The 127,452-nt window shown below is 39.5% G+C and overlaps 5 protein-coding genes across 13 annotated transcripts in view; 1 reads left to right on the top strand and 4 right to left on the bottom strand.

Annotated features, from left to right (window-relative positions):
- Positions 1-10,318: 10,318 nt before the first annotated feature.
- Positions 10,319-12,287, bottom strand: LOC114155451 (ADP-ribose glycohydrolase OARD1-like). Its single transcript, XM_028035343.1, has 4 exons — positions 11,883-12,287; positions 11,674-11,732; positions 11,473-11,585; positions 10,319-11,366 (listed from the first exon to the last, which is right to left on the bottom strand). The coding sequence occupies exons 1-4, from the start codon at positions 12,073-12,075 to the stop codon at positions 11,228-11,230; spliced, it is 504 nt and encodes a 167-aa protein (XP_027891144.1). The 5' UTR covers positions 12,076-12,287; the 3' UTR covers positions 10,319-11,227.
- A 16,488-nt stretch (positions 12,288-28,775) lies between these two features.
- Positions 28,776-39,700, top strand: oprd1a (opioid receptor, delta 1a). The gene is made up of 3 exons (XM_028037188.1): positions 28,776-29,256; positions 35,063-35,418; positions 36,988-39,700. The coding sequence occupies exons 1-3, from the start codon at positions 29,018-29,020 to the stop codon at positions 37,515-37,517; spliced, it is 1,125 nt and encodes a 374-aa protein (XP_027892989.1). The 5' UTR covers positions 28,776-29,017; the 3' UTR covers positions 37,518-39,700.
- A 10,696-nt stretch (positions 39,701-50,396) lies between these two features.
- phactr4a (phosphatase and actin regulator 4a) lies at positions 50,397-85,760 on the bottom strand. 9 transcript variants are annotated; one of them, XM_028035379.1, is made up of 15 exons: positions 85,421-85,760; positions 78,428-78,469; positions 68,033-68,200; positions 67,874-67,954; positions 66,509-67,777; positions 65,371-65,970; positions 59,197-59,331; positions 58,230-58,800; positions 56,816-57,051; positions 55,804-55,975; positions 55,559-55,614; positions 53,258-53,319; positions 53,037-53,174; positions 52,002-52,078; positions 50,397-51,140 (listed from the first exon to the last, which is right to left on the bottom strand). In XM_028035379.1, exons 2-15 carry the CDS (start codon positions 78,438-78,440, stop codon positions 51,125-51,127), a joined length of 3,594 nt encoding a protein of 1,197 aa, XP_027891180.1. In that variant the 5' UTR covers positions 78,441-78,469; positions 85,421-85,760; the 3' UTR covers positions 50,397-51,124. The 9 variants fall into 9 exon arrangements, with proteins under 9 accessions (XP_027891180.1, XP_027891181.1, XP_027891182.1 ...); XM_028035380.1 differs by lacking the exon at positions 85,421-85,760 and adding an exon at positions 84,397-84,510; XM_028035381.1 differs by lacking the exon at positions 85,421-85,760 and adding an exon at positions 79,802-80,085.
- Positions 85,761-106,381: 20,621 nt separating this feature from the next.
- LOC114155412 (endothelin-2) lies at positions 106,382-109,304 on the bottom strand. The gene is given in 6 exon segments (XM_075410508.1): positions 106,382-107,437; positions 107,533-107,607; positions 108,225-108,338; positions 108,464-108,617; positions 109,090-109,166; positions 109,168-109,304. Coding segments are annotated over 6 exon segments (630 nt in total). The 5' UTR covers positions 109,290-109,304; the 3' UTR covers positions 106,382-107,349.
- Positions 109,305-118,208: 8,904 nt separating this feature from the next.
- LOC114156305 (zinc finger protein 40-like) overlaps positions 118,209-127,452 on the bottom strand; it is a 10,364-nt gene continuing 1,120 nt past the window's right edge. The window contains exons 3-6 of the mRNA XM_028036665.1: positions 122,503-122,663; positions 122,358-122,423; positions 121,344-121,879; positions 118,209-119,402 (exon numbers count right to left, since the gene is read on the bottom strand). Of these exons, the coding sequence (XP_027892466.1) occupies positions 118,986-119,402; positions 121,344-121,879; positions 122,358-122,423; positions 122,503-122,663 (1,180 nt within the window). The 3' untranslated portion in view covers positions 118,209-118,985. The remainder of the gene's footprint in view (positions 119,403-121,343; positions 121,880-122,357; positions 122,424-122,502; positions 122,664-127,452) is intronic.

The following is a 127,452-nucleotide window of genomic DNA, read 5'->3' as shown; positions in this document are numbered from 1 at the left end:
AAGTTGACAATTTTTCTGTTTCTATTAAAACAGACAGGCTCTCATCAATGATATGACTTGTTCTCCATATTTTTATTTCTGCAACATGAACCACTTCCTTCTCTCCGTCCTGCTCTCTGCCCTCGTCCTCAGACCTCTCTCTCACACTGATGATCTGAACTTTCTGCTTTTTGGTCTCACAAAAACCTTCAAACGGTTGAAAACAGAGCAGCCCGTATTATAATAGAACCTCCTCTTTGTGTCAGATGAAAAACCTATTGCTTAAAATTGCTTTTCTATTGTGCCTTTTATTGTACCGCGTCTGACTGGAACTTTATGGCTAAAATAACAGAGTTGGATACCGAGTCACTGACAGTATTTGAAAACAGCGGCTACAGAGGCAGCTCTCACTCCGTTTGTGCACAAATCACACATAAACCAAGAGGCCAGAGCTAGTATGCATGTTTTGAGTTTAATTGAATGAAATTAGTTTTGTAATGATTTACTATGCTCTGCATTTTTCACATTTTTGGCTACAATTTCCCCAGATATTATTTAGAGAAGATGTCCCTCTGATAATTTTTTAAAATCATTTTTAAATTGTATTAATTCTAACTTGTCAAATTTTATTTATTTTTTTACTTTTATAATTTTTTTATTTCCTATTATTATTATTATTAAGCAAATACCAAAACACTTTAACTGCACAGGCCATCATAATTTCATAATTTCTGTCAGGATTTGAGTTTTCTGTGTATTTATTTTGAGCTTCTGTGTCTCTGAGTCTCTGCGTTGTCCTGCCTTCCCCTTGATTGTTCCCAGGTGTGTCTTGTTTCCGTGGTTACCCTTTGTGTATTTAACCCCACCTGTGTTCTTTGTTCCTAGTCGTATGTTCTGTCTAGTAGTTCCTACCTTGTCCATTGTTTGCTCCAGTTGGTACCGGCGCTGAGCCCTGGCTTCCACTCAGCTGTGCTGCCTGGCTGTGGACTATTTTTGATTGGACTGTTTATTTGGACCTTTTTCACCATTAAAATCATCATTTTTTTCTCACACTTATCTGGGTCTACAGCGTCTGCCTCACCACCTACTCCACACCTCACGACAATTTCTGTATTATTCCTGATAGAAAAGGTTTTTAAATCACCAGTAGAAATTAATGTTTTTTTTTAATTATTATGTTTTGTGTAAATTTTTTAAATTGTTATTATTAATATTATTAGTATTATTATTATTACTACAGTTACATATTTGATAGTTGACCTCTGGCTAAATTACAGTCAGACTTCATCATGTTTTGCTGTGCAGCAAAACATGATGAAGTCTGATCAGAGTGTTGTGAAGCTTAGACTGGGTCAAAATATTGAATTTTTTCTTATGTTAAAACTAACCAACTTCACCCTCAACAGCAAAAGCCAAAGATTTCCATTAAAAAATTAAAATCTCAAATTTTTCTTTCAAAAGTTAAAGGCTTAAAGTTTTCTTGCAGCTCTAACCATGCCGTTGTGCCAGTACTGAGAGAGAAAACAAACTCCTGCCTGGTTCAGCCAAACCATCCATAACCTGCCTGCCCTCTTCCAAGCCCAGTCAGAGTTTGACCTATTTGGCAGAGAAAGAATGGGCCACATGTTTGGCTGCCATTAGACAAATGGAAACAGGTGTGTTTCTGAAAAAGAGCCAGGTGATTGTGTGTTCCTTAGAAGCGGTCCAAAAAGCAGGTGAGCTCAAAGTCAATCCATGCCTCCATTTACTCCGTGCCGACACAGAGGGATGACTCAAGCTGCTGGTAATGTGTGGCTATTTTGTTTAGACTGCCGAGTCTTTCTGCAGAGAAGGAGAATGCATCGAAACAACATGCATTAAAGGCTTCTAAGTGCTTAGATAAAAACATATAATCTGACCTCTGCAAAAGGTAAAAGTTTTTCTAATCATGTTGAGTAAGCACACAGAGGAAGGACATCAGGCTTCCATTTTTCTAATTGTTCTTACTCTTACTAGACCCTTGTTGTTGCTGCTGCTCTGCCTACAACCTGATTCTCTTTCTGCAGCTCTCTGGGAAAATCTGCCTCTGACTGAATCCAACACAATTTTCCATCAGAATTATGCACTATGTTAAGTCAGTCAGTCAGATCACAGGCACTCTGTGCACTAATGCTTGATAACCATACTACTTAGATGTGAACCAATCGTCATACTAAATTCATTGTTAAGCTTCAAGAGGTAGTATTATAAATGTCAACCCAGCACAACTGGGACCAACATTTAGTTTTATACCTCTCTAATCCAGAACAAACTTAAGATCCAGAGAAACCCCTCCCATAGCAACCATTCAGCTGTGCAAAATGACTGGGTGGACCTAGCTCCGCTTTCGAGACACAGCTCAACCCGAGAGCTGAGTGACTCCTCCTTTAGCTCCATCAGGCTAGCCAGCAGCAATTAGCAAACACCTGGTGAAATTGCACATCAGTGGAGCTCATTATAGGAGCTACTTCTCAGAGCAACGCTGGTAAAAACGTTGTTAAAGGGTTAATACAGGAGCCATGTTGTGATGACTTCCTGGAGACGGAGTTTCAGAAAGAACAAGGAGTTTTTAAAGATGTTAATTCTGTCTCTCTTTTTTTTATTTGGCTCTAGTGGCTTTTTTAAGTGTTCAGACAGGAAAGTAGGTAATGAGAGAGAGGGGGAAGACATGCAGCACAGATCACCAGGCCAGGATTCGAACCTGCGACAGCCGCGTCGAGGACTCAGAGAGTTCAGATCAGTAAAGGTAAATCTGTCTCTGTTCATGTTGAAAGCCAAAGGCAATTTCAGCTGGCTCTAAGTATCCACATATTGATGTTCTTTTATATTACTTTCTGTTAGAAACGACTCACATTACCACACATTTAGTACAGACTTCACTGTTAGAAATGCTGAGATGTCACAACTTTTACCGTACACTCAGATAAAAAGGGCATATTTGTATTAGAAGGTCGGGGATTGTGACTTAAACAGTAAGTGACATTAAACACTGTCAGAAAACCCAGATAACCTTTGGATAACCAGCCAACTTTCTCTGGATGGGAATATCTGCCGACACTTATTGGATTGTGCTGCTAATTGCCTGTGAAATCCTCCTACTGGGAGTGGATGAGACTGAAACACAGCTGTGAAATACAGAAGAGCAATAAAAGTTTAATAATTTGAACACATTACCACATATCGGTAGGGGCAGCAAGCAAATATGTGAAAGAAGGCGCTATTGTCCACTTTGGAAAGTTGAACTTTCTGGCCTGCATACAATATGTTATGCTTTCTGGGGGAAAAATTAAATAAAAAGTCCCCCTGACTACACAAAACCCACAGCCCAGCCAACAGGATCTATGTTCCAGTGTCTTAGATTCTGTTTTAAAATTCTGCCTGCAGAACAAAATGATCACAGTGAAATTAATACATTTATGCCTCTGGAGAGCTGCTGCTTTGTACGTGCAAAAGGTAAAGGTATTTGTTTTCGATGATGGAGTCATCCTCACTACATCACTGTGCTGACATGGCGGAGGTATGAGTGATGGAGAAACAGCCTGGAGAATACAGATAAGACCCAAAATAGCAAATATGGCAAATGATGTTTGTATTATCCACTCTGAAGCTGTTTCTAACATGGACAGTTCAATTATGTTTTGTTCCAGATAGATAATGCATTTAATAGCTTAACTAAGTACCTATGTTTTTATTTTTATCACATGTGAGTAACACAATGGAGTAACTCAGATCATATTTTTTAACAATTATTAAAATAGTGACTCAAAGTTCAACAGTGTAGAGTTTGACACTCCTGACTGAAGGAGATTCTGCCACTGCTTTTGTCTCTGAATAAATGCTTTACTATTGATACGTTTGAATATGAATTTGAGAAAACAAAACTTAGTAAGGCTTTCAATGTAAAAGAATGACTCAAAATATATATATATATATATATATATATATATATATATATTCCCAAAGACCCCTTAGCTTCCTGACAAGTTGCCTGATGTAGAAACACTAAGTTCAGTGCCTAACAGTTCCCGCACAATCAAACCTAGCTAATGCTAGGTGATTTGCAACACTTTCCTATTACACTAGAACCACTCAACCATTTAGGAAGTGTGCAACTTGTGACCAAATTCAAGTGGAACAAAATCTGAGGACAGAGACATAAATCTTAGTCAGGTTTTCCCCCAGTGAAACCCCACCAGGGTTAGTGTGTTCTAAGCCTGGCGGGCCACCAGGCTTTACTTGCATCCCCACCAGGCTAAGCATTGTTAGAGAGACTTAATGGACACCCTTCTGTCAAAATTTAATCGGAGTTTGATGGATGAGTGATTAATGACCCGTGACTAATTGATATTAATTTCCGGTCACATGATGCCCCTCCCCCCATCCGGTCACATGATGCCCCTCCCCCCATCCGGTCACATGATGCCCCTCCCCCCATCCGGTCATATGATCCCCCCTCCCCCCCTGGATGTCTCATGACCTCAGCGTGCTTAGCACGTGTTACACTATATTCCCGCTAATTTCAATTCAACCAATAGAAACAGAGACAGGCTCCGAGTTTTATGAGTAATACAATTAAAGTATAAAAAACAATAAGTGTTAAATAATCAAGAATAATATACGATATAATATATTTAAATAGAATGTTGTAATTAACTCCGGTTTTGCTCACCAAGCCGTTCGTGTTTGTGCGTGTGTCCGGGCAGAATACTGGACACACATGTCCCTCAGGATGTCTCAACGCCATACAGTGTTTAAGTTGAACTCCTTCTGACCTCTATGAGTTTGAATTAGCCAATAGAAGCAGAGACAAGGGGTTCGGTGTTAGAAAATCATTAGTAACATACGATATAGTATATTCAAATAGATTTGGATGTTGTAATTACCTCTGGGTTTTTAAACAGAAGTTCTTTCTGATATAGTGCCTAAAGCGGGACAGGCCCCAGCCATCAGGAAGACCCTCATGACCTCCAGTCATCATGCGTGACACGTGTGGCTCTGTATATTTCCGATCATCTCAATTGGGTCTCTATCGGGGGTTGATTGATATGATGTAAACGCCAGCACAGGATTCATTCTCGTGACTTTAGGGAGGAGGTCCCATGACAGTGCTGCTCACCAAGCCATTCGTGTGTGTGTGTGTGTGTGTGTGTGTGTGTGTGTATATAAAGACATATAGAAACAAAAGTCCCTAAAGAAAACCTACAGTTTAACTATTTTACTGCATTATTTATGGTAGCACAATTAGCCAGTGTTGACTATGAGTTTGTGATTTCCTTCATCACTTCAATTTTAAACTCTAATAGATTTTCTTGTTCTGTAACACTTGCTAGTGTGATACATTTCAGTAAATGTTCCTCATTTGTACACGTACTTCTTAAGAATATGTGACAGACAGTAAACAGGCCTACTCAAATTTAACTTTTATCTTTCCGCAGTTAAAGAATTTGTTCAGACTTTTCCAGAATTTGGCCCGGCATCACTGTGAATGATTTTGTTCAGGTTTTTTTTCTTGCTGTTGAATCAACACTGATCTTCCCACTGCTTCATGTTTTCTCCAAAATAGTAAATCTTGGTTTAAATACATTTAAACTCATAGACTTTTTTTTCTGTAACACTTGCTAGTGTGAAACATGTTAGTAAAAGTTCCTCATTTGTACACGTACTTCTGAACAATATCTGACAGAGACTAAACAGGCCTCGGTGAGGTTGCTCATATGTGTCTTTCAGCTTTCCCTCCACCCATTATCTTACACACTTTAGTGTGTTCACTAACAAAATATAGTACACCTCTAATTTTTTTAATTTTTCATTATTAAAACTTTTAAATGATCAATGTGGACCATCAGTCTGTATTAAAATAGTTAATATAATTCATATTATTAATTTAGATTTGATGTTTTAATGTGTGCCCTTGGATTTATATTGATTTATTCAATGTGTAAATATTTATCATATAGTTTTTTTTTCTTTTGGTGTTTGTTGCACAAATTCAAATACATGCCGGCTATCAACCAACAATTAAATCAGTGAATTTGGGTTTTTTCTTAAATACTCCCTCTCACCGAGACTTACTTACATCTTCTGACAACTAGCCCCACTTATAATAACATTGACTAAGTTTGCTATTGGTACACTTTACCTAAAAATTAAAATTAAACATACTCACTACACAACCATGCTCCAAGAGTTGCTCACAAAATGGTGAATTGTTTTGTTATCTTTAAAATGATCTGCAGCTTTTGTTCGTTGGTCCTAATGATGCTGTTCACTAATGTTCACTAACAGACAGTAAACCTCTTGTAATTGATAAGCTTATAAATGATCAATGCGAAGCATCAGTATGCGCTAAAGAAGATCATATCAGTCAGATTAAGTAAAATATCATTATACTCAAAGCAATCAAAATTATATTTCTCTGAAAGGTCATTTTTCCTTTTCAGGAACTTTAGACTGTATGAAAGGAATCAGTGAAATATACTATGAAATATTTAATCTGCTGCATTCCGATAATAAAACTTCAACTGTGAATTGAATGATTACGTTGCATCTAGATACAAAAGAATCAACCGTTAATTAGTAATCATACTGACTAACAAGATCTGATCAAACAAGAAACCTGACTACCTCAAGGGATTTCTCACATTGGAGAATAAACCGTCTGACTTTCTTTAGCCACTAAATTTAACCTTACCAAAGTTTTGCCTTGGAGCAAACAGGTACTGAGTTTGAAGCGGATCAGACGCCTTCAGCCATCTGCTAGAGCTAGACTCCGGCCTTCCTCACTGTAAAATAAAACATTAGACTTAAAAAAAGTTCAAGCGAACATCACTTAATTATCATCGACTTGTTGTTTGTACTCATCTTAAGCAAGTGGCAGGAACATTTGGATATATAAAAAAAAGCTTTATAAGTTAATCTATTTAAGTTGAGTCCATGCAACAAGTAAAATAAAATAAAAAAAGTGAATTATTTGAAAGTAGTGAGGATTTTGGGTGGTAAAAGTTGAACATTTTAACATGTCCAGACGTTACACCATTTCTGCTCAAGCAAACCAAAAGGTTTTGAACAGAACAACCATGTCAAATAACGAGACCGTGAATCTTTAATCTATGTAGCAAATATATTGCTGCTGCTGTAAGCAGAAAATAAAATAAAAGAAGTTTTACGGAGAATAATATTTTGGATGAGTTTAAGAATATTGTTTGCCAAAATCACACGGTGTAACTACACTTGTCTTTTATATGTAGCAGTAATTGAATCTTTTTGAGGCATTTGGTTTGCATAAATTAAAGTAAATACGACCTATTTTCCTGCTCCACATACTTAGTTAGCAATGTGCCAGTTAGCTTCCCAGTCTGAACTTCTGGGCAATGTCTTGATTCAGTCAAATCTTCTATCTTGTATCTCCTGAACTCTGATATTTTGCTTGCTGGTCTTCAGCGTGCTTTGAATGCAGTATCGGGTTTCTCTTACTTTAACCCGCCCAACTTGCACCTGATTGGCATGTTAGCCTTTTGATTCCCTCCCAGCGAGGCGGTGCTTCACAAAGCAAACTGTTTGTCAAACTGTTGATCTGCCTCATGGCTGTTTTAGAAGATATGGTGACTGAGGTTTAGACAGTACTAGCCAGCTCATGCAGCTTGTTTTTACTAGATGGCAGTTCTAAAAGTACATATCTTTAAAATATGAATAAATACGTACAATTCCATAATTATTCGATCCAGCGGTTATAGAAGTTTTGTAATAATGCAATTCAGGGATTTTACATTTTCTGGACTAAAGGAGGATTTCAGTTCAACACCTGTGGTTTCTTAATGTAAGTGTTTCTGCTACTTGACAAGAAACAGGGTTAAAAGAGGATTTAGAAAGCAAAATACAAAGATGATAGTTGTTTTTACCGAGAGCAAGGCTGTGACTAGTTATCAGGACAGAACGAGACCTGTAAAACTGTTGGGCATCTGTTCCAATAATTTATTAGCCTTTAGAAAATATTTTTGGACACAGCCATCCGCAGGAGCAAGATGAAGCAAGAACATCACAACACCGGATGTATTTTTTCATCCTTCTATCCGTGATTTAAAACAATTTTTAATTTTGTGTCATCTTAAAGATGGAAAGAGTCAATTATTTTTTCATCCATGGAAAAGTGTAATGTGTTTATTATGAGTAGGATTAACCAAGCTGAAGGAAAACAAAGAAAAAGGATAAATAAATATTCATTGATACAGAACCGAATCAGCAAATATGAACTTATGAAACTATTGAAACCTTCAAGAATTTTATGTTGTGTAAGATATTTAAGAAACTAGTACTGAATCTGCGCTCATGAATTTCTTTATTCGGTCGTTATCTGTAAAATACGTTTCCCTTTTGTTTTGTTGAACACCAGACATCTCATCTCTTTCCCACAGTTTTTCACTTAGTTCCACTACTGCTGTGGATTTTATAGTTAATGTTTAAAGCCAACAGAGTCTGAAGCGATGGAGGAAATTTACATCAATATGGAACCTGTTGGAAAAACTGCATCTAATCACACAGGTAAGAACAAAGTTACAGAGAAATTTAGTATGTAATGAATTCAATTTTGCTAAGGTTGAGGTTTTTGCTAAGGTTGAGGTTTTTGCTAAGGTTGAGGTTTTTGTTAAGGTTGGAGCAGCTCCAAAGAGAGGCTCTGCCTCCGTGCGGCTGTCTGTTTGGGAATCCTGAATGTCTTACTTTTGACTGAACTCATCGCCCTCAGTGTTCACAGTGAGTCTTGTTTTAGTCATCTTAAAGATGTAAAAAGACTAGATTTTATGTTTCTGTTATATTAAAAAGGCATTGTTCCCCTTCTAAAATCAAACTGACCAAATAGCAAAGGTTTAAAAAGAATAAAGCTTAGTGACTCAAAGTTTTGCAGAGAGGTGAAACATCACACATGAGTTTGACTCATTTTCAGCAATGGTTGCATTTGTAGCCATTTAGGTTAGCGTGTCTTTAATATCTACTCTTTTTCAAACTATTTACCCAACGATTCATTGTTCAGTGTTTCCTCAGTTTAAATTCTACAGGTATAACCAAAATCATGAAACTATTTTATAAGTCTTAAGTGAAAACACGGTCTTGCCACTTCTTTTTGCAAACATGGTTGTTAATTTTTTTGCAGCTCATCACATGACAGCAGATTTTTCTGACATCAGCAACATCCTGACCGAGCAGAACAGCAGCAGCAAGTTTCCCTCCATGAACGCTAACTTCACTGAAACGGCTCCACGAGCTGAAGACACTTTAAGGTTTGTCAAAACTTTAAAAAATTTGGATCTCGTTAAAAATTGAATTCTACTCTGAAATGTAGAGTATAACTAATAACTTTCCTTTTTGGTCTAAATGGATATAATGTAAATGAACAACTTTTATTTTAATTTATTAAGTGCTCTATCATTTGCGTGTGCTGAAAAACAACAATGTAAAACAAACTAAACTTTGATTTTTGTCTCCTTAAAGGGAAATTGTGTCCTACAGAACGAACAAACATCAGTTGTTCCTGTTCATCTCCAGGGGCTGCAGAAGAAGAGAAGAACAGATCCACTAGTGATGGATGATTAGGATCTGTGTTCACTGTGATATTATTCACCAACAATAATGTAGCTTACGGTGTTACATAAAATCCTAAAGATAAAATGTTCACTTCCAACAGTTGTGACCTGCATCTAATAACACAACAATTTTATCGCCTATACTCTGTGTTTTTCTTTCTTGTTAAAACTCTGACATGATAAACAAACGTTTTTTTTGTTTGTTTGGGTTTTTTTTTTGTATTTTTGCAGAGGATCGGTTGATGCGTTCTGATTGTGTATTAATGTGACTTTTACTATGAAACTTTATGGAGTTCCAGTTGTGTCCGGTAATAGAGGATTAAGTTCTATCTTGGTAAAATTATATTTCCAATTATTTACTATCATTTGTAATAAAGTGATGCCAACACCACGGATTCAACAGTGAGAAGTTTGTTCAAGTCATCTTAAAGATGGAAAGAGTCAATATTGTGCTGATTCTGAGTAACTGAAGGATTAACTGAATGACTTTTTATTCATTTCAGAGTTCAATCAGCGAGATTATTCATTTTGTGATGGTCCTAGTCTATGAAAGAAAGAAACAAAGAAAGAAAGCAGCAAATGTACATGTTGGTTCCCCTGAAAATATGGATAAATTCAGTCATTGTAGGGTTAAAGTAATTTGAAGAGGGAGAAGCGTATAAACAAGTCAATGACGAGTCAATGACTTGATGCATTCTGCATTTTTTAACTCGGTTAACTTAACTTTTTGTTTTTTTACTGACTTTAATACATTTAAATCGCTACGTTGTTTGATAAGTAGAATGGAAATGACTTTTTTGTAAACGGTCTTGTAAATTAGCGTTTTATAAATGAACTGAATTGAATTAAGAAATTTGACCTTCGGATTGGACTGAAGAGAAACGATGAGCAATGTTTTATGGGTTTGGGTTTTATAAAGCAAAGATTGGTATTTGTGTAACATCAAAAGTTCATTTTGAGGCAAAACTAAGAAATTTATAAAAATTTCAAATGGCATTTTCCTACATACCGTTGCCTGGTGTTTTAACAGGTAAAGGTTGTCAAAAACCATGATCTTAAATTTTATTTACAAAGCAATTTTCAGAGATATAAGTCCATATATTCTGTACAACATAATTCACAGGTTACAAATACTAAAAAAGTCAAGCATCAGAATCACTAAAAACTCATGACAAAAAAAAAAATCTTGTGACAGCAACCTTGCTCCTGAATTTGGGTCAGGAAAATAAAGCTAGAGAAGCAAACTCTTTCACAATTTAGATTTACAGATTCACAGGAAAAGCTACATTTTCAACAACTATATAGATTTAGAATAACAAAGAACAAATTTTAGGCATAACTATGGTATTTTACCTGCCTCATGTGATTTGTTGGATCACTTTGTGTAGCATGATTTAGTAGTAGCATCATGTAGTGCGATATTCACAGAGTGCAACATCAGTGTTTGGAATAAGTTTCGTATCTTTAATGGCATGAAACATCATTTTTTACATCAGCGGGATGTTAAAAGTCTTGTATCTAAACATCTTATGGGGAGGTTTTTATTGTTTCCTTATTTATTGTTTCCTTAAAACTGTTTAAGGAGTGTTGATTTCATCCAAAATTTTAAGAGATTATAAGGGATTTAAAGCTAAAAAACCCACAATGAAAATGTACTACACGGCATGCATTTGAAGCTTTGACCCAACACAGGGCAGGCTGTACACTGTGATGGAGATATGTGTCTCTTTAAAGATCTGTTCCAGGATCTTTGACACCTTTGACCACTGCAGCTGGTCCAGGCCGCAGCCAATTCTGAGGGAGGAGATACGAGACAAGCAAATTGATTAATTATTCACAATAAAGAAGAAGATTTAAGGGTATTTATTATAGTTATTTATCCACAGTAGTTTCTACAAACCGAGGTATTGATATACTATTGACACCATTTTCTAAGCAGTGAGATTTCATGTCTTCCAGACTCTGTCTTAGGTTGACATACGTGGGTTTCTGGCTGGCTTTTTTCTTTGTGATCTGAGACACATAATAGGAAAGATACAGTTACCAGATTGAATAATGAAACAGGTTTTGGTCCTATGCAGTATAATTGTGGTATGTTTACCAGATAGTAGATGAAACGTTGATCATGTGTCAGGACAGCACACTGCCCCGGCAGCTTCTCTATTAGGACATACATTAAAAAAAAATAAAATAAAATACAAAACAGGATATGATTTAGCACTTGCTGTTGAAATCAGACATTTGAATGAACTGTAAAAAACATAAAACATTTTTTCCAAAACAAAGATTTTAGTAACTAGTCTGACTCACTCTGCTCCTTTAACTCTGAGACTCGACCAAACTTCTTCTTGAACATCACCGCTATGCCTGCTCCCATGCGACAGTCTTCACTGATGCAGTGGGCCAAGGATTCATCGCGTGGACAGGAGAACAAATCTCCGGTGACATACTTTAATATCCAGTTGGTTGATTGATAGAGTTCCTCAGTTTTGCCCATGTTCATACTTTCTTAAGCGCAACTTGGAGAAAACTATAACCACAAAGTACCAAATTGGTAACGGCGCTTACTACAGCCTTGCTTATCCCCTCACCATCTATCCCCACACTAGGCTGTGTCTCATTGTTCCTTAAAGCACCACCCACTTTGCAGAATTTTTTTCCGAATTTGTCCGGGGGTTGTTAGTCCTAGTAAACTATAATAAGCTGGATTTTTTGTTTGCCTCAAAAATGAACTTTTGATGTTTAACAAAAACCTCAACCTTAACAAAAACCTCAACCTTAACAAAAACCTCAACCTTAACAAAAACCTCAACCTTAGCAAAAACCTCAACCTTAACAAAAACCTCAACCTTAGCAAAAACCTCAACCTTAGCAAAAACCTCAACCTTAGCAAAATTGAATTCATTACATACTAAATTTCTCTGTAACTTTGTTCTTACCTGTGTGATTAGATGCAGTTTTCCCAACAGGTTCCATATATTGACGTAAATTTCCTCCATCGCTTCAGACTCTGTTGGCTTTAAACATTGACTATAAAATCCACAGCAGTAGTGGAACTAAGTGAAAAACTGTGGGAAAGAGATGAGATGTCTGGTGTTCAACAAAACAAAAGGGAAACGTATTTTACAGATAACGACCGAATAAAGAAATTCATGAGCGCAGATTCAGTACTAGTTTCTTAAATATCTTACACAACATAAAATTCTTGAAGGTTTCAATAGTTTCATAAGTTCATATTTGCTGATTCGGTTCTGTATCAATGAATATTTATTTATCCTTTTTCTTTGTTTTCCTTCAGCTTCTCATTACGGTCTCGTTATTTGACATGGTTGTTCTGTTCAAAACCTTTTGGTTTGCTTGAGCAGAAATGATGTAGTGTCTGGACATGTTAAAATGTTCAACTTTTATCACCCTAAATCCTCACTACTTTCAAATAATTCACTTTTTTTATTTTATTTTACTTGTTGCATGGACTCAACTTAAATAGATTAACTTATAAAGCTTTTTTCTTATATATCCAAATGTTCCTGCCACTTGCTTAAGATGAGTACAAACAACAAGTCGATGATAATTAAGTGATGTTCGCTTGAACTTTTTTTAAGTCTAATGTTTTATTTTACAGTGAGGAAGGCCGGAGTCTAGCTCTAGCAGATGGCTGAAGGCGTCTGATCCGCTTCAAACTCAGTACCTGTTTGCTCCGAGGCAAAACTTTGGTAAGGTTAAATTTAGTGGCTAAAGAAAGTCAGACGGTTTATTCTCCAATGTGAGAAATCCCTTGAGGTAGTCAGGTTTCTTGTTTGATCAGATCTTGTTAGTCAGTATGATTACTAATTAACGGTTGATTCTTTTGTATCTAGATGCAACGTAATCATTCAATTCACAGTTGAAGTTTTATTATCGGAATGCAGCAGATTAAATATTTCATAGTATATTTCACTGATTCCTTTCATACAGTCTAAAGTCCCTGAAAAGGAAAAATGACCTTTCAGAGAAATATAATTTTGATTGCTTTGAGTATAATGATATTTTACTTAATCTGACTGATATGATCTTCTTTAGCGCATACTGATGCTTCGCATTGATCATTTATAAGCTTATCAATTACAAGAGGTTTACTGTCTGTTAGTGAACATTAGTGAACAGCATCATTAGGACCAACGAACAAAAGCTGCAGATCATTTTAAAGATAACAAAACAATTCACCATTTTGTGAGCAACTCTTGGAGCATGGTTGTGTAGTGAGTATGTTTAATTTTAATTTTTAGGTAAAGTGTACCAATAGCAAACTTAGTCAATGTTATTATAAGTGGGGCTAGTTGTCAGAAGATGTAAGTAAGTCTCGGTGAGAGGGAGTATTTAAGAAAAAACCCAAATTCACTGATTTAATTGTTGGTTGATAGCCGGCATGTATTTGAATTTGTGCAACAAACACCAAAAGAAAAAAACTATATGATAAATATTTACACATTGAATAAATCAATATAAATCCAAGGGCACACATTAAAACATCAAATCTAAATTAATAATATGAATTATATTAACTATTTTAATACAGACTGATGGTCCACATTGATCATTTAAAAGTTTTAATAATGAAAAATTAAAAAAATTAGAGGTGTACTATATTTTGTTAGTGAACACACTAAAGTGTGTAAGATAATGGGTGGAGGGAAAGCTGAAAGACACATATGAGCAACCTCACCGAGGCCTGTTTAGTCTCTGTCAGATATTGTTCAGAAGTACGTGTACAAATGAGGAACTTTTACTAACATGTTTCACACTAGCAAGTGTTACAGAAAAAAAAGTCTATGAGTTTAAATGTATTTAAACCAAGATTTACTATTTTGGAGAAAACATGAAGCAGTGGGAAGATCAGTGTTGATTCAACAGCAAGAAAAAAAACCTGAACAAAATCATTCACAGTGATGCCGGGCCAAATTCTGGAAAAGTCTGAACAAATTCTTTAACTGCGGAAAGATAAAAGTTAAATTTGAGTAGGCCTGTTTACTGTCTGTCACATATTCTTAAGAAGTACGTGTACAAATGAGGAACATTTACTGAAATGTATCACACTAGCAAGTGTTACAGAACAAGAAAATCTATTAGAGTTTAAAATTGAAGTGATGAAGGAAATCACAAACTCATAGTCAACACTGGCTAATTGTGCTACCATAAATAATGCAGTAAAATAGTTAAACTGTAGGTTTTCTTTAGGGACTTTTGTTTCTATATGTCTTTATATACACACACACACACACACACACACACACACACGAATGGCTTGGTGAGCAGCACTGTCATGGGACCTCCTCCCTAAAGTCACGAGAATGAATCCTGTGCTGGCGTTTACATCATATCAATCAACCCCCGATAGAGACCCAATTGAGATGATCGGAAATATACAGAGCCACACGTGTCACGCATGATGACTGGAGGTCATGAGGGTCTTCCTGATGGCTGGGGCCTGTCCCGCTTTAGGCACTATATCAGAAAGAACTTCTGTTTAAAAACCCAGAGGTAATTACAACATCCAAATCTATTTGAATATACTATATCGTATGTTACTAATGATTTTCTAACACCGAACCCCTTGTCTCTGCTTCTATTGGCTAATTCAAACTCATAGAGGTCAGAAGGAGTTCAACTTAAACACTGTATGGCGTTGAGACATCCTCAGGGACATGTGTGTCCAGTATTCTGCCCGGACACACGCACAAACACGAACGGCTTGGTGAGCAAAACCGGAGTTAATTACAACATTCTATTTAAATATATTATATCGTATATTATTCTTGATTATTTAACACTTATTGTTTTTTATACTTTAATTGTATTACTCATAAAACTCGGAGCCTGTCTCTGTTTCTATTGGTTGAATTGAAATTAGCGGGAATATAGTGTAACACGTGCTAAGCACGCTGAGGTCATGAGACATCCAGGGGGGGAGGGGGGATCATATGACCGGATGGGGGGAGGGGCATCATGTGACCGGATGGGGGGAGGGGCATCATGTGACCGGATGGGGGGAGGGGCATCATGTGACCGGAAATTAATATCAATTAGTCACGGGTCATTAATCACTCATCCATCAAACTCCGATTAAATTTTGACAGAAGGGTGTCCATTAAGTCTCTCTATTGTTTATTTACTTAAAGTTTTTTTTAATGTTTGCCTTTTTTGAGACCCTGTAGTTGGTGGTGTTAACGTCTTCCAATAATACACAGTTATCCAATGACATCTAAAAATTTTCTGTCACCTTTAAACATTTTTAAACTCAAAAATCAACGGGGCACTGGATGACTGCCCTGGCACCCCTACCGCCGAGCTTAGCAAGTTTTCTGGAGAAAACTCGCTTAGTGATGCTATCAGCAAAGTGAGATGAATCTGTACTTCTTGTTTTATTTCAATGAAGGCGTGAAGACGATGATGAAGTCATTGTGAAAAAGGTTTAGTCTGGTGTTTGATTTCTGTATGCAGCCAGAATTGGAATCGGTAGACGGATGACTGCTGTCACCACATCCAGAGGGTTTAATTAAAAAAATGAATCCTGGCAGCAGAATGAAATGGTAGCTCTTGTTTTCCCATATAAATTTCTTCTTCCATTGCTGCCACAACCTGATAAGTGACGTGGATGCGAGTTATGTAAGGTTTCATTAGTTTATTACTGAGTGGCGCCTCATCAGACAGCATTCCGTTTACTGCTGGCAATATGTTTGCTCTCATGAATCGGTTTCCAGTTGGTTGTACTTTATGTTAAAGCTATCTTGAACGCAGCTCTATCTGTTTTGTCTTCTTCTTCCAATTAGACTGCTTTTAGATCTGTAGGCCAGTCGGTGCATGATGCCTTAATTTAAACAGATGTCAGACACACAGACAGACACATTTGCCGTTGGATATCCCTGCCACCTGCAGTGCGTCATGACAGCTCCAGAGACATCTCAGGCTTCTCCTCTCCCACTGGTAGAGAATGAGACAGACTGTATCCAGGCATGCCAAGCCACCGGCCTGGGGGCCCCAAACGGTGCCAAATTACCCAACAAAGTGAGGAGTTGAGTTGTGTCTTATTCTTGAGACTGAAAACGGAGCCAGCTCTTAAGCTAACCTGTATGTTGACCTTCCTGTTTATTCATTCGGAAGAGAAAATTATTTATATGAAAAAAAAAATATCTATATATTGCTTGTGTAAAAACTTTGTTAGCAATCCTAAAGAAACTAAAGAGTGAACCATGGCTGGACTGCAGTGGTAGATGCTGAAACAGAAACTGTAGCTGCAGATCCACAATTAAGATGCTTCAACAGATGATGGTTTGTTGAGCAAAAGTGACAAAAGAAGCTTTAACAGCTATATAGACGTTTTATTTAAACGTTTATAAAGCTGTTAAAGCTTCTTGTTTTAGCTAACATGTTGGACAGAGGAAAAGAATCAATGATAAAAAACAATCACAGTTACTTGAGCCATGACTGAAGCCATTCAGTCCCACCAGCAGTGAAGTTTATGTAGAGGTCCACAAAACCCAGCTTTTATTTTGATAGTCCACATCCACTTGTCAGCAAGCTAATTTGCAGATATGCTAAATGTTTAGCTTGGATCTAAATACTTAGTTATAAGCTAAATATTTATCTATCAACCTGAATATTTAGTTAGCAAGGAAATATTTAGGTTGCTAACTAAATATGTAGCTACCAAGCTAAATGTTTAGCTTGCTGACTAATATTTGTCTCATAGGTAAATATTTAGTTACTAGAGTAACTGTTTAGCTAGCAAGCAAAATGTGTGGTTTGCACAAATATTTAACTTGCTAGCTAAAAATCTAGCTAAGTAAATATTTGGGGCACAGAAATAGGAACATTGGACCGCGTACCTGACCGTTACTTCCTGTCTCACACAATTAGACAAAGTAATTATTACTAGAGTAACTTTTTGGAAGTTGTCTGAGAACATTCACTGGTGTTTCATTTTGACGTTCGGTAAACATTGTCTATAAACTTGGGAGCGTTCAGAAGACTTTGTCTGAACGTTTCGTGTTAGTTGGGAAGTGAGTAATAAACCTTAATCTTAATTCCAAATTGTCACAGAAAGGCGGGCAGCAAGATTGGGTTGAAAAAGAGCATGAGATGGCAGAGTCTGGAGGTGGGAGTTGCAGAGTTAAATGAAGCTGTTTCAAGCTTTATTATTAAATGTTCTTTCTTACTCTTGTGTTGTATTTATGCAGTTTTCTTCAGTGGACAGTTTGAGAGTGACATTTTGGAAATCAGAGCGATTGAATAACCTCAGGTGTTTATTGCTTCAGTTACTCCTGAATATTTTATTTGAAGAACAATTGCTATGTATATCCATCCTTTCACTTTGCATCATCGTTTACCAATATAAAGCCTTGATGATTGACTGTTTAATCTTACAAAAATCTGTTTAATTGCCTCTGTTGTTCCTTAGAGAACGTCCTGCTTATCTCTCAGCGTTCCTTTCCACACAGACGCCTTCTGTCTGGGATTTGCAGGATCTCTTGTCTTTAGTATGTGGATCAGAGATTAATAAAAACTTAGTATTGCCATCAGGTCTATTAATAAATGAAAAAGCTTCATGTTGTCACAACAGGAGAAGAATGAGAGACCTTGAAGGGCTGCAGTTACCTGCAATTACATGACTCAGTACAATCCATGCACAGTCCAGTCTGGTTTTGGTACAGATTTTTACTGCCTTTTAGAAATGTGGTACAGAGGAAATTTGACAACAACAAAAATGAGAGATGATGACTGCCTTGTGGGCAACTATCTGGTAAAAAAAACAAAAAAAACAAGCTGTGAATTTAAATGTTTCAGGGCACCAAGACTAAAAAACAAGAAAGCAACTCGTCTAAAATAGGAAGAAGTAAAATGTTAACATACAAATTATTGGTTGAGAGATCAGATTTAGATAGTACCGTAGTTTATACGTTTTACGTTAACATTTATTCTGTAGTCACTAAATCTAAACCTCAGCAGTGGTCAACAAGTTTATGAACTTCAAAACTGAATTGTTATCATTCAGTCCTTGAATATTTGGGACTAAATTAACCAGAGTGATGGGGTGAGTGGGTTCACAACCAGACTAGTTTATGTTCATGAAGTGATATAAAGACAGGCTTTTGAGCTTTTCTAATTTGCTGGCAGATCACACTTTGAGTCATTTAGGAAATTATGCAATGCAATAAAAATAGTGGACATTGTTGTTGTTTTAACACTTATGACAACAATTGCTGGAAACCTAAAAACTGTTGACAATTTGTTAGATGCCCTTTATCATTTTTATGCTAATGATAGATCTAGTGATGCCGTGGCCCCTTGTCCTACACTATTTGGTTCACACAAAGGGTCTGGGCCCTCAGCTACTGAGACTCAATTGCTTCCTGGGGGTGTGGCCTCTGTTGAAGTTTTAAATTTCACCCCATTGCTAACATTAGCCCATGACACATGTAATGTACCAGTTCAATGCTAAAAAGCTTCCTGGAAATGACCTGCGCTGTAAACAACCATCCTCAACTCTGCAAAGAGAGAAGTCCCGATCCCACCAAGGCAGCTGTTCAGGTTAATTCAATATTTAGAAGTGTGGTCGACGCTGCTATCGCTAAAACTACAATTCTAAAACAGAGCAGAAAATTGATGCCTTTTCCTACTCAGAGTTCCCCAGTTCCTCCATGACCTCAAAGACTCCCAGTTTGGGCCATTTTTCAACGCTACCAAGCCCATTCCTCAGACCAGCATGACCTCAGCTCACCTCTGCAGGAGCAGTAAAATCATAGACACTCCATACAGAAACACCCAAGCCAGCATTTTTGACATTGAGGTTTTCTGTGCACCACCATTGTACAACTCTGCTCTCTATTTTGTCATTTTGCTCAAGAAATATTGCAGCTTCTTCCCCACTCAGATCACAAATGTCCCCTAAAGGACATCGATCTACAGATTAGGCAGCCTAACAACACTTACATTCACTATACTAACCCAAAAAGATCAGCGGTCTGAGGATGTACACAGAGAAAAAATGAGCTCCCAACTGACTAGTATGCATAATTCACAATACCAGAAGGGAGATAGCGTTCTTGACAGATAAAGTTTGTGGCAGATGACTGAAATTTGCATAGCGTAATAGCTTGATAAAAGCTTTGCAGATGCATATTGTCACAAGGAGCACAAATGATAATTAGAAAATAAGACCAATGAAGTTTAAAGTGCCCGATTGTTTGTGCCTCAAATCCTATCATCTTGAAAAGAAAGCCTTGGCATGGAAATTAGAGACCAGTACCACTGACCATATGCTGCGGCACAAACACGCCGCTGTTACAGATTCATCTCCGCCAACCTCTCTGTTTTCAAGCAGTATGAAGGGAAATGAAGCCTCAGCTAATGTGTCTCGACACTTCCCTCCTCTCTTCCCCGTCTTCCTTCACAGCTGTGAAAAGGCTTCCGAGCCGCCAGCTTAACAGACGCCGCTGGAGATCTCCCAAAGAAACACATCGCTACCTCAAAGTCTGGCCGAAACACCTCAGAGTAACGCATCGTGGCCCGAGTCAGAAAGATTTTTATCACAGACGAGAAGTCAGTAACTGCGTTTCCATTACAAATGTGTGTCAATCTAAAAAAACAAACAAAAAAACAACACAATTTCACAATTTGCGGTGTTTCAGTTAAATATGAAATTAACTGAATAAGATTGTTCATGTGATAAGTTGTTAAAAATCATGGTAGCGACGGATGTAAACAGTTACATCAGATATATTCATAATTCAGCCTTGGCGCTAAAGCTCACCGTCTATCAGCCAATCAGAGGAGACAGCAGCTTTTTATTCAGCAGTTGGAGCAACAGACCTCTTATAGTTGGGAGCGGCTACATATGGGGCATATTGGGAAAATTGTAGATGGTGATTTCACAGAAGAGTTGTGGATTCAACACGTTGGAATGACACACAGCTTTTATTAAATGTGTGACGCTGTGAAGCTCTGGTGGAGCCAGCTGCATGTTGGGGAAGAAAGAAAAACTCCTCCTAAAACTTTCTGTCGTCTTTTTCATCTTTTCCACTAATAGTTGCATCTGGCTGTCACCTGATACAAAAAAGTATTTTCTTGCAAAATGCATCACTTTATCTACGACTGAAAAACCACAGCGCAACAATTTTAATGTGAAAAGGGTGAAACTGGCGTTCCATTAAGCAAATTTATTTTCATCACTTCAATTTTGCACAGTGGTACAGTTGGTAGAGCTGTTGCCTTGCAGCAAGAAGGTCCTGGGTTCGATTCCCGGCCCAGTGTATTTCTGCATGTTCTCCCTGTGCATGCTGGGTTTTCTCCAGGTACTCCGGTTTCCTCCCACAGACCAAAATCATGACTCTCAAGTTAATTGGTCTCTCTAAATTCTCCTTAGGTGTGTGTGTGTGTGTGTGTGTGTGTGTGTGTGCATGGGTGTTTGTCCTGTCTGTCTCTGTGTTGCCCTGCAACCCCACCTCTTGCCCAAAACGTTCGCTGGAGATCGGCACCAGCACCGAACCCAACCCCACTAGGAACAAGGGTGTTAGAAAATGGATGGATGGATCACTTCAATTTGCCCAATTCTTTGGTAAATGTAAACATAACAGGATGAAATAGGATCATTATCAGGTCATCACTGCAACCCATGAGGCAGTGATTGGAAGAATCGATTTTTTGAGGCTGGTATGTAACAATGGTTATGTTTGCATACAAATTGAAAGTTGCTTAATAGAAACATACCAACTTTGAAAAAAGTCACATTATTCGGTACAACATTTTTGCACAGGGATGAGGGTGTTTTTCAGCCATATTGAAATTGGTTTATTTTCCAAAATTTCAATGGAAACACGTTTTCACATCACGTCACAATGTCACAATACATGGTCAACATCCGGATGTTACTACTGGTGGAAACAACAAAGAAATTTACAGGAAGTGGTAGGAGGAAGATGGTTTGCTCCACCAGAGCTCTCCCAACATCACAGTTCATTCCGACATGTTGAATCCATAACTCTTCTGTAAAATTGCCAACTACATCGCCGTTCCCAAGTAGGCGGGGCTTGTTGCTCCAACGGCAGAATAAGATGCAGACGTATCCTCTGATTGGCTGATAGATGATGAGCGCTAGCTTCACTATGAATTATGAATATATCTCACATAACTGATAACATTCGTCGCTGCCATAACTTTGAATGACTTAGTGCATGAACAAGCACATTCATGTGTGGTTTTAATTTCACTTCTTATTTAATGGAAACACTGCAATTGCACAGCTAGTGTCATGTGGGTGTAAATTGCATATATATTATAGTTTGTATGAAAGAATAGTATGTATGATAGTAAGATACGTCATTTACCTGACCCTGGCTGGGGTCACTGAGCGGCTCCATGGGGTTCTCCTGCCAGGAGGTTGATGTTTATTAAAAGAGTTTTTCTGCCCCTGTGCAGTACGAATCAAGTCACACAACTCGATATGACTTGACTCAGTTAGCTCCTCTGAGGTTGCACAGCAGATCACATGAACTCACCACCTGCTAATATTCCACTCCTTCTGTTGTCCCGGCAACAGGATCGGCATCAGCTGAACGATGGAAAGCCGTCACGTGTAATTTGACGCTGGTATCAGAAGGGGAGCGCATAAAATGCCGTTTTGTTGCACCACACACAAAATAAATGAATAAATAAATAAGTAAATGAATAAATCATCAATAATAGAAAAATTCCGATAGGCAGAACCGAACCACTGCAGAAGCAGAGCTACGGTTGACAGATGATGTGCTGCTGCTGCTCATGAGCTCCATATTTGATTTACTCCTTCATTTGGGATTTTATCCCTCAAGCTTTGCTCTGTTATTAGATGTGTTGACAAAGGGCTGCCTGCTCTTTTTTCCTTTCAAGAGTAGCAAGGCTTTTATGCCGTATCAGAAATGTGTCTGCAGTGCAGCACAAACACTGTGTAGTTGAAAACGTATTTAGTAATCACCTTATAAGCACAAAAATGTGTTTGCGGCGGTTTAATTTACAGTCTCTATTAATCTGTAACTGCTGCTCCACACAACAGGGCTTTAAAATACATAAATGAATAAATACATACATTTTGATGTTATCCGGTAACTTAAAACTAGATTTTCAGGCACTTTATGATTTGCTGTTTGCATTCAGGAGCTGGAAGTGAAGTCCCCTGCAGTCAAAATGTTAAAATCTGCTTTTCCTCCTTTGTTAGTATTATAAAACCCAGATAGTTTCATATTCTCAGAGCCTGTGGGACAAATATTGATTTGTTGCTTTGTAAAACCCAGATTTCGACACATAGTAACTGTGAGATCAAAATGGCAAAAATAAATATAAAAAAAACACATAAAAAGTTTAAGTTTGAATACTAAGTTACAGCCAGGATAACATCCTCACACAAAACTAGGTGATGATGTTCATTTCCACCAATACTGAGTGTTCTCTGCCTTCGCAGCAGAACGCCTCACTTACTTACATGAAGTGACATCCATCTCTCTTCCTGCTGTGATTAAACAGTTGGAAGGAGGTGAGAGCAATATATCCTCATTAGCACCAAACACTGAGGCTTGGCTCTGTTTTAGAGCGTCGTTTTTCATCATGCAACAATGTGATCAGAATTGGCTCTTGTTGAGTCAGAACAAACCCAGTGAGTGGAGCGCTAAAGGACTTTGATCCAATTAACTCCTATTGAGCTTCTGTGCCATTGTGACTTTGTTTTTGTCGTTTTTACTTTTGGTCACAGCCAGACCAGGTTGTGTTTGGATAATCAACTCGTTGGTTTTGGGGAGTCGCTTCTTCCTGGCTGCATTTAGAGCTTTCTTTCGTTGTGCTAACAGAACAATGGGAAAGTTGAAGGAAATCAAGACGAGAACGTCTTTTTCTAGAACATCAGCATTTGAGATTGTTTGTACCTCTTCTCCACATGAGGAAACTGTATTTCACACGATCCTAAACATTTTATTTTTTAACGGGATTCCAGAGTGAACATTTTACAGCAGATAATCTGTGAGTTGCGTGGACTCTGTGAAGGCTGTCCCTGAGATATCACAGTCCGCCATTCTGATGCCTACATTTCTTGAGACAAAGTTTTTCATTTCCAAATGGATATTAGTAAGTTTGATGAACTAGTGAGGCCCTGTTTCTTCTCCACCTCAAACCTGTTGGTGTAGCACAAAGTGACAGTCTGACAGATAAGTATGGTAATGGTATGCTCTAGGTAATGCTGAATCTCAACATTCTCAGGTCAGTGTCACATAGAAAGCAGTTTGATGTGAACGCTGTTTCCCACCCAGCAGTTTACTGTGCAACCCTGAGTATACGCCACAGCGGTGAAGGTTTAGCTTTGCGCAGACATGTTTGGAGGACGGAGCCAAACGGAGCGAAGGGCGGAAGAAGATCAACTTCGTCACCCTCCACCCAAAAGATCCAACTTGTGCTGTGGTGTTCATCATTCTTGCTTTCTTGTTCTGTTCACTGCTAACACATGTTGGAGGAAATATGTCCTTGATTTCCAACTGCACCAACTGTCAAGCACGGCATTGATAGCATTATGCTAAGGGCCAGTTTTGAATGACTTGAGGACTCAAAATTGTTGGACAGTTGAACAAGCTGATTCAGAAACCAACTTGTCATTCTGCCAACAGAAAGGGGTCAAATATTTAGTGAGAGCTGTTCGAGGAGCTAATTGATTACAAAATGGTGGAGTTAAAGGAACATTTCACCAAATAGCACCTTTTTGTCCCCGTTTTCAAACTGTGTCTAATTCTTGTTTTCAAAGTCACCATAGTTCTGAAAAAAGCCCAAAATGAACGTGACAAACAGTCACACTGTTTACAGCCAAAACACTGTCTGTGGTTTTTTCAACTGTTTTAGGGTCATGTTGATGAGCTGAATCCAAACATCACACTGGTTTTGCTCAATCAGGTCAACTTTCTGAACTATGAAGCAACATGAGCATCAAAATGCATGACCTGTTCTCACATCTGGATCTGTTTCCTGAGAATCTGGATCAATGAGTGACGAGCAGCAGGACAGAGAAGAGACAGAGAATTTTACACAATGAAGACGTAATGTTCAATCTACATGTTTTTACCCTTATCAGTGTTTATTATACAATTTTATAACATTTAATTAACACACTCACACTTAATTAATTAATGCACTCTGTCCCTAGTGCGGTCAGGAGGTGCTGGTCTCCATCTCCAGTTAACGTTCTGGGCGAGAGGTGGGGTCACCCTGGACAGGTCGCCAGTCTGTCGCAGGGCAACACAGAAACATACAGGACAAACAACCATACACACACACACACACACTGACACCTAGGGAGAATTTAGAGAGACCAATTAACCTGACATGTTTTTTGGACTGTGGGAGGAAGCTGGAGAACCCGGAGAGAGACCATGCATGCACAGGGAGAACATGCAAACTGCAGAAAGACCCCGGCCGGGAATCGAACCCAGGACCTTCTTGCTGCAAGGCAACAGAGCTACCAACTGCGCCACTGTGCAGCCCTTCAGTGGTACTACTCCTTCAGTAGTGCTAAATAGTCCCAATTCAATTTAAAAAAAAAAACTTGACAACTTCCAGAAAAAAAATTTTTTGTAACCCAGTGTTATGTTGCTGCTAACTGTTTCAACCCAGCACCACAAGTTTGGAGTGAAAACTATAATAATTTTATTTTCTGCTCAGCATGAAGAAATCACTGTCCAAAATAAAGGAGAGGAGTGCAGAGATGGAAATGCACAACATTATCGTCCCTCGGTGTTTCTAAGGTGACTTCCACCCAGAAGCAGTAATGAACTGACGCTCATTCTGGGTAACAATTCAAGTGAGAGAGAGAAAAGAAAAAAAATCCAACAGAGAGCAGGACTCATTAAAATACAAAGAGGCTTGGTAAAGTGACAGCCGGGTCAATTACACACCGATGGCAGAGGTTATGAGCGGGAGACTCAGCGACGTGCCGCATACTGTGTTACTTTACATATTCCTAATAAGCCTTGGATTCTGCTGCAGCTGGAACAGGATGGCTGGACGGGACAGTAATTACAAGAACTTCCTGGAGCCGCGGCGGCGCCTTAATGGAAATTCTGAAGCATGTTTTTATTTCAGAACTAGTAAAAGAGAATCTGTTTCCCTTGGCGAGGCCTTAAAACCAACTGGTGGCAGCTAATAAAAAACTGGAAGCCTTACCCAATCAATAGCCCCGAGTTTCTGGATGAGCAAACCGCAGTTCAGTCGATTTGACTTCACAAACTCCTGAGATCGGCTACAGAAATATGTCTGAGTTATTGCACAGAGTGGACAGAATACGTCTACCTTGGCGTGGTTCTGAGGAGCAGCTCCAAAAACAGAAAGTGCGTTATAGCGAAGGGCATTCTGGGTAAACACAACCAAAACAAAGGAGCGAGTCTAGTTCTAGTGGGAGAAATGGCTTGTGGTTTTTAACCAAAGACAAAACAGAAACTGATCAAATCTGACGCAACTTCACTTTGGTTTACATTTTGTAAAGAAGGAAATTGTTCTCATTGTCTTCTTCAAAGGTTTTCATGTTGCTTCCTTCAGTGGTTCTTGGTGCAGTGCCTCCACAGGCCAGGAGGGGAAGAGGTTTCCAAAGAGTTTGGTTTGTTTGACAGAGTGCAGAGGAGATGAGAACCGCAGCAGCTGAAAACAGAACAATCAAACCGATTCTACCGGACCATCAGGTGTGAAAACAGCCGTAGATAAACAGCAGGATGGATCCACGCTTTGATGCTGTTTACGCCACACTCTGATGAAAATGAGACTCACCAGACCAGGCAGCATTTTTCCAATCTGTTACTCTGTGATGTTTCGCGTGCTTAATGTGAACATCAGTTTGCTGTTCTGAGCATCTCCCCACGCTGCCGTGGAAACCCCAGGAAACCAAAAGCTTCTGAAATACTCAGGCCATTCACCACGCCGTTATCAAATCCTCTTTCTTCCACATTGTGATGCTTGGTTTCAGCTTCTGCTCGTCTTCTTCACCACACCTGTCTTGTGATTTGCTCTTTGTGTTAAAAGGCAAATAAATGGAGCTGCTTTTGTTCACCGAAGTGTCCCTGACATTTTATGTGAACATAAGCGGCTTTATCAGCAAAGTAAAATACAACAAATGATCGTCCCATCGTGGGCCTTGTGTACATCCATCAGTGTGAATTCTATATGAATTTGAAGACAAATTTGGATGATTCCTTTTTGGTTGTAATGTGGCAAAACAGGAAAAAGGTTGTAACATTTCTGATCACACAGATAGAAATACATAAAGTATACATTATTTAACATAATGAACGTGGGTTACATGGAACCTCCTGTTTTCTGTAGTAAATACTTTGAACATTTTTATATCTAATTTGTGGAAATATTTTGATGCTCCTTGTTGCCAACTACCATTTAAATCACAGAGTTTCTAAAGGTTCATAAGAAGTGCAAAGTGTTGGTCACTTGATTGTACAGCAAGAGACTCTGAGACTGAGTATGGCTTCCTTCTCTGCAGCATCACACACACCTTTTAATTAGTCCACAGGAGGGTTATTGATCCTGGTCTGTGTTTTCTCCTGCCCACAGCTTCCAAGTAGAAACAACAAATATGCTCACAGCTTTGTGCAGCGTGCATTGTCTGACTTTGACTGTTCCACAGGCTGCAAACATGAGAACAAAGAGTTCAAATGTTGCTGTCCCAGTGGAGTCCATCTCTCTCTTGTTTCCAATAATAGTTTGTTTTAGTTTTTTTCTTTCAATTCAGTTCAATTGTGCTAAATAAAAATTTTTATCTGTCCCAAAGGGAACTCAAATCTTGCCGTCAGCAGAGTACCTTCAAAGGCTCGTTGTGGATGGTGATGCTGTGGGCAGAAAATGATATCCAGTAGCAGTCAGTCTTCCAGTGAATTTGAAGAGGCCTCTGACTGAAGACTGTCCAATGATGGTTTAAACTTCTTCCTTCTCTCTCTTCTCTGCATCCATGAAGCCTCTTTTTCAACTCCTCTGGAATTTGGGCTCAAAGTTCAGGTGTCTTATGAGACGTTAATCAGCTGCTGCCAGTTGTAAACTACACCTTGTTGCCATGGTTACACAGCATAGCGACTGTCTGAAAGTTAAGAAACTCCTTTCAGCTGCACAGTGTCCAGAAGCAGAGGGCGTAATTGTGCAAACATCAACGACTCGACCAAAGAATTTGGGAACCAAAGTCCACAAAACGAATAATTCAGAATTAGCGTAACAGAGCTGCTCCAGCCTGCTGCTCCAGCCTGCTGCCACCAGGCAGCGCAGTTCGAGGTGAAGCTTTACCCTCTTCTGATGATAGATGTTAGTCTGAACATTGAAGACGTATCTAAGGTTTGTCTTTTCTTTGTTGTTTCACAAACATTAAGGCCCAGACCAGAGTCCAGAGTTCGGCTGCCTGTACAAACCTCAGGAGCCACATTTAGTCCAGCTAAATAAGACTCGTTTACAGCTGCAAATGTTACAGGAACTTTAAAAAACAAGAGGCAAAAGAACAAAAAGGAAAATGTTTGGAGTTGTCAAAGTTCAGAAAATTTGACATTTCTTAAGAACGGCATTGTAGGTATTGCTGTTTTCAGGTTTTAAAATAAAGAAAAAAACATGAAACATTTGCAGAAAAGATGTTGGATATGATTCCCTCTGTGTGGGACGTTTACATTTGTGGAAAATAAAAATAGGGGGGAAAAAAAGTTAATGATTTCCAGCTTAATGACACAAAAAATATAACTAAACCAATATCACTGGTATTTTTTAGAGCCAGTGAGAAAAACTATTTATTACATGAAAAAACAACATTTCTTAATACATTTATATCTGAAACATTAAATGATTCTTTTGAAATAATTTTTAGACAGAGCCACTGCTGAGCCCTGGGACTGGACACGCTCCAACTGAGTTTACTAAAAAGTTCAAAATAAAAATAAATAAATAAACTGTTAATAAATAATTAAATCATTTACTTTTAAACAAATATTGCATATTTATGCTAGAAAGGCTTGGATTTTTAGGTTTCATCCATGGATGGATGGATGGATGGATGGATGGATGGATGGATGGATGGTGTGTGGGGGGGGCGGGGGGGTGGGGAGGGATAGTGGGTGTGTGTGCGTGTGTGTGTGGGGTGTGTGTGTGTGTGTAGTGGAGAACTATGTCTGGAGAACAATATCTCCTCATCTTTGTCCCAAACTTCACCAGAAGCTGCTGACCGCACGCGCTTTAGGGCGGACCATAAAGGAGGAGCGCAGCGCGCGCACAAACACACCGCTGCCTCGAGGACACGTCTTTCTGTTCCTCCTGGATTTTAGTGGGAGAAGAGGGGGAAAAATCTCTTTTAATTTCTGCTTCTTTTCTATGGTTTTCTTTGAATCCCCCATTTGGGCGTCAGATCCCGACAGTTAGCAGTGAGCCACTTGGACATGGAGCCCTACACGGTCCCCGGAGCCGCAGCGCAGCTCTCTCTGTCCGACCTGTACTCCGTCATCCCCTTTAACGTCACCTTCCCGGAGGAGCTGGCCGAGCTGAACGCCACGGAGCCCGGCAGCCCGGTGAGGGGCGCCGGGGGAATGGTCATCGCCGTGTCCATCACGGCGCTCTACTCGGTCATTTGCGTCGTGGGACTGCTGGGCAACGTCCTCGTCATGTACGGAGTGGTCAGGTAAGTATGAGCGGTGTGTGTGTTTATACAATACAACAGGTTTAATTTGGATTTTATAAACTAAAAAGTGACTGTAAGTGGGATGAAAACTACTTACTTAAAAATGGGGGACTTTTTATTTTAAGTCAGAAAAGACTGAAGTTCCAGCTTTTCCAATTTATTAATTAGAGACAAAATTCCATTGAAACCTCTGGTGTCTCATCAAAACTGCTTTCCTGTGGCTGGAGCCCTCAGACAGATCTCTTCAGTCTCTCCTCTCATCTTTTCTGCAGGAATAAGGTCTTTAATGAGGAAGAAAGAACGTTCATTTTGAGTCTGATTAACCTTTTCTGTGTTAAAGTAGCCATATGTATTAAATCAGCTTGTTAAAATACCTAATTATGGCTCATTTTCATGTAACTGGAAGAGTTCACCATAGTTTTATTTCAAATATTCCAGTATAGGGTAACTGCATCCTCAGGAATCTCTGGAGTGGACTTTGACCCACAGCATAAAATTCAGTTCAATTCAGTTTAAGTAGCTCCAAATGTCATCTCAAGGCACTTAATGAAAATAATCATTTTAATTCGATCAGACGTAAATTCCAAATGATTGGATTATTAAAAATTGATCAAAGCGTTTCCATCTAAGGAAACCCAGCAGATCCAGTCACTAATTTACTGTAACAAACAAAACATGAGGAGATTTTCAAGATATGGTCCTCTGATTTATGCTGAACGTAACCAGAGTGTTTGTGACTGAAAAACTCTTCATCTAATCGGACCAGAGCGGACAGCGCTGGTCAAACTCCCTGTAGAGTTTCACAACTTCCTCATGACTGCATTTTTTCTAAGGTGGAACAGAAATGCCAGATTTTTTTTCTCGCGTCGTTTTTTGCTCGCACCCAGTTGGCATTTAGACAGTTCCTACTGGTTGTTATGGAGACGTGGTGACCCCCAGCAATCATCTCTTTGCTGCTTTTCCTTAACGGCGTGCTGCGACCTTCCTCTGCTCACTGCGTCTGTAGGCAGGATGAACACGAGTCCTACTGATCAGTGGCTCACAGAAGGTGTGTGTCCCATTACAGTCACAACCCAGGGAAACAGAAAGTACTGGACTATTAACTAATTCTGATTTATTTATCTAATGTCAAGATGAGAGTAAAAAATAAATAAATCTTACAATAAAATAAAATAAAATAAAATATAAAATGCTAAAAATAAAACCTTTTCAATGAAAACTGCATTTGTATTAGAAGTTGCTCAGCAGCACCTGCCACTCTGACCTCAGCAGCCTGATTGGTTGGATTGGGTTTGTGCAGGAAGTGAAAAGAAATGTTTATGAATTTAATCATGTCTTATTACGTCATAATGTGTATTTGGGTGCATGTGTTGGATTCTATTGTTCCTGGATTAACTCTCTTCATCATGAACAAGTGATTTCCTGCATATACATTCTCACATTCTTACCACCACTATGTGCACATAGAGTTATATTGTGATATCTGCTGTATCATAATGATAAAAAAAAATAAAAAAATTAGCTGAAAAACAATTTCTTCTGTATAGAAAGCAATCATAGCACCACAAACACAAATACTGTTCTTGAAAAACATTAGAAAACATTTTCTTCAGGATGCAACATACTGAAAAACGTGGGATTTATATTAAGAAACTGAACAAAGTAACTTAATCGTATCTTTGAATGTACCAATATTTATTTATGCTCATTAAACAGTTGAAATAGTAAACATAAAGTTTCCAATAATACTGACAGAGTTTTGTTTACTTAAGTTCATTAATTGGAATTTATTGAAACATTGATAATACTGCAATACACTCTGTTATGTAAAGATCATAAAACGTAATTACCTGAGGATGCTGTTTAGAAACAGGCTCCATTAGCTCCTTTTGGCCAGTCTGCTCTGATTGGCTGATCCTGCCAGCACATCAGAAGTGCGGTCAGATTTATTTTCTAACACCGCGGTCTCAGCGGACGGGCAAACAGGAGGAGAAGCAGCAGGACCTGGCAGCAGAAACAAACTGTCAGATCAGCTGCTGGTGGCATTTTACTGGAAGAGAAACAAAAGCCAAGATCTGAAGAGAAAATGTGGAACAAACAAACAAAAAACAAAAAACGGGAGAGCATTTCTGAAAATTCAAATGTATGAAATGATTTTCCAATTTTCTGAGGTCTGAGTGAAAATCGTGTGTGAAACAAAACACAACAGGAGAACCGATGGAGGGACATGATGGTAATAATGATGTAGGTTAGAGGTCAAAACATGCTAATACATTTTTTGAAGCCCTTTAACAAAAAATAAAGTGCTATTAGGAAAAATTAAACCGAGAAAAAAACAAAACCTTTTTAATATTTTAATCTCTAATAACTGGTTTGTCTATAGAATATGTATTTGGAAACTGTTGTGGAATAATGATTAAATCCTCAAAACTGTTAAAATCCAAAACTGTGTCCAGTTTGACTCCTTTACTGATGTTTTATGTAAATTTATGAAGACTGCTGCAATGCATGCTGCCAGGTTATAATCATCATCAATCAATCTGCTACACAGTGCAAAAGTACTGTCATAAAAATGTATATTAAGGATGCCTAAAAAAATATGAGTCATGACAAGGAATATTTAATAACTAGCTGATACAGAAGAGAAAGGTGAATGTTTGTTATAAAGTAAAGGCAGAAATAGTTCAAATGAAACCTTGTGTCTGAATTTTCTGCAGTATAAACAAAGAAAAGAAAAAGCTCATTCCAATCAGATTGAAGTGGTTTCCTCTCCACCGGGGCGTCCAGCCGTTCTGTCCTTGCAGTGAAAGCTCTTCTCTCTAAGAGCCGCTGCAGGTCACATAGTTAGTTTACAGGAAAACACAAATCCAATGAATTTCATATGAAAATCACATGAGAGGACTTGTTAGTGAATTAATCTGTTAGCCTTTAGTTATACTTTGCACAATGAAAGCATCACAAAGGGCCTTAGAGTAAATAAAAAAAAAAAACAAATTAGCAAATTAATGAGCAAAACAAAATTATTAAAAAAATGCAGAAATGTGTAGTTGACTGATTGGTTGCTGGTTTGAGACACTGGATTATTATTTTGTTCGTAATGACAGTTTAAAGAGAAACACTAGAAGAGGACAAAGTGTTCAAGGTTCCTGTCTTTGCAAAGCATCAACTTTTTCTTCCCCAAGAAATGTTTCATGGACTCGCTTTGCAAAAGAGGTAGAATTTTGTTCTGCATTGCAAAGTCGGAAGTTATGAAGTTTATCCTGTAAAACAGAACCCAACATTAAATAGACATAGACAGATGAAGTAATTAAGTAAAATGAGGTTGTCAAAGTAAAAAGGGGAACTAAAAATACAACGGCTGCTGTTGGCTTCTGAGCTCTCAGCTTCGATTCAGGCAGGTATTATTTTTCCACATCATTTTTACTTTTATTTGTATTTGTAGGTATGATTTTTTTTTATGTTCCCACTTCAACAAACAAAAACAAAACCCGGATCCAATATGGCTGCCATTCTGACACAATATGGTGAGAATTGCAGGTATGAACTACTTGTTAGCACCGTTGGGAGTTTTTACCTCGGTCTCACGCTTAGTGTCGTATTTGCGTCATAAGAGTTTGAATGAATAGCAATTAGCTGGTTAGCTCCAACATAATTACTAAATGCCACTGCTTTTATCATGCAGTCAGGTGTGACTTTACTGGCAGATTGATGCTTCAGTAACTCTGTCCTTCTAATATGTATTAATGTTAAAAACACCAATTATCAACCAGCTGGGAATATATTTACTACTTAAAAGCTTCTAACTGAACCTTGGTGAAAAATGTCTAAACTATCCCATTAAGCATTTGACCTTCATTATAGATAAATGTCTTATTTGCCCAACACATCAGCGAGGTTATGTAACCGCTGCAGATAAGAGCTCTGATATTTGTGCAACAAGCAGTCTGTTAAATCACCTCTGAGCATGTAAGACTCAAATAAAATTCAACCCAAAGCTACTGAGATAAGAAATATGAACATTTTTGCAGGTAAACACAACGGCAGCACACACAGAATGGAAAAGATACAGAATAATAAACCATTAGATGTGGGGAAATTTTAATCTGAGCTGATTCAAATCAGAAGCTTTTTTATATATATATTAAAAAAAAGAAACATCCATTTGTAAGTCGTTTTCCCCCGGCTGCATGTAAATAAGTGAAGCCTCATGAATTTTGGATTCTGGCCTTCGCTCAGATGCCTGTTTCAAAACACTAAAATGCGTACAAGCACTATTTATAGCAGATCTGCATGTTTCCTCACGTCAGTGTGGATTGGGCATTGGGCGGTGGTGCTGTTGAGAGCCCTTGGTCTGATTGCTGTGGAAAGGCTCACACTGACATCTCTGGGGACGGCCTGCTCTAAATGCAGGTTAAGTCTGCAGCACAAAACTCCTAGTAGGTGTTTGGTCCTCCACGTTCCTGTTACCACACTTGTTAGGAGAAAATGAAGTCGATTGCTCATGAAGTTCAGAATTAAGTGGCCTCCGTTTGAAGTCAATTGAGTGGGCATCCACAGTAAGGAAATGAGATTACCTAAGAACAGCAGATGTACTTTTATGAGGACAAGACAAAAGGTCCTTTTCAAGGAAGTCCTGAAAAGACTTTGGAAATTTAGAGGTGTTCAATCAGAACAAGGAGGAACAAATCTGCAGTGAAGCCCGCAAGCATAGATCAACCTGTTGGGGAAAAAAATGTAAAGAATAGATGAGTGTGACAATTGGCAAATTGATTCATGGTGTCCAGAGACCTGAGGAAGGTCAACAGGGACCACTGAGTTCTGAAAATCGAACAGTAGCTGCGTTTTCATTACAAATATGTGCAAACATTTGTCTACATTCCGCAAATGTCGAAGAAATGCAATTTTGCAATTGTGGTGTTTCTGTTAAATGACAAATGCAGTTAAAATCACAAATGGACAAGTTTGTTCCCACAGTGAAGTCATCCAATCATCACCTTCTGGCTGCTTCCTGGTGTCTTCTTTGCCCCAGTGATCATGTGACTCGTGTGATGTGAGACAAGTCCTTCCACTGCAGTTTTGTGAAATAAACAAAATTCGATTAAGCAGAAAAACCACCTCATCCTAGCAGCAAAATATTTTATTGACAATTGAGAGTTTTTTTAAACTTTTTTTTTTCAAAGTTTCTATTAAGCAAATATATTTTCAAAATATCAAATTACACAAGATGCTTGTTCTTAAATCACAGCTCAGTAATGAAAAGGTCTTTTAATCCTTTTAATCCCAGATGAACAAGCTTAACTTCAGGTGCTAAATGAATACTTTTAAACATGTAAGCTTCTGAATAGACAGTGCTGAATTTGTATTGTTTCTAGTAAGTTTATATTATCACATAATTCATAAAGTGTCATTGCACGTGTTACTGAAATTTCAGTGTGAAAACTTAAGAAAACCCTTAAAGCCAGAAAATTTGACCTTTTCTAAATTTGATTTGAATATTCCTCCTGACCCTTCAACCAGATGGCAGTGGGTTTGTCTCAACATGTTTTTAAAAGCTCAAAGTCCAATATTTTGCACCTAAAAAAGCTCTCAATTTCTGATTACTTGTACATTTTTTGACAAACAAAAGAGGTGAGCACAGAGAATAAATATATTTATAATGATAAGACATCAAAAGATGCTATACAATGATTGATCCTCCCAAACTGTCCCTCAATGTTTATCCTACACCCCATAACCAACTATTCTAAATGTTGCTGTTTGATTTTAACTCTTCTACTTGTCTTGTGTGCATTTTGGTTCCAACCAGATACACCAAGATGAAGACAGCCACCAACATCTACATCTTCAACCTGGCCCTGGCCGATGCCCTGGCCACCAGCACGCTGCCTTTCCAGAGTGCAAAGTACCTCATGAACACCTGGCCCTTTGGGCAGCCTCTGTGCAAGCTCATCATTGCCATTGACTACTACAACATGTTCACCAGTATCTTCACCCTCACTATGATGAGTGTGGACCGCTACATTGCTGTGTGCCATCCCGTCAAGGCGTTGGGCTTTCGGACACCAGTCAAGGCTAAGATGATCAATGTCTTGATATGGGTCCTGTCATCCGCGATTGGGGTGCCGATTATGGTTATGGCCGTGACCAGAGTGACAGAGGCTGGTAGGGAAACGGTCTCTTTCACATTGATGTTTATGACATTTTAGATTTCTTGAAGCATTAGTTATTATTATTTCTAATGGTAATTTATTTTCTGGTATTATTGACACTGGAGGTACTTAAGCTGATGTGAATAGTGGTACTCATAAATACATTTAGGGCTGCATTCACACCAGCCCTGTTTAGTCCACTTTAATCAAACTTCAGTTTGTTTGCCTAGAATGTCCAGTTCTAGGCAAACAAACATTTGGGGAGGTGTGACTGCACGATCGAACTGTGATGCAAACTGAAAAAGCGAACTCTGGTCCACCTTAAAGCTTAGGTCTCGGTTTGGATGAATTGAACTCTGGTGCGGTTCAAATGCATACGTGAATGCCAAGTGGACCAGAGTCCACTCTAAAAGCAGGAAGTGGACTATAGCTCAGGACATTCTGGGTAAATACAATCAAAACAAACGTGAACGTTTACCGCTAGTGTAGTAATGGCTTATGGTCTTTTGCTAAAGGCAAAAAAGAAAAATTCTCAAGCTGCCAAAATCTGACCCCACTCCATTTTTGTTTATGTTTTGTGAAGAAGGAAGTCATGCTCATATCTTCTTCTTCAGACGTTTTCAGTAGTTCTTGGTACAGTGCCACCACAGGTGAACAGAGGAACAGCCTTTTAAGGGTTTAGTTTGTTTGACAGTGCAGTATGAAACAAACTGCTGTAGCTGAAAATGTAACAAATGTTGCAATTTTGGTTCCTGACCATTAATAGACTCATGTCTTTTGGAAACATGAGCATGAGTACAAAAGAATCTGCCTGTGATTGTAAGTTTTGGGCAAAAATGATTCTCAGTTTTGGATAAGTGAGAGTTAAAGCAGTCGACTCATTTGACATGTTCAGTTTCTAAAACTCACCATATATTGTAATCACATAAAGCTGTGCTATGTCTAGACTTAAATCTGATTCTGACTGCAGTGGATCAAATTGGACCGAGGTTGATAACATAAAATTGGAAACACAACTGTCATATGAAATGATTTGAGACAACTACTGTTCTTAGTTGGCTTTATGAAAATAACCTGCAGCAGTATTACTCAGTGGTGTCCTGATCTGATACTGATATCAGGATCAGCCAAAAAATGATCAACAATCGAATTATAACAGCCTGCATTTAAAATATGCAATATAAGTATATTTTATAGGAATATCCTGCATTCCTATATGGTAGTGTTTGTATGGCAGACCCATTGGTTCATAATAAATGGCTCAGTCGTTCTCATACTTATTGCTGTTGACAATTTTTCTCTGTTTGAGTAATATCACTAGACCAAGCCTTTTCCACACTACAAAATAAGTAATAACAGTATGTAAGACTCATACATACTGATACTATCAGGTCAATATTGGTATCAGGCGATACTCAAATCTCAGCAACGTATTGGAAGTGAAAAAGTTGTATTGATTCACCCCCAGTGTTAGTTTTAAGACTGTTTTGCACTTTTGGAGCCTAATGGAGATGATAATGCTTGTAATCCTTTAGCTGAGCTTTAAGTGCATCAGATCGATTTTTCCCCCGTTCTCTTTCAGGTAACATTACATGCATGTTGAAATTTCCGGATCCTGACTGGTACTGGGACACCGTGACTAAGATCTGTGTTTTCATCTTTGCCTTTGTGGTCCCTGTGATGGTCATCACTGTTTGCTACGGCCTGATGATCCTGCGTCTGAGGAGCGTCCGTCTGCTCTCGGGCTCCAAGGAGAAAGACCGCAACATGCGGCGAATCACCCGCATGGTCCTGGTGGTGGTGGCGGCCTTCATCATCTGCTGGACCCCCATCCAGATCTTTATCATCGTGAGGACGATGGTGGAGATCAACACCAGGAATACTTTTGTCATAGCCAGCTGGCACTTGTGCATCGCCTTGGGCTACACCAACAGCAGTCTCAATCCTGTCCTCTATGCCTTTTTGGATGAAAATTTCAAGCGTTGCTTCAGGGATTTCTGCCTGCCCTGTCGGACCCGCACGGAGCAGAACAGTGTGACCAGCGCCCGCAACACCACTCGGGAACCGGTGTCTGTCTGTGCTCCGACCGAGGCGGGAAGGAAGCCTGCATGACTAGCCGAGGAGAGGGTCCTACTTAGCTCCAACATGAGCAGAATCCATCAAGATCCACAGTCACAGGACACCCTGATCTCCACCACAGAGTTTTGATGCCCAGTGAGGATGAAGTACTGGGGTAAAATAAGCAGGAATCTCTGAGCTCACTGTCAAAAATAATGTCTGACTTTGACAGATTGTCCAAAGCCCATCATCCTACGGCAAGATCATGAAACAGAATGTTCTTTGTTTTTAGCTCAGAATAAGATGGTAGCAGAGTTCAAGACAACAGCAGCAGCTGGTACACTTAGAAGGATTTCAGTGATTGTGTTGGCAGGTGAAACATCTACATAAAAAAAACAAAAACAGCTTCAGTGTTTGTTTTTTTTTTGCATTGACAAAGTGAGAAATGTATGACACACCAAACCAACGATGGCTTGATGGAAGAGTCCTCTGCTTGAACTGTTTCGATCAAAAGGAGGCCACAACAATCAACGCTGCACTAGAACGTGTGATTGGAGGATTTTTAAGTGTTTCTTGCTGAATATTTAGAAATACAATCAATTTCAAATTAGATGGAAGGATACATATGACAGACCCACTTTGAGATCAAAATTTGTTGGTACTCAGCTGTCCACTGGTGACCACCACTGGCAACCTCAACCATGACAACGGCTTAATGCCTGCAGACTAATACTTCAGAGGCTGCCAGTGAAATTCGGTTCAATTCTACTCCAAACGATAATTAGAAAAAGAAACTCTGAGGTCTGTCTCGCTCTGTTGGACACTTGTGAAAAGTGGCGCGGTGCTCTCTTAAGTGATGACTCACTCTGGGAAATTCAGCTTCCTCAATCAGACCGGAGTCAGCGGTCCTGGAAGCCGGAGTCAGCGGTCCTGGAAGCCGGAGTCAGTGGTCCTGGAAGCCGGAGCCAGCGGTCCTGGAAGCCGGAGCCAGCGGTTCTGGAAGCCGGAGCCAGCGGTCCTGGAAGCCGGAGCCAGCGGTCCTGGAAGCCGGAGTCAGTGGTCCTGGAAGCCGGAGCCAGCGGTCCTGGAAGCCGGAGCCAGCGGTTCTGGAAGCCGGAGCCAGCGGTCCTGGAAGCCGGAGCCAGCGGTCCTGGAACCAGAGACGGAGGTGATGAATGATGACTTCAGCTGAGCGGACATGCTTCACACGACTGTTTGTAAAAGAAGTCAAATCCAGCTAAATGTGGGTTTTCCTGCAAGTTCAGAGTTTAAACTATGACAACAGAGAGAGGCGTTTGAGAGACATTAAACACATCTGAACTAATATGTAGCCTTTCAATTTGTATTAACACTACTTTCACTTTTCACCATTTTCACTTTGTGTTGAATTAAAACTTGTGGTTTGACTCAATAAGATTTTCTTTAACAGAGTTCATTGCAGGGTCTGTAATTAACTTAAGAAAAGGTGGAATGATGATGTAAATGTTTGCATTAAAACAATTTAATCTTAAGTAACTTAAACGCTGAGGTTGTGATTGGTTCCGCTTTCTTCCCTCTGAATATTTAGATTCTGCTGCTGTCTCTTTATTTCACGCAGAAACATAAACAAGTGAACAGACTTCATGTGTAAGAACAGTCTACTGAAACTGTTGGACTTTCTCACTGGCTCTGAGATGGAGACAATAAATAGCACAAGCTCTGTAAACAACATGAGATGTAAATGTTCGCCATGTGATTTGTTTCCTCGTGTGTTTCCGTATCGTGTGCTGCAGAGTGTGTAGCTGTTCATCCTATGACTATTGCTGCCTTTGTTGGGTGTGTGAATGTCTCTCAGAGCACATAACCTTTGCGAATTTACATTTCTTCAGGAAAGAATGTAATGTTCTCTACATTATGAATACAGATATTCAGTCTCCAGCAGATATTTTTGTTTTAGGCTAACAGTACCAAACATGATGCAAGTTCTTCTTCTTTTGGATGCTTCCTGCAGGGATCACTAGACTGAATCATTTGCATTAATTTCAAATGAATGAATGTAAATTCAGTCATTGAATGTTGTTATGTACTACATTCACGAGTCTTGTTTTCTCTGTGACCTTCCTCTCCTCCTGTAGCTTAGCTCCAAATTCTAACTCATATGTCCGTATCTGTCCTCTCCTGACCTCTTAGCCTCTCTGGCTTCCCAGCCTAAACTGTCCTTCTAATATATAAATCTGAACCTCGTCAGTTCCAGTAGCTGCCTTTCTATTAACCATATAATTGCACAAGCTGACATTTTGAAAATTTATTTGCTTAATGTAAACATACCAATTTGGAAAAAAACTCATTGTTTTTCCATAAAAAGAGTTGATGCTAGGATGAGGTGGTTTTTTTTCTTGGCTTTATCGAACATGCAATGGAAACACGAGTCACATGATCAACAACTTGATGTTGTCACTAGCACAGATCATGAGGACGACATGTTTTATTAATGACTTATTTATATGGGATTTTTATTGGTTCTTAATTAATGGAAACAATACAATTGTGGAAATGTATTTTTTCGACATATTGAAAACGTTTTTCTCACATTTGTAATGGAACTGCAGCTAATAGAAACCTTTCCTCCATCTCTGACTCTTCTTGCCTTCCTCTCCATCCAGTTGGCCAGATTAATTAAACTCTCACTGTTCGTTTAGCCACTAACTGCAGCTCCTTCTATTAAACAACATAACCCTACACCAAAAAATATATATTTACATATTGTAGAATCAATCCAGCACCAGGTAAATACCAATTCTGATATCAATATTTTTGATTTATGTTTGATAATTCATCAAATTTTTCGCATTTTAGGTTCCAGAAGTTTCTCCTGTGTTCAAGCATAGGAGAGAATTTGGTCACAGTTTATATTTTAATGACACATTAACATGACAAACAGAAACAATGGAAAACCAAAAACATAAAATGCAAAAAAAAAAAAAAGAAAAAAAAAAGATCATTAGAGAGCAAATCAAACGAATCATTTTTGAGATAGAGTTAAGAAATACAAAAATAAATAAAAACTTCAAGAGCGAATCTGAAACTAGAGCATCGATCTTAAGATGCTAGTATCAATCCAATACAAACATGACTTGATGTTGATATTATCAATATTTGTGATAGCTCCGCCCACCTCTACTGAAAGTTGGGTTATGGACTCACTTACCTCATTACCTCACCCTGTATTCATAGAATGAAGCTCTGATTATTTTCAAATACAAAGCAGGTTTAGGAACATATATCTACTCCACGTTCACTGAACTCCAAAACACACAGTCCATCTGTTTCGAGCTACCTTTGGCTAATAAGGTAGCTCTGGTCAATGTATTTGATGTATATTTTCTTGATGATGGGATTTAATAAGATGTAATGTTTACTGTTTGTTTCATAATTGGTTACTGTGTTGTATTTTTATGATGTAAAGCACTTTGACCTGCCTGGTTCTGAAATGTGCTGTACTAACTGGACTTGTAGCTGGCTGCGGTTTAAGGCGGCCTTTGTGTCAGGAAGGATGAGTTTGTCCTATTTTGACTCATCAAGATGGAAAAATTTGCAGCTCAGATTTTTCTTCTAGTTTTAGACAAAATCAGACTGTCAGAGATTTCACTCATATCTTGTTTAAGTAAAGCCTCAGTGCTGTATTTTTTATTTATATGTTGTTAATTGTTATTTTTGTTTTATTCCTTGATACCTTGTTGCTGTAAATAATTTAGTTTGATGACATTGTTGTTGTTGGTGTTATGTTGTAGTTGTAATGGCTTGTTTTCATCTTGTGCAGCTCTGGTTTCATCCTGACCAGGACGTCCTGGAGAAAAAGATGAATAATCCCAATGGATTTCTGTCCTGGAAAAATAAAGTAAAATTAAAAAAATAAGAATAAATTATTTCTCATGTCTTTAGTATCAGGACCACTTGAGCTGATGCAGATGTAGAAGACAATGTTCCTCAGTTTTCTGGAAGGTGCTATTTGAAGTATGACAATATGACATTCTTTTGTCATTCAGCTGTTTCTTTTTTTTTTTAATCCCCATTCCGATCTGAGGGACTTAGTAAATAAACTGAATTGATGCAGCTCTTTTTAAAATCATTACAAACTTCAAATGTCTGTGCTAAAGCCAGTAGCGTCCACATCAGATAAACTGCAGGGTTGCATTAACTACATAGATCCAGAGCAGGAGCATCAAACAGTGATAGAAACTTAATGACTCTTCCATCAAGTTGGTCATTTAAAGCAACACATTTGCTAGTGAATCCAGAAATCCTTTCTGCCTCTTGGAAACTGATCTTCTGTCTTTAGATTTTCCTGTGTGCTCTCCTCTTCCTCATTTTCAGAGTTAACTAGTGAATTGATATTCTGCTGTGTGATTCTTTCTCCGCCGCCTCAAGAAACACCCAAATGATTCTTTTGCTAATTGTGAGTGGACTGCATTTGGTTTCTGTTTTAATATAGTTTCAAAACTCAATCATACTAGCACAACTACCTGCCATGTTTCTGTTGCTGGCACAAGCCAGGAAAGATAAAGACTTGGTGCCTCCTGTCCAATTCTAAAATACCGTAATAAGTGTGTAATACAGCTTTCAGTATCTGTAGGTATTCCTAAAGCCTCTTCAAGTCCTTTTCAAATATGTTCCAAAGCTGCATTCAAATGAAAATGTGAATGGTTTTCTATTTCTAAGTTTTTAGATGAGATTATGAATTTATGAAACAAAGAGGTTGTACTAAACTTATATAGCTACACCACAGTTATAGCATCTCCAGTAGCATTGTTAGGCAACCTAGCTAGCATAAAACCTGCACTATGCAATACATCAAAAAAAAAAAAAACTCAGAGCGAGACATGTTACCATCAAACATATAAGAGTAAACTAAACTGATAGTGAAGTTAGTAGCTGGTTCAAATGAACAATTAAATAAGTGAAACAGTTTTGAGATGCTAAGATGCTAACGTTAGCTTGTGAAGGCAACAGAAACTTTTGCTATTACTTAAGCTGTAAGTCAATGAGAATTCTTTAAAAGATTAACATATTTATCAGGACATTTCTAGAAGAGAATTAGTTTCTCTACTTCTTTACTTTGAATCACCTGACAATGGCATGTGGTAGTTACAGCACATTTGCTTGACATCAGTGTGAGGTAGTTAATAACATAGGGATGCGTGTGTGTGTGTGTGTGTCTGTGTAGTGGGTGGGTGTGTGTGTGTGTGTGTGTGTGTGTGTGTGTGTGTGAAGGGGTGTTTCTGTCAGAGATTTTTGTGCTGGCTCAATTATAAGCTAATGTTTCTGGATGGATGATATGAACATGTTATTCTTAACTTGCCTGTCATTCAGAGGACTGAGGCTCTGCAGTAGAGTCATCAGCAGGAGTTGTTTGGTTTCTATGCATCTCTGCACTCTTGATGATTTTCTCCCATTCCCTGTTGTTTGTCAATAGCTAATGGAAAAAAGCCTCCAGCGGCAGATGGTGTGTTTGGCCTTGTGCACCTTCCAACCTAAAATGTTCCATTAAGGTTGTTTTCCTCGTGCTCATCTCATGTCTGCAGTTTGTTTGCTAGTAGATTCTCTTAAAATGTTTCCATCTTTTAAGGTGTATCACTGCAACACTGATGCTGAAGAGCAAATAAAACTGTCTTTGGACTCAAGAAGCCAGAGCTATTTGAGTGTTCTGTCTGTTGCTGTAAACTCAGTCCCTGCCTGCAGGGATCAGCGTTCAAAAGCATCACATTAAGATCGAATGGCAATTTGTTCTTTAACAGTTTTTTGTGTGTATAATTTCACATGTAAATCCAGCTTATCTCCCAGACTTTAGGTTTTAACTGGTACGCTGATGCTATGATTTTTTTTAACCTTGATTTTACACTTTTAAAGAAGAATCTACTGTCATGTAGATTCAGGTCTCCATTCGATTCATGTATACAGTGAACCTTTGCCTATTCAAGCCTTATTATTTATGGACTTTTTTTCTGCCACTCCAAATTATTTGTAGGAAACTCACTAATTCCTGAATTTCTTACTTGAGCACATCAAAAATATTCTAAAGAAAATGCAGCATTGGAGGCTGGAATATCTGGAAAAACTCAAAATATTACCAGATGTTTTTGGTCTCATGTCTAGTGCAAATGTCTTAGTACACTTGAAATGAGACAAAACTAACTTACAAGTCACTTTTCAGCAAGTAGGAACAGTTAATAATGGGGCTTGTTGAATTTTAAGTCAATAACTCCCATGTTATAAGATGTTGTAAAATTCCACTCATAATCTACAACAATGTCTTGTTAGAAGGGAAATAAAATGGAACAAGTACTCACAAGTATAACATTAGAGACTTTTAAAAACAAATAAAACAAGGTTCTAAAACTTGCTCAAAAGTAATTTTTTAAGTTTGTTTTGTCTTACTTCAGGTGTTCTAAGATATTTGCACTAGAAACTAGACCAAACATTATTTGGGGATTTTAGTCATTTACAGACTTCCGTGTAAATGGAGTACTGTCATCCAATACTCTTGACAAATTGACATGAGTCACCTTTAGGGTGTGGCTGTAAAAAAAAGAATAAGAGAGGCAAAGGTCAGTGTGTTTCAGAATAACTTAACTAATCTAAGTGATAGAGTTATTAATAATTGCCCAACACAATTATTTATAGTTGTTCAAAGCAAGTCAGACCCTATATACAAAAAATAAATTGACTAAATATTTAGTAAAGAACAGCTCTGTATCGGTTTCCTGGTTGCAGCAGTAAATGGTTTCAAATCGGAGCTGATGGGATTTAAAAATCCATCCTGTGTGACTGTGATTGAGTTGAAAGCCAAACAGTGCTTCAGAAAAGTTCACTGTGGCGTTTCCACAAGCACTCAGATAAACAAGCCCAAAATGAATCCCTGAGAGTGCTATCTACACCCTTCAGAAAATTAAACTGCCAGCTGTGCATCTCCTCTCCAGATTCAGAGCAGAATCAAGGAGTCGCCTTGGACACCGGCAGCATCTCAGGCCCGGCGCTCTTCAGAGTACGGGCCGGAGAGAGAGTCACAATTCAATTATGGAGATATCCGCTGTTAGCAGATTAGTAATTACTTAATTATTAGTCCGATTGCTTTTCCCACAACAGAGAGATCTGTAATGTTTCATTGAAAACGGCCTTGATGTGTGTTATAAACGCAGGAATGTGGGCTGCAGCTGCCCACTCACGTCACGTGGTGTTTATGAAGATTCCTGAAATGATCTGTGAGAGATGAAGGTCTGAACTTTAAATAGTCCAGAAACAAACATCTTTTCATCTAACAAATCAAGTTTTGGTGACTGTTTCCAGCTGGGACTGGGTGAGACGCAGGAACTCAACCAGGACAGGTCCCCAGTCTGTACACAGGTCCAACAACAATGTATACACACACACACACACACACACACACACACACACACACACACACCTAAGGAAAATTTTAGAAACACCAATTAACCCAACAGTTGTCATGCTTAGGAACTGTAAGAGGAAACCAGAGTACATGGACTGAACTTTTCCAATCATTTTGACCAGTTTACATTCGAAGCATCCGGCTTCTGTCAGCAAAAATCCCCAAGGAATTTAAATGTTTCAGGAAGAAAATCAGATGATAATCTATTCAGGATTAAAGCCAAAAGCTTAATGACTACTAAAGGTGTAACATATCAACTGAAAAAACAAACAAACAACAAAAAAACAGCTGGTTAATTTGTTTCTATCAGGACGATGACAGCTTTTATCACTAATTAATCATCTGAAATGATGGACGTGTCAAACACAAAACCTTTGGTGGATAAAACTAGACACACACTTTGACGTCTAACTTTTAAAACTTTCACAGAGACAAACAGTAGAATCTGAATGACCTTCCTCTGTTTAACCTAGACGACTGTTTGCTCAACTCCTGGGGTGATTAGCATGCTAACATATTTTTATTACTTTCTCTTTTGGCTTCTTCTGCACAAGCCAGCAATAGACTTTCCTGTATGCTGGTCTGGAATCAGGGATTTATCATTAACTCATTCATGCCTGCTAATCACAACGTTCTTCTCAACATTACAACAAGCTAAATGTTTCCTAAGCTTTAGGCTCTGAACTAAAGTTTGGTTCCAGCTTATGAGTTATTGATATATTTTGTATTACTATTCCAAAGCATCTTGTGTTGCAACATTTCCACCGTTCAGATTCATTCTTCTGGTTTCTGCCACGCTTAAAAGTTTTAGTGTCAGACGAAGACGACCTGAGCAAATGCAAAAAGCAGTTTTCAAGTTGGATTTTATGCAAAATCCACCTGTTTTTCATATTTTACATCATGTTATCATGTTATTCCCTCATCACAAACATACCTGGAGTGTTGCTTTGATTCTGTTTGTACTTGGGTCCTACTTCTGCTACACACTGTGACACGTTGGGTTAAAAACATCTTTTAATTGTTACTGACAAAAAAAAACACAAAAAAGGATATAAGTAATACATAATTTGGGCTTTTTTATTATTTTTTATATTGTCATATTTTCCAGAGATGCAATTTATGTAATGACACCCAATTAAATAACATTTTCTCGTCTATCACAGTAAGACTTAAAATACATTTGTGTTCATCCCCTCACCTCTTCTTATAATAAGACTCCCTATCAATTCATTGTAAGTGAACATCCTTTAAAAACAACTAATCATCCAAACTTTATATTCAATTTTATGTGTACTACTCTCACTAGCGTCAGAGACTATGGGATGTATTTTCTCTGAACCAAGTGAACCGAGGCAGGGCAAGTCCTGAGATTCACCCCAATGATCAGAACATTGTGGCTAATGAATGGAGCACACACACACACACACACACACACACACACACACCCGACACAGCACACACACACACACACACACACACACACACACACACCCGACACAGCACACACACACACACACACCCACCCGACACAGCACACACACACACACACACACACACACACACACACACACACACACACCCGACACAGCACACACACACACACACACACACACACACACACACACACACACACACACACACACACACACCCGACACAGCACACACACTCTCACATTAAACCTCTGAAAAAGGAACGGGAATGTCAAGGAATCAAAGAGACGCACTAAAGAGAAGGAAACGTTTTCTGAGTCAATAACATGTAGATCTGGTTTTTCTGGCTCCATTAAGTTTCTCACTAAGACTCTGTGCTTCATCATGGAGGAAACAGAATGAAGTGAGAAACACAAACAAATTCAGTTTTATGTTTTTGTGGTTCTTAAGTTGCTCCTTTCTTCTGTTTTTTAAAAATAATAAATATGAGGTTTCTGAACTGGAATTATGTCCATTAAATCTTATTGTTGTGTTGACTGTTAGAAACACCATCCAGCTTATGTCCATTTGGTGTTTTAATCAGTAATTCAGACTATGAAGGCAGATCACAGGTTCATTACAGATATTATCACCACCTGAGTGAAAACAAAATTGAAAACAGAAAAAATAACTTAAAAACTTTGCCTATGTAACTTTTATTACTAAATATATATATTTCTCACCTATTTGTTAAAACTGTTGCTTTGTCATGACAGTATAAGACAAATATTCCATGAAGAAGAATCCAACTCCTCTGCCTTCTCCCAGTGCTGCCAGAAATACAGTCAGAAACAACCAATCAGAGCCAGGAGGCGGGGCTTAGCTCTGTCAATTACTCTTGATTGATCTTTTCACAGATATCATACCATACTGTTATGATATGGTGACAGCTTTAACAAATAAGGAATTATATATATATATATATATATATATATATATATATATATATATGTATAAACGTTACATACGTAAGCTTTAACAGGTGTAGAAATTTCACGGCTAGACTTGGTGATTTTTTTTCAAGGTATCAATTCAAAACTAAAAACGAGACATGCAAACAAACACTTTTTTATTTTAAAAATCATTTCTGCCTTGCAGCCTTCACTTGACAGTTTCAGTTGTTTCTGCCCTTAGTTAGAAAGTCATGGACTCACTCATTTAAACAAATGGTGATTAAATTAGTACAGATTCTTATGTAACCACAAAGCCATTAGTCCTTGTGTGAAATCTGTGTGTGTGTGTGTGTGCGTGGGGGGGAGGGGTGCGTGCATGAACTTTATTCAATAAAATCCTGGACACTAGCTAACGGAGAAGGAGCCAACATTAAACATCAGTGTTTTGTGTTGCTGCACCTCTTTAAATGGATGGACTCATTTCTGCCATTTATAAAAGATCTCATTACCAGATATGAAGCTTAGAGATAGAGATAAGATTTATTTGTCATTGTCATCAACAGATTACAACGAGATTGAGAATCGAGATTGAGCTTAGAGCTATAGATTGAATCAGTTCCTTTTCATCTCAGCGTTTCTTTTAAAAGTTGGTCGTTGGAGAGCAGAACGTGATGGACCTTCAGCCGTCGCCGTCCTGCTTCTTTTGTGTCCATTCAAAGGAGAAAACACCTGATTAGAGATCTCTGCTGATCCAACATTCTGCTCAGCCTATCATAGGCTCTGATTTTCGAATGTGTGGTATATATGTATCAAGTTCATTTCCTTTCCGTTCAGAGTAAAGCAGGCGTGTCCAAAGTCGGTCCTCAAGGGCCGGCATCCTGCATGTTTTTGTTCTCTCCCTGGTTGTAGTAACAACCTTCTCAGCTTGTCAATGTTCTCCTAAGGCCTCTAATGAGCCATCATTGGATCCAGGTGCGTTAAACCAGGGAGAGAACTAAAACACACAGGATGGCGGCCCTCCAGGACCGACTTTGGACACCCCTGGAGTAAAGGATTTGTTGGCGTATTTGTAAAAGTTAGTTTCCAATGAGCCAGGGCTTATCCTAATAAAGTGAAGACCACAGAAAAATGGAGTTCAAATGCAGAGAGTATAAAGATCTGGGGGCTAGGACATGGAACTTTTATAAAAAAAAGAAAAAAAGAAAAGAAAAGAAACGTTTTCTACATATTTGTTAAAATTGTCACTAAATCCTGACAGTATAACATGAGACTGATAATCTATGAAAAAATGAAGCTCCTCCTCCTCCTCCCTGAGTTACTACTGCCAGCTGAAGTAATTGACAACCAATCAGAGTCAAGAGGAGGGTCTTAGTGCTGTCAATCATCCTCATGTACAAATGGCAGAGAAACAACTTACCATTCCTGGAAAACTGTCATTTGGTTGCTATGTAAACTAACTACCTATGCTAGCACTCTCAACAGGCTCTGCTGACGAGAAAAAGTTGTAGTGTAGAAACAGGGCAATGGGGAGGGTGTGAGCAGTGAGTACACAAGAATGATTGACAGCACTATGTTGCCCACCTGAGTGGCCATTTAGAAAAATCCTACAAAAAAAAAAAATAACAAAAACATTTCCCCCAGCTTTTTTTTATATGCCTTAAGAAAATCAAAAACACTTTGGAAAAAAGTAGTAAAGGATCATAATGCATGAAAGGCATACAGTCTGAACGAACGCTTCCTCCTTCAATCAGCGATGTTCTCCATCAGTGCCAAAGCATTTCACTATTACGCAGCACGTCTTTGAGCAGCTACTTAGTTATATGTGATTGTCTACACACATTGCCCACCTTGAAAATGATCAAACCTGCCCTGTTCATCCAGCCTCGGCTCCAGAGGAGCTTAGCAGGGCGGACGTTGCTTTTATGGGCCAGAATAAACCAGCTTGTACTTTAATAGAAAATAGACAAACTTTTATGTAACCTTTCAAATAAAATGTTTGTAGAGAAAAAATAGTGCATTAAAACTACTTTCCCCCCCAAAAGTTACTCAAGTAATGTAACCATACCACCCACTTTTGAACAAAACAAAATTAGAAGCCAATATTTGTTAAACAGCTTAATGTGATTTATTGGCATTAGCTAGTCATTTAGCTAACATTGCCTGCATCCAACAGCATTAATCTCACTCGGTTAGTTTGGGGAGGAAAGCTGAGCTAAATTCTTTGCCTTTTGCTGGTTTGCTGCTATGAATGTAACACAGCAGCAGATCTGCTCAGCAGCAGCAGCAAGGTTACTGCCGCAGAGGTGGAAGACATGCGCGAACATCTGAGCGCTCGCGTTGCGTTTAAAGGTGCTGAAAAAAGTGAGGGAGACAGAGGGACAAATACAGGAAGTGCGGGAACCCTACTGTATCAAATCGATATGGGAATAATAGAAAGTTGGCCACTCTGAGGTAAAAAAATATTTTTAAAAAAATCCCCCAGTAAATCCAACTGTAGTCCTGCATTACATTATAATATGCTACATTGTAAAATTATATATATATATATATATATATATACATGTTCACTCTGAATAATAATCAATACTTTGATAAGGCAAAACCCCCAATAAATTAAAGAGAGAAAATCAGTCTTTTCCAAAACACTTAACCGACAGTGTCCTATGATGTCCACCAGGGTGCGGTATTTTGCAATTGATTTCTACCTGTGGCTGGAGTTTTGTAGCATTTCTATGTGGAAAGTTACGGTATGAAGGCTTCAATTTCTTTAAAAATATTTTTCCTTCGTGTTTTGTTGTCGACTCCTTTAAATGGAATAACAGCAGAAGCACCAGGTCTAGAAAATATTGATTTTCCACATAACTGTAATAAAATCCATATAAAATCCAGCTGTACTGCTCCTGTCTCTACACAGAATAAAGGATAGAAATAGAAATACCTTTTCAACGTCGTATTTTCTTTTTCTGCATTTTTACAGATCAGGAACTTTGTGAAACTGAATCCTGTAAAAGCCCTCTTACTTCAACAGTTCGGTTGGTGATAGTCCTTCATACAACACTGCCCTCATGTGGCCAAGCTCAGGTAACTGCATATTCCAAAAAAACACCAGAGAATCGAAAGAAATAATAGAAACAGAAAGAAGCATTCATAAATCATTGTTTTTTTATTTTCTAATCAGATCGATCAGTTATTCAGTGTTTGCAGACAACACAGCTTACAGGCTCTGTATCAAAAAAAGAAAAAGGATCCGTACCTTTAATGCTCAGAAATGACAACAGAGAAACACTAAACAATTAAAACATGTCAGCATTTCCAGTCAGTAGTTTACAATATAAAGTTTATTAAATCTACATTATTGTTCCATACAGCTGCATCCGCTATAGAGCAGCATATATAAAGTACCATAAAACAGACAGGAAGAGAAAAATATGTACATTTTCCTGCTTTCAAAAATCTCAAATATAAACACAGAATTAAAGGCTAAGTTTTCATTCAACCCCGTTAGGAAGCATAAGGTGCTCTTATCAAAAATCATCTAGTGATATGGGATTGTGATTAACAAAAACAGTCAATCAGAGGCTGGTTCTGAACCAGTCTCATGTTTGGCCTCAGCCTGGTACCAGTGTTCAGGAGCGTTAAGGCAGAACCGGCTCATGGTGAGGGACCCTCTCTGGTTCAGTCACTGAGCCATTGCAATGCCCACCGGCCCACCGGGCCCACCGGGCCCACCGTCTCCTGCAGACTCCACCACAGTCCGACACCATCCTGAGACTCTTCAGGTAGCGTTGGCGCCATCTTCAGGTTACAGGAGGAAATGGGACAAGCTGCTGCTGCTGCTGCTTCCGAAGTGCTTTACATGATGATGTGAGCAGCTAGGGCCGGTGGTATCTGCAGGACGGCACACATGGAAACAGCTGTAAACATGAGTTTCCTCCAAACCTTCCACTGATTCAGTACATTTTATGCGACAGAAAGCAGAACATCACTGTGGCATGGAAGAAAAACGACTCGTAATGTAGATCTGAGGTGTACAATTTTTTTGTCACAAAATATGTCAAGAGAAAATGTCTCATGGGCCCAAAAAGATGAGGGGGAGAAATAAAGAAGAAACAAAATACTAACTTTTCATTTTACCTATACAATAATAAACCAAGTTATATAACTTTAAGTGTGTAAAACTATTTATTTTGTTAGAAAGGGATGTGTAAATTATTGTAGACCCAGAACATTAAGTGTTTTGCCTCATTAAAAAAAGGGGTTTATTTTGTGAATTATTAAAGGTCTCAACTGAAATTTATAAAACATTTTTTATCAATTTTAAGCAATAAAAACAAGATTTAGGCCACTCTTGCATGTAGCCAAATTTGATCAATTCTTTAAAATCAGATCTGGGGTCAGCAAAGCTTTATTAATGTGATATATAAAGCCTGCTCATCAGGTACTTTTGCTGTAGTCAATATTTCTATTGTGAGATTAGAATTTGTCTGTAACTAAATAAAGTCTCCATTAGCATCAACCACTTGTCCTGAAGGGACAGCCCTGATTTGGAGCATTTTAAGTTAAATCTCTCGACCTAGAATCATGTATTGTGTTCCCTCCACTTCACAATGATGAACTACTTTGTGCTACTCTGTCACATCTAATCCTAATAAAACACTAGGCTGTGTAAGAAGGTGAAAAAGTTCACATAGGTATGAATACTTTAGCCAGGCCAACAGTACTGATACTCAGCGTGTGCGGCGGCCTCACCGGGTGTAGATCTTGCTTTCTTCATGGACCTCCATCTCTGTGCTCTTGAAGTCGTTGAGCTCCTTGCGGATGGCGGCCTGGAGGGAACACACAGGATCAGAACCTTCTGGACACGATTCTGAACACTTGTTTTTCACAATGCAGGTTTCAGCAAGTCAAATTTAAGACTTAAGAGCTTTTAGACGTCACATTGAATAAACTTTAAGACCAAAAAACTTCATATATAAGGGATCGAAGTATGATCCTGCAATCAAGCATCACACAAAGCCTCGTGGTGCCAAACGTAAAAGTTGTTTTTTGTTTGTACAGAATGCAAAAAGCCTCATTGGAGTTGTCAACAGAGGTGAGACAGTGATGAAAATAAATATTATCCAGCCAACTGGGAATAGGTTTGCACTTATCCATCATAGACACAAAAAAGCTAGGTAGCAAGGGTTTTTAGCAGCTAGCGGTAGCCTCAACTGTGTCAAGTCACAAAATGCACATGTCTGCACACGGCCCCCTGAAAAAAACCAAAAAAAACCAATAGTATTACTATGACAAATTTTAAGACCTATGATTACTATATTTAAGGCCAATTTGCATTTCCTACAAGGCCTTCATTTTAGATGCATGAAGTTTTAAATCTTTTTAAGGATGCATGGACAGTCTGATATGTGGACCAGAAACTGTCCCAAAAGCAGGAAGCAAACTACAGCGCAGGGCATTCTGGGTAAATACAATCAAAACAAACCCACTAGTCTAGCGGTAGCAGGAGAAATGGGTCATGGTCTTCTATCAGAGAGAAATCCTCCAACCACTACAATCTGACACTACTCTTTTTGTTTCCATTTTGTGAAGAAGGCAGTTTTACTCAGTTTTTTCTTCAGAGGTTTAACAGAGCGAGAGAACCACAGCAGCTGGAAATGGAATAAATGTAGTTTTGGTCCCGATGGAACCAAGTCTACCAGACTATGAGGTGGCTGCTTCCTGAACACCTGACCATCACACGAGGCTTCTGTCAGCAGCGACCGGCTGTGAACTGCAAGGTCTCACCTTGTCAGCAGGAGTGAGTTTGGTCCACGGCTTGTCGGCTCTCCGGTCGTAGTCCTCGGCATGGGTGGACTCCACGTCCTCGTGGAAACGCAGGATCTTCCTGGCCTGCAGCTCAGCCACCGTGGGCCTCTGAGACAGCTGAACGTAGAAGAACAAGGAGGTTTTAGGGCTGGAGTTCAGGAGAATACCTGCTGAACGTACGCTCGCCGAACGTCCCCCACCTTTCTGGTGAGTCTCCGTTTGATCTCGGATCGCTCCAGCCGTCGATCCGTTTCGTTCTTGGCTGTGGGAAGGGAAGACGTTTCATGAGAGGGGAAAACAGAGCAGCCAGTCAGCTAAGCTTCACCTGAGCTGCCGTCCACCTGCTGCCATAATGGAGCTCTGTAAGCACTGCCAAGCTCTGCACAAGGAGCCATGTTGTTCTGATCCCAGCTAAATGGACACCGAGACTGAGCTCAGCCTGACTCGGAGCAGGACTCTGATGACTAAACAAACTGTATTTGAAGTAGTTTGATTTTACAGAAGCTTTTTCCAACAGCTTTAAACGTTCTCCTAAACATGATGAGAAATGCATGTTATTTCAGCACCAACCTCCCTGTGGGAAGAACAGCACTTTCCTTTCAGCTGCGTTTCTCCACAGCCTGTCTGTGCCTGTCCTGACTGGAGCTCTACCTGATGCTACCTGACATCACACAGCTCAAGTCTTTAAACACTTTGTTTCCCGCCCAGCATCAACTCCGGGCAAGAGAAGCAACTCTTAAGCAGTGGAATGACGCTGGAGTTCAGCGTAACGATGCTAAAAAAACACAATAGTGTCAAGTAGGATTGCTCCAAGTTATTTCACCTATATTAAATCTGAATGTCGGAACATAGTTTAACAAAAGACACTCGTAATTCGCTTTTGTAGTAGTTCAAACATCAAGTACAACTCAATATGAACAGCCAATCAGCAGCAAGAAAAGGAAATGGCAGTCCTGGATTGGCTGCTTTGCAAACAGCAGCCAGTAGTGGGACAAGCAGCTCTGAGGCATTTCAGATTCTCAAGCTGCAATTTCTTTCAAATATTTTAGCTATACTCAGAGAAAAAATTTGAATAAATTGGAATTGACTTTCCTCAGAAAAATCTGTGAATCCGGAGTCGTGAATAAGAGGAGGTCCACACAAACACACACTGGTGTGTTGATGGGAGTCCAGGGCGTTCGTGTATAACTTGTACACTTCATGGTCTATTTCACTACAACTCAAACTGATTAAAGCATTTCTTTAGAATTAAAAGTCAACGCAGTCTTACTACAAACCTCTAAAAGCAACGCTGACGTATCAAATGGCTTTCTTGATTAATACACATTTTATTTACAAAAATCAAACCATTAAATTATTGACAGTAAATCGGAAACTTCTTTGTAAGCTGTTTAATTAAATTAAAAAATTTGATTTCTTTTTTTTATCTTGACTAAAAAGGTGAAAACAGCAACTTGTGATATTAGAAACTGATTTATGTATGTACAGATACTGGAGTATCTGCAGGTTTCAGCAAGTCACATTTAAGACTTCTTAAGATATTTTTGATGCCACCTTGTATGACATTTAAGATAAAAACAAATTAAAAATATGGGGATCCTGATGTATTCCAATCAAGCATAGCAAAATTGTGACCCTAGCTTTGTGACCATACTACAGGAAAAAAGCTAGCTGGATAACTTGCTAGCTGGGGTATATTAGCAGCTAGTCTCAAGTAACCTCAGATGCAGAATGCAATTATAATCAATCAATCAATCAATCACATTTTATTTGTATAGCACATTTCAGCAGCAAGGCATTTCAAAGTGCTTTACATCATATCAAACACAGAAATACAAAGCAACATAGAATCAACAATCAAAACACAGCATTAAGTCAAGTTCCATCAATAAATTTGTAATTGATCACATTTCAAATACAATCCTAAACAGGTGGGTTTTTACTTGAGATTTAAAAGAAGTCAGTGTTTCAGCTGTTTTACAGTTTTCTGGAAGTTTGTTTCCAAATGTAGGCATGTGATTCACACTTCTGCCAGACAGAAATGTCCAGTGAAAAATGAAACTCAATTAAATAGTCCTGATTTTCCTAATTTAAGACCTTTGATTAACATATTTAAAGCCAATGTAAATTATATTACTGTAATAAATTTAAGCCACCCTAAAGCTTTAATTTCAGAAACATGAATTTCAGACTTCTTAAGTGTTTGTGGTTACATCCTGACCCTCTGGCGAAGAACACAGCTCATTTTGAGTTGCCTTCACTTAGTAACAGCCTTCACATCGAAGAGTGTTATCAGTCACTATTTAGCAGAACTAATAAATTCACTGATTGAAAGAACTCAGATTTTTTTCGTACTTAAAATTACCAAAAGAATGGTAATGAAAGGTAAACTGGGAGGAAAAGATGAAACTATGAAACTTAAGAAGTCATTGAGGAACTGATCTTTTCCTGCAGATGACATATTTAACTGTAATGTGAAGGACGGACAAAGTGAGTCTCACCTTGAAGAATGTTTCTCTGCTCCAGCTCTTCCGCTGTAGGTCTCTGACTCAGCCGCCTGAAGATAAGCAACATATTTATCCATCAGTCATACAGAAAGTCAGTTCATCTGTCAAGTCAGTGAAGAATGCAACATTAGTGCAGTGCATCTCTGAGGTGGAGGAAGGAGAGTAGAAAAACAGATGGTATCCTGTCTTGTTGGGGAGGCAGGTGGGCGTGTGTGTGTGTGTGTGTGTGTGTGTTTTACCGTGTGAGCGTGGTGCCGATCTTGTTCCTCACAGCCACCCACTGCTCCCTGTTGCTCCAGCTCATCCCCTCCTGGTTCTCCTGGCCTTCCCTCTGTTCTCGCTCATACTTCTCCTGCCTCTCCAGCTTCAGAGCCAGCGTGTCTTTTCTCTGCACACGGCTCGCCAGCCCACCTGTCAGACACCAGACCCCCGTATTAATACAGACAGGGGTGGAGGCCGGGCGTGGCTATTACAGGCTTTTCTTTAAAGGGGCAGTATTATGTGATTTCCAGGCACATACTGTCAGTTTATAGCACAAACAAATAACTATGTTACCTTCAGTTGTTACAAATATGAACTTACGGTAAATTAAATTTTACTTGAAATTGGGCCTCTGTCTCTTTAAAAATGCTTCTCTTTGTTTTACTTAACCTTTATTTCACCACATTGACATTTAAAATCTCTTTTGCAAGAGAATCCTGACCAAGACTGCATGAAGAACATGGAGATTAACAGAAAAACTAACATCTTCATAAATAAATAAATTAATTAAAAGATTCCCCAGTCAAAACATTTCCAGATAGATGATTCCTTCTGTAACTCAGTAAGAACATCCTTAAAAACATTCAGTGCCACCAGCTCCTCTAAGTTCATGTATTTCTGCAACAGAAAACTAACATTTGCTGGCAAAGTTCCACCAAGTGTTTGCTAATTGCTGCTGGATAGTCTGAAGGAGCTGAGTGGGGGCATCGTCAGAGAGGGCTGCTCTGTGAGGAAGAAGCTCGGAAGCTTGGAAACTACAGGTCTGAGGAGGAGCTGCGCCTCGAAGGCGGGGCTAAGTCCACCCAGTCATTTTGCACAGCTGAATAGTTGCCATAGAGATTAAAGGATTTTTTTCAAACATGCATGAAAGAATCAAGGCAACACTCCAGGTATATTTTTGATGAGGAAATAATATTATAACATGATGTAAAGCTCAATGAAGATGATTTAACATGATGCTGCCCCTTTAAATGCAACAGTGCAGCTTACTTGCAGGGCCTTCTTCGTCGTCGTCCTCCTCCTCCTCCTCGTCATCATCTTTGTAGAGGATGGGCCCATCGGAGTCTGAGTCGTCCTTGTGGCCGCCCTGTTCGGGTATAGCTGTGACCCTGGGGTCTCCGATCAGGCCCCTCCTGCTCCGGGGTTCCAGCTCCGGCTGCTGGGGGATCCGCTGAGCTTTCAGCTTCTGCAACTCTTCCTCCATGTCAAAGTCATCATCCTCTGGTCTGGAAAGACAACAGCATCACATGCTGAAGATCGTTTCCATTCCCTTTCCACTCTCACAGATGTCACATACTAGAACTGAAACGTATGGTTATTTTAGTAATCGATTATTCTGACAACTAACCAATCAGATTAATAAAAAACTGTCACATTCTGCAGATTTTACTTTTAACCATCCAATCCTTTTTATTCACCAGAACTCCATAACCACTGCCTGTCTTGACTGGTTTACATGCTAACAACTTCAGCAAATAAATAAACAATAAACAGCAGCCTCTCCACCACATAGTGGACAGACAGCGGAGCACCTTCTCACATAGGCTGCTCCAGCTCTGCTGTCGTAGGGACAGATACAGGAAATCCATCTCACTGTACAATAAAAGCTAAATCATTGTTCTGCACTAATCAGTCCAAGTTTGCACAACTGCACTGTGGCACACTTACTGTACATATATTTACATTTATATATACATTCTGTTCTGCATTTTGAATCCTTGCAAGGTCTGCTCTAAGCTGCTTTTTATATTAACAGCATGTTATATTTTATTCTTATTTTATTTTGTCTACAATTGCTACTCAGTGGTGGATGTTGTGTGTCTTGCCTCTATGCTGCTGTAACTGCGAAATAATTTCCCTGCTGGGATGAATAAAGTAATTCTATTCTATTCTATTCTATTCTATTCTAAAGTGACAAGCCATTAATACAAGACCAAACAATGTTTGGACACTTTAATTAGAATGAAACAACTGAAGTTCAAAAACATTATTTTTACGTTATGTGTATTTTTTATGTTTGCCTTATTCTGGTGTTTAGACATTGCTAAAAATGTCCTCCAGGAACACATAATTACCTAATGATATTTTCAAATTTCCTGTTAACTTTAAACATTATTAACTCAAAGACACAGCAGGTTGCCAGATGGTGGCTCTAATGCTCCTACCACCAGGCTTAGCTGGTTTGCTGGGGGAAACCCTGATTTATTCATTATTATTATTACTGAGAGAGTGAAATAAAAAAAATTAATGAAATGGAAAATTAACATTTTAATTTGACTCAGAAAAACATCCAGTTTCTGCAATAAATTTCTTTGCTGTTTAAAAATCTATTCAAATAAAAAACCCAGAACCACTTCAAGCCCAGCTCTTCATCTGGGTACCAGTGAGATTGACGATTACTTACAGCCTCAGAGGTTCGATGAAGACGGGGAGGGAGTGACGAGAGTTCAGCAGCGCCTCTTCAGGGTCGTCAGGGACCTCTGGGGGAAGCTCAAAGAGCAGTGAGTGGGCCCTCTGGGATCCCTCAGGGTTAGGCTGGACTGCGCCAGGGCTGTTCAGAGCTCTCTTGATCAGGATGTGCAGCGGGACGGCCGGAGGCTGGCTGGGCAGCTCCATGGTCGGGGTGGGGAGGTCCGTCTGGATGACGGGAACGGCCCCGGCAAACGAGGTGGGAGGTGGACGGAGCAACTTCACCCTGGGAGGAGACGGGGGTATGTGGGCGGGCAGCGGGAGCGCGGCCTCCGCCATCCTCTGGGGGACAGTCATGGGCGTCCTGTCCTCACTGCTTCCACCTTTAGGGACGGCAAGGGGCACTGCGGGGTTAACAGAGGGCGGCTCGGGAACCTGAGTGGGGAGGGATGGGTCTACAGAGTAGTGCTTGTTGACGGGGGTCGTCCTTTTGGGTGGGATTGGTGGGGAGCGCTTAGCAGGAGCAATGACGGTGTTCAAGCCGCCGCTGGCCTGAGAGAACTCAGCTGTGGAGAAAAAGAAGCAAAAAAAAAAACAAGAATTAAAGTGTGAAGAAGTGAAGGGAACCATTCAGGGTGTGAAGATGCAGAAGCAACTGGTGAGGTTAGTACGACGACGATAAGCAACAAAACTACTGAACAAACAGCTGAGTCAGTAGGAGATGATCGTTCAAGAGCTACACAGTTCACAGGTCATCATGGCAACAGCTCAATTAACGAGGACATTCACTTCATTCTAGTGTTTTCCATGCAAGGCCATTCTTTATGTAGAAAACATTAGTTCAACCAGAGGGGGGGAAAAAAAGCTGAATTATCAGCAGGTGCATGTATGGAGTTAACACTCAGATGACGGGATGAGGTCGACGGGCTCCGGCGAGCCGCTCGGGCGTCCGGCCCCGGTACCTGAGCGGGTCCGGTCAGCCCTGTGGCGTAGGTACACGGGCAGAGAGAGGTAGAGGCCGGCCCGGCTCTGCTCAAGTCCCGAGCCCCTCCAGGAGCACGGCTGCCTGACCTGAGGCGCCCTGTTCAGGGAGGAAGCTGGCAGAAATGAGTGGAGACGTCAGGGATGGGGCTGGATTACATTCCATGCTGGGAGATAAACATAAAAACCAGCAGCAGAGGATGGGAAACACCCTGTGTGTCAGAGCACCGCACTTATCTCAAGCTATCACCAAGTGAAACCTGCTGAAACTCAAATTTTGAGATTTTTTAAAGACTTTTAAGAATTTAAGACCTGAATTGTAACAGGAATGTACAATAGGATATCATGGATTTTATTTGATATATATTTGTAAATAAGCCTGGATGATATGAACATAAAGTTTTATCCCAATGTTTTGTAGTAAATATTTAATGATAACTATTTATTACTTCTTTTGTAGGTAACTTGTATGACGGTGACTTGAGAGATTAACTATAGATCTTGTTACACTCTAATTATTACATTTCCTCTTAGTATTTTTCTCATTTGTCGCCATAAAGTCTTCTGTCTCTACACTTGTTTGGTTCCATGCGCTGCTCATTTTTCTTTCAGCTGTATTTGCCTCCATAGTAATAGTTTTGATGACATAAAATTCTTCACTAGGCCAGACTCTGACCATCATGTTTAATCCACAAAATGTCCGACTTCAGAGTTTGTGTTACACCAAATGCTGCTCTTAGATCAGTGCTAGCAGTAGCAGCACTGTCTGCGTTTTGAGGAGCTTTAGTCATGTCGAGAGAGGAAAGCTTGGCTAATAACATCATATGGGTTGGTTACAGAATTGAGCCAGTGCTGAAGATGAACACCATCCAGCCAACCGGCAATACATTTGCAATTAACCCATGATAGATGCAAAAAAAAAAAAACACACAAAAAAAACATAGCTAGCTAGTAAGGGTGAATTAGCAGCTAATTCAGTGATAACTTAGCTAGTTAGTGACAACTTTAACCGCAAGTCCCACATCGCAACGAAGATGTCTGCAGGTGACTCAAACTATTGACTGATGGAAAAGTCTTGCGAGAAAAATCTACATAAAATATACAAGATTATAGTCATATGAGGGGAAAATATAAGACCTGAGATTAACGTATTCAAAGCCAACTTTACTTTTTTCATGTTATTTGTTTTCTAAACTGTAAGACTTTTGACTAAAACTATGATATTTTGTATTATTTGTATACCATCATTCCTGTTTAATATTTAGTTTAATTTATTCTAGTTTGACATTACTTATGTTGAAGACATTTCTTTGTAGTATTTGTTTATAATAAAGTTATGTTTTGAAAAGGGGGGAGGAGGGGAGAGAGAGACATTTTAAGGCCTTAATTTTAGATACATTAATTGAAGACTGCTAAAGCCGAGCCCGCGGCCAGCTGACAGTAACACTCCAACAGGCTGTTATTGTCACCCTGTGGGTCTCAACCGACTATGCTTTGTCTCACACTGATTTATTACAGACCATCCCTGATCCTTCCAACCCTGGCTCAGATCTGGACAGGGACTTTGGATGAAGTGGAGCACCTTCATGATGCAACAAAACACATCCAGCTGCCTTTTATTGAAACACTCACAGAGAAAGTTATGCTACAATCTCAGCCAGCACCGCTTACTTGCTATTTGTAAATGTGTGAAATTGCAACTGCTGCTAGCAAATGGCAGAGGAATGTGTCACTGCAACAGAGGCCGCGTGAGTTTCAAGCCAACAACAATGGGCTGGGCTGCAAGAACGAGCAGCTGTGGCAAGCTGGGGCAAACAATATTAAAAATAAGACACCAGTCAGTTTCCATCTGCCCTAAAGAAAAAACTCTACTGGTGTAAAACAAGCTGGAGCATGTTGCCTCAAACAGATGGATGAGAGCAGCAACAGCTCAGTCAGGTGCAGAGGTAACAAGAGACGTTTTTGTTGTCTCTGCGTCAAAAGACGTCATCATAATCCGTTTTTAAAATGATAGTGACCTATTCATTGCATTTGATTTTTATTGGGTTCTACAGGGTGGGCCATACGTTTCCATACATGGAAGAATGCAAAATGTATATTTCTTTTATATTTCAGATACCGAAGAAAATGCGTTTGACAAAAGAGCAAACAATTGAAATTATACTGATGGCTGAATCAGGAAGCAGACAAATGGTTGCACAAAACTTTAACAGAAATCATGGAACGAGCATCACACACACGACACTGTGGCAAAACTTCTTTGCATGTTTCAGAAAACTGGAAATGTTGCAGCTCAACCACGAAGTGGTCCAAGACATGCAGCAATTACAGAGTCCCACAAAAATAAAAACGGTTGCCCAATCTAAAATGTTTATTTTTTCTATGTATGGAAACTTATGGCCCAGCCTGTATAACAAACATACATGGTTTAGTTCCCTCTGAGATGCACTACTCTGTGTGTAAAGTTGAAAATGCCTGCATGTCTGCACCAGTCATCTGACAAAGAGACAAATGGCTGTCAGATTTTTCTTTCACCATTTTATGCACCCCCTGATCAGGAGAGACTCCCGCTAACCGCTCACCGACGCCTGAGGAAACGTATGAATGCTGGCTAAAACTCTCCAGCAGCAACACTGATGGAGGCTGGTTGGTTTTTATAAGTCAGAAAAACTCAGCAGGATCAGTGAACTGGAAACCCCCCACCCCAAAAACAAACATATGTATTTTAACAAAGTGGCTGATAAATGCATCTATACAAAAGCATAATGTGTACAATATACCTAAAGGGGAGGACCAGAGGCGCTCAGACCGGTTTAAAAGATGTTTTGAAAGTAGTGAGTCATTTCCATGTCTGTTTTTCCCTCCATAAAAATCTGGTCTAGTGCTAAACTACTGCTATATATTAATTAATACCAGTTCTGTCAGTTTTCTTCATGTTTCCACAGGACTTTTTGAAAATTTAACTTTGGTGGTGAGCTCTAACTTCAAGTGATGGACCATCACCCTAATCTTTAGCTCACTGTCAGTTTTAAATTAAAGCAGGTTAGAAAAAATGTCATCTAAAAACCAGGAGAGTCTTGTAGGTGACAGTGATCTTAATTTTACCACGTTTCCTCTGACTGGAAGCAATGAAAAACGGCCCAGCAAGAGCCTCAACTGGAATCTGACAGCCTGTGAAAGGGACAAAAGATTTGGGTGATGGCAAAGACGGCTTCTATCCTGAAGTACATAACAAGCTCATCAGCAAAGATAAATTATCAAGAATAGCAGTGAAAACATGCAACCCCCTACCCCCAAAATAAAAACAGCTCAGCAGTTATAGGGAAGGCTTGGTTGCTGTAAAAAGAGCAAAAGATTTGTCCATTTATTATTCAGAAGGTGAGTTTTTAAAACAAATTCCTTTGATGTAGGTTTATTATCCTACAAACAAACTTCCTGTCTGAGTGAAAAATTGTTAATGTGAGGGATGTGAATTAGGGCTGTAATGATTCCTCAAACGATTTGAGCACCGTGTTTATTAAAATTTCTCGAGGTAAATTATCTGCCTTGAAGCTTTGTTAAATTTTGTTTTATTATTTAGCACCTTGTTCAGCCGGGTCATTATTTGCGTTGCACAACGCTCATTCTTCTGCCTATGAGTTGTTGACGAAAGCTAAGTGTTAGCAGCATAATGTCTAATTTTCAAGTTTGGTGGGGGGGCTTTCATTGATTGATGATAATGTCCGAGTTTTTAGCGTTTTTTTCGGGGGATCAATAAGCCTTCGCAAACTGACTAGGGAGATGCCTGGAGTACAGAAGCATTTCTCCTGCCGCAGCATCTGCATGGAGGCCGGTTGAGAGTGAACGACGGTGAAGAGTGCAGCAGGTGTATTTACACAAGTGGAGTGGATAAACAAAACACAGCAAAAATAAATTTACCTCCATACTGGTCGCAACAAATGGTTGGTAGAGTGCATCGTGGTGGCAGATAGCTATGTTTCTGCGTGCGACACAGTAACCAAATCCAGTCGTTCCCATGGACACAAAAGCTATACATGGCTGGACAAAGTGAGAGTTTGTCTATTAAATTGACTGAAGATAAATACATAAACTAAAAACTGGAGTATTAACATTTTTGTTTACAAATGTCTGTTATCATGGCTCTTTATTATTAAATTGAATATAATTTCAGATTTTTGTATAATTTTTGTCCAGGTAAACATAAAAGGTGAGCTATTGTTGTTACAGGTTGATTTTCTAAACTACTGAAAAGTAATTGCTAGAGATGCTCAAATATAAAAAATTGGGCCGATTTTGATGTCCGATAGTTATACTGCTCTATTTACCAATATTTTATCGAATTTTTTATTCAATTACTCGATTAATCGTCAGAATATTTGATAGAATACTTGATAGCTAAAACAAATGTTTACAACAGCCCTAACGTGAATAGTTTTGGTTCATCAGGATATTCTTATTTTAATTTGTCCCTCTGTCTAACTTTCTCCAAGTTACTCAATCATTTTTTTTCTGTTTTCTATTTCTTTTAGCCTTTCTCTGAACCAATCAGTCTAAAGCTACATCTACGACCTGTATTGGAGCACTTACTCTGTTGTGCTGTATCTTACCTATCCACCTCTACCTATATCTGAACAACCTCTCAAGCAGGAGAAGAGTTAATGATCAAAATCAAAATCTAGCTTAAGCTTGTGTAAGACGCGCTGTTAAGTTGACTTTCCTGTTAAGGTGAGAATTTCCTGAAACAGCTGATTTGCAGCAGAGTGGCATTCCAAAAAGGCAAATAAAAGTGAAAAAAATCAATTAAAACAAATTTTGTTTTTGGGTTGTCTATAATTGATTATTTTATATAACTTTTTCAGTGTATACTTGTTTCTACATCCAAATCTATTTTTACATATTTACTCATTTAAAGAATTTCTGAAATGCCATGCTGAACAAGCTCAAGAAATAAACAGGAAACATCTGAAGAATGTGGTGGAGCCAACACAGCTCTGTGGGGAACAACACTCCAAGGTTCCCCCTGAGTATTTATCTTAGTCTGCAGATAACAGAAACCACTGTTTATGCTGACAGCAACCAAAGGAGGGCTGAGTAATTACTAAAAGAGTTATCCTGTTTCTCCCACAAACATTAGGTCTGTTTTACTGAGCTGGTTAAGGAGCAACAGGATTTACTCATGAGCACATTCCACCACAGGATGCTGAATATTTACATTACACTGAAATTAGCCGATTCAGGTGTATTCTGCTGTCAACAACTGTGTGTTTACTTTCAAGGAATATTTCCTCCACCACCAGCAGTTTCATCAGTCATACCAAAACTAACCTTCAGTAACATTTTGTACAAATAGAAATACAAGTTTTGTAAAGATACAGTTGAAACCAGAAGTTTAGATACACCACTTCTTTCTCACTATTTGAAGTTAAATCAAACTAAGCTTTAAGAGAACCAGGTAGACATGTCTTTTTATTTGGTGTATGTAAACCTTTGGCTCCAACTGTAAATGCATTTGAGACTCTTATCTTCTGTCATCTTTAATATTATTAACTGCATTATGGTGCGTCTGTTTTTAAAATAGGAAAGAGATGAAGACTCTCAGGCATTGTAACTGTTCTAAAATCCTCAAAATGACTTTGGACAACTTTGGGAATGCTGAGAATGAAAACAAGCATGATGGGGTTTTGCTTTATCACATTGGTACTTTCAGTTTCTAAATTTCATCAGAGCACAAAGTGCAGTGAATCAAAAACAGTGCAGTAGACAGATTGGATAGCATTGGGTTCTTCAGAGTCCAATCTCTGATGAATTCAAGAAAACATCACTATACAAGATTTTAACAGGTGGCTAAATCAAGAAAACAGATCTTTAGTTCAGTATCCAGTCAGACTTCCCTTACCAAGATTATTTTTCTACATGGTAAATTTGGTAGTACAGAAAATGTTCTCTTACAATTTTGACAGATGTTCTTTCACCTACAAAGTCATAATATCTTAACTTTGAACACAGGTTGCAGTGTGGTTAGATAGAAGCCAGGCAGTCCATGGCTTATGATGAAGGTATAATCACATTTGGACTGTTTGACCAACTTCAAAAGAGGACACAAATAGACAGAGACCAAAGCAACTCATTATAGAGAGGACAGGAAAGAAACTCACCAAGCGCTGGAGGATTGCTGTTGCGGTTGGTGGGTTTAGGTGGAGGCACAGGAGGTAGCTTGAAAACAACAGGGGACTGCTGAGCATGAGGAGGGACAGGGGGCTGCTGGACATGGGGAGGGACAGGAGGTTGTTGGACATGGGGAGTGACAGGAGGTTGTTGGACATGGGGAGGGACAGAGGGCTGCTGGACATGGGGAGGGACAGGAGGTTGTTGGACATGGGGAGGGACAGAGGGCTGCTGGACATGGGGAGGGACAGGGGGCTGCTGGACATGGGGAGGGACAGGGGGCTGCTTTGTGTGGGGTGGAACAGGGGGAGGTGCGTCAGAGTCTGCTGACAAAGCACCAGCAAGAGTCAGCTGAAGTTGGTCATTTACTACGAGAGAGACAGTTCTTGGGGGCTTGACAATTGCAGCTTCAACAGAACAGCTGGACGAGGTAGAAGACGAGGAAGAGAAGGACAGGGTCGAACTGGTGGACTTGGAAAGATGACCAGTGGGGAATTTAGGGGGAACCAAAGCTTGCTTGGGTAAAGGTAGTTGTTTTTGGGAATCTTGCTCCGGGGAATGGTCAGGGATCAATCGGACACCGACAGACTCTGCAGAGGCGTGGACAGACACAAACACACACAGACAGTCATTAAAGGAGAGGTTGACAAGGCTTCAAACACTGAGCTTTGGGAAACTACGTAAACAGGAAGCACAAAAAGCGTTGACACACAAATCAAGAGTGAGGCAAAAGCTGAAATGAGGGGCTGGCCTGTAGGATATTCTTTAGAGGGGAGGTAACCTAAAGTACACCCATGATGACAGATCAAAGAGGATCTTCTTGATTTCTTTTGACTCAACAGTACATTGTAAAACGTACTTAGACCTTTTGAGCAACTTTCGTACATTTTGTCACATTACAACTACATAGTTGTGAAATGGAGGACTTCACAACTTCACCGTCCACTACTAGTTGTGAAGTCACATGGTTTTCAAAATCTCATGTACTTTTGTGCCTTTGTAATCACCCACTTTTTAATATTTTTATGCTTCTACATCCAGCCAAGAAATAAACATCCGCACTTGGCTTCTTGAGAGCTAAATTCAAAACTTTTGCAAAGGTTTCAAGAGCCTTAATAATTTCCTTACCTGAGCGGTCACGGAATTCGACTCCTGGTTTATATCTGGGTAGCGTGGAACTTCGTTCAACGTTCAATATAGTTTTCTTGTCATCATCTGAGGAGCTTCGCTGCATTGGAGGTCGCAAGTCCATGTCATGGACTGAACGTGGGACAGGCAAGATTCTGTCCATTTTCTCACGTTCATCTCCCTGTTCCTTAATCCGGTCTTCCCGTTTGTCCCTGATATCACCTCTCTCCACCTGAGCATAATTCCTGTCCCTATCTTCTCTTACTTTATCATCTTTTCTATCCTCTCTATTCTCCTTCCTGTCACGCTCAAGCCATCGCTCTTTGTTGTCTTTTCTTTCTCTGTCATCAAGCTCTCTCTTTTCCTTTTCATACTGCTCCCGTTCCCTCCATTCTCTTTCATCACGATCTCTCTTTTCCTTGTCCTCCCTATTCCGATCTCTCTTCTCCCTCTCGTCCCGATCCCTCCTCTCCCTTTCGTCCCGATCTCTGCGCTCCATCTCGTCCCGATCAGAAACCCTCCTCTCATCCTGATCCCTCCTCTCGTCCCGATCGCGGTCCTTCCTCCCCCTCTCGTCCCGATCACGATCTCTCTTGTCCCTCTCGTCCCGATCATGATCTCTCCGGTCCTTCTCATCTCGATCCCTCCTCTCCCTCTCATCAGGATTACGATCCCGTCTCTCCCTCTCGTCAGGATTACGATCCCGTCTCTCCCTCTCGTCAGGATTACGATCCCGCCTCTCCCTCTCGTCAGGATTACGATCCCGCCTCTCCCTCTCGTCAGGATTATGATCCCGCCTCTCCCTCTCGTCCGGATCACGATCCCTCCTGTCCCTGTCGTCCCGATCCCTCCTTTCCCTGTCATCCCGATCCCTCCTCTCCCTGTCGTCTTGATCCCTCCTCTCCTTGTTGTCTCGATCCCTCCTTTCCCGAATGGCTTGGCCATCTTGGCCATCCCTCTTCTTGTCTTTAATGGGTCTATCATCTTGTGGAGGGTCAGACCCTCTTCTATCATAGTCCAAGGGAATGCGGCTTCGTCTGTCTACATCCATGGGCAACTTTGCATATCTGTCCACATCCAGAGGCGCCCGGATAAGCAAAGAGTCCGATGGTGTTCTGATGCGACGGTCTTCTCCTTGAGAATACCTAATGGGATTTGCCTTGATGTCAGCCTTTTGATATCCCATTTCTGACACCCTATCGGCATCTGTTTGTACAGGGTGCCCATTTTTAACTGGTGGATCTTTGAGGTGGATTTCATTGTTGCTCCCTAACCACATGCAGACGGGGAAAAAGTATATGAGCAAATAACATTTTTTTGCAATTAACTCACTTTGGAGACTAAAGCACTTGCATGTAGACTTACCATTTTCAGGGATCTCTTTTAAAACTCCTCTAGCAATCAGCTCATTGCGAGATTTTCTGACAGAAATCTTTCTTTCCAATTCTGAAGAAGAAATACCACACAAATAAATTGTTTGATCTACCACACACACAATGCAAATAACTACTGTAGTAAGCATACCTTTAGATGTTTCAGAGAACTTCTCACTTGGCTTCTTCTTCTTAAATCTAAAGGGCTTGAGGAACTTTCCCATGGAAAATTTGCTTTTCCGCTTTGCTGGGGGTGCTCCTCCTCCAGAGTTTCCTTCTTCAGACCCTGGTGTGCTCTGTTGCAAGTCGACCTTATCATCTACCAAGACAAAAACAAAAAAAGCATGTTTTTTTATTGTAGTGGCAGACAAAATAAATGTGACGTGCCAAAGCAAAACTGTGAAAAGACCAACCAATTTCTGTAAAAATAATGATTTACCTTTTTTGTGCAAAATAGTTGAAGTAAAGAAACCACTGCATGCTTTAAACAGCAGTTTCTGGGATTTTAAAATAGGAAGGTTTGTGTTATAATTCAGCTTCTTCATTTTTTAATACAAAATCCCAATGGACTACCCTGGCACCCCGACCACCGGGCCTAGCAAGTTTTCTAGGGGAAACCCTGTATAGCACTACATAATCTATTCAATCAGTACACTGACTAACTGCACATAGAAGCAGAAACACATAAAATAAAAAATTCTTCATGTCTGCTTTTCTTTGGGCTTGGGCCTACAATTCAAAGGTATAGGGTTTTATGCCCTCCGTTTCAGGATTGGCATGGCTTTGTTTTGTAAGCTCAGTCTAAACTCTAATGTACACACGAAACAGAAAACATTGTCTAACACATTGTATTTATTCATGACTTAATTAAACTATCGGCCAGGTTTCACAGACGATTCCATGACAAAATTTCACACGACAGAAGCTCACAGCCTAATTGAAAAATGTAGCAGAAGCTCAAGACAAATTGCTCATTTTTGTCTTGAGAAGTTTTGTTGCTATTGGTGTGCAAAGTAAATGATGAGCTTTTGTGAAAACACCCAGGTAGTTCATCAGGTAAGTGGACAATTTTCTTGAAATATCTTCATTTTTTCATTTCTATGTGTTAAAGATTATTAGAAAGTGTAGAATCAACTCTTTCAGAATCTGTACAAAAACTCAAAACAATCTGGGGGGACTTGTTCCTGGTTTTGTCATGGCCAGTCGCTAATGTTTACAGCTCCTTCCCCTTACTGGAATGTAATAGACAAATACACTATATGAAAAACCTTTATTTTTGTTGTGATCATGACAAGGTCAAATCTGAGAAGAATTGTATCTACAATAACATTTTTATAAGACAAATGTCCGAGTGAGTACAGCTATGGTAGTTCCAGAATTCAATCTGGAGTCCATGGTTAAAGAAGAGGCCTTGAATAAAACCAGTGTGGAGGAAAAAGAAATCTCTCCAACAGTCGTCTAAAAGAAAACAATGTAGCATATGTTTGTGTAGCAACAAGAAAACAAGATTTCACATTTAGCCAAGACCTAAGCTGCTAACTTACCCTTATTACTATGTTCTCAATTGCCATTATTATTTCTTTAAAATAAGCTTAAGAGAAATAATTCAACAAAAAGAACCAGATTAAACGGCTGATTAAAGCAAGAAGGAACATGAATTTTTTTGTCATACTTACCGTATGACAAAAAAATTCTAAAGACTGTCTTCGGTTTAATTAGAGCCCTAATCAAGCTTGTGGGTGTGAAACCACTGCTTAATACCTCTGTGGAACACAAAACAAGGCAGTGCGTACTGAGTCACAGCTCCAGAGTGGAAATCCCTAACTTGTTACTGCACGGTTGGGTAAAGTCCCACAACAAAATGACCTTGAACTGTTGAGCAGCTACAATCAAATCTGTATTTGTTACTTTTAAAGTAACAAACACAAATTCTTAATCAGGGTTTCGTCCAGCGTATTACAAGTAAGCAGATTGTATTTATTTTATTTGCCTAAAAACCTAGCAAAAATACAAATGAGTATAAACAGCATCTGTTCTACTACAAATTTGAGTGAGCGATAACAATCTCCATCTGGTGTCATGATTGTTACTCTTACCTCTTTTTTATTCACTTTGAGAAAACAGAACATTTCAGTTTTCATTAGTAGAGAAGCTCATCCACTTCTATATCTAATAATTATATATATATAAAAACCTCAACATCCATAATAATCATTTTTACTTTAATGTGACTTTTTTGATGTCATGAAACTAAGGCTAGTGAAGGACTGCAGACCCGTGAATCTGTTCCACCCTGTTATGGCAGCTTGAGCAGTTCTTGGCCTACACTGTACAAACTGAGGCCCTAAACTTCAACAAGAAGCATACAGATACATAAATCTCAGGTAGATCAAGAAATGGCGACTGTTTTGTCAGTAGTAGATTATTTGTAAACTGTGATCATGTGGACTCAGAAATCAGATCAACTACAACTTTTGCCAATTGATCAAGTCATCATTTTTATTTCTCATTATGTTTTTAGAACATAAAATTGTGCTGGTACCCTCAGTGATAAATAAGTAAAACAATAAAGCACATACTGTATCTGTTGCTAAAGTCTCAATTGGTCTTTAGGGTTTAGCAAATGGGTCTGAGTGTGTCTGCAGGGAGGCAGAGAGGATGGAAGGTGGACAGATGTTTCACAGCTCTTGGGAAAAAGCTTTTCCTTAGTTTGTAGTCTTTATACACCTGTACTGTTTCCCAGATGGCAGCGGTACAAACGGTTTGTATCCTGGCTGGTTGGACACCAGCCAGGTGTCCAACCAGCAATACGGCTGACCTTCCTTTGCAGTTTGCCAGCTTATATTAGGTCAAAATTCTGTAACTGACCCCTAACAATCCACTGGGCAGTTTTCACCACCTGGGCCAAATCAGGCTACCATAACATCCACTAGACAATATTAACAACAAGAATCATGGTCGTTTGTCTGCCCTACTATCCCAAATGTAAAAGTGTGGAGTTTGATTAACTCTCTTGAGATTTTAGCTAGATCTGTGTACTTTAATTAGACAAGACAACACTACGGTCAGAAACAAGTATCACTAGTGCAATAACGGATGTAGGAAAACTGCCATGGTTACTATTGGTGGAGGTTCTATGATTTCTCTTCCACACACCACAACAAGAGAGCATAACATCCTAAACTCTTTAAAATACCACAATCCAGTGGAGTCTAAGAGAAAACTAAAAATGGGTGGTCCCCGATTATGTCAATGAGATAATGATTGAAAACATAAGTCTATACAAAAACATGGTCACTCCAGTCCCTAGATCTCAATCCTTTAGAAAACTTGAGGGCTGAACTGAAGAGAAAAAGAACATAAGAGAGAACCCAGGACTCTAGACCAGTGGTGTCCAAAGTCTGTCCATAATCATGACACAAGCTGTGTTTCCATTACAAGTGTGCGCAAATGTTCCTATGTTCTGCTAATGTCGAAAAAACACATCAAGCTACAAATACCGTTTTTCCTCCAAAAACCGACCCCACACTGTCAAAAACAAAGAATGTAGGAAAGCTGCCATGGTTCCCTACATGGCAGCTTTCTAACAGATGAGTTAGTTGTAATAATCTGCTTGCATAAACTATCTCTGCTCCCAATAGAACTTGCCCCTTCTCCTGTCAACACTCAGCCATTTAAACGCAACGTGTGATAAAACATCAATAGTGCACAGACCAGCTGGCACTCATCTAACTCCCTGCTGGCCTACGGTCAGGCTCCAACTGACTCACGCCAATCACATGACATGCTGAAACCAAATATGCAGAATAGCAAACCAAAGTCAAAAATACACCGGCAGTTGGTGAGCAAATATGTAACCAGGACAATGTTGTCGAGTAACAGTGAAGTTTCACAATCCTTTTAAACTTCCACACCGTCTGGAAATAGACAAGTGGAATATTACTAGTAGACAAAGATCACAGAATCTGCTTTATTTAGAGCAGAAGTATAGACGTATAAAATCAGGTGAAGTAGACGTATGAGGACGGTGGAACGGTGCAGGTCCCTTAATTGCTGCTCTAACATCTGCTGCTAAAAGGGCAGAGAGTAGTGTGCAAACAGAGAGAGGTTTGTGTGGTTTGTGGATTTCACAATCGCCACATTCCATCTGCATGCATTCTTCTACACCTGCCTGTACCTGCCACCCTCTCGTTCCCCCTGTGTTACAAACACCTGCTCGTCTTTAACCTCTCGACGGCTCTCAGAACTGCAAAGATGAATAAAAAAAAAATACCTGACTGCTTGTTTCTTGGTCTGCTGCGTTTATGTCCCGTCACTTTCTCAGACTTACCAGCTTGGCGTGTGGCCGGTTGCTGGGCCACAGTCTCGCTGCTAGCATTTTGTCCCATGCTAGGGCCTTTGCCCCCACCGGCCGGCCAGGCGCTGCCTCACCTGAGGCCCCACGGCAGGAGAGAAGAACCTTACTCCAACTCGCTCCTCTCCAAAGCACACCAAACTACTGTAACTACTGTCTTGACTGCTCACTCAAGGCGTTTAGTGTCTCTTGGTTGTAGAGTCCAGCACCTCCCCCTTTCTTCAGCTTGAGTTACTTGTTCTCTCCCTCCCTCCCCGCTTCCTTCGTCTCCTTGCTTTAAAATACAAACACGCTCCCTCTCTCAGCACTTAAGTCCCTCCCTTCATGGAGATCTGGCTTCATAAATAAGGTGCACAGGAACGGTAGACCAACAGAGATGGAAGTCATTTCTAAAAGTGGATTTCTCAGGGGCAAAGTTCAAAGCAGGCAGGCCTTGAGGTTTGACCTGTCTGACCACCAGGCCTTGTGGGATTTGCAACATATTGACCTCTTCCCTCCCATTACCATGCTACATGTTCTCTGCTGTTAGCACCCTCTCACTGAGGGACAATAAAGGATGGGGTCGGACCCTGCAGGCTGATGTAATCTGAGAAGCACAAGGTGAGCCAGACTGAGGTGGAGCGCAATGACAGAGAACAGGAAGTGACACAATGTAGGTGTACTGTGACGCTGAGGATTGTCCTTTTAAACCATGTGTAAAATAATGACTGGAGGTCTTATGTTAGCAACCCGAGTATGAGAGATGAAACTCCTACTATGTGATAACTAGAGATTACCTATATTGGTCCTGATAGTGGAAAACAAATCTAGATTGGGTATCGGTGACAATGTGTCTGATCCATAAGCGCAGTCTAATTATATGCTTTGTGCTATGGGTGATGTCATGTTTTATCATTTATTTTATATTATATTTAGAATTCCTAATTTCTAAATTATAAATTAATTTAGAAATTAGGTTACTGAATGGTTTCTGAACCATTTAAAATAAGGTTTGTGGCAGTTTAATTTATACAAGATAGTCAACCTATTGTTTTAGTCAGTTTCAGTTTCTTTATTATTTATTTTACATCAGCTGTTATGCTTTTAATTGCACAGACTGAACAAATTAAAGTTGTTTTGTTTTTACATGTTTGACCAAGCTTGTGCAGCTATTGGTGGATTTAAGTGTGCTGAACTGGTGTAGAGTAAGCAAATTAATTTTTAATTTAGTACACAGATGTCTATGATTTTTTAAAAACTAAATCTTTTAAGTCAATTCAGGTGTTTTTATGATCGCTTTCAGCAGATACTAGACCTCTGAATGCGTCTCTGAATCGGAAGTGAAAGAAGTGGATCCCTCAAGATAACCTTGAATAAAAACATGACTGCTTCAGGATATTTATATGAAAACTGTACAACATGACCTATGTGGTTGTATTTAAAAACACAGAAACAATTATTACAATTTGAATAAAAGAAGAGTTTTAAACAAAATAGATTATTTTATCTTTTGTAGTTTTGCACATAATTTTTGAGTTCTTTCAAAAAAATTTGTGTGAAACACGTAACACCTTGTAAAACTAATGTTCTGGTAAATCACAGCAGTTGGTTTCATTTGTGAAACAGAATAACAATAATTGTTGACCTCTGGCTACTGATTTGTTCAATTTCTTTCATTCACACACCATAGATACATACTTTTTGGTTTAACAAATATGGTTAAAATGGAATTCAGAAAAATTAGAATTTTATTTTCCTAAATTCCCAAGTGGAATTTGGGGAAAAAAAAAAAAGATGGAATTTGGAAAATAAAAGATTTCATAGAGCCCACACTGATCTCAATAAGCTGCTGTTTTGAAGGGCAGCTTTTTTTTTTACAGAGACTTCAACATCCATTTTATTTGTTGTTTTGGTTTTTGGTTAGGAAAATGGAATTTGCCAAAAGAACATAATGAAGACAAAACTGTCCAAAAATTATATACTTGTTGCATTAAAGATGAAAAGAACCCTTTGTCCACAAATATGTTTGACCTGAAACTCCTGAAGTGGCAGTTTTAGCTACACCTGTTTCAAATTCAATTAAAAAGAATATCCTATTAAGTACAGTTGGCTATCCAATTATGAATCCAAAAAACAATCACCACATCAGTCCGGTTCTGTACTGATGCTAAGTCGAGGAGAGAGGTCTGAAATTTTCAAATGCTGATGTTAAAAGTATATTTTAGCTACAGATGTATCTTTTCTACAAAAGATCAAGTGTGCACTAAAGGAATGGTTATTGCATTGCTGTTATTGCATTTTAAGCAATAGAATGCTCATTTTTAAAAAATAAATTATTTGGAGTTTTTTTCATCTTTTAATGCATTTCTTGTATTGTATAAGAATGTTTAAGTACATGATGAATGTGCCAATTATATTCATCCAATTAATTAAGAATTAATTAATAACCACAACTAATAATCGTTGGTGCCATAGTGTCAAATGGCAGCAATTACCAATCACTGAATCAGGACCATGTCTATCAGGGAGAATGGATTATATCAACAAGGTGCAGCAGTAAAATAATTAATTTGAGAAATGCAGTTTTTATTAATAAAAGATCAATTAAACTGTAAGTTCCCCTGATTGTTTCTTATAGAAACTAATAAACTAAATGAGAAAACAGTGTAGTACATTCTCTTATGCTTCTATTTGTCATCTGAATCAAGTTATACTCTTGCTCCCTCTACAGGTATCTTGAGGTACTGCAATACTGCAGCCTGTGACTCATGTAGGATCACAAGACAGCAATCAAGACAACAGTCCAATAACACCAGGGTAAATATAGAATGATGACGGGCTTTTATTGTGTAATTTATGTTTCCATGGCTGGAAACCTGTACATTCTATTTAAAGAGGAGCAGCAGACAGACATTTCAACAGGCTCCTCTCAACAAAGCCTGGACCTGTGAGCTGCTCAACACAACTGTGTTTAGATCAGAAATGTCCCATTTCACACAAAGCTGAAGAGGAAGTCCAGTTTATTTTTACTGCTTGGCCACACATCCAGGCAGAGATGAGTTCCCTAAGCTGTCCTCAGTGAGGCCCTCTTAGTACTAAAGCGCTCTTGGCACCCTGCCCTGCCTCCTCGTGGTGCTTCTAGAGAAAACACAACGAACAACCAACCTGCAGCACCGACTCATATCTTATACTCTTCAACTGCAACAGGCACAAGCAAAGAATACTCCACATGTGACATTCAGGAAACAGGTTTACTTACAAATATGTTGAGACTGCACAGCCATATCAAACGTTGCACCACTGCTGCCTCTCCTGCACTGTGGCAGTGAGCCTCAGGTAATGTGAGTGTGCACAAATACTTAGAGCTTGTTAAATGATTGAGGTCAACAGTGAAATAGATTCAAGGCTATCTGTGACTGTAAGGGAAACCAGCGGTGTTGCTACAGGTAGGTGTGTGTACTCAGGGTGAGGACCAATCAGGAGGTTTCAGTGATAAAAAGCATGATGCGTCAAAACAGTCAATCCTTAAACCCTCACTCCACAACTCACATCCTGTATTCTGCTCAGATAACTTGAAAATGGCAAGGAATCTCACAGCAGCAGCAATGAACAGCTTCCAATGCAGGAAGATGCAGACGTGGCTTATTGTCAATTGATTAATAAACATCAAAACTCCATTATGTCTGCACTACATGCTGTGGAAAACCTTAATGACATTTTAAAACTAAAACATGATGAGTCAGATTACTCTGGACCAGGGGTTTTCAAAGTATGAAAGGGTGAGTCCCCTCCAAGGAGCACAATGCCTGCTGCCCCCCCCAAATAATCAACCCACACACAAAACATTTCCTCCCATTTTAATTATTTTTATCAGGGCCTTTGTATGGCAAATACGCCCTTTTTTCATTTTTCTAATGATAAGAACAACCCCAAACTCATTTTATTTCATTTGTTTTTTTCTGTGTGCACAGCTCCTTCAGAATCCTCTCAAAAAACTCCCGCGGCTTGGTTACTAAACGTGGGTGCTTTGTTTCAATGTGACGCTGGAGTTTACAGGGTCTCATGCTATCATTAGCCAGAACCTCCTTGCAGATTACACATTGCGGCCTTGGAGCATCATCGGGAGCAGTCCAGGAAAATCCAAACTTTAAGTAGTCGTGGTCATACTTCCTCTTTTTTCTACTTACGCCAGAGCTCGTCTCCTCTGCCTTTTTCTTTACTAAAAATTTGTCCATTCTTTCTCTCACATCAGTAGACAGCAAGCAAATAGCTTCTTTTCCGGTTTATTTTTTCCCTCGCACGCGCCTCCCCTAAAGTGCTCTGGCGCCTCACACTTTGAAAACCGCCACTCTGGACCACCTGAGGGTGGCAGTAGAGCAACTAATCTTAACACCGAACACCATGGAACAAGCAGAGACAAAGCTTCCCTAGCAACCTAAAAAAGGAAGAGGTAACTTCAAATTTAATTTTAGGAAATTTGCAACCAGAGAACAAGAGCTTTCCAGAAACTAAATGAACTGATTGGCTGCGGACACTGCCTCTAGTTCCTGATGAAAGAGAATCTTTCTGATGGAGGATTATCACCAGTTTTAGGGTCAGAGCTGGAAACACCAACAATTCATGGTTAGTAAGCTCTAGCCCTAGTTAAACATTGGCACTGCTTTGATGGAAAAGGACCCTACTATCGCCCCCTACTTTTCCTCTGCTTTGGAATCTCCATAGACAACAACTTTTACCTTTTACATCTAGAATCATACTTTTGGACAAGTCCACTCCCTGCTACACACTTAACTAGCTTGCTTCATCACTAAACAACGCAACTCAAGATGTTCGTCCTGATATACTATAATGTTCTACACATCTCTTTTTTCATTACTCCCATTAACAATCCTAACATCTCCAGCTCAGCACCTTGTCTTTGTTACTACCATTGTGCCAAAACCTTAAATTCCTCCTTTCACTCTAGAATGTTTCAGTAACAAATGAGAAACTGCTGTCACTGTCTTCTTAACCTCTAATGTGCAATGGTCCTGACCTGACATTCTTCAATTTATCCAATCTTAGTACTTCTGCTCCTTGCACATTGGATCTGTAGAAATAGTTTTTGGCAGGACATCCCAATTGTCCACGCTTATAATCCATTTCCACTGAGCAGTTTGGTACGCTGTTTTATGGTACAGCGTTTTAAGAAAGAACTTTGACCACTAGTTGAATCCTCACTGAGTAGGCAAAATTAAACTCAAACGTGCATCAATGACATCAAGTCATACAAGTGCAACGACAAACATGACAAATGTGTCCTGCTTGTCGCAAGTAGTGCCCTTCTTTTGTCTCCCAATCATTGGGCAGTGTTGTGTGATGTCAGTAGTACGACCCTGACTGTACACCCTGACTAGGACCTAGACCTACAAATAGGTCTAGGACAATGTACAATTGTCCTACAATTGTCCTCTTGTCCAGTTGTAGAAGAGGGCCCAATGTACAATGGGTCCTCTTCTACAAGTGAAGAGGGCCCAAAAATGATGCAGTACGGGTCAGCTGTATAGACCGCTAATACGATGAAAAAAGACAACAGAGTTCTGAATCGCAGACATTAATTGTGAAAATTGGCTACAGGCAATTCTCTGCTTCAACACACTAGAGTAGGGGGTACATTTATTGCAGTTTTCTGGCCAATCACCGATATTCAAAAAGCCTGACTTGAGGAGGAGGTAATTTAGCTGTTTTATTCAAGTGTGCTAGACCAATGACACATCTTAAAAGGTTGCAAAACAAAGACCCTCAAGGACTCAAACAACTTTTAAAGAGGCCGAAGCCCAATGTCAATATCTGATATATACAGCATTTTTATAACTGAAGGTAACGTAATTACCTGCTTGTGCTCTAAAATGCCACTATATGCCTGGAAAATACATAATCCTCCCCCTTTAAGGCTCTCCAATATGCAATTGACAGAATGTTGTATTTGGAATTTGTTGTTAAAAGTCTGAAAAAAGTCAAGCATTTAGTAGTTTTTAAAAAGTACGATATGTCAGAAGTGCATGCATTACTTAGAGAGATTGTGTTCCCAGAAGAGAGAGAAACAAACAGCTGGCCTGACTCAACTCAACCTGAGTACTTTTCTAAATGTTTCTCATCTACAAACAATGTCACAGAAAATTTAAAAAACACCTCAACATTTACAGTGCAGTAATATTTCAAAAGTTTTCTTACCAGGTTTTTCCATTACAGTGTCCAAAACTCAGCCGTTAGTACCTGAAACAGATAAACAGGATCAGTTTCAAACTTAATTCAGCTGTTCGTATGAAAACCTGACAGATTATCTTCTGCTATAAATGATGTCACTGTCTATTATTGTGTGATGGCGTTGTCAGGTGTTTTAGGTCATATTTACACAAAATATACAATGACAAATATTCACTATTATAAATTCAAACTAAATAGCATGAAGCAGTGTACAATGCAGCATTTATTTATTTATTCCTTCAGTGGTTCTTGTTGCAGCGCCGCCATGGCGGAGGGGAAGAGTCGATCTCCATGTTGGAGATTGAACAGCCTCTATATGTAGCTCAGTACACCTCAACAACTTGTTTCTGATTCTAGTTTTTATGTCACAAAATGTTCTAGAGTACATCAGACAGATGATTTCCCATGTGAGCTGTTGAATGGTGTGTCCTGCAGCTTTAAGAACCAGCACTAGCTTGGGGTTGTTTGTGGAGTCAAAGAGATCACAGGGACAAGGACAAACCAAACAGCTGACAACAAAATTCTGGGTTTTTTTTTGTCCCAGTGAAGACAACATGATAAGAGTTTTTAGGTTGCTCTCGTTTCTAATTGGTCAAAATCAGTGGGCGGGGCTACAATGTGACGACATCCAAGGTTGGTGGTTTCAGTGGTATCGACCTGCCCTTTGGCAGAGAACCAACTTTTAAACCCAGCCTGGGTGACTCACACACGGCATGAATCTCTTACTACAAATCAAAACTCACAGGCTCACTGGTCATCAAAACCTCATCATCTAGTCATCTTGGCAGCCAGGGATGGCTGTATTTTCCTAAGCATGTAAATGCACAACAACCAAATCCATGACACTCACAGTCGACATCCTTGTTCGCGTTGAGCTTTTGCAGAGTAAGCAGGTTATGAGCAATTGGATTTTGTTGTTCTGTTTCCTCAAAATGGGGAGTGAACAGTTTTTCCAGGAAGTAGTCCGCTCCAGTAACAGAGTCAACAACATTAAACCAGGCGACTGCATAATTTCTGCTTCTGTCAGGGCTGCGTTGGAGCCGCCAACACCTCTGGCAGGCAGCGTGGCTTCAGCCAAACCAGCTTGGCAGGTTAAAATGTGCACAGCCTGTCCTTCATGCCTCCACTGTACATCACTGCTCAACTAAGGCATACAACGACATGTAAACAATGCTAATTCATTCAATAATATTCTATTTTAAACAAAAACGTCCTGCTAAATCTGAAGGTGTAATAATAAACTATTGATTTTTATAACACTGACCAAAATGTGCTCATGTATTAGTCATTCTTTTCAATCAGCTGTAGAGAGAAGAGAAGTTGAGATGGAGTCAAACTCACTAATAATTCACCAGATAGAGTTTAGCCCGTCTGCAGCCCAGTTCGTTCTCAGGTGTCTTCCTCTGCGATGTTTCCTGCTTGCAGCTCAACAAATACCGAGCCAAGTTAATGTGCACCAGCCTGTTTGCGTATGCTCAGTCCAAACAGGAAACCTCGTCCACACGGTGTGAAAGAGGACAAGCGCTCACGCCCCGTCAGCCCAACGTTTATGCTGAGGGCCTGAGCGGGACGTTGGCTGCGGTGGCTTCAAACCAGAGCCTCTATGTTGCCGGAGAAAAATCAAGAACAAAATGTTTGTCACGGCACAAAAAAAAGCTTGGGAGCTGAGCACGGAGCTGAGAATAGCAGCCAGATTTTCAGGTTTGGTAACAGGATCCATCAGCAGTATTCTTGGCCTTTTCACAAGAGAAAGGGACACTACGAACCGAGAGAACAGCTGACAGAATGACAGCGGAGAACAGAGAAAGAGGACTGGAACCATGCCACAACAATCAGTAGTTCTGTATTTCTGCTTAAGGTTATTATAACTTCATAATCACTGAGTTAGCAACTATACATACTATGGTTTCCCCCAGAAAAACCTGCCTTCTCCCAGTTCGCTCAGTACTAACTGTAGAAATACACTACTCAATCAGAAACAACCAATCAGGGTCAGGAGGATGGTTTTAGCGCTGTCAATCACTCTCATGCTCACTCGCTCCTGCTTGCTCTCTGCTATACTACACTTGGTTCACCACAACATAGCCTGCCATGAATGCTAAGGCAAGTTAGCATAGCCACTTATGATGGTGGATAAATGGTAAGTCATTTCTCCGCCATTAGCACATTGAGCAGTAGTGCTAAGACCCTCATCAAAAGCTACCAACAGCTCTATATATTGTTGAGCCGTAAAAGGGAAACCTATAATCGAGGCACTGAGTCTGAAAACAGTCATTTTGGTTAACCATCTATATCTAAACACAGCTCAAGTCCATCCGACTGACCAAGTATCTTATTAATAAAAACAGTATAAATGTAAACCTTAAAACGTCAGTCAGAACCTATCAAATTCTGGCTTCAGTCTTTTGCAAATAAGATATTGATAATGAGATGACCATTGCAATTTGACATATTGTGAGATTTTTAACCTGCATTGACGTGAGGGCCTGAGGGTGTAAACTCTCAACATCACCAGGTGTTGTTTAATCCTAATGGAGAGATCTAGAAAGCAAGGAAACAGCTGAGGTAAATTCTCCCACGTCACTCTGTCGTTTGATCACTCAGGATCCAAATGACTCACTTTACCCAACAGGCACAGGGCCAACTAACTGGATCGGATCGTTACAGTTCTGAAAGTTGAGAACAGAGTGGCAGTTGTGAGCTCTTCTTTATTAATTGTGCTTTTTAGCTGTGTTTTCCACAGATGTAGAAAAAATCTCCTCCTCTGACTGAGACGGAGAACAGGCACCAGGGGAGGAGCACAGCATTATCACATCATCTCAGGTGCCCAGGTTGGGACAGTGGAACATGCTTCAGCAATGTTATCTTTGCCAGAAAACAATCTAATCTCAAACAAGGTGAACAAAAAATGAATATAGAATGTAGCCGGCCTCCTGAAAAGGAACAGATTCCACAAGAACTAGTTCCTTTGAGGAACCTTCAATCCCATCTCTGTTGAGGTGTTACAGAATGAAGTCAACAGAAGTACCAAAGCTGTACTTTCTACATGTTCAAACATGTTTGGAGCTCACTGAGGCAGAAGGGCACGTCTTTAAAGTAGATAAGGAGGAGAAGAAGGAGAACCGTGTAAAATAAAGATAAAGTATTTTATCTGAAAATCTAATTTAAAAAGAAATTGAGTCCCTGTGTGCGTGTAAAACAATATGATTATGGAGTCCATAATCGGAAGGAGAACCGTGTTTCACAGAGCTGCTTGATTTCCTCTTCTGGACTTTAAACCAGGAGCATGGAGGATCTGGAGAAGTTAGCAGCCTTTTGGAAAGCTCTGTGCAATGGGATGGAGTCTAGACTATCTATTGAAAACACACAGACACCACTGTTTCAACAAAGATAGCAACTATAGGTATGATTGAGTCTGCACCAATAAATCAGCCTCAATTTCCTTCATTTTGGGAGATCGGTGATCGGCTGATACTTGCATGTGAAACCAATCATATCTACCTCAGTAAAGGTCTACATATAAGCCTCTGTCCTCTTTTGCTCTGCTGTGAGAGAAGTTTGGCTGACAGGTGTTTGCAGCTAAAAATAGTCACCCCGCTGTTGCCAACTCAGCAATTTTCTTGCTATATGTAGCAACATTTCAGACAAAAAAAAAAAAATCAGCAGCAAAAATTGGAATCGGCAAGTTAGGCTCCATAATCAGCGATCAGACAGAAAAGTGCCATTGGTGCGCTCCTATATGCTATGAATCACATGTGTCAAACTCAAGGCCCACAGGCCAAATCTGGCCCACCGTAGCTATTTTGTGGACTCTAGAGGACCACATAAATAGAACTTCAAGATAATAGTTGTGTGCTTAAATATTATTTTAGCAGTCAAATCAAATCAGTTTTTATTTGTACAGTCCCAAATTACACCAATGTGAAAAGATGTTCAAGATTATGTAATTTTAGTAAGTATTCATTGAAAAGGAGAATATTATAACATTCTAACAGGTAGTTTTATCAATACGTTCTGACAGAGCTGGCCCTTTGAGAACATTCACGATGTTGATGTGAAATGAAAATTAGTTTAACACGATAAACATCCTTTAGCATCTTGGACTCCATAATCATATTGTTTTACAAGCAAACAGGGACTCTATTTTTTTAAATTAGATTTTTACATAAAATACTTTATTAAATTATGCTTTACTATTCAGCGCTCTGTGTTCCAACGAGATGATTATTTGTGTTGCGCAATGCTTTCTTTTAAACCAATAAGCTGTTGACGAATGCTAAGTGTTATTAGCCGCTATGGAGGGCGACAGCGAGGGACAGAAGAAAGCACCGCCAAGAAAGAGACCTAAAATGTCAAAGTGTGGTATCAATTTAAACTAAAAAGACGTTTTTGTTCCCTTCGCTAAAGACTCAAACATTTGTCTGTGATTGTCAGTGCAGAATCTGACATGTTTTACATGTACAGGAAATACATTTTAGCTAACATTACATGTACTCAATGACCAAAGAACTGATGGAACGGGAAAAAATAGCTTGAAGATACCCATTTTATAAAAAAGCTTTTTCATATTTCAAATTTGCAACTGAAAATGAAGTGTGACATAAAAGGCAGCATTTACTAATGCCTCAGTTTTTGTTTAGTCTTTGATTTTTAAAAGTTAATATAAAACATTTTATTTCTCATCGGTTCTTGTGCTTTAAATAGCTTTTTCACATTTCAAACTTGAGACTAAAAGTAATTTTTGAATCACTTTGCATTTTAAGAAATAAAATGTTTTCTTATTCCCGTAAATTCTAGCTTAAGTAGCTAGAATTTTTTTTTTTATTTGATTACTCAGAATAATCAATAGATTACTAAAATACTTGTTTATGACAAACCTGGACACATAGTGAGACTTCACTACTAATACTACAATTAAATGGTGACCAGCAAGATGGCTAGAACAGAAATTCTGAAAATTAGGAATTTGTTTAAAAAAAAAAAAAACAATAAAAACCCCCACTAGCTTCAGTGAAAATTAATTCCACAGATCAGACCACAGTGTTGAACTGTGTAGAGAAATATATGTAATATATACAATATTGCTACATATTGATTATCAACCATAACAGCAACATTCACTTTGACCCAATATTTCCATATCGGTGCATCCCCATCTGTCGGTCAGACTCATTACAACCCTTCAGAGATGTGATTTCTCGTTTATCATTATTCTTATTGGCTGGTATGTCCAAGTTCACTGTGTTCCTTTATTCAGATTTTATTCACACAATCCCGTGAGTTCCTAGTCAGATCATTAGAACCCCACATTTACCCCCCCTTCAAGCCCCTGGGAGCACTTCATGATTGAAAGAAACACAATCATCCATTGTGCTGAGGTCATTCTGCAGAGCTGGCATCACTAAATGAGTCACTGAGCTGCAATTTGCATGATAGAGAGAGAGACAGACAGAGAGAGAGAGAACAAGCTGGGTGGATTTGCAGCGAGCCGCTGTCAACAAATTGCTGATGATGGCACACAGACCTGATTATATAACTCTCACGGTTTCACAACACTTACAAACTTCACTAAAAGCTTAACTTATTTCATCTGAACGCATCCATTAATCCCCATTCAATTCAATAGGAGTTTTCTACCAACTTGGTAGAAACATCTTGTTTTAGCAAATCTAGTTAACTTGTTTATTCGTAGCATCGAAATTCACAAGCAAGCAAAAGAAACAAATAGGTGTTTTAACAAAAAAAATATCTCAAACTGTTTTGATGAAAACAAAAATATCTTGGAGGAGGGGGGAACACGGACATGGCTTCTTTCGCTGAAGCTCCCATCTCTTCCCTACCCGTCAGCCTCGTTGTTCAGAACGAACCCTCAGCCTGGACAACGAAGTTCAATTTTAAAAACAGTAAATGTACAAAGCACCAGAAACACAACTGACCTGAACAACGGCGCTGTCTATTTACAACAAGCAGCTCCTTTTTGTCCTCCAGCTGTATGGTCGTCCCTACCGGGTGTGCTGCTGTTTTCAGGCACACAGTGCTTGTCAGAACAAGAATAAGGGGTTGACAAAGGAATGTCCTGGAATGCTTGGTAAGAGGGCAGACTTGTTCCTTCTACTTCATGCCTTAACCATCCCGGTCATAAAAAGCCTCAGCTGGTATTCAAACATGGAGTACATGTTGGGAATCCAGAAGGATGAATTCAGGCGTTCATATTTAGGTGTACACTGACAGCACACACTTTAGCATCTGATTCCACCTCTAATCTGGAACCAAACTACAACGCCATTTCCCTGTTTTTGAGGAACGTGAACTACATTTGATCAGCTTTAGCACAAAATATAAAACATAAACCTGAAGTGTATTAATTTACATTGATGAATTCATAATTTACACACCTGTTTCCTGTAGAGTAGATACTTGATCCAATTTAATGTTGTCTATGAGTCAAGACAGTCTAGAAATCCCCACAATTAGCTTAAAATAATTGGCTCCTTAATCTCAGACTGTGTATTAATGAGACTGTAAACAATGCAGAATATTGCAGTGAAGGTTGGGTCAGATTCACCCAGATTTTCGCAAAAAGGGTGGAATAACCCTTTACCCTGCTTCCAATCAGATACGAACTTCAGCTAACAGGTTAGATAACTTCTACAGCTTATTTAGCTTCGTCCCAACAAACGCCAGTCAAATACTGAACGACACAGTTTGGAATATAGCCTTACTCTACGAGCAAAGTTTCTGTTCCGACCTAACAAAACTTGGGTAGTTAGTACAGAGTGACTTATTACATCAACAAAGGTATAATGCTAATCCCTGACCGCTGGCGGCTAAAGCTGAGTAAGCCAGCAACAGGTGGCTACATCTTGTCCCACTGCTGCTGCTGCTATGCGAGTTTAATAAAAATAGATCCCACTTCTCATCCCAGTTCACCCTGGAGTGTCGCGCGCAGCAGGTACTCACCTTTTCTAGTACTTTAACTGTGTGGAGGTGGACCGACCGTCAAGACCCGGAGACGCGTTTCCCACCGGCGTCCTGGTTACTCCTGACACTCCTCGCTGCTGTCCATGACCCACAGGGAGCACAAGGCGGAACTAGCTCCCACGAATTAGGTTTCAGTCTAATTAAGTCACAAAACTAACTTTGAGAACAGGAGGGCAAAAGTACAGCGTAAACACATCCGCTGAATATTCCGCAAACTTCTTCCGCGTACTTTAAAATAAAGTATTCAGACTTTTTCTGTCGACAATTTGTTGTCAATGGATACTTGGACGTTAACCTCCGAAGATAGATTACATACTGATGCGCATGCGTACTTCTGCTGGGGAAGTTGCTCCTGCACCTGACCTCCGAGCACGCGCCGCGGGCACGGGGGTAAACCTCAGCCACGTGACCGGGAATCTTACAGGAAATGACCTTTTTCTCGGGTTTAATTTGTGTTGGAAGTGGTTAAAATGGTCAAAGGGGGTTAAAGTTTAGCTGCTGAAACGTTTAGCATTTTTTCTAAAGAATACATCAAGTTAAAAATAAATAACCTAAGCATAATACATATGATCCAGTGATTACCAGGACCTGATATTGTTTGAATTTAATCTTAAGCAAAATATCAAATATCATGTTTTGTTATTACATAAAACAAAATGAATCTTGCCTGAAAATCTGGAGTGTGTTGCAAAAGAATTCAAAGCCCTCATACTTTTTTCACATATTACGTTACAACCACAAACTTCAGCATACTTTGGGTTCTATAAAATAGACCATCACATAATTGTGTTTTTGTGAAGCAGAACAAAACAAAGACACACACTTTATATATATATATTATATATATATTATCTATATAATGTTTACAGATGTTTACTATGTTGCATTATTATCATGTAAAACACTTTGAAATACCTTATTAATTAAAATGTGCTACATAAATAAACTTGATTTGACTGGGCCATTCCTGCTAAAAGATCAACCTGTGCACCAGTTTCTCCAGCTTCTTTTCCCACCTCTTGGTGCTTCCAAGATTGTCATGTATTTAGCATATTCTATTTTTGCACAAACAGGTCTTCAAGACGCACAATGACCCTCAGCTAAGTGGTTCCGAAGTGGCTTAACAATAACAAATCCCACGTCATGTTGTGACCATCACAAAGCCCTGATCTCAAGTGGGAGCACATCTGAAGAGGTGCAAGGAATGGGCAGTTCAGCAAAAATATTTTAAGAAGCTTGAGGAAGAAAACTGAAAATATTTTACCCAAATAATGCAGTACAAATGCAATTTCAAACGCTGAAGAAATGAATGTAAATTCCTGATATTGAAATAATCCAAAAATTAATCTCAAACATATTCTTTTTCTCCTTATTGTGGAATTTAGCATATAGAAGTAATTTGGGTGATTTTAACTGACGTAAAACAAGAAATGTTTGGTCTGATTTAATTTCAGACAATGAGAAAAACAGGTAGATGTGTCTATTTATTTGGTGTATGAAAACGTCTGGTTTCAACTATAGAGGCTAGAAAACGTAATTGTGATTTCCTGTGGGATCAGCACCTTTCAACTCATATAAACTAGTGTCAAAATAACATAATTCAGCTTGAGCAATTATGCAAAAAAGAATGGGCTAAAAATTGTAATTCAATTTAAGGAAACACAACATTAAAGACTTGCAGATTGCAGTGAGAGCGGTCTAGACAAAGTACTGAAAAGGTCATGTGGACGCAAACACTAAATAGGGACTTGGAGAGATAAAAGATTTTTGATACTTTGTAGACTTATTTACCTAACCCCTCTCAGTTCATACAAATTGTAATATCAGATAAAAATTGTTTAAAAAGTATAACATGCAGTTTTGAAATTCTGAGTATTAAATGGTGGCATTTTTGTGCTTGTTTTGGACTGAAACAAACACAAAAGTTGAACAACTCTGACCTCTTCTGGCCATTCCTCTCACTACAACATCATAGCAGGACCGCTGTACTTCTCTTAGTACTCTACAAACCTCCTATCAGTGAGATAGTCTGCCACCTAGCGGTCATACTGAGGTCATGCTGCTGATGTACAGGGTAGGGGTCATTGTTGGAGATCCAGGGCACACCATTCAGCATTTTTGTAACTCTTAAATAATCATACTGTAGTCTAAAATAAGAGCAGAGACGTCATACTCAATTATTCTGTCTTTGAATTCAAACAACATGGAGAAAAATGATCTTGATTAAATTCTTTCCCTCCGTCCTTCAGTAACCAAAGAACAAGGTATGAAGGTTAGGACTGATAAAATAAAAGGTGTGTGCCTTTTGTTTTTCGTGTGTAAATACAAACAGTACTACTGCTGTGCGGTGGGAAATGCAACTGCAGTCATTCCCAGTTCGCAGTTGTTTTGTTTTTTAGTCTGCAAACTCTTGTGAACAGCTGTCTGTGGGAGTCACTGCTGCTTATGAAGGAACAGTCAGAAGAAAGCATGCCCGCCTGTGACCTTTCCACTGGCCCAGACGTTCAGAGGTCCAGACAGTGATTCCCACCCTGTAACTGGAGCTATTTATAGGATGTCTTTTTTTTATAGCTGACCTTACTGGTTTTGGGCAAAAGTGTGGAAATAAGTTTTATTGTTAAAGGAGGGAGATATTATGATTCAAGGAAAATGGGAAACTTTTTATAGCTACATTGTTTGATTCTGTCAACAGCCAGTTATTTTTCACTTTTATTTCCATCAGTGGACTTCCATAAGCCAAAGACCTCATGAAATTTTTAAAATTATATTGCATGTAAATAGATTTTTGGTGGTTGGAGTTGATCGCATGCCTGATATATAGATTGTCACCCAACTGTACCTACATTGTTGAAATTTCTTCTTAGAGGCTGTTTTCATGCAATATTTTATTGTGCTTGTTATGTGCTTCGGCACATTGTATTTATTTCTGTCTATTTTTTTTTCACTTGGATTATTTTGTATAGAAGTTAGTTGTATGATTTTTTTTTGTTGTTGTTTAATATACTTTTGAGTTTTGATAATTCTTTCTTGTAATTTGGTCCGTTAATTTGTGACGCTGTTGGACCACCTATAAATAGGCTGGGTTGCGCCAGGTAAAGGCGACGCCCTCCCAACCAACACCGAGGATGCGTTCTGACGCGGTGCGCACGTCTCCAGCCTGCCACACGGTAGTTTTTGTTAGCCGTTTGTTTGGTTGATGTTTTTTTTATTGTAATTTTTGACCTGGTGGGACCGGTTGTCTTGTTTTCGATTTTTCTTTAGCAGTAGTTTCTTTTTTCTTGTAGTCCGGTACTAGCAGGGGCTTCGACGGCCCTGTATAGGGTTGGCCCCCTGCTGTACCGTTTTGTTCTGTTTGATCGGCTCATCAGGTCCAACTTTCTGTTTATACTTTGGGATTTTTGTTTTCTTTTTTTTTTGCAACACGGGGAACTGAGGATTTAATTCTCTCTTTTTCTTCACAGAAAAATCAAAGGAAGCTCATCTTAAAGAAAAAGGTCGAGAGAGTTGAAATAAAAATGACTTTTGAATCCTCATTTTTGTCTTCGTGTCCTCAAATATGTTGTGCCCTTTGTGGATGTAACTGTGCTCATGTTTAGGTTTATTGAGATCCCCATTAGCATTAGCAGCATGACGAAGTCAGTTCACATAAAACACACAGATAACATTCATGGAAAATCATATTGACTTTCTATGATACAGATGAAGTATTAAAATACAGATGACGTACTAAAATAACGTTCCATTTTCCATCACTTTCAAAGATAGTTTAAGATAGGGAAATATATATTTTCAGTTACACTGTTCCACTGATGGGATTTCTGGCTCTTTTTCAAGGGAACCGAATGATGCATTCAATTCAAAGAGCCATTCAAGTCAATCATTTTTGAGAATGTATATAATTTTAATCAAGAACAAGCCTTTTTTTCCTCCCCTCCAGGGGGTCTTTTGTGGGCTCTAGTGCCCCTTATATGAAAGTAGGCTGACAGGAAAGGGCGAAGACATACAGCAAATGTCGCCGGGAATCAAACTCGCGACAGCCGCATCGAGGACTCAAGGCCTCCAAATGTGGGTCGCGCTATCCCCTACGCCACCACAGCACGCCCAGAACAAGCCATTTTATTCCTAATCTAGTTTTATATTCATTTAGAGAAACCTGGCATGTTTGGGTGAAATTCACAAAAAAGTGTCAAATAATCTGCATTAAATAAATTGACAAAAAAAAAACAGTGAGCAATGGGCCTGCCCTGTGTAATCTGATACCATAGACTGATTTCAAATTAAGTTAAATACCAATAGCTACTGCAGTGCATGCAGAGCATTACAAACAAGTAAAGTAGTAAAAAACAAAGAGCGGCTCTCACAGCTGAGACTCAAGTCCTATGGGTCAGGGTAAAGAGTTGTTGTTCAAAAGAATCGGATCATTCATGAACGTCACATCACCACTTTGCTCCTTGGAACATTCACTACCTTGGATGAGAAGCAATGCACAGGACTCATGGTAACCCACTGCTCCAGGTATCCCAAACAATCAGAAGACCATTTATCTAATAAATGCTGCCTCTCTTTTACACTAGGTTGTTACCCAAAGAATGTGTCAACGCTTTGGGTAACGCTTTGGCTGCATTGGTGGCAACCTCATTCTGCATTAATTTTTAAAGATAGTGGCTATTGGGTTACCTGAAGGCGTTGATTCAGAGTGTATCATACAAACTTTTATACCACAAAAATGGGTAAAATCCATATATCTGTCCATTATCTAATATATGGTCCAATGGTCTTTGGGCAAGAGGCAGACAACTCACCAGTGCACAGAAAAACAAATCCCAAATCACAGACATACCCCAGCCCAGTTGTGCAGTCCACAGTCCACTGGGACAAACATAGTTCCTTCTTATATACGTCACACTTTCAGTACATAACATCGAAAGAGAATTTGAAAGTCTGCATTGTGATCCGACAATGACCTCCTTTATCTTAAATTTGGAACCAGTGAACAATAAAAGGAAACTGGACCTGCTGCACCCTGAAAGTACTGACTACAAACATGCTGGATGGCACCAGACTGGCAAATGTAAGACCAGCACAATGCAGGAGCTGTTTGATCCATCCCACCCATGTCTTTAAGGTTATTTTTAGTTAGCTCAATTATTTTTGACTGCCCGATGTTGAGTTCCTCTAAAATCCTCCGTAAAATCTCAAGCTGCTGATCAGCTGTGACTGTTTCAATCATCAATCAAGAATCAGGCAGAACAATTCTGGATTCAGTCTTGCGTTACTAAACTTTAGTTAACCTTATGAGTCTTTCTAAGATTATCAAGAGGTAATGTCTCTTTACTTGACAGAAACCTTTAAATAGGACATTGTTCTGTTCAGTTTGTTGTTGGTTCAGTGTGTTAAATTGGCAGGTGTTCATTTTTAAAAAACACATAAAAACTTCTATTTGACACTTTGGCAATAATGAGGGTGTTCCTGGTGAACTTTGAATACAGAGGTTAATATATTACTACCACATTAGTTAATATATACACAGCTTGTTTGCATCAGAGAACCTGTTTTGTTATGTCATGTCTATCCCTGATTGTTCTGCCATTAGAGTCTGGTTAGTTTCAGAGTTTAATTGTATCAATCAATCATTTTATTTTTCTCTCTCTCTTTTTTTTAAATAAAAAACACATTTTCAACCAATTTCGTGAGGAAAAACCCTCCATTCTGCTGTTAAAATGTTTACTTTTGGGACTCAGTTAAAATTTTTAACCAAGTTAATACTCGCATTTTAACTGAAAACCATACATCGACAAAAAGAGCATTTTTGTTGATACGGTTTTAGTTCAAAACCCTTTTTGGTGCTAAATTGATCTACAAACACACATCTGTGCTGCTGAAACATGTTTAGCATTGAGATGCTATTTCATGCTTGAATAGCTAGGCTAACTCCTTTTAGTAGAACTCGACCACAACAATAGTCTTTTCAATCAGGTCATTTAAAAGCAGGAATTTACTCCCAGTGGGCCAAGAAAAGTGGTTAAATACCCCTGGGGGTATTTAACTTCATTTGTTGTCCAGCGCTGTTAGCAGATGCCACGTGTGCGTCAGATTTACAGGCGTACCAGAAACACAATACAAGGGATCTTACTCAGGACTTCTGTATGTAAAAAAATAAATAAATAAAAGGATGTGAAATGACGCAATTAATTACATTAATATTTTTAACGTGTTAAAAATCTGTGTAGTTCAGCAAAATTAGTGCTAAAACCCTAAAAAAATGAAAAACTTATTATAGGTAAGTAGAGGCAGCTGGATTACAAAGTTATGAAGTACATTGTCTTAAGTACAGTGTTTAAGAATTTGTACTTTACTTAAGCGTCTAAGTTTTGGACCCCACTGGAAAACGTGCAGACTGTACTGGGTTGGAAGGATTTGAATGTTCCCCAACAGGAAGGACAGACCTTGATGGCAGTGAAAGCTCATCGCTTTCACAGCAGAACGGTTCAATTGGCATTATTTGTTTAGAAAACCAAGTGGTTTCACAAAAAAAAAAAAAAAAAAGACCTTAAGAATGTCAACTAATTACTCAGCGACCTAATCTTGTCCTGGAAAAAGTGAAACAGCAACAGATATGGTGGTAATTTTAGGTTGCTGGGGTGAAACTACAAGAGTGATAATAGACCTGCCTCCACTTTCATTGAGCCGCCCTGCAGGAAGCAGACAGGAAAACAAAAAGCTCATCGCCGAGGCTGATTACGCACTGCGCTATCAGGGTATCTCCCAAACACTAGATAAGACAATGCCAAGCAATCATATAAAGGAAACTATGAATGACTCAGAACAATAGCTGACCTTGTTAATGACATTCTGAAACCTGCAACCATAAAAGATGACAGTGACTATAAATTCCTGTTCATTTGACAAAAGACTCCAAGTCCAGGTCTGAGTTAAGCCTGCTGTGTGGTAAAGCAACTGAGAAAACTGGAATCTGAAAAGTGTGGCATGCATTTTATTCAGCCCACTGATTTACTGTCTAATTGTGATGGGATACTAGGGCCATGCTAAGAAAATGTAAAAAAATAAAATAAAATGATGAGAATAAAGTCATGATATTACAATTTTACTCTCAAAATATAGCTTTATTCTCATATTACTATGGCTTTATTCTCATATTACTATGGCTTTATTCTCATATTACTATGGCTTTATTCTCATATTACTATGGCTTTATTCTCATATTACTATGGCTTTATTCTCATATTATTATGGCTTTATTCTCATATTACTATGGCTTTATTCTCATATTATTATGGCTTTATTCTCATATTACTATGGCTTTATTCTCATATTATTATGGCTTTATTCTCATATTACTATGGCTTTATTCTCATATTATTATGGCTTTATTCTCATATTATTATGGCTTTATTCTCATATTACTATGGCTTTATTCTCATATTATTATGGCTTTATTCTCATATTACTATGGCTTTATTCTCATATTATTATGGCTTTATTCTCATATTACTATGGCTTTATTCTCATATTATTATGGCTTTATTCTCATATTATTATGGCTTTATTCTCATATTATTATGGCTTTATTCTCATAGGATTTATTTTTTGATATTATCACTTAATTTGTGTAATTTTATAACTTTATTCACATCATTTTTCTTATCGCAATAATCCCTTGTAACCTTACTGACCCTTTGCACATGATGTCATGCTCTTCAGGAAGCGGCTCACACCGCCATTCTGACTTCAAACATTTTTTGATGTAATAGTTTCTATGGATTACTGTATGTTTTTTTAGTGCTATTTTGTACATGATTCAACTTTTTTTAGTTCAAAACAAAAATGTTATTTTTTTTTTTCCTTTTTGCTAAGTGAGCGTGTGAGAAAGGAAAACCCCAGACAACACGGTTTCACTTCAAACTGTTTAAAATTTAAAGCAACTTTTTGACTTTTATTGCCTGACTTGTCAAACAGTAGGACGGTGCAAGGTAAACACGGCAAAACAGCCCAGAATGTCAAAAAAGAGTAAAGGAAAAGTACAACCAGTTGCTGGTTTTTTGGAGTTAGCCGGTAGAATTTATTTGATGACTCTGTCGATGGTGACACACTGTCTGGTTTTGGTATGAGACTCAGGATCGCAGTGTTTGTGCTGGACAAACAGAAAACAAAGTTTATATGATGGCCAGTCAGAAAAAATGGACACGTTCATTTTGAACTGTAGAATGAATGTGAAACCTGACAGCAACACAGTCCAGACTTTACACTCTGGAAAGTTTGACATAACTCCGCTAACAATGGAGCCAGAGTTTTGGAGAATTTTGGTTTAATTTGGACACATTATGGTTTATGATGGCTGGATCACTGTTATATTATCAACTGAAGTGAAGGAAACGACACAAAGACCACTGAGGCAGACACTGAACACAACTTCCTCCTTCACAAAAAATATTCATGATCTCGATTTGGCCCAAAAGGAAAATGAGTTTGACACCCGGCCCCAAAGGACAAACCATCAAAACCATTGGTTAGTTTATTCTGGCAGCAGAGCCTAAAAAACGATGTTCATAAAGAGAATCAGATAAGAAATGGAGTCCAGTTGCATTCTCTACAAAAGCTCATTGTTTGTTGTTGTAACTGTTGGGTTCACAGGGTCACTGCCTCAAAACACAAAGAAGATTTAAAGATTTATTAAGACAGACAGTCCCTTTTCTCCAGACGGGAGCCTGGCGCTCTGTATTGTGTGGCACAATGTTAGAGACTCAAAACCTGATCCACCCTTCCTACCGTGACCTCCTCCTGTATCATCATGAATAAAGGTCATCACGCTGGGCGTCCCAGGTTGCTAAACGTGAGCATCTGAGCGTGGGCATCATGGAAATAAAACGACTGTTTGTGGCACTTGTCTATAATTAGCCGTCCAAAGATCTGCAGAGGGTCCGACAGGCGTCACTGAAACAAAAGCATCAGAACTTCTGGAACCTGTGACAGTGCAGACTGATAGGACAGAGGTTCTGGCCCAGTCGTTGTTTAGAAGATGATAAACGTTCCCAGAAGGGAATTAGATCACCCTGCACCCCCCAAGCTGTGATATGATATGTTAGGGATGGAATTTACCTGCTTAAATTTATATTCCACAGTGAACACAGGGCTTGTGATTTGTGACCGTTTCATCGTCCATAGTTTAGGTCAGTGTTCTGTTAGTGGAAAAACCCAATGAAGAAACAAAGCAAAAAAGAAAAAAGAGGAGCTTTTTTTTTTTTTTTGACCAGATTCTGTTTAACCAGATCAGACCAGTTGAGTCTCACTGAAATGTGACATTTTGAACCTTTAGCAGATGTTTCTGCTCTCTATATTTTTCTGTCCTCTGGTCTTAGATGCTATAAAGACATTTGGCCATCATAGAGAGGCTTCAGCTATGGGGGATGTTGACCTATTGACCTCTGCAAACAACTGGACAAGTATGGAAGTCCAAGCTGATAAGGATTATGAAATGATAACCACAATACTAACTTTATTTGATGGACTTTGCTTTAAAAAATCAAACAAACACATTATCAGTGCTCTAATAGAGCAACTATACTGGACCCCCAGTATTAATGGGAGTGGCCCACTCTACTTGTGTTCCTTAATGTTTTCAGTCAGGTTCTTCAGATGTATTTATTGAGCCATCTGTTAATAACACAGCATATGTTTTCAGATTAATTTGGCAACATAAATAGAGAGCAACCATAGTCCAAGTCTTATCCCCAACAGAACACATCTCAACAGACCAATTTCAAGGCGTTAAATTACGAAGTAAAATTATTTTTTATGTCATGTTTGATTTCTACAGCATTTTTAAGGTGATATAGTGAGTTGACTGTGCTATAAAAAGCACTATGTGCCTGGAAAGCATATAATACTGCCCTTTCAATATTTCTTGTGGTATTGCAAATCTCTGTTGTTTGCACATATTGATTTTCATACATCATAAAAGAGTATTGCTTATTAATGCACAAATATTCATGAACATTTTGTACATTTCTTTTTTTTAAATGATCTTACTCAGTTTCACATTCCTCAGATCAGAGTATGCTATTTTTGATGAACTGGACATTATTTTATGTTGTAATTTTGCCCTTACTGTATAGCATATTATTCTTAATTTTTATTTATTTATTTATTTTTATATATACTAATGATTTTTTAATCTTTGTGAGAACTGATATGCCTTGATTTCCTGTCATTTTGCTGCTATTACACCTAAAAGGTATTTCTATTCTATTCTATTATATACACTTTTGTTTGCAGCAGCTTTTTGCTTCTTGTTTTGATAACTTTTTTGAATCCTGTCTGGACAAGTTTAAGGGAAAGTAAAACTTAGGAGGAAAAGACAATGCCTCCTTCTTTTTGTTTTGGCTTGTGGAGATTTCCCAGATACGAGTTTCAAAATCTTCCCCAGAAGTTCAAAACAAATGTGAATATTGATACAACCAGATGCATGTGGTTCAGATTATAGTGATAGAGTTCTAAATTGTTGTTGTTTCGTTTTCTCTTCCACACAGCTGGAAACAAGATAAAAATAAAAAAATACATACATAACAACAATGTACCAGTTTTTCAAAGACAATTTGTTATAAACTAGCTGGTAAATGTGCTGGCCATCAAACTATAATAATGTCATGATGATGAAATATGTATGTTTTCAACAAAAGTTTGAAAAAGAAAAAAACAGTTTTGGAATTTGAAATAGTCCTTTTGTAACAACATGTCAGAGGGTGAAAAGAACAGGTGGACTGAATAACACTAACGATGGCTGCATTCCATTCCGTAGAGCCGGCTCCACGGGGCCACCGCTGCCTTCATGATTTAATATGGGACGCCTCATGGAACAAAACTATTTTTCATCCCAACGTTTCGGAACATTCAAACAGAGAAAAGGCCTCACAACATGTAAGAGAAAAACCCTGTCTGCACTAGTAAATACAACTGGAGAAAGTTAAAAGTTTATGGATTAAAATCTTGCTTAGAGATTCACATTTTCCTGAACCTGTACACCGCAGAGGCTGGGCAGTAGGTATCGATATAAAACACTAACGTGAGCAGATGACACTCAGTATGATTCATCCTGGCTCAGGTGTTACTGTGTGCTGCTGTTCAACATGCTGATTCTCATGCTAACATTATAAAAACTACGCAGTTCTGACTCATGAGCTCTAGTGACACATTAGTCATGTTTTAAAAAAATATTATGAATATTTAGAAAGTTGACATGAGTAAAGTTACTTATATGTAATACAAAATGTGTGACCCAATTTACCAGTAGTTCTAGGTACCGGTACATCATTTATCCATTACATAATCTGGTAATCATATTGCATTACTACGCTATACTTTTCCATTTATTCATTCCGTCCTAGCCTTCTACACAGACTGTATTTCTTTCACTGCCTCAGCCATTATAACCTTGAATTAATATTTATATACTGTACATATGCTTAAACAGGTAGAAAAACCCCACCAGGACAGAGAGCTGTAAATCGCTGCCCTGTACAACAGGAAAATATTAAATTAGCAGTAAGAAGAGGTGTATGTACATAAGATGCTATTCATGTACTCAGACTCCAAAAAATATTAAGCTAGCTTTATAATTGTGGTGATGTATTGAAAATATGCAGCACAAACATTTATCCCTCTTTCTGCTGCCTGACCAGTTAGGACCTAAAAAAATTGAAGCAATAGCAAAGAGCCTAAGCTAGCCATTTGAAACTTTTGTAAACAATGCTGTCTATGAGCCCTTGCTAGGTGTGCTAGTTCCACAGACAAGTTAGTTCAACTTGAACAAGTAGAAGCTATGTCTATGCTAGCAAAAACAACCTGGGAAACAATCACCACACCTGTCTCCGACATCCGCCATGTCACGTCACGTGATAATTTCACGTCCTGCAGGTGAAACGGTCCCCAATAAACACACCTTCCAGAACCTGCTGTTTACAGCGCAATCAATTTCTCTTAAATGTGAAAGCTGACCTCATGTTTCCTTCTAGCGCCACCTGGCTGGACCTCTGTTGAAATAGGTCAGTCACTAAAATATTTTATGTTAAATATTTTTATTAGTCATTGTGTTGTATGGATTTGTTTTCACTTTGACAGAAAATGTTTCTGTTTTTTTAATGATTATTTTTGTCAAGAAGCCAAATCTTGTTGATCATGATTGTAAAAAAAAAACATTAGAGTAAAAAGAAATCCAAGGCGGTGAAGACTTTTTATGTTCTGTACACAAAAAGCATTTCTAGATGCCTTCCTCCTGTTTGGATTTGTCAGAATCTCTCACACTTACATTTCTGGAGTGAGGCCCGTCTTTGTTGCTTCCAATTTAAAACATTTTAGATGATCTTAGATCAATTGTTCCTAAATGTGACAATTTTTTAAACTATCTAACATTTTCATCAGAACTTCTGTACAATCACCCGTTGGGAATGACTTCACTATTTTTATCACATTTCAGAAGGTTCCCAGATAACCGTGATACACCTGGATTTATCCAGGGAAAATCCCTGTGGGTTTTTTGTTTTGTTAGACCTCCACTGTCACTGCAGGTGAAATGAATCGGTCTAAGAGCTTATCTGAAACAAAAGGAATTCCTGCCAAACCTTCTCTGACTGGCGTTATTGTTTTTACCCGTCACGTTCGGAGGACAAGGTGGTTTTTTTGGACTTACTGTAAGTGTCAGATGCCACGCATCACAGCGCCTGGGGAGAAAAAGGAAGAGAAACTATTTGGACAAACAACGGTTCAGTGTAATGAGGTGTGAAGCTTTATTCTTAGAGATCAGTGTGTAACTCACGGGTAAAGTCCTGTCTAGCATACATCTCAGACAGATTCGGTGCCGTAGGAGTGTATTCAAACCCATTGATTTTTTCTTGTTTTGCCGCAATACAAGTCTACAGGCCAACACAAAGAACCAATAGAAAATACATTTGTCATTTGTCATTGATGTTGGGGTTCCTCAAGGATGTATTTTTGGGTCACTTTTGTTCAATGCCTATGTTTCCCCCTGGCTCAGAATATTATCGTCTCGTTCCATGCACATCTGGACAAAATCAGTTGATGCCCGTCTGCTAATGACCGGAAAAGCTACATTGGCCACCAAAATAACTTTAAACTGACAAAAGTAATAATGAATAAAAATGTACTGAAACTCAACCAGTGAAAATCCTACATTGCTTTTAAACTGTGGTTAAAATTTAAAACAAAATCTTTTTAAAGAACTAAACTAGTAAAACCGGCTTGGACAAAAATGGTACTGCCTATTTATAGAGCGAAAAGTACTCACTGGTCGGTGATGTGCTGTGTGCCAGAGTGAACATCAACCATTACTCTGCTTAAAGTGAATGAAAAATATAACAATTAACATTAGAATTTTATATTAATCAAATAAAAAGAAAATTTTAGTTAAGAAATGATGGCTTAAAGAAATGTTTGTGTAATATCTACTTTAAACTTTCCATAACTTAAGTCCTGATTGTGTCGCCGTGGTAACTGATCTTTATGATGCCACTCGTCCGCCATTGTTCTCTAATAAATATACTTTGTTTTCATAGAGTAGCCATAATCATCTAATTAAAGAGTTATGTTCACTAACTTGCTGACTTCCCAGTGCAGTGGTTTGCACCTTCTATTTTTCCCCTAGAAATAGAAGGTGCAACACATAAATAAAATGCTTTAAAGGTTGTGATGCTATGTGATTCAATGGGCATGAACACTTTTGCAAGGCACTTGCACACCATTTTTCTTGGATTTGTAAGATTTTCCGCCAAATATCCACATTTGGAACAACATCAGAGAGGTGAGGAAGCTCCTCACAGGTCAGTAAATTACAGCTGTGGGAGGAATGGATGCAGGACTCCTCCACGCCTGACTTCCTGGCGTTCACCCGGAGAAGCAGGTGCTCACTTCCATTTTTGGAGAGTCTTTGTCAGGGACAGCAATGGCAACATAGCCAAGACATGAATCAAGCATTGCTCTTTAGTTTTGCACGCAGCACACCGAAGCATGAGGTCATTTGTGTGGAGTATCAAACATTAAGCCACAGTGCACACATTAATACCTGCCTCACCTGCCTGCTGCGTCTTGAGGTTTTGTCTGAGATTTAAAGAGAACTGAATAATAAATACTGAGTTACAATCTGCAGGCAGGTAGATCATTTATCAGTTCAGATTTAGGCTTTGTGACCTTGTTTGAGCTGTGGTGACGCTTTCCGTTTCCTCTGACGTTAGCAGGGAAAACTGCACATCAGGGGGTCTGTGGCAGCATCCAATCATGCTTTGAATGTGTTTGTAGATCATTGTTAGTCGTTCAGTTGGTCTGCTGAGTGAATGTTCAACCTTCAGTCCAGTGACACAAAACTATGGCAAGAGGGAAAGACTTTTCTATACATGGTGTGAAATGCCTGAGACCAGAAATGATGACATGTTTTTGTTCAGGTTACCGTCTGCTCCTCCTTTCTGCAGTTTGCTGTTACAGGAAGTTAAAGATGGGTAGGAAGAAGAAACAGACAGAAAACGGGAGAGCGAGAAGGATAAACAGAAGCTTTTCAAAGTGGTAGAAAGACAGTAAGTAAGTTATGTCAGTGCATCAAGAGGATGCCTGTAAATATTTAGGTTGTTACTAAAATGACAGATTTTAGGGTGAACATTTTAGGGTGCATTTCCATCCAACACATAGTTGCACAATTTGACATTTCAAAAATAAATTTGCTTTTCAGCAATTTCAAAAACACAAATTGTTTTGATGAAAAGTTTTGCTGCTAAGATGAGGTGGTTTTTTTAATTTTATTTTTGCCATATTAAAATGGGTTTATTTCACAAACTGCAACGCAAACAATTTTTCCGCATTACACGATCAACAACTGGATGTTGCTACTTGTGAAAACCAAGAAGAAGAAGATGACAGGAAGTTGTTGGAGGATGTTGGCGCGGTTTGTCTTTTGATGACTTCTGGTGTTAAAGTTGTTCATGTGTAATTTTGATTGGGTTTCTTATTTAACACAGCAACTGCAAATTTCTGTTTTGTCCACATTAGCGCAATAACAACAAAGTTCTGCACACATTTATGTTGGAAAAGCAGCTACTGTTTTCCTGTGACTGTGAGCTGCTTTTTTTTAAACAATAGAACAGATCATAAACAGAAAAATAAAGGAACATCTTTGTGGATATTTCATTGTTCAGACAGTAATTACTTGTTTAAACCGCATCAAAGGGGGGCAGGACACAACCTGACCACGAAGTGATATTATGGGCTGGATTCATGGAGGGCTTTTCTATAGTCACAAGAACCACTTCACAGGAGAGTCGCTTTACGCTTCCAATCTGTGTTTTCATTACAAATTTTGGTCGATGTTCTGCTGATGTCGAGAAACCACAATTTTGCAACTGCGGTATTTCCATTAACTAAGACATAAAATTAAAATCCCACATGAATAAACTCGTTCACTCAATAAGTTATAAAAATAAGCAGTTGCATGGGATATATTCATAATTCATATTGGCGCTCATCATCTATCATCCATCAGAGGAGACGTCGGCGTCTTGTTCATTCGTTGGAGCAGCAAGTCCCGCCTACTTGGGAGAGGCAATGTATGTGGCGTTTTGGGGAAATTGTAGTTGGTGATTTTACAGAAAAGTTACGGATTCAACACGTTGGATTGACACGATTTTTTATGAACTGTGATGCTCTGAGAGCTCTGGTGGAGCCAGATGCATGTTGTCCAGAAAAAACAAAAACAAACCGTCATCCTCCTACCACTTCCTGTCGTCTTCTTCGTTGTTTCCACCAGTAGTAACATCCGGCTGTTGATCATGTGACTCCTGTCATGTGAGAAATGGTGTTTCCGTTGCAGTTTTGTGAAACACATCTATTTTGATACGGCCACAAAGCACAAAAAAACCTTTGATCGAAAATTGTGATTTCATTTGAAATTGCCATGTTTCCATTGCGCATATTTATTGTTGCAATTTCAATTTGCACAATGCCATAGTTAATGGAAAACGGAGCTACAGACTCACAGATGATACCGTTGGAGAAACGCCTTCCCCAGAGGTTATAGTGCAACAGGAGGGACCTGGAGTAAGTTAGTCCAATTGAACAAGTGGTGAGCAAACCAGGCCAGTGTCTTGTAACTCTTAGCTGTCTCCCAGGTCCAACACATGTCAATCACATAGCTGAATGACCTACTAAGTGCAGTCAAGTTCTCCATAGTTCTGCTTACAACCTCATTATTTGACTCCCATGTGTTGAAGCAGAGACACATCTAAAGGTTGCAGGACACCTGCCCTCGAGGCTTGGAGTTGCCCACCCCGATCCAACCTGACATCCTCTAGAATTAACGGGCCGACGTGTGCGACGGAGTCTGAATGGCTGAGTCAGAGCACTGAATGAAAACAGGATGCTGTTTCTGCATTCCTGCTGAATTCCAGGACAGAGCTGGTGGATGAGGACAAACAACGGGAAAACAAGAGCGTGATTATAGCCGACGCACGGATCTGATAGGGGCTGGATGGGAGAGAAGATTGCTCGACTATGTCGATAAATGTAATCAGTTCATCGGCACTGCGCAGTATTAATTACTGTGCTTCTACTGAACAATGTGTGCAATCTAGTCTTTGTTTTCTTTTGTCAGTGCAAATTCATTTTTATAAAAGCATGTTACATTTTTGTGAAAGTCCTCTCATATGAGGAGATATTGAACTAAAACCCACGCCCATCCATCCGTCTGTCTGTCCATCGTCTGTACCAGTTTGTCCTTGCAGGATCACAGTTGGGTCCAACTGGAGGTTGGATGTGGGATCTAGGATGTGTGTGTCTACCAGAGAAACACACACATCCTTGTACACCCCTGCAAACGTGTTGCATTGTATTGACTTCTATTCATTTTAGTGACTGTATTTATGCCTAACCCAAGAATGCCTTGTCTATTCCTAACCCTAACCTTAACCAGAACCACATTCACACTAAAGCTTTACATCTACCTTGTAGAGCTGCAAAAAAAGAGAGGACAAAAAAAGGTCACTTTTCACAAATGACCTCCCTTTGTTGGTACAAACTGTATAAGTGGTTCTCTATATGTTGTATGCAGCATAAACGTTTACACATGTGCGGCATTTTCTTTGTATCTTCTTTGGAAGTAAAAATGGCTTCATCTCCACGTGATCTGTCAAGTTAAGTTGTAGCTATGCTGAGTCTCGTTCACTCCAGGTAAAACAGAACAGAAAATGTTCTTTGCTGCACTTTATCATGTGAAGCTAAGATTCAAGGATTCTGAGGCCAAGTGGGATTAAGTAAGAAATGACAAGAGGAAAGATAATTGCATTTCAGTTTTCAAGTTGATTGAAATCCAGCAGTAGTTTCTGGAGATCAAGACTCATAAAGCTAAAAGTCTTTGAAAACCCTTCTGTCTGCACATTACTGTCCAAGAAACTGTGGCACCGTTAAAACCTCTGCACAGGTTAGAAGTGTGAAAATGTCCTATGGGTCTGTCTGTACACAGAAACATCATGCCACCTCATCTGTTTTCGTGTTTCCAGCTCAGATCCAGTCTGAGTCCGACTGTGATCACACCGAGTGCCAGTCGGTACATTCTTTCTCTTCCTGGGTTTGTTTCTGAGTCAACCCGGTTAGCTTGCAGAACAGACTGATCCATCTCCACTAGCGGCCCAAACACCACTGATACCAAAACATGGAGTCTGGCCTCCGACCGGCAGAAAGGAAAGCAGCCTTGGATAGTGACAGCGAGTGGAAGTGGTCGTCTCGCTGCATGAAAGAGGAACTTTCCAGTCCCTCCAGTGACAAGAGTCATGACTTCAGAGAACTTCCTTTAAGCGACAAGAATAAACAGTCACTGAACTGTTTGGAATAGCAGGGATTCCAGGATGCTTCCTCAATGAGTTCATAGGTGACATCCATTAAGCGACGCAATCACTCAAAGACAGAGATGTTTAGCAGAGTGAAATGAATATAGTCAATGTTTCCTAAAGGAACTGTCAGCATTGTTTCTTCCAATAATAGTCCCAGACATTCCTGTCTACTTAAGGAGAAGATTTGTCTTTATTCTCTTAATGTAAGCTTTTCAGCAGGCCTGCACTGGACGACATTTTTCCCTTGATGGTAGAGATGGCCCTTTCTTCTGCTGTGTGTGAGCACACGTAGGCTAGATGAGGCGATAGCCGCTAAACGAGAATCATCTTCTCACATTGTAACAGTGTAAACAATCTTTTCTGCTCTGTAAACGCTCACTGTCCTCGGCGCAACACTGCTGATGGAAATCTCTGATTTCCTTTGTTGTGGCACCTGGCGACGTCCATCTTCTGACTTCGGCAAGAAAACATTGGGCATGTGAAGACGTGAGGGACAGAGGCAGGATGGTGTGAACAAGGCCAGGGACACGGTCCTGACACGCATGTCCTCTGGTACCACATGGACGTGTTTTAGGTAACGCATCGCCTTTAAACTGCGTATCAGAGACGCCTCGTATCAGAGCATTACTCTACTAGTGTCACAGACATTGGTAGCGGGTTGCATCATTCAAGATGTTCCTAAACAAAAGCAGTTATCTTTTTTTTTTTTATAAAGATTTTCTATATATTTTTATATGTATGTAATTTTATATAAGGCGCTTCAGTGCCACAATAGCTATGTTTCCAAACAATTGGCATGTAACTTTTGTGCGAACTTTTAAAATGTCGCAAAAAAAAAAAAAGGAGAGAGAGAGAAAATGTGAATTAGCCGTGTTTCCATCTACTGGTCTAGATCGCAGCAAAGCGTGATTCCATCTGATGCTTACATTTCATATGGCTGTGATAAACAGAAAGTAAAAGTATATACTTTTACTATGATAAATAGTAACAGGCAACAGGTCATGTGTTGCTATGCATAACTAAAGCATGTAAACCCCTTATGGGCGCAACTACACACTTTGTATCCAGACACATTGAAGCCACCACTTTTTAAAAATAAAGGTTTTAAAAAGTGCCTGTTCCTACGCCTCCGTCTAATATTAGACTGTCCTGTTACCTTCCCAAGTTCTGTCATTTATCTGTTTTATGATTCACCGTCTAATTAACCCCCCCGGAGCTGAACAAAACGATCCTGTGTGTGACTTTAAATCCAGCCAGTTCCTCAGCCAGTCAATTATCTGTAAGTCTCACAGACTTGACCTATGAGTCCAGGATGTCCTGCAGATAATTTTAGAGAAAAAAAAAAAGTCACTCAACATCCTCTGTAATAAACAACTCCTGAGCTCACGTTTGCCCTCCAAGAACAGCCTATCTTAAGTAAACATCGCCTCACAGGCAGACTTTTCTTTCTTTCTTTTTTTTTTTTTTTACCACGGATCAACAAGCGACTGTAACACACAAAGAGATGCTGTGCGCGCGGTAATAACACGCTGGGTTTTACTCTGCTCCCTTCGGCTCTCAGCAGGCTGAAAGTGCGCCCCCTCACTAGTTAAATGCTAAGCAGACACACCTACTTTTGTACTGTCAATCTGCAGAGAGGGCTTTAAAAGATACCAGAATTTCTTGGACAGTCATTTGCAAACAGAAGGGTTTTCAAAGACTCTACATTTACAAGTCTTGACCCTGAACCTACTACTGGATTTTGAGTTGTCTTTCTCATTGTTAATCCATTCAAGTCCATCTTATCCTAAAAGTCGAACTCTTATCATTTCTTACTTAATCCCACTTGGCCTCAGAATCCTGGCACCTTAACGTCACATTATTTCTTTCTAAGCAACGAGGAAGTTAAACCGTTGGCTGCACCCTTGCGAGTTGTTGACACACCACAGCTTGCTGGGTTAATTCTTCCATTTAGTTCCTTTGGTCCAAAGTTCTGGTATGATTCGTGTGCACGCCTTCTTTTCACAAACAACCAGGAGATGGAGCATAGCGCTACATGCAGTGCATGTAAAACAGGTTTTATTGACCAAAACAGCCAGATTGATGTAGAGTCTAAACCAGAGATGTTGAAAATGTGTTCCTCTGATCAAGACCAGTTCAAACATTTTTACGTGTTTTTTTTAAACCTCTTTTATTTGCTGTTTGTTTTACTTTCATTTTCATATCGTCATATATTCTGAGGTAGCAGGAAGGAGAACTCCCATCTTCCCAGCATGTGTGATGCAAAGCAGTAAAAAAAAATTTTTTATTTATTTATTTTTACAAATAACATGTTTAGAAACAGTTCATGTTAACACGAATGACCAATATGCGATTCTTCTTTTGCACTTTGACCTCTCCTCAAGACATGATTTGTTTTGTTTTTAGAAGCCACTTCAAGAAGGTATTGAAAATGTTATTTGCACTTGAAATATGAATTATATTGCCATGCCTTTTTAGGAAGGTCATGTGAAGCAATTTCAACTCTCTTATAAGACCACTTTATGGGAAAAATAAATCTTTAAAAAATTGCAAGTTTTTTCAAAAAGGTTGAGCGAAATCTGCAATTTTAGGCCACAACAATAACAAAAAAAAATAAAACATTGCAACATCCTGGAGGTGCTGGTTGGTAGACCAGTACCAGAGGCCCTCAGGGTCTGCAGTACATCACAAAACCAATAGGACATTTATAAACCACTAAAGTAATCTTAAAAACTATCCTGAGACTTCTGGTCTCTGTTAGCACACGAGCTACAGAGTTTTGTAACAGCTGGATGATGGACAGATGTTTCTTATGAAAACCAGAAAAGCAGGACAGCAGAAATAAAAACCTGCAGCAAAGTCTCAGTGTTAGTCAGACGGAAAACTGAGTGAGCTCTGAATATGCTCTTATGATAAAAACCTGCTTTGACTTCATGTAATAAAAGTAAAAAAAACAAAAACAAAACAGCAACATGTAGGTCTGCTAAATGTGTTCTCTCACATCCATCCATCGAAACAATAAATAAATAAAAAAATCAAGATGAACAGTTTCAACATTTTTCTTTTATTCTCATACACAATTCTTGACATCAGTTATAGAAATATAAATACATTTCTCAATAAGTTAGGCAATAAATAAATTCTTCTATTTACAATTACTGTGTTCGTAATAAAAAAAGCTTGTAAACTGAACTTGACATTCAGTGCTGAGATGTTTTCTGCTTTGCAGTGATTAAAACGGAGCGAATCCACATTCAGTCACAGTCAGCCTGCAGCGCCAACTACTGTTCCTCTAACAAATTACAGAGGAATAGATGGATACTCATTGGGACTGGTGTGGGCCAGGCCTGAGCTAGCTGCCGGTTTCAACATTTCATCATTTCAAAACACATTTGCAGGTTTGTCCTAAAGGTCAAGCAGGACAGCAGATTCCAGCTCTGATACAGAGGAGTTTGGAAGCATGGGTCTGCAGGGATGTGTGAAATAATGCAGATGAAATATACATAGATATATATGTAGAGCAAATCTAGGTGACTCTAGGATATAAATGACACAGTTCTCAATTTCAAGGTCTATCCAGAGAACCAATGTTGGTGTTTCACCCACTGAGCCCAAATTCCCAGTCCCTGTTGGTACTTTTGACCTTTCTTGAATATTTGACCCTTCAGTAATGTCAACATTTTGGTATCTCTGATTGAGGGAGACCAATGATTACATATAAACTGTGATTTGGCCTATTATTGTCCAAGGAGGAGAAAAAGACAACATCTTCACATACGCTTGTTCCTCCATTTAGGGTTCCTCATTTAGAACTCTGGAGTCTCCCAAAGTTTGAAACATGTCTTCATTTTCCCCCTTTCGCTTTCATGTCTCCACTACTGCTTCCACATGATGGGGAATCCCTTTGAGCTCCGGAGTCAGTAAGAGTTTAGAGGAGTCTCACAGGGTCTCTGGTACCCCACTGGGAGGTAGGATCCATTAAGTCAGAGAGTTCTTCGGATCTTCACTTCTTTACCTTCTTGTTTTGGTCTTCTTGGCTCCTGAAGAGTTCGAAGACCGAATACCTTTTGCAGTTGCCATGTTGAGCTTGACCACAGATCTGAGGGATGAAACAAGAGTCCTGGTTAGAAACTCCTTGTTGTTGATCAGAAATAACCACAAAAACCCAACAAAAATGTGAGTTTTGCCATTTACCTTAAAGCTGTAAGAAGGCTGCGGTTGTTTCTGCCAGTAACTTTTTGCAAGACCTCCGTCCTGCCATCCTCAGGACTGTGGAGAGAAACAGGCTGCTGTTAAAATTAGGACTGAAACTAAACCACAAATATTGATGCTTTACAACTTGATCTCACATTATGGCACCTTAAAAAAAGAGATCTAAAACCTGACCCGACTGTGGGCGCAACTGTTCAGGACCAAGTTGGCAATTCCTAGGGATTCCTAATGTAAATATTTTTATGGCTGAAAAGCAGGATGTGCCTTACAAAACATCTTCAAGGACAACATCAAGAAATAATGAGTAATCCACTGCGGTGCTTTTGTGACCACAACATGCCGAAGACGCAACACAAACTCTGTTGAGCCACAACAGACATGTAAACTTTCCTAAAAATAGCTGCGTTTTTAATAAACCATAGTCACTCCGGAGAAATGCAGGTTTTGCCATCTGCCACCACCGTCATACCGTGTGATGGTGGCGGGGCCACTATCACACGTCCAATCGTTGAGCCTTGTCAACATGCTTTCTGGATGTATCACTTAAGACCAAGGAAGTCATAGAAGCTACTCTGATACTATCTTGCAAACCCAGATTAAGTCATGAGGGGGAAAAGACTGAGTTTCCTGCCAGGTAGGTATACAGGTATACAGAAAAAAAAGGCATTGCTCACCTTTTGTGGCAAAAGCCACGGCAGGTTTTATCTGCAGGATCGTGGCATTCACATCGGCTGGCTGACCGGCGACGGCGAGACGCGAAACTTCCCAAGCCATAAGGAAGGAGTTTGCTGTCAGGGACAAATGAAACATTTTTAGATGGAGGTAGCTTATCAAAGCATCTCTGAGCTAGAATTAGACATTCGGCTTTTCACACACAAACCCCAACCAGCAGCATCTCTGTGTGGAACCTCACCTTGGTGTGTTGACCCAGATGATGTCCAGGTGGCAGAAGTAGATGCACTCTCTGTCTTCCCAGTTGCTACAGGAGCAGCGCTTGGTCCTGATGTGGCGCGGATGCGGCTCTGAGACGAGCGCTTCCTGCTGGTCTGATAAAGGGAGTCCACAGCCTGGTGGGTACCAGAGATCAGACAGCGTTAAACTATACATTCAGAACTAATCACATGCACATAAAGAGACTTATAATGTGTGCAATGTGGACCTATTGCTGTACAAATATTATCAGTTATTTAACTTATTCCAATTAAGAAGATACACTATCTTGACCAGAAGTGCCCGGATCAGCAGTGCTACGCTGATATCGTGTTTAATCTCTAATAAAAGGTGTGTTTCTTATCGAGGTCAAGTGTTCCATGGGCGTCCGCACTCGTTCTATTTATGCTCTCTGCTAAGTGGTCAAAGTCCGGTCAAATAAAACAGCAGCATCTTTACTTTTAATCCATCGTTAAAATAAATAAATAAATAAAAAACTTCCAGGTTTTAGAACTTTACTCAGTCCAGAAATCTTTAACAAGCTTTTCAATGCTACAAACAAAATAGTAATAAAAATAATAATAATAATAATAATAAAAAACAACTTACCATCTTGTAGAGACATGCAGATAATGAATAAACCCAGCATCTTGCCCATTGTGGTTCTTTGTGGAGTTGGATGGAAGCGACACGTTCAAGTCAGTGGACAGGTTTTGCCTCTGAACTCTGTGCAGCAGCAGCAGCAGGTGCTTTCTGTTCAGCTGCAGCCAGAAGTGTCTGCTTATATATCCCACAGTCTCCTCCCACATCTGTGAACTTGACTGTTGTTATACAACTTGGCCGAGACTCCACCTGAAACCCCCACACCCCGCTCCATCACGGTGACACACAGCATTCCAGTCACCGAAGTGAAGCTGCCGTCTCCTCATGGAATGTTATTCAGACTGGAGACTCAAAATAACAACGGCAGGATGAGAATATTTCTAAGCTCACAATGACCACATCTCTACAAGATAACATGTTTATCATCTTCTGTCATTTTCTTTTATCTCTTTAATCTGTAGTTATGTTTATATTAGTCATATATGCAGAGTTGGGTAGTAACTAGTTACATTTACTTGAGTAACTTTTTTGAGAAAGAAGTACCTTTAGGATCATTTTTTACTCTACTGTACTCTTTACTTTTACTTGAGTCATTTTATCATAAAGTATCTCTACTCTGACTTGAGTAAAATTTCTGGATTTTCTACCCACTGAATGAAAAACAAACATGTTTTAACCAGAAATTCACCAGACACAAACACACACCTGCAGCTTTATGTTAAACTTCATAAGTTGTTTTTTTTTTTATTGAAAGAAACTGATTTGGAAAAGTTTTTATTTTGCCTGATTTTATTTTTTGTCACTTACATGAATCGTGAATCATTGGATTTTTGTCCTTAAAGTATGAAAATTTCCACTTACCTTTACATTTTGGTCCGTCTGATGATGTAATTTTTAAATATTAAATGATTGATCATTTGATCAGTTACTCAGTACTTGGGTAGACTTTTTACCAAATACTTTTTTTACTCTTAGACTTAGACTTAGACTGACTTTATTGTCATTTTGCATGCACAGGGTGAATACAGAACGAAATTTTGTTGCATACGGCTCAGGACAATGTTTTGAGCTTTTAATGTTGTGAGGTTACTCCAGAATAAAATAAAATACAGTATAAAATATGAATATAAATATAAATGTATTTATATTTATATTCTAATTAAAAGACTTAAATTAGTCTTTTAACTTGAGTAAAAATATGTTGAAGTAGTGATACTCTTACTTGAGTAAAATGTTTTTGGTACTCTGTACTGAATTAGGGTTTGGATTGTGGTCAAACAAGGATTTTTAAAAGGTGGTTGCCTTTTATTTTTTGACAAATAAAATGATTTCTTTGGAAAATCAGGAGTATGCAGCGGCCCAGAGGGGCTGCGTCAGTCTGCGGGGAGCCTTGTTTGTTTTTCCTCATTCCACAGATGACAGAAGTGGAACGAGATGGAACCGGTTCGCCAGAGGAAGAGGTGAGCGGCAGCAGAAGTTTTGCATGATAGGGGGATGAAAAGAAGGGCTGTCAGCACCCCCCGCAGGAAGGTGAGGTCATAGCAGCGTCTCCACGGTGAGCAACACTGTTTGACCTTCGTAGAGAGATACGCAGCAGACTGCAGGATCAGCTCTCTGCAGCCCACACCCACACACACACCACCAAGCACATTCTACAGTAAAACTCCACTGACACACACACTCTTCCATTCCCACATACACAGATACTGAAATGTGTGTCCACACGGCCAAAGGAGTTAAAGTCGTTCAAACCTCCCAGGTGTTCCTTCCTGTTGTCGGCTGCAGAAGGTGTTGTGATCTTCAGAGCCTCAGGCTGGTGAACCTGATACAAAGAGAGCATCTGACACCGGAACAAGTGGGAGAAATGAAGGAATTCAAATCAACGTGTTAGAAGTGACGGCTCAGACACAACAAGGTCCGACAAAATGTTTTTCTTCTGTATTTTTTTTACCGATTTTGTCCAACTTTCCTCTTCACAGAACAAGCAGGACGTCTGCTGAGTTTAAATGACCAACGCTCAGAGCGAAGGTGCTCACACTGAATTTTTGCATGCTCCACTTTTCAGATTTTCATTTGCACACTGTCTATGTAAGCTGTTGTGTTGGTCTGTCACATAATATTTCATTAGCACAGATTGAATTTCGTGGTTTTAACGCATCAAAATGTGTTAAAGCTTCAAGGGGTCTGAATACTTTTACAAAGACTTGTATTTCCACGTATATGTGTTAAAAACACCTGTCAAATAACTCATAATTAAATTGTGATTGTGATTAGACAAAAGCTTTTTGCCAGATTTACATGCTATTTTACATACATTCTTATCAAAATGCAAGCTGTATTACAGGTTTCTATTACAAAGGCTCCAAATTTAATTCAAATTTCAAATGATTGGAAACATCTGACTTCTAATGATCTATTAGTGTCACAATATGCTCATATAAATAATGTTATGTTATTAAGGTAGGGGTTTATTTTCAGTGCTGCCTCATGCTGCAGCAGGCTAGCTAAGGTGTTATTCTTCCTGGATGTTCAAAGGCGTATCTGCTCCCAAAATAAAATCAAAGTTGCATCGGCGTATTTGTTTTACGTATTATTTGCCATAAATGGTTTCAGATTGGGGACCAGGCGACCAAATTTAAAAACAGGAAGGAGTGCAATTGTTTAGTTAATGCTGGATGGAAAGTCTGGTCGAGGAATTTTTTTTTTTTACATCAGCGCTGCGGTGGAAACGTGATAGATAGAAGGTGCTTAGAGAAACAACAGGAGGAAAAAACATGGCCGGAGCATTGTGTGCTCATTTCGGAGGGTTAAGGTTAAAAGGAAATGCCACAAGGACGTCAAAATGTGCGCAGACTGATATTGGACCAATCACAGGTTTACAGTGAGGTGGAGGAAAAAAAAAAAAAAGCAGATCTTGAGTAAATATTTGTCTGATGGAGAAATGGAGTCAATCTGAAGGTAACCTTTGGCCCTCGCTTCCTTTCCTCTTGCTGCTTGGCAGGGTGGCAGGGTGAAAAATGTGCTCTTATCTGCCCGTCACTTCCGCCTGCTGCTGAGGGACGGAGAGGAATGTGAGGTGACAAACAAAAAAGCCGAGCCGTGATTGCAGAATCATTCAAAATTCCTCAAAGATGATGGGAAACGTTTGATCTGCTGAGGCAGCTATGCAGCTTGCCATGATATTGGCCCATCCTTTCAAGCATTGAAAAGGTTTAAATTCGTTTATCTAAAATTAAGTCTTTAAAATGTACTAATTTCTTAAAACAAGATGTAACTTGAATATATCTTATATTTTGTCATGGCAGGACCTTTTAATCTTGTATATTCGATATCAGATGCAAAGATGGGAAAGATGTTTGCGGCTCGCCGTCTGCCGCAGGCAACTTTGTTGTTTTTGTGTCCTTATAGTGGCATTTATGTTGTGCTTCAAATATTTTTATGTATTCTGTACAGCACTTCGGTTCTTCTGGGGATTTTTATTTAAATATGTATTAAATTGGCTGTTTATTTCTGACATCTTCATTCCGTTCTGTGACAGGAAGTGGTTGAGGCAATTGGTAACTCTGGGCAAACACTATGATCTTGCCAGTTTCTTGCGTTCATCAAAGGTAAGTGAAAACGTATCGACAGTCGGCTGGATTACATTCGACTTCACCGTTGGCTCACTTCTATTACCGACTCATAAGAGGCGACTTGCGTCCTGCGCCCCAGACATGTCACAGTTTTGCTCCCTGGCGTGGCTAAAACTCCACAGGAAATGGTCGCCACTGTGATTAGCGCACAGTTGCTTCACACTGTGGTCAAGCAACTGTCTGACCTTTTGAAGAATGTTCAACAAAGTTGTTAATATGGTGGGATATACAGCTGAGATTTGGGTGATGCAGGTCTTAAATTTCCTTCGCAAAAGTCCTAAAAATGAGTTTGTGAGTTTGAATTCGCAAACTCATTTGAGTTTGTGAATTCAAGAGTTCACAAATTCTTGAATTTGAGTTGGTGAACTCAAATGGTGAACTCAAATTCAAAAACTATCATGTTTTCTGATGGTTTTCATCAGAAACCATGATGAAACTACAGTAATACCTGCTAGCTCTGTCTCTTTAGCAGAAATGTCTATATTAGCTAACATACTAGCATAGACCATTCAAGGCAACTGTTAGAAGCTAACTTGATCAACACAAGTTAGCATCTCCACTCTATCTCTAAGGTGGAGATGTAGAGTGGTACATCTTCACCCTACTCATCTGGTTCAGGTTAAGATTGTTTTCTCCACAAATCATGGACAGAAAACTGTTTGATATTAAGCTTTAAACATTTTAATATCAAGGGCTCAGACGTTTGGATGTTGTCCAGCAGATTTTAGTGAGAGTAGAAGAAGCAACAGCCTCCTCATGTAGAGAGTTGAACTCTGGTGTTTATGTGAGCGAAGTACATTTCCTTAAATCTAACAATCCCAGTGACAGAAAGAGCTTCTGTAACCTTTATGTTATGAGGAGACGGTTTGTTCATCAGACCTGGGAGTCTTTGTGATCCTGGCCAGGAAGAGAGAGCAGGGGTCTCTGGCATTCCAGCCAGACTTGACATTTCCCTGACATTAGGCTATTTTTGTTACATTTTTCCATTCTAAACCAGGACATTTCCATTGTCCTGGGTTTAGTTTAAGGAACGCTGTTGTAAAGCTGCTCTGGAGATTATCGCTGCTTTGAGTCGATTATTTCTTATTACTCAGAGTAATAATAAGAGTATAGAGAAGCTGGTCTGATTTGGGTCAATAAGGTTTAAAATGACTAGGAACAAGAACTGAATATGATTTTACATACTTTAATTTATCTCTCCTTTTAGGGTTAAAAGTAACCATCCTCCACTACAGAGAGAGAAGTGTCGAGTCAAATGAGGCAACTGTTAATGTTAATTTAATATTTGGAAGCGTGACCAACACTGAAAGGTTTCCTTCACTTCCTCAGCTCCATTGCTAAAACTACAGGCAGACTACAAGTCTGAAACACTGCAGAAATCTTCTCACGCCACTTGATCGATTGACCCAGCAGAAATTCTACAAGAGGAATCCAAGTGAAATGGAGTAAGCCCAGATGAAACACTAAAGGGAGATGAGAATTGAGCAAAAGTGCATAGAATGGGTGAGGACTGAGGATTGGTTGTGAAACTGTCTCTGATCAGTGGGGAAGGATCCACTGTCAGAGTGACAGCGTTGATGCGTAAGGTGTTGGTGTGTCAGTCCATCATCCGGCTCATCTCCCCAATCTGTTCAAGATCACAAGATCAGATTCCATTACAACACTTTTGCAATGATGCAGGCTCCCTTGTTTTTTTAAGATAAAGCAGCGAATGTGAAACCGCATCACGGAGCAGCCGCGCCGTGATGAAAACACAAAGAGAATCGGAGAGCAGGAACCAAACGTGGTAACCGTCGGTGGCTTTCAAACATCGGTGACTCACACAGACAGCGGCGCAGGGTGAGCTTAAAAGAAATATGGGCCAAGCGTCTGCAGGAGTAGATCAAAGATTTGATTGCAGCGTACCTGCCAACACGTCGGACACACAAAGGTAAAGTGCAAGTGATGAGGGTATCTGCCACACCTGTCTGCCATGACTGTGTGAGGATGAGGGTTAGCCAGAGGAGCAAGAGGAGACAAGTGATGCTTGCATAAAAAAATGTGAAACATTTACTGTATAACAGGTAAACATGGAAGATGATTAAGAAAGATTTTGGTGCCGTGTTTTCTCAGTAACCAAGCGTTTTTGTGACTACAAAGGGAAAACATTTTGAAGCATTTTCAATAAAACACTTTCAGACCCACATAAGGGTATTATACCTTAAATGGGAAAACAGAACACTGGACTTCCACCAATTCTTGGTTCCTTCACAAGTGTTTCTTGGGGTGTTTGCACGTCTGATAGTCCATTTTCAGCTGCTGCGGTTCTCTGCACTGTCAAAAGAACCAAACATTTTATGAAACCTGTTCCCCTCGTCACCTGTGGTGGCGCTGCACCAAGAACCGCTGAAGGACACGACATGAAAATCTCTGATTTTCATGTCGCTGAGCCAAAACTGGAGTGGCGTCAGATGGTTGGAGGATTTGTCATTGGTCTTTGGTGGAAGACCCTGAGTCATCTCTTCCGTTTGCAGTAGACCCGTCCGTTTGTTTTGGTTCTATTTAGCCAAACTGAGACTAAGGTTTTCTGCTTCTCTGGTCTGCATAAAAGTTTGATTGTGCATTCACACCTCCCCAACCGAACCAGACTGCCAAGGCTAATGAACCAGAATTTGATGAAAGCGGACCGAATGACTGTGATGTGAATAAACCCTTACTTATTCATAAAATATTAGTGGAAAACCTGTCTTTTTGTGGATTCTCGTAAGAGAATGCGCTGTGGGAAGTTGAAACACTTGCGTGCAATCCTTGACACGCTATTGGCTAGCTTTTGGAAAGCAGCTAATCCAAGGGCGTCCTGCGTTTAAAACACAAGGTGTATCAACAAAGTTTAGGTTAAAGGTTATGCAGCCAGGTCATATTAGCTCTTAGTAAGTAGAATAGGTCGTCTCAAAGTCATAAGCTCATCTTTCATTTTCAATCCAGAACAAAGGTAACATTGAAATAAGCCTCCTATTTCTAAACAATCATCCTGACAATTGAACAGTTTTTATGAGGAAAAGCTGAACATTTTTGTGGGTTTGTGTCACTTGTCTCCTGTCTCCCCAGCTGCCCTCATCGTCACATACCTGCTGCAGACACCCGCATCACTCACACAGGCACGCTGACAGTTAGCTTTCACATCCACGCTGCTTGTTTACGTTGTGCAATGACAGAGTGAAATCACTGACATGAACAAGTCGCCACGGTGTGTTCCCAAAAGTAAGGAGGATGTTCAAGCCAACGGTTTTCATAAGTCATGATGGTAGATTTTTGTGAATAGGTTTTTTTCTTCTTCTGAGAAACACCAATACACCCAACACAAGCGGTCAGGATGGCGTCACCAAATATTCAGCAAAATTGAGAATAGATGTGGAATTGTTCCTGAAATAGCAATGAACACCAGGAATTAAACTATCTACTTTTATAATAAACACAAATGTAAAAGAAAATATTTGCTTCAAGATAAATTTCTTGAACAATTCCTATTCATAAAAAGAACTTCATATCTGACAAAGCTCACATGAGTAAATGCTAAATTAATTAAGTTATATTTGATATATTCGGCAGTTTTATAACAATTGAAGGTAACATAGTTACTTGATTGTGCTGTATAATTGTATTATGTGCCTGGAAAACACGTAATACTGCCTCTTTAATATTACGTAAGGCACACTGAACTGAGAAGTTCTCCATTCCATTCATTGTTGGGCCTCTGTTGAATTAGGTCAGTTACTTTAAAGTGGGTGAATACTTATGTAATCACTTATTTCCTATTAGTTTACATATATTTGTCATTAGTTTTTAGAAATCAGTTTTTACACTGACATCACGGGGATTTGCCTTTTATTTATTGCCCTTGTGTTGTAAAAAAACAACAACACAAGGGCAAGTAATCCAAGGGGTAAATACTTTTCATAAGAACTATAAACTGTAAACTTGTGGCTGTAAATCACAGCCACAAGTTCAGATTGCTCTGGTTTGCCCTGCTTCATTCCCATTTACTCGTGTTTTACATTAAATTCTGAAGCATTAACTGTTTATGTAACTCTTATCTCTCCTGTAACAAAGGTAATTACCTTCCCACTGTAAGTCACTGCCAGCTTCCAAAAATATCGGGTGTTGTTATGCCTGTCGCTATAGAAACTCAAACTGCTGTCCAGGGAACCTTATCAGTGGATTACTTTATTGAAGAGAAAAGACCCAGACAGGACATGAGTCATGTCAACATCTACTTCTCTGCTAAACCAGAACTTTGTCTTAAAACGTTCAACATATTCGGGTCCGATTATGATTAGAAGAAACAACAATAATCCCCCTGAACAGTCCCTAAGGTATGATTGAAGTCTGCGGATGATGTCATAATGCCTGTAGGCGGCAGGCAGCTCTCTGCTGCCATCCAGTGGATGCACCAGGGTCCTGCTCCTCAATGGCGGCCTACATCAGCTGGCATTTCACAGCAGAGAGAATGACTTAAAAACACCACAGAGGGAGACGGAGGGAAGAGTGAACGCTGTCATTACTTTAGATTTTAAACAAACCAAGAATTAATTTATAGGTTAAAAACATGAACTGAAGCAACAGTCACTGATAGCCACTGGGGGGAGCCACACTAGCATGAAGTGAGCGGTGGTAGTTTGTACACGAAAGATTATGTTTACAGCAATGTACTTACTGCCAGTTGTAGTCCTGTAATCGTCAACTAATTTAGTCATGGATTTATGGTTAAGTGGAGTTTATGGGGTAAAAAAGGAAGAACAAACACCTAAACATTAGGCAACAAGGACCAGGGGTTTTCTGTGTAAACTGAAAAACCGGTTTTCCAACCAGAAGCATCTGTCACGCGAAACGGTAATAACTGTTAATATTTTTTATGCATTTTTTTTAACAAAAAACTATTTTGAGGATTTGCTTTTACTGTGTAAACAGTTCATGTTAACTTGAATGATCAATATGAAATTCTTTTGCACTTTGACCTCTGAGGACAGGATATGATTTGTATTTCGAGAAATTGAAGATGTCATTTGCACTTTAAATACCAACTGTTAAAATACTGTTTTTTGGGAAGATTGTGTGCAACAATTTCAGCCTTCTTGTAAAAACCATGTTATGGCAAAAATTAAAGTTTAAAAAAAGTTTTTAACCTTTAAAAAAAGTTTTTAACCTTTTTCAAAACGTAATAAAGAAATTTAAAAATCTGTCATTTTAGGTCGCAACAGTCACAAAAATAAAACATTGCAACATCTTGGAATAACTGAATAATTTATCTGAGTAGTGATGCTGTACTGTTATTATCTAGCAATTTAAAGAAATGTTTATATTCATATTTATATTATTGGGAGAAGTAGTGGAATTACTTTAACTTTTAAAAAAGGGAGACCTCACAAGACGCTTGAAGTTCAAATCAGTTGTTTTTATAACAGGAAACTTCCTTTTACCTGAAATAAAATGGAAAGAACGACTTCAGAGACCAGCCATGTGTCACAGTTTTAATATAAATCTGTAAAAATGAGACGTTTAATGGCAAACATGAAAATGAATGATTGTATCATTTAGAAAAGGCAAAAAAAACAAAAAAACACACACATCCGTTTATGACAATTGAAAGCCAACAGTACTATAGTCACTGAGTACATGAAACATCTCCATCAGATCACCTGTCAGTGCTCTCCCTATACCTGGAGCTGAAGCTGGTTTCCTACAGGAAAGGCTGATCCCAGCTCTGCTTCTCGCTCCTCAACATCAACAATAAAACAAAAAAAAAAATCGGACAAATCAGAAAAATCACAGCTTTAAGAATGACGCTTCAAACCACAATCCTACATCAAATTGCACTTTAAATACTGGTCTGAGTGAATAAATATCTGTTCTGATAATACAGTACAATAACATAGCAATAGTTGAATTAGAGCTGTCTCAATGGGGCTAACGGGAAAACTCAACTCATTCCAGCTGCTGTTGCATAACGTACAGAATTTGCATAATAGCACATAAATAAATTAACACGGATGACGTCCAACAAAAGGGTAAAAAAGATTTACAAAACGTACTGCATATCTAACATAGTGCTTATTTATATATTTAGATATATTATTCAGATAATTACATAACAGCGTCATTCAGAAGCGGTGCTCAAGTGCTTTCGTCTCGTTGAGCTTTGGAATATTTCACCATTACCTGGACTCTGTTTCTTTTCTTTTTTTCCTTCTTTTTGCACTGTCCCTTTAAAAAAAAAAAAAAGTCTCCCTCCTATCAGAGATGCTTCTGAGAGGAGTTCTGACCTTCAGTGTAAACATGCCTCTCCGTGCAGCTTCTGGAAGTGGAGGGCTGCTGGACGGGGAAGCCTTTGTCTCCTGCGGTTGTTTGCTCTGCAGCCCGGGGGCGCCGTGGAGCGCTGCTGGCCACCGCCTCTTTGTGGGCGTCCTGGTATTGCGGGGCAGCCAGCTTTCCGGTTGGGATGCGGGAGGCCGCCGGGCTGGCCACCAGGCGGTAGAGCGGGAGGGTGGACCTGGGCTGGACCATGTGGATCCCCCCGATGGGGATCAAGAAGCTGGGTGTTCTGCCAGGCTGCTGGGAGTGAAGCGGGAGGTGGCTCAGGAGCCGGTTGGTTCCTCGAGGCCGTGCAGGATGAGGGCCGATGATGGGGACCAGACTGCTCTCCTCCCCCGACTACAAGAGACAAAGATGGGCAACGGAAGCTGGATGATTGTGACACGGCAGGAGATTCAGGAAGGAGAGTTCAGAAAAGGAATAAAGGAACAAAACTAGCAAATTACACAACTAATGGGCTCTGAAGGCCTTTGATCTCATTGGATTTTAAAAGGTAGTTAGCATAATTTCCAGACTATTGAGTGCACCTGAATATAAGTCGCACCTAATAACGTTTTCTTTTCTTTTTTTTTTAACTCTTTATTTAGTTTTACACAACTCAAAACAGGAGATTATCCGAGTGAGGTGATTAGACAAAAAAAACCCAAAACGAACAAAAAGCCCATTATCAAAGCTTTCCTGTGTACTTGAAAGACAGACGGAAACTTTAACCTCCTTCCATCTCTGGCTGAAAACGTCCATTTTCATTTGTAAACATTCAGTCATTTTCTACACCTTTCTTAATCTCCGTTTCCATTCAGTTATAGTTCAGCTATTGACTCCACGTTCTTCCAATCAACAGTTACAGTTTCCTTTGCGCCCACTAACTTTGAAAAGTAAAAATGACTTCTACAGGCAGCTCTTTGAGGTTGCCCTGAGTTTTTAAAAATGTTTTTATTATCATTTGACTTTTTTTTCACCTTTATTCTTAACAAAAGTTGTTTGGGAGAGAAATTAAAAATGGTGTTTTGTGTGAAACGTTCTGATTAGTTTACCAGCTGCCTGTTGCTTCTTCCATAAGCTCAAAGTTGGAGTCGATTACAAGATGGCTCCTCTCCCGACGGAGCCACAGTCGTATCAGAGTAAAGAAAAATTTAAAAAACAGGAATCCCTTTCCTTCCACTTCACCACTTGTGTTGCTATGTGACATGAGACCCCAATCAACACATTGCAGTTTGAGATTGCGACATGACAACAGAGGGAGAGATTTAAAGGGGTAGGAAGTCTTTTTCTAAGGCACGGTTTGAGGAGCTTCCACCACATTTTCATGATGTCCCTGTTTTTTGTCTTCATCTCCTCCCTGTGGCTCCAATCTTTCACCTGCTTCCCAGTTTTCCGGCCGGCTGCCCAGAGAAAACATGCCGGTTCTATTTCCAAGCTCTCCTGGTTTATTCTGAGCTCAGGAGTTACAGGTTGACAGAAAGCATGAGAGTTGCCTTTCCTTCCTGTCCCAATAAATGCGACTTTAAACAAGCTGAGATGTAGCAGCCGATCTATATTTGCTCTGCGTGTTGACCGACTGGGATTAAACCGAGCCACACAACATTGGCTGTTTGAGTCTGAAGGGCGTTTATTTTCGGCTGAGCTGAACCAACATGGATGGAGTCACAGGTGAAAGAAGGCTGCGGTTTGGCTTATTCTTAGGCTGTTTTCACACCTGATGGTCCGGTAGACTCGGTCTGATTGGGAACCAAATTCGCAACATTTGTTCCGTTTTCAGCTGCTATGGTTCTCTTTCACTCTGCACTCTGTCAAATCAATCAGACACTTTGATCATCAAACCCTTCACCTGTGGGGGCGCTGCACCAAGAACCACTGAAAGAAATGACAAAAACATCTGAAGGCAACTTCCTTCTTCACAAAATCTAAGCAAAACTGGAGTGACAGCTGACTGTAGAGGTTGTAGGATTTCTCTTTAGCCTTTGGTAAAAGACCACAAGACATTTCTCCCATTAGCACAAGACCCTCAAGGTAGCTTGGGTTCTACCCAGAATGCACTGTGCTGTAGTCAACTTCCTGCTATTGGAGCTGTCTCTGATCCACTTGGCTCCTCATATTAATTTGAACCGCTCCAGGGTTCATATCACCTGGACCAGGACCGAGGTTAGTAGGTGGACCAGAGTTTGTTTAATTAATCTGCATCAGAGTTCCATTACGCATTCACACCTTCCCAACTAACTGGACTTTATAGGCAAATGAACTGAAGTTTGATTCAATAATAAATTTATTCAACAGACTCACCAGAGCTGCAGCAGGCCGTAACTCCTTAGGTTGGCGGCAGGTTTGACACCGAGCAGATCCACCAGCTGGGGAGCTGGGAAGCCCGGCGGAGTTGGACCCCTCGGCCGGGCCCCTGACTGGAGACGCTGCTGTCTTCAGAACTGAGGAGACGGGACGAGAGGACGGAGACAGCGCAGGAGACGGGTGTGGGCCGGGCAACGGGCTGCGAGGTGGAGACGGCTCCCTTCCTGGATCTGGAGACTGGGTGTGTGGAGAGTGGGAGGCCCCGGAGGACGAAGCATTGAGACACCTGCGGGCGAACAGGGCCCTCCTGGTGCTGGTGGAGCTCTTCCTGGAGGGAGTAGGGGGGGGCGAGCTGCACGTGTTCCCCACCAGCCGGCCCTCCGCTCCAGCGATTTCCCCTCTGGTGTGTGAACTGTCAGCTACTGCGGACCCGCTGCCTTCATCATGTGTGCCGTCATCATCCTCGTGAGCAGCGTCTTGGCGGTCAGACTCCCTGAGTTGGTTTCGATCGGCTGCTTGGTCTTTCGATTCTCCTGGAGCAGAAAGAAAAACTGATTTTATACTTTTCTGTTATTTTTTAATTTATGAATGTTTATGACTGTTGTCATGAAGTGTCAATCGCTAAATAATGACTTTTAATGCAAAGTTGCTTTAAAAGTCCATTAAAAGCACCAATTTTGAATTATTTGGTAAATACTGACACTTTAATGCAAAGTTGGCACTTTTAATGGACTTTTAAGGCAACTTTGCATTAAAAGTGTGACTATTTACCAAAAGGTACTTAATGACAACAGTCATAAATATTCATAAAGGCTCTTTCATGTTCTTAACTGGTGTTATGTCATATTTATGACACTGTCATGTGTCATAAATATAAGTCTTATGCACACCCCTTCAAATAAATTGTTAACAAATGAGCTGCTATGAGAATGAAGAAAAAACAAAGTAAAGTTTCTTTATGTCAAAGTCATATTTAACAGGAGTATATCATCAACACAGACTGGAACAAACCTCCAGGTGTGTCGTCCTGGTGACCTCTCCTCTCTTCCCCAGGTGTCAGGTGTTCCCCAAGTCCCACTGAAAATAAACAGCAGCTCTGCGGAAAGGAGCCCATTGCAGAGAAGAAGAGCAGCAGCTTCACTGGTTCTTATCTCACCTGGAGCGTCCAGCGAGCCGCTGCACACCTCGCACACAGACGTCTGGGATTCCTCTGGGAGTGCGGTGGGATTCCCAGACTCACCCGGGCTCTTCCTGTCACACTCACCACACACCACTCCTGGCTGGGTCTGGGATCTGGACGAGTGGGAGATCAAGAAGGTTTAGTTTGTCCCAGAGCTGACCTGTTAGCCGGGGCTTAACATCTACATCGGTTAGCTGTTAGCACATTTGCCGTCTGGCTTCACTGCACTGTGTAGGCGCCTAGCTCAGCTTCAACAGACCAGCTTTCAGAAGTCCACTGCTATGCAAAATTCACCTTTTACATGTTTCTGTCCTTCGTGTGGTTATCTACTGCTTCTAGAAAAAGAACACCCAGTTGTTTTTTGGGAATAAGTCAATGTTCTGCTGGTGTCTGCAAAACGACCCATTTCAAAAAACCTCCAAATTTTAGCATCACATTTTTTTAACCTAGCAACCTCAAACCAAGCAGAGTTCCTCCCCTGGAAACCCAAGCGGAGCGCCACCCACTTTATTACAAGACGATGCTAAGTTTGTTGTGCAGGATTTATGCTGCACAATGGCTGCTGGAAAAGGTAACTATTTTTTTCATAACTGCAGTACAGAGCATGTGTCCATGCATTTTCTCCCAGCCACAGAGAACAGAGCTCCACGGCTTAGTTCTGTTTGCAATGTTCCTGCGATGTTGCTAAAGAAAGTTGCAGTTTGAACAGACCAGGTTAGGAAGGATTTCTCTGAAAACTACCAACAGAACACGACAAGATCCACCAAAAGACTTGGACTGATGAAGGTTCTGTTCCTACTGTTCTTCACAAATCTGCAGATGATGGCCGTGTAAGAACATAATGCTGTCTTGTTGTTCAGCATCAATGTGATTTGTCAGTTATCCCAAGCTAACCCCAAACGGGTTTGGTTCGTTTGACACAGCGCAGTGTGAGAGCGAACTGAAGCAGCTGATACTGGAAGAAAACTTTATAACTTTGGTCCCCGATTGAACTGAGTCCGCCGGTTTTTCCATCAGCTGTGAAAACATCCTGAGAAAACCTCCAGGTAAATAAAGACACTTCAGTGTAAGGACCCTGCACACACACACAGCGTTCACACTCCACACGTCAGAGTGGATGCTCTTAGCCTTCCCTGTTCTGGGTGACATTTGGTGTCCTTGCTGCCTCCGTTTTGTCTTTTTGCACCTCAGACAGACTGAACAGATGGAGAAAAAATAAAGTAAGCGGGTTTGCAGATGAGTCACGTCTTTAGGAAGGCTGCGCTGCCGCGGCAACGTGAGTCACAACATGGCTTTATGCACAAGCGCTCACATCACATCCCAAGATGTGCAGATGGCATCTCTCTTCGCTCCCCGGTGTGTTTATTCCTGTCAGGTATTATGACACATAAAACTAGATATATGGGCCAACATAAAACAGAAAAACAAGGTGGGACTGTGGCAGAACTCCTGTTCATGGAACCAGAAAATAAAAGACACCTGTTATTGCTAATTAATATCTTGCAGATATCTTAAAAGGTGCTCACCCCCAAAAATTACTGGCCAGCCTCAAAGCTTAAAAAAATAAAGAATAATAGTGTTTCTAAGTGTTTCTAATAAAATCTTTCCTGGGTGTGTCAGGGCTGGTTGTTGATTCATGCTCAGAACATGACACCATTAACCAGAACATTAACTTCTGAAAGCGATCAGAGTCTCTACACAGTTTAGGCGTTTGTCCTTTTACCAAGCAGTTCAAGTTGGAAATCTTGTACTTTTCTCTATTTTCTTCAGTATGTAGAACCAATGATACATTTTCCCTCATTCTGTACCATTGAGATATTTACAGTTGCACCAGACGTTTACACACACCACATAAAAAGACAAAACATTCATTTTGAAGACATTAAAGAAAAAATATCTGACATATTGTTTTTAATAGGGCTGCACAGTGGTGCAGTTGGTAGCACTGTTGCCTTGCAGCAAGAAGGTCCTGGGTTCGATTCCTGGCCCGGTGTCTTTCTGCATGGAGTTTGCATGTTCTCCCCGTGCATGCTGGGTTCTCTCCAGGTTCTCCGGCTTCCTCCCACAGTCCAAAAACATGACTGTTAGGTAAATTGGTTTCTCTAAATTCTCCCTCGGTGTCAGTGTGTGTGTGTGTGTGTATGGTTGTTTGTCCTGTAAGTCTCTGTGTTGCCCTGTGACAACCTAGTGACCTGTCCAGGGTGACCCCACCTCTCGCCCAGAACGTTAGCTGGAGATGGACACCAGCACCTCCTGACCCCACCAGGGACAAGGCTGTAAGAAAATGGATGAATGGATTATTTTTAATATAATGGTATAAGTAATTTTTTTGCCAAAAGTGATTTTTGAAGAAATCATCTTTTGGCAATACGGAGGTGGTGATTGTTTTTTTGGCCAAGCCCCTCCCCCCCCCTTTTTTTAAAATTAATTTGGATGAATTAAATATGAAGATCTTAACATGTTCATAAGTTGCAAAATATTTTCGAGAATCATAATTGTCACGGCCTTCTAAGCTCCAAAACAACATTTTTTCCAAGACAGGCCATGTGGTGACAACAGGTTATTTGTTTCTTGAACGCACTTCCGACTTGTTTGAAAAATCTACGTAGTTTATTTCTAGCAGAAACATTACTAAACTACAAAGATTTTAACATGTTTACATTTTTAACGCAAATAATCAGGTCTTTCTGTTCGTACGTGCAAAAGTCCTGAGCTGGAACCTTTGCATTGTGTTTCTGGTACGCCTGTAAAGCCGACACACGAACATCCGCGAACATCAGCCACGGACGACGGAGCCGCTTCCTTTGGTCCGCTGCAGTTAACTCCATTAAAGAACTTTATTGGCTCCCGCAGCTAATTATTTTATAAAAGAACCAAAAACGGGGAGAAATTTTAAATTGCTTTTAAAAAAGCTTTTCAAAGTCATCCTTACTTTGGCTTGATGCTGTTTTGAAATGCAGTAGTGAAGAGTTTTTCTGTGCACATGATGAGTAGTGCAGCTTCTAGCAGCTGCAGTCTTTCCAATTAAAGCCAGTCTTAGTGACAGGTGAACCTCGCATTTATTAAAGAATCATAGGCGACAAATGTAGCTTCAATACGATTTGTTTGACATTAACATCAATTCAATTTATGAGTCAACAGAACAGGAGAGCGATGGTAATAAGAGCTAACATATCAGAGCCAACCTTTTCTCTTGCAGCTTTATTTCAGCACACTTTAAAACATCTGCTCTAAAGTGATGAAACGGTAAGCAGCGCGTTGGGAACAATCTACCAAGCAACAGATGTGCTTCAGAGGCCTCTCAGTAACTCTGAAGGTGTATTTTTAGATTATGAACAATTTAAATGAAGTGGATCTTTAATGGGCGTCTCCGTAACTGTACATAATTGCAAAAAAACAACAACAAAAAAAACAATTCATGTCCGATTTATCGATGCAAACATGTAAAAAGTGATGCCGCATCTAGGTTTCATTCCAAAATCTGAGTACCAGCTGCTGTGCAGATGCTCTCCCATCCTACACGCGCCTGCCAATGAATCACAATGAACTGATTCATCTTTTTAAAAATATGCTGATGCTGGAAGGACAGATGGAGGTTTTACCTTAATGCACATTCAGGTTGTCCAAGGAAGTCAAAGTTTGGCGCTGAGATTTTCCAACTGCTAATTACTGTTAGCAAGTAGGATTGTCAAAGTAGTCAATTTTGACAATCGTGTAATAATCAAACGGTAATTTTGACATTTAGCTCCTTCCCTCCATGCAGCGGCACACAAACAATATTTTAATAATCGATTGTTTTGAAGATTGATCCATTAGTCAGATTAAAAGATTTGTATGTTCCACAAATCTTTCATTTAAACACTTAAGTTTATAGTATACACTTTAAGAAATACATTAAAAATGCAAACAAATACTTCAATTCACTTTTAAAATATGGTGAATAAACATTATGTACATTTATTGTCTAACATGCAATAACAGCATTCCTTCAGCCAACGCTTGAACATTTGTAGTAAGTACAGCTAAGAAATACTTCTAACATCGACATGTGGAAAACTCAACCCGGGTTTATCTATTGACTATTTCTTCAAATAATTAATTAATAATTGCATAGCAAATTATTGGATCAATTCTTTTTTTTTTTTTTAAGAATTTGAACGTCGTGAAGGTAAAACTGCCACTTGAGTTCTGGCTGGAATATATTTATATACAAACGTATTTTCTTTCTCTTAAATGCAAAATGTGTATATTATATATACAACTTTGACTTAATCATCGCTCTGTATATGTTGTTCGTTTAGCAAATGGCCATTTTTTGTTGAGTTCGTTGAATTAATTACCTTGTTAATAAATTAGCCAAAATCTGTAATAAAAAAGAAAGAATCCACACTGTTGTAAGGGGGTATTTGTATGTAGAATTTAAGAAGGGTTTAAGTTAATTCAATTTGGAAAAAGGCTGGAGCATAAACAAATACTGTAGTTTCATGGTTCAGTATGTGGTCAGCACACTGACCACCCTCCTCTGACTGATAGGCTCTGACCTTGTTCTTCTTTGAACACGCACAGAAGCAAATGACAAGAATGGCACCGCGGCTGAAATTAAATTCTAAGACACAACAAGAATGAAAATGGCCACCCTATAGAGATATGTGGTTGCATGTGCAGTTACACTCTGGAGTTCCTCCCTTATTTTTCTACCCATTTATTTAGTGTCAGTGTGACACCACCAACACATACACACACACACACACACCCCACTTTGCTACTGAACTGGATGAGAATGGCAGCAATTGCTGGTGTAAATGAATCTCTGCAGGCGCGGAGGAAGCTCAGGTAGTTTTCTGGCTTCAGTCCTTCAACAGACGGACTCTGTTGGTGCACACAGACAACACTGAGCCTCTCCATCATGAAGGAAAGAAACATGAA

Source organism: Xiphophorus couchianus, chromosome 13 (genome assembly GCF_001444195.1).
Source record: "Xiphophorus couchianus chromosome 13, X_couchianus-1.0, whole genome shotgun sequence".
NCBI lineage: Eukaryota > Metazoa > Chordata > Actinopteri > Cyprinodontiformes > Poeciliidae > Xiphophorus > Xiphophorus couchianus.
The sequence above is the reverse complement of the archived record's forward strand: the minus strand, read 5'-3'. Positions and strand labels throughout refer to the sequence as shown.

Bases quoted from the DNA above. Each gene is read 5' to 3' on its own strand.
- LOC114155451 (XM_028035343.1), bottom strand. From the start codon at position 12,075: ATGAACATGGGCAAAACTGAGGAACTCTATCAATCAACCAACTGGATA. The intron at 11,586-11,673 runs GTAAACATACCA...TATGTGTCTCAG, and splicing joins AACGTTTCATCTACTATCTG to ATCACAAAGAAAAAAGCCAG. The intron at 11,367-11,472 runs GTTTGTAGAAAC...CTCCTCCCTCAG, and splicing joins AATAGTATATCAATACCTCG to AATTGGCTGCGGCCTGGACC.
- oprd1a (XM_028037188.1), top strand. From the start codon at position 29,018: ATGGAGCCCTACACGGTCCCCGGAGCCGCAGCGCAGCTCTCTCTGTCC. The intron at 29,257-35,062 runs GTAAGTATGAGC...GGTTCCAACCAG, and splicing joins GTCATGTACGGAGTGGTCAG to ATACACCAAGATGAAGACAG. The intron at 35,419-36,987 runs GTAGGGAAACGG...GTTCTCTTTCAG, and splicing joins GACCAGAGTGACAGAGGCTG to GTAACATTACATGCATGTTG.
- phactr4a (XM_028035377.1), bottom strand. From the start codon at position 72,269: ATGGGACAAAATGCTAGCAGCGAGACTGTGGCCCAGCAACCGGCCACA. The intron at 67,778-67,873 runs GTAAGTCTACAT...GCATGTGGTTAG, and splicing joins AAAAGAGATCCCTGAAAATG to GGAGCAACAATGAAATCCAC. The intron at 65,971-66,508 runs GTAAGGAAATTA...ACGCCTCTGCAG, and splicing joins CGAATTCCGTGACCGCTCAG to AGTCTGTCGGTGTCCGATTG.